The 144,179-nt window shown below is 41.7% G+C and overlaps 4 protein-coding genes, 1 long non-coding RNA gene and 1 pseudogene across 6 annotated transcripts in view; 3 read left to right on the forward strand and 3 right to left on the reverse strand.

Annotated features, from left to right (window-relative positions):
• Positions 1 to 832: 832 nt before the first annotated feature.
• On the reverse strand, positions 833 to 21,593 carry LOC107534877 (uncharacterized). Its single transcript, XR_001602981.2, has 3 exons — positions 21,518 to 21,593; positions 18,387 to 18,510; positions 833 to 924 (listed from the first exon to the last, which is right to left on the reverse strand). It is a non-coding gene; the product is annotated as an uncharacterized LOC107534877 (long non-coding RNA).
• A 2,394-nt stretch (positions 21,594 to 23,987) lies between these two features.
• RAB10 (RAB10, member RAS oncogene family) lies at positions 23,988 to 74,760 on the forward strand. Its single transcript, XM_016209190.2, has 6 exons — positions 23,988 to 24,612; positions 58,263 to 58,323; positions 66,333 to 66,471; positions 69,347 to 69,436; positions 70,411 to 70,512; positions 72,246 to 74,760. The coding sequence occupies exons 1-6, from the start codon at positions 24,486 to 24,488 to the stop codon at positions 72,327 to 72,329; spliced, it is 603 nt and encodes a 200-aa protein (XP_016064676.1). The 5' UTR covers positions 23,988 to 24,485; the 3' UTR covers positions 72,330 to 74,760.
• Positions 74,761 to 85,601: 10,841 nt separating this feature from the next.
• Positions 85,602 to 98,757, forward strand: GAREM2 (GRB2 associated regulator of MAPK1 subtype 2). 2 transcript variants are annotated; one of them, XM_087823818.1, is made up of 6 exons: positions 85,602 to 85,713; positions 88,577 to 88,717; positions 93,831 to 93,961; positions 94,694 to 95,716; positions 96,644 to 96,813; positions 97,357 to 98,757. In XM_087823818.1, the coding sequence occupies exons 1-6, from the start codon at positions 85,602 to 85,604 to the stop codon at positions 98,378 to 98,380; spliced, it is 2,601 nt and encodes an 866-aa protein (XP_087679944.1). In that variant the 3' UTR covers positions 98,381 to 98,757. The 2 variants fall into 2 exon arrangements, with proteins under 2 accessions (XP_087679944.1, XP_087679945.1); XM_087823819.1 differs by lacking the exons at positions 85,602 to 85,713; positions 88,577 to 88,717 and having other exon boundaries at positions 93,920 to 93,961; positions 97,357 to 97,441; positions 97,838 to 98,757.
• A 2,271-nt stretch (positions 98,758 to 101,028) lies between these two features.
• Positions 101,029 to 130,558, reverse strand: HADHA (hydroxyacyl-CoA dehydrogenase trifunctional multienzyme complex subunit alpha). The gene is made up of 20 exons (XM_016209217.2): positions 130,445 to 130,558; positions 125,661 to 125,702; positions 125,497 to 125,567; positions 124,070 to 124,203; positions 122,144 to 122,282; positions 121,087 to 121,206; positions 117,604 to 117,706; positions 115,024 to 115,146; positions 114,446 to 114,564; positions 113,995 to 114,051; positions 112,310 to 112,419; positions 110,603 to 110,737; positions 108,024 to 108,195; positions 105,768 to 105,854; positions 104,479 to 104,619; positions 103,973 to 104,041; positions 103,030 to 103,225; positions 102,246 to 102,360; positions 101,606 to 101,751; positions 101,029 to 101,518 (listed from the first exon to the last, which is right to left on the reverse strand). Exons 1-20 carry the CDS (start codon positions 130,512 to 130,514, stop codon positions 101,373 to 101,375), a joined length of 2,295 nt encoding a protein of 764 aa, XP_016064703.1. The 5' UTR covers positions 130,515 to 130,558; the 3' UTR covers positions 101,029 to 101,372.
• Positions 130,559 to 130,814: 256 nt separating this feature from the next.
• The window catches only part of HADHB (hydroxyacyl-CoA dehydrogenase trifunctional multienzyme complex subunit beta), a 28,832-nt gene continuing 15,467 nt past the window's right edge, over positions 130,815 to 144,179 (forward strand). Inside the window, exons 1-5 of the mRNA XM_016209229.2 lie at positions 130,815 to 130,918; positions 138,271 to 138,345; positions 138,454 to 138,498; positions 141,326 to 141,425; positions 144,080 to 144,124. Coding sequence (XP_016064715.1) covers positions 138,279 to 138,345; positions 138,454 to 138,498; positions 141,326 to 141,425; positions 144,080 to 144,124 — 257 coding nt within the window. The 5' untranslated portion in view covers positions 130,815 to 130,918; positions 138,271 to 138,278. The remainder of the gene's footprint in view (positions 130,919 to 138,270; positions 138,346 to 138,453; positions 138,499 to 141,325; positions 141,426 to 144,079; positions 144,125 to 144,179) is intronic.
• LOC107534217 (large ribosomal subunit protein P1 pseudogene) lies at positions 137,216 to 137,554 on the reverse strand (annotated as a pseudogene).

Raw genomic sequence — 144,179 nt, forward strand, 5'->3', positions numbered from 1 at the left:
TCTTTTATGTTGGTCAAAACCTCAGGAGTTCCCTATTCCTTGTCTAATTTCCCCCGCATGTCTTTAAGGTAGGCCCCATGCTTAATAATCCTCTCCCATGCTGCCTTCACTCTAGTCATTACACTTTGTCTAAGAGCACCAGATCAAAAAACATAAATATGCCCGGCCGGACGTGGCTCAGCAGTTGAGCGTTGACCTAGGATCCAGGAGATCGCGGTTCGATTCCCGGTCGGGGCACATGCCCAGGTTGCGGGCTCACAGCCGATCAATGATGACTCTCTTATTGATGTTTTAATTCTCTCTCTCCCTCTGAAATCAATAATGATATATTAAAAAACAAACAAAAAAACAAAACATCAACAACACATAAATATAATTCTGGTCCCCTCTCTGTCATTGATTAGCTGTCTGACCTTAAATATATTGTATAGCTTTCTGAATCGTCAGGACTCTTAGTAGCAAGTAACAGAAACTAAATTAAAACTGGCTTAAATCAAGAAGGAAATGTAATGGCTCACCTCTCTGAAAAATCCTCGGAAAAGTCTGGCTTCAGGCACAGCTAGATCTGAAGACCCAAACAAAGTCTCTTGGCTGTGCTTTCCTCTGCGTGGGCTTTATTCTCTTCCCCAATTATTCCAGCAAAGGTCTGGATGTCTCATTCAGTGGCTCAGATCACAGGCCCATCCCTGAACTTCTGTGGTCAGTGGTGAGCCGGCTAGGCCTGGTATGCTCACTTTGGACTCAAAGGTGGAGCCAGAACCCTGGTTGGTCTGAGAGTGAAGAGAGATGCCTTCCCAAGAAAATCCAGGGTTCTAGTTGCTGAAGACGGGAGAGAGGGCTGCTAAGCAAACAAAATCAACGGATATTCTCCAGTTCTCTCTTCTCTTGTGAGTGGGAATCTGTTCTGCCAAATGCTCAAGGATGCTGGAAAAATAAAAAATAAAAAAAGATCAGAGCTATAAAGGTTTTTTGAAACTCTAAAATTCAATAGAAATGGGAGTGATTTTGAAGATGACGATTTGTTTGCCTTTCCCTCACACTGCTCACCTGCTCAGAATGCCCTTTGATTGCTTTATCCAAAGCCTACTCGTTATTGCCCAGTCCAGTGAGAACTGGACCTTTTCCAGCACCTAGAGCCTCTAGGGTACCTGTGGGTCCCCTCAGCATTTAGTTGTCCCACATCACTTAGTAATTAATCAGATATGTTCTTTCATTGTCATATTTATTTGTTGCTTAGGAATATTACAGTGCACCTGACAGTTCTCTACTCCTTATGAGGCACAAGCTACAGTGAATACATTTTAAGAGTGCAGTATATTCCTTTTGGTTGATTTAAAAGTTGACCTGCTAGGTTGGAAAGGTTTCTACTCATATCATAGTTAACTTAGTCTCGGGGCCCACAAATCTCCAGTTGACATCTGGTCTCATGATACACACTTAGTTCCAAAGTTCTGGTGCAACTATGGGCACCTTTCCCAGGTTCCTTGTCCTGGCTTTTGTCTCTTCCTTGGGGGGGTGCCAACTTACCATTTATTTCTCCAGAGCTACTCCCTTTGTAACCAGAGCCAACAGAGATTCTTGCTCTGCCATTCCCTGGAACTCTTCCACCAGCCCCAATTTCTACTTTAAGGAATACTTTTTTTTTTTGTCCAAGTAACTGGAAGGCAGAACTTGAACATGAAGCTCATGTTCCAGAAGAGGCCCTCTTTCCTCTCTGACAGACAGTGGATAGTTCCTTCTAGCCCAACAGGAGGGCCCTGCCTCAACCATTTAATGCCCTTAACAAGCATACAAGACACACATGCATACAAAGTGCAATGAGGGCTTAGAGACAAAGAGCTTCAATCCAAAGAGTTTCTTTCTTTCAGACGAATACCCTTCACTCTGGCAGGCCATGGTGAAAATACATGGGGGCCCTGAGATTTTCCTTTCCTTTTCTTGTGTTTTCAGAAGCCATCCCTAGTGGCTTCGTTTAGATAGGTGGGGCACAGCTTTCCAACCAGGTTTATCCAGTTTTCCCAGGCACTGGAGTGTGCTGAGGCTGCAGGCAAGAGAGGAAGCCCTAACAGAGGAAGTCAGGGTGTTGCTTTCTCAACTTGTGGAGACCAAAGTTGTGTAGCAAGACAAGCTGGAGCAGGCTCAGCATTTCTCTTTCCTGACTTGGGTTTCACCTCGGCCCCAGTTCAGTGGCAGCCGCCTTGGCTCAGAGGGCTGAGGGATCCAAGAGGAGGAAGCTTGTATAATCCCTCATCTAGTAGGGGTGGGGGTGGGGTGGAGTTTTATAGTAAGCTTCTAACAAAGACTGAGTCAGTTATATTGCCCCAACTCTGGATCTGGCTTCTCTTGTTCCTCTACCCTACCCACTTTGCCCTCTATTCACACCAAATTTCTAATCACCCCTGACCATGACAGGCATGACTGCTGTGTACAGATTCATGGGTAGTGCACTATACAATGGAGGTGCCATTCCAATAGACAAAGGAGTGAACAGCAACTCCAAGAATCATGCATAATTGTACGAGATAGCCCTGAGCCAAGACCTTTTATGACTTTCTTCCTTTCCATATATTGCACCCTCTACCAAGAACGCCCTTGTTTGCCTTTCTTCTCATCATCTCTTTACCTGGTGAACCATCCAACATTTAGCTTTCAAATTCTGCTTAAATAATGTTGATGAACACACATGTGACAACTGAATGCTTTTAGAAATGCACAAAGCCATTGGGAAGAAACACCTTAATATAAGAGTCTCAAACTGGCACACTGTTAGCTCCTTCTGCCTGATAGTTTTATTATGCCTATGGGGTTTTATGAAAGGCAATGTAAGTAAAATCCTTTAAACAGCTAAAATGAAAAAGACATAATAGTAAGTGTTGGTGAGGATATGGAACAACTGGAACTCTAATAAATGCTAGTGGGAATGTAAATTGGTACAAGGACTTTGGAAAACTATTTAGTGATGTCTACTTAAGAAGTAGAGATGCCTCGCCTATGATTCAGCAGTTCTATTCCTAGAAATACAAACATATAACACCAAAAAATGAGCAAACATGATGATATCTACACTATTCACAACAGCCCCAAACTGGAAACAACTCAAATGCCATCAACAGTAGAATAGATGAATAATGTGGTATATTCATAAAATGGAATGTTACACAATGATAAAAATAAATGAATTATTGCTTCACAATAACATGGATAAATCTGACAAACATAATGCTGCGTGAAAGAAGTGAGACATAAAAGAGTACAAACTACATGATTTTATTTATATAAAGTTCCAAAACAGGCACCATAGTGTTAGAAATTAGAATAGCCCTGGCAGGTGTGGCTTGGTTGGTTGGAGCATTGTCCCATACACCAAAAGGTGGTGGGTTCAATTCCCGGTCAGGGCACATATCCAGGTTGTGGGTTTGATCCCCAGTGGGGGTGCCTACTGTAGGCAACCGATTGATGTTTCTCTTTCACATTGATGTTTCTCTCTCTTTCTTTCTCCTTTTTCCTCTCTCTAAACAACAACAACAACAAGTCAATAAAAACATCTCCGGTAAGAATTAAAAACACACACAAATGAACAGAACATCAATTAGCTGATATAACCTTAAGCCCTACATACACGTACCTAGAGTCCCAGAAAGAGGGTGGGGTGGAGGGGCAAGAAAAAAAAAGTGAGACCAGCCGGTGTGGCTCAGTGGTTGAGCGTAGTTCCATGCACCAAAAGGTTGTCAGGGCACATGCCCGGGTTATAGGCTTGATCCCCAGTAGGGGGCATGCAGGAGGCAGCCAATCCATGTTTCTCTCTCATGAATGTTTCTCTCTCTCTCTCCCTGTTCCTTCCTCTCTCTAAAATAAATAAAAACATATTTTTTTAAAAAGAAAAAATATTTGAAAAAATAACTGAAAAATTTCCAAATTTGATAAAAACTATAAACCCACAAATCAAAGAAACTCAACAAATCCCAAGCAGAAAAACATGAAAACCACATCAAGGCACCTCATAGTCAAATTGCTGAAAAACCAATGATAAGAAAATGCTAAAAGCAGCCAGAAGGAAAAAAAACCACCCGATTATGTGCAGAGGGACAAAGATAAGGATGGTAGCAAACATTTTGTTGGACACATTGCAAACCAGAAAATAGTGGAAAAACATCTTTAAAGCACTGAAAGAAAAACTGCCAATCAAGAACAAAATATCTTTCAAAAATGAAGGTGAAATACCACTGTATAAGTTGTGCAAAAAATATACTAACAATGTTTTTTACTTGAGAGAGGGGACACTTTTCCTAATTTGCAGAAGCTAGTGGTAGCCCTGGCTTTGTGCTACACTCTCCCATTCCTCTTCTTACATCTTAACAGAAATACAAAAGTGAAACTCTGCTTCTGGGTGTGATATAAGACTACTGCATGACTCTTGCCTGCAGAAAACAATGATAAAACCTGGGTTTAACGCAAAAGGAACTACCTAAAGATACTAACGAAAGAACAGAATCAGACAGTTTACCCCCTTCTCTGACTGTTCTCACTGAATGGATAAACAATTTGTGGTATGCCCATGCAATGGAGTACCACTCAGCAATGAAAGGAAACAGACTATTGATGCATGCACAATATGAATGAATCTTACAGCATTATGCTAAGAGACAGAAGCCAGACACAAAACTCTGTAATGTATGGTTTCATTTATATAAAATTCTGGAAAAAGAAAAGCAACAGTGATAGAAAGTAGATCAGTAGTTGCCAGGGCCCAGAAGTTGGAGGCAAAAGATTGACTGCTAAGTGCCATGAGGGAAATTTTTGTTGTAATAGAAATACTCTATCATGATTGTGGTGGTGGCTACATTTGTCAAAACTCATTGAATTGTATACTTAGAGTTGGTAATTTTTACAGTATGTAAATTACACCTCAATAAAGCTGACCAAAAAAGTAAACTAAGTAAAAGGCTCACTTTACACATATAGATTGACTGTTTGCCTCCTCTCTGTTTCCAGCATGCATGAGTTTACAACCCCTGACTAGTATCTTATGTTTTCAAAGCTTTCCACAGCCTTTATTTAACATGTATGCTAGTTGAGATTTGGAAACATGAGAATTTGCCTTTCAGAATTTGTCTTCTTGAACCCCAAGAGAAAGCAGAAGTTATTCAATCTATTAAGATGTAAAAAGAGGAGTGGGAGAGTGTTGTGTAAGGCCAGGGCTGCCACTAGCTTCTGCAAATTTGGAAAAGTGTCCCCTTCCTCAAGTAAAAAACATTGTATTGTGTGTGTTTTTTACATAACCTGTACAGTGGCATGTGCTGGCTCAGCTCCTTGGCTGGACTCAGGCAACCTTCTAGGGTCCTAGCATGGAACATCCATGGTTGGACACAGGCATGCTTACACCCTTGTCCTCTCACACACAGCCCACTGCCACGTCACCCCTCTCCTAGCCTCCTAAGTGAACTATGACAAGTTTAGAGTTGGGGGAGGGGGAGTGTTAGAAGTTGGGCCCCTGAGAGGAACAGGTGGTGAGAGAAGAGACCTCAAGTACACCACAGTGCATTTGAGACAGGCATGGCTATGCACTGGCTGTGAGTGTGTGTAAGCGCTCGCTCTCCCGTCTGTGCAAGGCTGTGCATGCAAGTGGGGGTTTACATAGGTGGGTGCTGCTCCAGCCAGGAAGCACAGAATGTCTACAACTGCTTACCTATTCTCATTCAAGTTGGTATATGTCTGATTGTGTATGTTGCCTCCTTCAATGTACCTGGTGGCCCTGCGTAAAGATCCCTAAAACCTCTCTTCTTCCTAAGGAGAAACTTCTACCAGTCACCTGAGAAGCAAGAGGTGGAGGTGTTAGATCTCCTTTCTTTCCACACCTTCCCAAATGCCAGTTATATCAGGAATGTCTCAAGGTCTTCGTGCCAATTTCTCTACACAGCACCAGAAGGACCTAGGTAGGTGGCAGGGAGAGGGCAGGCCACATCAAATGGCGCCTTCTCTGTCCCTCATACCTGACCACCTGGGAGTCTCTTTCTTCCCTCTGACATCTTCTCTCCCAGAACAGCACAGATGTCAGTCTTTGTAGTTCGCATAGTGGTACTAAATGACAGGAGACCTTGGTCTAGTGTGGGCCCTCCCAGGATGCTCTCTTCAATCTTGCAGATGCTGGGCCTCAAAGAAGGAATTGCATTATTTTTTTATTTTTTAAAATATATCTTAATTGATTTCAGAGAGAGGAAAGGAGAGGGAGAGAGAGAGAAACATCAATGATGAGAGAGTCATCATTGATCGGCTGCCTCCTGCACACCTGACTGGGGATCGAGCCCGCAACCTGGGCATGTGCCCTGACCGGGAATCGAACCACGATTTCTTGGATCCTAGGTCGATGCTCGACCACTGAGCCATGCCAGCTGGGCTGGAATTGCATTCTTATGCTCCAGTGTTCAAAGGCTCATCTGTTCATTACATCTTCCTTTTTTCTTTTTTAAACAAATACATGTTGAACAACTACTCTGCCACGTACTGGCTAAGTGCCAGTGATCAGTGATATTTAAGTGAACAACAAAATATATATATATAGTCGTGCCCTTACCTATTACATCTGGTTTTTAAAGGCAACCTAAGGACAATTGCTTTTACCAAATACTTTTTCCTCCCTGTCATGTAAAGGTAAATCTTTGCCCTTCAAACCTAAGCTCAAATAGCAAAGAGATGAGAAGCTACACATCACCAAATTGTTATCAGTGGTGCCTTTATGGGTGGCTTTAAATGCCCTTTGTTTCTGTATTTTCTAAAGTGTCAACGTTTGTTACTACTTAAAAAAACTCAACAGCCTCAGTTTAAATATTGCCTCCTCAGGACACTTTCCCTGACCACCCCTCTCTCCAGTATGACTTAGGGACCCTTCTTCTGTAACACAGCACCCTGCAGTTTCCTCTCTCCTAGCCCATAGGAGAAGCACAGGAATCATTAATGTTTGTACCTGCCCTTGGACTGTGAACTGGAGTGGAGGGCAGGGACCATGTCTTACTCATTTCTGAATCCCCAGCCCCTAACAAAATGGTGGTGCCCAGGAAGAGCTGTGCTGAATGAACAAGTGAGTGAGGTTATTAAGTCATGGCCTAAGAAAGAAAGTTGAGTTCCAGAGACTAGACCTATGGGGTGGTGAGGGAGGCAGTGGGTCTTAAGTCTAGTTACTGGAACACATCCTCTCAGGCTCTCGGTCAGACCTCTAGGGAAATTTGATGCTGATTTCTTTGATATTGGGCTAAAGCTTCTTAAGTCTTCCTGGTGAAGATGAGAGGGGGAGGTTCATAGAGCCTGGGGTACAGCTGAGCCTGTAGAAAGGAATTCAGTAACCCTAGGTGTGAAGTATCACAGTTTGAAATTACCTTTTGATTTGTTTTTTTATTACCGTCACCTCATTAGTGTACGCGCTCCATGAGGACAGGGATCTTATCTGACTTGTATTACAAGGGCTCAGACCAATGCCTGGCACATAGATGGCAATTGATAAATATTTGTTGAATGAATGTTGAATGAATAAACTCACTCTAAACCAAACCCATGAGAGAGAGACCAGAAGCAGCATTATTCATTCACCCAGGAGAATATAATTGACAATAGGCCCAAAGAAACCCCAGTCAGCACATTTTTTACTCTGTGGGAAGGCGTATTTCAGAAGATACAAGCAGATCTGAGAGTTGTTTGGTAAATACAGACTTGGACTAAGGGGGCTTGGAAGATCTTAAGAGACTGTGTCACTGAGCTGTGGCACCCTGATGAGTCATGCTTTCCCACACGGGAACAGATATCCCTTGCCAAAAAGATCCTGCCTTGCCCAATGCTGCCATCTCTTTCCTGTCACTGTGGGAGAGACACTAACAGTCTGTCCTCTCTCATTCTCCCGTCTCAGTGTTCCCTATTGGTGATAGTGTTTCAGTCCTTTAGGCTTGACATCACGTCACATCACGTCCAGGATTACACAGTATCCCTTATTGGTTACATTTTCCATTGTGGCTTCCCAATGAGATTTTGGCCACAATTTCACATACCCTGCTACAGATAAACAATCCTAGACCCTAGATCAAAACCTTCCACTGTCTGAGTTGCAGAGTCACTCAGCGTCACTGTACCTCAATTTCCTTATCTTTAGAAGATGAAATAGTATACCTTTTCCATGTATCCCACAGGGCTGTTAATCCAAAGAAACTGAAGACTATGAATATGAGTGGCTCATAAGTTGTGCTTTGACCCTTATAATTAAAGTTCTATTCCAGATTTGCCACTAATGAGTTACATGACATTAAGTAAGTCATTTTGTGAGATTCTTAGCTCAGTATTTTGTTCTTAATAAGCCTTCAGGAAATACTTATTATTGATATGGCTCTATGACTGTGAAATGAATTGAGACACCTCCCTACTCTCCCAAAGAGTATGCTTGAGGAAAAAGTGTCAGTTGCTTTTCAGGTAGCTATTGTGTTTTTGTTTTGTTGAGGGTAGTATATAAACTTGAGACCCTGGCTTGAATGGTTTGGAAAAAAGAGGGAATTTGAGAAGTTGTGTAGTAGGAGCGATGAAGAGACCTGGCAATATGTAGCAAGAGAGAAAACTGTTGGAGGAAGAACAGGTCTAGCTAGTCAAATAGAGGGATCTAACTAAGTATTGCTTTGTGATGTGTGATGTAACCCTCTTCCCCACCTTCCCATGAAGGCCTCAGTAAAATCTCATTAGTGATAAATACTGTTGCATTTGAATGTATTGGGGGGAAGCAAACAAAGTGCTCAGTCTGATCTTGATGGGTACAAGGAATAAGCCCATAAGCCAACCACTTTCTGGTTATATTATCAATTTAAAAATAAGGGGGTGAATTATGTGACCATATGGGCTCTCACAGCCCTAATGGGCTATGATTCTATATATGGAAGATATAGAATACTGCCAGAAAATTCTTTTATTTATTTATTTACTTATTTCGGGGGGGGGGGGGGAGAGAGAGAGAGTCAGCAACTTGTGCATTCATTGATTGACTTTTGTATGTGCCCTGATCAAGGATGGAACCCAGAACCTTGGTATATCAGGATGATGCTCTAAACAACTGAGCTACCTGGCCAGGGCTGCCAGGAAATTCTGATGCAGTAGGTTGGGGTGGGGCTTGTGAATTCCCATGAAAAAAATGTTCCCCAGATGATTATGATGCACACCAATATGTTGGCATCATTGTACACACCCTCATCACATTCTATAGTCAAACATTTAATCACTCACAGAAAAATCACCCTCCTTCTCAATCTCTAGCATGCAACACTGCTGACAAAAGCAACTGGGGTATGCTCAGAGAATATAAACTCACATAATATTGCTCTAAGTAAAACATGTTTACAAAAATACTGTTGTATCAGTAGGGGAAAGGATACAACAAATGGTGCCAGATGCAAAAGAATGAAGTTGAACCCCTACTACACACCATGTTAAAAAATTAACTTAAAATGAATTATAGACTTAAATGTTGGAGCTAAAACCATAAAACTCTTAAAAGACAACACAGGGGTAAATCTTCTTGACCTTGGATTAGGCAGTGTTTTTTAGATATGATACCAAAAGCGTAAGTGAGAGAGAGAGAAAAGAAAAGTAAATTGGGCTCTGTCAAAATGCAAAAATTTTGTGCTTCAATGGACACCATCAAGAAAGTGAAAAGAAACCCCATAGAATGGGAGAAAATGTCTGCAAATCATATATCTGATAAGGGACTTGTATCCAGAATATATAAATAACTCTTACAAATTAAAAAGACAACCCAATTCAAAACTGGGTAATGGGTTTGAATATACATTTCTCCAAAGAAGATGCACAAATGACAATAAGTACATTGAAAAGATGCTTAACATTGTTATCAATATTAGGAAAATGCAAGTTAATACCACTAGGACAGCTAAAAGAAAAAAGAAAGACAATAACATGTGTTGCTGAGAATGTGGAGAAACTAAAACTCTTAAACATTGCTAGTAGGAATTTAAAATGGTGTAGCTACTTTGGAAAATAGTTTGACAGATCCTCAAAAATTTAAACATGAAGTTACCATATGGCTCAGCAAATCCATTCCTAGGTATGTAACCAAGAGAATTGAAACATATGTCCACACAACAACTTGTACATAAGTGTTCACAGCAGTATAATTAACAAAAAAGTGGAAACAGTATACATGAACACCATTGATGAATATATAAACAACATGTGACATATCTATAGAATGAAATAAGTTTATCCACAAAATGAATGAAGTACTGATTCATGCTACAACATGGAAAACCTTAAAAGCATTATGCTAAGTGAAAGAAACCAGTCACAAAAGGCCACAGATTGTATGCTTCCATTTGTATGAAATGTCCAAAATAGGCAAATTCATAGACAGAAAGTGGATTAGTAGTTGCTAGGGGTTAAAGGAAGGCAGGGGAATAGGGAAGGATGGTAATGGATACAGCTTCTTCTGGGGACATGAAAATGTTCTAAAATAAGATGGTGGTAATAGCTGCACAATTCTGTGACTATACTAAAAACCACTCGATTGTATACTTTAATAAGTGAATTTTAGATATGTGAATTACAGCTCAATAAAGTTGTTATAATGTATACACAATATGATCATACAAAAATTATTATATAAATTGGGACATTTTAGATTTTGCATTGCTCAACCAATAACACACACACTGTACTAGTCAAGACTTCTTTTGCAAGAGACAGAAATTCAGCTTAAACTGGTTTAAGAAAAGAATAGAATGTATTGGTTCACACAGCCAAAAATTATAGGGGTTGATGGCTTTAGGCATAGCTAAGTCAGGAGGCTCAAATGATGTAATTCCAGAATCCCCTTCTTTCCATTCCTGAGCTCTGCTTTTCCCTGTGTTGCCTTTGTTCCCAGACAGACTCTCCCCAAGGGGTAACAAGATGAGCACCAGTGTCTAAAGGATTCCAACTTTCCAACTTAGCAGAGAAAGAAAATACCTTTCCCAACAAAAACCCAGGATTAGACTTTGACTGTCACAGCACAGCTCGTGGGTGTGGCCAGGGACAAACTATAGTGAGTTATTATTGATGCTATAAATTTCCAAATTGGATTATTTAAAGCAAGTGATCTTTGGGTGTTTTGGAAAAGAAAGAACCAACACCAATTCACTTAAAACAAATGGATCAAACTCTTAACTAAAAAAATAGATTGCAAAAGTGGCAGATAAGGATAATGCTTGAAAATTTGCATTTCTATTTCTGCAAGGCACTAGACAAGTCTTTCATGTTATCCTTATAAACAAAGACTGGATAACTGAGATAGGTGGGGTCATGGTTCATTGATCAGCCATTTCCAAAGAGGACTGACTGATGGGTAAACCTAGTGGATTGTGGTGGGCACAGAGACCTGCTTAGTTCTGACCTGGTCGACCTGTTTATTAACTACTTGGATATAGATACAGAAATCATACTTATTAGATGGAGTGAGGGTGCAGGGCTAAGAACAGTTAATATGCTGAAAACAGAGGCAAGACACAAAACAATTTTCATTTTAGATAATTTCTAACATTCACAAATGTGGACATTATAGTATAAGAAACCATGTGCTTGCCCTAGCCGGTTTGGCTCAGTGGTTAGAGCTCCGGCCTGAGGACTGAAGGGTCCCGCATTCAATTCCGGCCAAGGGCACGTACCTGGGTTGCAGGCTCAATCCCCAGCCCTCGTGAGGGTACATACGGGAGGCAACCAATCGATGTGTCTCTCTCACATTAATATTTCCCTCCCTCCCCCCCCTCTGGAAAAGCAATGGAAAAAATGTCCTCGGGTAAGGATAAAAAAAAAAGAAAAGAAAAGAAAAGAAACCCATATGCCAGTCACCCAGCTTCAGCAAGTTTCAACTCACAGCCAATCTGATTTCTTCTACACCCCCACTAACTTCCCTCCCTCATTTTATGTGGAAGCAAATCTCAGACATCCTACTTGCTAAAAACAAAACTCTAACACTATTACCACACTTAAAAAGAAACTTCAATAATTCCTTAACATCATCAAATATCCACTGTTCAAATTTCCAATTGTCTCATAAATATAAATTTTTTTAGGTTGTTTAAAGCAGGATCCAAACAAAACCCACACATTGCAATTGGCTGATATAGCATTAAGTTTCTTTCATTCTATAAGTTGCCCTTCTATCACTTTTTCCCTTACAATTTATCCGTTAAAGAGCCAAAATGGTAATCTCAATAACAAAGTGATATTTAGTAGAGATAAATAGATGTCATACTGAAGTTGAGATTATAAAATCAGCTGTCACAGTACAAATGACATCTGGGAGACACCTGCAGCTTGTGAATAAAGGTCTAGGATTTCTAGTTGGCTCAAACCTAAAAGACCAACATTTGATCATAGTTGCCAAAGTCCTAATGTGTATTTAGATTATCCAGGACATATGCACACCACAAGAAGTGGTGGTTCTTTCTACCACATCAGGTCAAGCCATGCCTGCAGTATTGTCCTGATTGCGGCTCCCAATCCGATTTTTCATGGGGACTGAAAAACTGGCATGCTTACACAGAGCCATGATCCCAGTAAGAGCTGCAACACCCTTCCCCTTGGCCAGGGAGCTATTTGGGGAGAAGGGAGGAGCTCGCTGTTTATTTGTGTGTGCAGGAGACTCAAGGCAGTGGATCCTTAGACAATGGATATGCACAGAAAATGGTGTTGGGAGAGGGGGCCCTGAAACACTCACATTCAGGAGTTCTGAAAGCTCAAGAAAGGGAAGAAGCAGCTAGTTAGTGAGAGAACACACAGAAATAATCAGGTGCAACTGTGTGGTGGGAGCCAAGGGGACAAATTCAGAGTGTAGAATCATGAAGTCAGGACTGTGGTGTAGTGTGGTCTGGGCTGGCAGATGACTGGAAAATAACTGGCCCATGTGTAAGTCAATGGGGAAAGACGTGTGAAGGCCCAGAATCAACCGGAACTGGGGCAGCATTTGTTATCAGATGTGAAAGCTCTGAGATCAGTCCCGTTTGAGCAGAAGCTAATAATCTCAAGGCAAGGTAAAGGGAGCTGATGGGTGTTGTGCGCCTACTAAGTGCTATCCATACACTACCTTGTCTGACCCTCACAACTAACTTGCCAGGTAGGTATTTTATTCTTACTTTACAAATGATAAAAACTGAGGCTCACAGAAGTTAGTTAGAGCCACAAGGTCACACACCCCTAAGTGGCAGGACCAGGATTCAGGGCAGGCTGGCATAGAGGCCTGAGGGATGAAGCTGGTACCAGGGAGAAGGCTAACCTTAGTTTCTTAGCAATGAGGTCAAGTCTGTATCCTCCAATCCTGGCATCAGGGTCAATGTGCACCAACACCTGGGGAATGTGTCGTGTCAGCACTTATTGTAGCTTCAGGTCTAGACCAACAAAAGGGTGTGATATGAGAGTTTCTCCACAGAAATACAGATCAAGAATCGGGTCTCCATATTGACCCAGCCCTGGTTGCTTCTGGGCTTGAGTCTAGGGGTAGAATCCTTCTCTATAGAAAGGCAGGTGGTATCTTTATATTTTCTTCTGCTTTTCTCCTAAAGCAAACCCCAGAGTCACCCAGAGAAGGAAGATTTTCCTTGGCAGATGGTAGGAGATACTGATGCCCAGCTCATCCTTTCTACCCAGGGACAGATTCCAGAGCCATGTCTACATCTCCAACAGCTTGGAGGTGGTCTTTCAGTTCCCTTCAGAACTAAAGTTTCAGACATGAGTCTGCTGCTTTGGATGACAAGGGTTGTGAAAGGGTGGGAACCCAGATGAGAGTAAGGGAGCAAGAAGCCACAGACTGAGGAAGATACTGGGACAGGGCGGGGTGGGGCTTGCTCAACAGGTTCAGCTCAGCCTTGAAAGGGCAAGTCAGATCTGGCTCAGCAGTGGGGGCTGGGTTGGGGAGCTGTGCTGACTCAGGGCCTGGCAAGTCAGGTGACAGCACAAGGACAGCTGTTGCCTGGGTGTTTTTAGAAAACTTTGGCTGCCAAAGACTCTCTTATGGGCTGCTTCTCCACCTACTCAGATGCAGGCAGAGAAAATGAGGGCATCTTTATAATAAACTCTAGAATAAGCATGGGGAATTAATATCTAGCCATATTCTATTGATCCTTGCCATGATGTGCCTGGAAAACAGGAGCAGAAATTAGTCAAGAGGACTCTGAATCCCCTTTGAGTCCTCTGAAAATCATTTATCTTTTCCTTTTAGGTTTTTTTAGGTACCTTGGGAAAGAACCCAGTGTAGAAGTTAAGAGAGCAGGCAATGAAGTCAGGAGGGCCTGGAATCCAACCAATCTTATCACTAATTACTTATATGACTTTGTTCAAGTTTCCCAACTTAAAAGAAAACACAACACGTTTTTGGAAAGTTCAAATACATGCAAATTAGACACAATAGTATAATAAATTTCCATACACTCATTATCCATCCTGTATAATTATCGATCCATGGCTGATCTTGTTTCAGCTACATTCCACTTATCTCCTCTCCTTCCAATTATTTTGAAAGAGATTCAAGGGATCATCTCACTCCACCCCTCTTAACTTCTATAAACTCGTTTCCTCATCTGAAAATGGGGATTATAGTAATCTCTATCTCAAACTATTAATGTGAGGTCATGCATGTAAAGGGCCAGCACAATGCAGGAACTCAGTAAATGACAACTAGTATTATTAGATAAAATATAAAAAAGGGAAAAGTCTCTGCTACCCTCCCATCTCTCTGCCTGTGCTCCTCTTTCCTCCTGGTGACCCTTCCATCTAGCATCTGAGGACTCTCTCCTGTCAGCACTAGGCCTACTGTTGACATCATGATAGGGCTAGGATGACCACCCATCTCTCTGGGCCTCAGGATGCGCTGGGAGCATAGAATGCCCAAGTCCTAGGGAGGGGTTAGAGGGAGGAAGTAGAGACCTGGGAAAGAGGGATCAAATGTACAGCAGTCTTGGGAGAGAGACTGGCAGACAGGGGCCAAAACTGAGCAGAGGTGTGGCAGGTCCAAGTGGCAAGGTCAGCAGAAGATGGGAAGAGAAAGTAGACATGGTGGGAATGTCAGGCAGAGTTGAAGTAACCCTAGGAGTTCTACCAGAAACAAGTATGTCAGTCAGAGATCCTGGCTGCAACACAAACCAACTTTGGCAAATAGAAGCAGAAAATAAATTTATTGAAAGGCTAGTGGGAAGCTCTCAGAATTTCTGGGAAGACTGGATAACCAGGCTAAAGAATTTGGGGGCAGAGACAGGCCACAGGGGCAGTCTGTTGAGGCCAGACAATGAGGCTATCACTGTCCCCACTGGAAACCAAAGAGATTCTGCAGCCTGAAGCACAGCTATGACCAGCACTGGACCTGGGATACCACCCAGCTCTGGGGATTATATTATTAAATATAATATAACCTATCATATTATACACAGGTGTCCTGGAAACCAGTGCTGCTGCTGTACACTACTGCCTTCTCGGTACATGCCCCACGGTGCCTTCTCCTTTGTGTCCTTAGCCCCTGTGTCAAAGTTTTGGGCTGGTGTATCAGACTGGTAGAGCCCAGCTCATGTCCCCACAGCCTAAATGTGTGTATGGGGGTAAAACAGGAGATGAGTGCTGAGGAAGGGAATACTGTGGGAGGAGGGCTCTGCATACTGAAAACTCATAGTGGAGAGTTTCCTAGTCAAAGGAAGGGTTTTCAAGGCTGGAAATCCAAAGATCTGGAAAATGTCCATTTACCCAAGGAAGTGAATAAATATGGGTGAGAGGTAGAAACTGGCACTGGTAGGAACTAGGCAAAGAAATGGGATCACCATTTGGCTGTCAGGGCCATCAATGCCCTGAGGCAGGACAAAAGGCAGTGGAACCCTGGATGCATAAGCTACATGGGTAAGGGCTGGCTTCCTCTTGGGGGTATTGGACAACAGAGATGGCTGCGCTCAGGTATTATTTTGGCAGTGACTGACTCAATTTGTATGTAGCATGAAGGCTTTTGACACCTGAGCTTCTACCCTCTCTCTGGTTCCGGGAAAGAGGTGGGGCATCCTGGAAATAACTGGGTGCTTAGTCCAAAGAGCTGGAACCAGACAGGGCTGGGCAAGAGCTGACAGGTAACAGCTGAGAGCTGAGTACCAAGCTTCATGAACAGGCAATTCCATGAGCTTCCATGATCAAATCAATGTGATCAAACAAATTTGTCACAGATTTTTAAATTTGCACAACTATATTATGAGGCAATTAGGCATAAAAGTAGACCGCTAGACTCTGTATTCTTTTTATCAAACCAAATCAAATATTTAGTTTTTTCTCAATTTGCTATTAATCTGACCTATATAAGAGTATCAATATCAATTTCTCCTATCTCCATGTACTATTTAATCCCTTCCTCACTTTTGTGTTGTTTAAAAATTTAGATTTGGGGCCCAGCCAGGCGTGACTTAGCGGTTGAGCATTGACCTAGGATCCAGGAGATCGGGGTTCAATTCCTGGTCAGGGCACATGCCTGGGTTGCGGGCTAGGCAGCCGATCAATAACTCTCCCCCCTCTTTTCCTCTCTCTGAAATCAATAAAGATACGTTTAAAAAAAAATTTAGATCTGGGAGGCAGAGAGAGCACTGAGTTAATCATCCTCGCCTCTTAGCACACTGACCACTGACATTTTAAATCTGTGTGAGGCCCTGCTCACTTTATTTCATCTCATATTTTTCCCTTCTTCCCTTTTCATTGCCCTCCCTCTCCATAGTTCCCACTCGAATGTATTTGATGTACGTCATTAAATATATATGAAACTTCATAAAGTATAGTTTTGTATGTTTTTAATTTACATGAGTGGCATTGTACTATAAATCATATTGTTTCCTTTGTTTCAGTTCTCCATGTTGCTGTATGTGCAGTTTGTTAGTAGCTTAATACTGTTATACAATATTTTATAGCATGTGGGATAGGCCATGGGCAGGAATGCTACAGGCTCAATTCTCTGTACATGGTAGATGGTAGACCATTGAATGTTGACCCAGACCCTCCCCAAGCTTAATCCTACAAAAACTTAGTCCCAACTCTGAACTCGTTAGACCAGTTTCTTCCCCCTAATGGCCTGTACTGATCACCAGGATTTGGCCTGTTTCTGTGAAGAACTAGGAAGACATTGTTCTTTGCTTTGCTTGTTTGCTAATTTATTAGAAAACTGAAGTGATAACAACCTTGACTCAGGTCTAAGTTGTCCAATTAGCCAATTTTCAAACCCAAGCCAACCCTTTGGGATCTGGACTAACTCAATATGCATCCACCACATTTTATTTCCTTATTCCCCTAGTAACAGATGCTTAGATTGATTTCAACATCTAGCTGCCACAGTCAAAGCCATGATGAACCTACATGAGAATTTCTCTTGGACACACCCAGGAATGGTATTGTTGGGTCACAGGCATGCACATCATTTATTAAATATTGGCTTATTGCTCTCCAGAATGGCTGGGCCAGAATGTACTCCCACCAGCTATGCATGAGAGGTCTTGTCTCTCTACAGTCTCACCAATACTTGGTATATCCATCTTTCTAATTTTTGATATTCTGATGGGCAGGAAATATTACCTTACTGTTTTAATTTAAATTTCTCTAATTACAAGTGATTTGAACATTTCTTCATATATTTTTCTTATACTTCTGTGAATTGCAGTTCCTTTCCTTTGCCTATTTTAAATTTGTATACATAAGATTTTATTTTATTGAAAAGTTTTAGTAACTTTTTTTTAAAAGGTATCTTTATTGATTTCAGGGAGAGGAAGCGAGGTGGAGAGAGACAGAAACATCAATGATGAGAGAGTCATTGATTGGCTGCCTCCTGCACAGCCCCAACTGGGGATTGAGTCCACAACCCAGGCATGTGCCCTGACCAGGGATAGAACCACAATCTCCTGGATCCTAGGTCGATGCTCAACTCCTGAGCCATGCTCGGCCAGGCAAGTTTTAGTAACTTAAACAATGGTTACAGTGTAAGCTTGATCTGGAAGGTGGTTTATTCTCAGTCAGATATTAAATCCCCCCAGTCTTACGGAGTATCCTAATTGGCCTTTATTTCTATAACCTGCTAGTGTTAGCCTGACCTGGCATTTCCACAGGGTTATGTCCTCAACTCTAGCACAGTGTTCAATTATGAATGCCACATTCCAAGAGGAACATATGCAAACCAGAATGGTGGTGCTGATAGGTATCTGTGAGTTGTCTTACATGAAGGGAGTTAACTTGGAACAGTTTAGAGGAAAATGCCAATGCTATCTTCAAATAGTTGAAGAGCTATCACATGAATGTGGAAAAAGGTTTAAGCTGTATTGCTTCAAAGGGCAGAATTAAAGCAAATGGGTGATGTTTCACGGAAGCACACTTACACTCAGTATGTGAACATCGTTCTGTCAGAAATACTGAGTCCTGCAGCCAGTCCTTCTGGTATCAGCAAGCTCTCTAGCAGTATTCACACAGAGGCTGGACAGGCCTTTGTTGGTTAGAGCATTTCTGGATGGAACAGAAATTTAGTTTAGATGGCTTCCAAGGTTCCTTCTAATGCACACGTAATTAATTCTAATTAATATTTTTTGAGCCACTATTACAAGCAAGACACAAAGCTAGATATTATAAGAGATACAACAGTAGTTCCTTAGATGGTTTATATCTTATAGGGGGAAGAGACTCAATGTTTAAGGAACTGCTCTGCTAGTCCCACTGCCAGGTTCTTTGCATTAAATATTTTAATCTTCACAATAGCTTGCTTTGGTAGCTACTGATAAGCTCACTTTCCAGATGAGGAAACTGAAGTTCAAATGATTAGTAATTGTCTAAGATAACCAGTCAAAATGAGATAGAACAGGGATTCAACTGTGACTCCATTATATCATGCCATGAGTCTATGAATTTATGTCATAAATGTAGCTTCATATTTCTTCATATTTTGCATAGAGTTAAAGCATTTTCCTCTTGTCATTGTCTTTTTAAGTCTGATGGGTCTTTCTTTAGGTCTTGACACTTGACACTTGAGGGTATGGTTTTCTAGAGAAATAGCTAAAGCTGAATTAATTTCTGTTCCATTTGGGTTCCAAGTCTCTCCTTGAGCAGCCCCTTTTCCTCACTTTGCCAGTACTCCCCTGATCCTCAGATGGAAAAAGTTTTCTCAGTTCTTGTGATGGTAATAACATTTCTGAACATTAACTAATGGCTAAAGACTGTGTCTTATTTAATCCTCGCTCAACCCTATGATAATTTCTATCTTGTTTTCACTTTACAGAATAGAAAACAGGTTTAGAGAGGTCAGGTAACTTACTCAAGGTCTCTGTTTAATAAGTAACAGATGTAGAACCCTAAGTTTAGCCAACTCAAGGCCCATGTTTTTAATCACTGGCTGCGCCAATTACTCTAACATAGGTGAGTTGGGCATTCACCTGATGGGAGTTGATGGTATGAAGCTTTTAGTGTGTGTGTGGGAGGTTCTGCTGCCTTTAACCATTGAATTTCTTTTTTTTTGGTCTCATTACTCCTTTTGATACCACTGAATCTTTGCAACTCAAGTCAGTTCCAATTCTTGCTTCTCCCAGTTTTATCTTTCACTTCTCTTTCTTCTGACCTATTCCTGTTCTTAGCTCAATTCCTGACACCATTTTTCTTCCAGGATGGCTTGTTGCTTTGATCATTTATAAGTATTCTCATTTGTAATTTCTCTGCTTTCTCTTTCCTTATGGTGCAATTCATCACTTTTACCTCTTAACAATAATAGTAATCACTATATTTGCACAATGTTTTATGCTACATTAAGCACATTAATTTGCATTATCTTGTTTAATTTTTGAATCAATTTCATGAAGTACTATATCCTTTTGACATATGAGGAAAATATGGTTAGTGAGGTTACAGAGCTAGTCAGTAACAGAGGAGGTTTGTGAGTCTACGTTATTTGTCTCCAACTTTAGTGTCCATTCCACTATATCCCAATTGCTCTGTTAGCCTTAACGGTATTTCCTGTTCACAGAAATAAACTCTATCATGGAGTTAGGTGAGTTCTTCATGTATTTTCTAAAATAAATAAATGAATAAATAAATATTGCTCCAAAAGTTTTATCTTCCCATCACTTTTGAATTTTCAATTTTCCCCCAACATTTTGAAAATTTCTCCAAATTAGTATTGTTTTCCACAAAATAAAAAGTGAATCTCTTTCTGAATTTCATTTTCTGTTCCTTCAACAAACATGCTTTGATTTTCTAGTATGTTCAAGGCACTGTGCAAAGTGATATATACAATTGTCACAGCCCTCAAAAAGATTCCCATTTGAGAAAATAAGTACATAAGTATCTTTTGTAAAATGTAGAAAATGTGTCATAAGATATGTCTAAATAAAGAGGTATAGGCAGAAGAATATCCACATGGCTATTCACCAAAGTGCTAATAGTGGTTATCTCTGGGGGTAGACGTATTTTCTTTTTTAATTTATTTTTTTATTTATGTATAGTTGGCATACAATCTCCTATTGATTAGTTTCAGGTGTACAAAATAGTGATGCAAAATTTTTATACCTTACAATGTGATCACCCCACTGATTCTAGTAACCGCCGTATAAACTTATCACAATATTATTGACTATATTCCCCTTCCCCTTTTCACCCACCCACCTCCCCCTCCCTTCTGGTAACTGTCTCTCTGGATGGGGGTAGCAGTTTTAATAATTAAAATTTTTTGTTTTGCTTATTGGCTGGTTCTAAGTGTCTAAAAATAAATATGTATTACTTGTGAAATAGAAGGGGGAACCATAATTGATTTTTAAAAGTGCTATGGGAGTTCAAAAGAGAAACAAGTTCCTTCTCACAAGAGTTGAGGAAGACAGGCTGTGGTGAGGACATTGAAGCTGAAGGCTGGAGAGATGTAGCTGGGGTGTGCATTTTGCATAGAGAGAACCACATTAAATTAAGCATGAAATCAAGAAGATATATAGTAAATGTGGGAAAGAGGACTAGTTCAGCTTGTCTGGAGACTAGTATGTGGAAGTTAGAATAGGAAATAAAGCTCATTGGCTAGGGCCTGCAGCCCCATAAGTGCCAACTGAGGAGGCCAGTACTGAGGCTTCCCTGGAGAAGACTAGAACACACATGTCCAGTGGGCTGGGGAAGGCTCAAGGGGCATTAATTCTCTGACGGGGGGTAGGACTTAATCAAGATATGCAGCCAGAGCAGAATATTGGCAGGCTATGGTGATAAGAAAAGTTGTAGCCTCCTGGCAACCAGGAGTTAGCATCTCATGGAAGTCCCTGGGAGAAGACTGGGACTATGGACACAACCAATAGGCAAAGTGCTGGAGACTGAAGGGGTAGGTTTTACAGCAAGGTGATGACATAGCAGTGGGGCTACCATTCAAGGGAAAACTCCATTCTTAATAAGAACAGTGAGAGCAAGGGGAGGAAAGATTAAAGAGGAACAAATCAGGTACAGAGACTGGAAAATATACACAGGAAGAGGAATAAAGATGATCCAGAGTCAATACCTTTTGAGGCAGAGATTTCTTATAAAGCAGGTCCTGAGAGTTGAAGCTGAAGACTGGAACTAGGAGCTGGCCAACTGTGTTTTCCAGAAAAATATAGAAAGAATACCTTAATCAGTACTATAAACATATAAATATACCAATTTTCTTTCTTGGCTTTGCAAATATTTGGAGTAGATTCTTTACAGAGCAATTTTGAAAAAGGCATAAACCCAAAGCTAGTCCTAAATCGGCATTTTCTTTCACTTAGTTTCACTTTTATAAATATTACTTCAGAACTCTAGGTTTACCTTTTAGGCCTACATAGACCCCTGTTTTATTTATTTCTTTTTTGTAGAGTCAGGAATCTCCCATGCCTGATCACTCCAGCTACCTTCAGTGATAGATACGGCTTGAGGCTTAGGCCTCACTCCAGCAAAACCTTCAATTAACTTTAGGGAAGCCAAACATTAAGTACTGGCAGAGTCTCCCAAGTCTCACTTTCAGGCAATGTGATGTCCTGTGGAGGTTTTCTTCTCCTTGCCCATATAGTGTTGACTCTGCCACTAACAGTGTGATCTCTGGCAAGTCCCTCACCTCTCTAAGCCTTAGACTCATCTGTATATTACATGCATGAGTTAAATTATGACTTAAAAGATATGGCGGCCCTAAGATTCCAAGATCCTGACCCAATAATAAATAAAATTTGTTAACAAGGATAATTAATTCTTAAAGTTTCAGAATATGTACTACATGGAGAAAGGGCTCTAATTCATAAGACTGCTGAAAACAACTGGCATAACGGATAATTTTTCCCCCCCCGTTTTTCATTTTTAGCTGCCCATTATCGCCAAAATTTATGCAGGGAAATTAATTAGGCTGCCTACCTTTAAAAACCGTAACAATTCTAAAACACTTTACTGAGGCTTGAGTTAATAGAACTTATTTTGAAAGAATCAAGCTAACACTGAAGATATTCCTGAGGCGCTCAAATGTTGACTCCGAGTGGATTACAAAAACTGACCACAGCTCATTTTGTGATTCCCATAGCTAGCCTATTTTAGAATGGCTGCTATTATCATAAGACATTCCCAACTGAAAGAAAGAATAATGTTTAAGTGACAAGACTAAACACTAAAGTGAGAGAACACAGAAACAAACTGAAGAGCAAGATGTACTAGAGAAGACAAGTATCTTTAGTAATGAAGCCGTAGGGGTCGTAGTGAAGGAAGACCGTAAACCATGTCTTTAAAGAATGGGCAGCTGAAATGGGATTACCCTAATTGCCTGAAAGACTAATTTTAATTACATTTTAAGCATGCGAACATTCTGGTGGTGGTGGGGTGTCAAAATGCAGTTTTTCACTTCTTTCTCAATCCCTGTTTCTTATTTTCAGATGCCTCAGGGTATCCCCTGCTACGTTGGACCAGCCCGGGTTCCACTGCTCTGCCATCTTGGGTGTGCTTTGGACTGGGAAGCACGCCCATAATGGTAAGGCAGGAGTGTGACTATTTAAACCACAGAAAGGGAGATGGGGAAAGGGGAGCTACAAATAACACTGACAGGAGAGAGGGAAGGGTGTGAGGCGTGTGGAAAGGGAGTGCAAGAGGAGGCAGCGTCGGGGTGGGGTTGGCTTCGCTCTCCTTCAGTTTGGGGCGCCGGTGGCTCGATTTCGGCGGGCGGGAGGGGACCTGCCTCCTCTGCACAGCGCTCCTGGGCTCTCCGGATTCTAAGTGGACCGCCCAGGCCCGGAGCGGGGTCCCCACGCGGCGCCGCGCCGAGGAGTCCACGTGGCGGGTCGGTCCTGCTGCGCCCAGGCGTTCCTCAGCCCTCCTCGCCATCGTGCCGACCAGATTTTCCATTTCAGATCTCCTGAAAGCAAACTCCTGCTCCTTAAGTAACACGGGATACAGCTTTCCCCCCGTCACGACTAGCCCACGATGGAGGGCACTGCGGGATGCGTCTCATTTTAGCAAAGAGGCTATTAAATGACCCAGGGCGCTATTTTTTTCTTGTGTTTACAGGGAGCCACCGAGCCGGTCGCTTCGTCAAGACCAGCTCGACACCGGGTCGCTCACAGGCCGGAGTCTCCTCAGCTCAGCGGGGAGGGCGACCCCCGGAGGGAAAAGTGGGGGTTAAAGGGCTACTCCGGCCTGCCGCGCCTGCGCAGTCAGTAGCCAGCGCCACCCCCGCGGGGCGTGACCCTAAGCCCGCGCACCCTATCAGGCGGCCACAGGGAGCGCGCCCGCGGCCTCGCCCTCTCTCCCCCTCTGTCGCCCCCTCTCGCCCCCTCTCGCCCCACCCCTCTGCGGTCTCCCGCAGGCCTCAGACTGAGGCTGGGAGACCCAGCGCTCCTCCCCCGCCCTCGCCTGCCCTCCCCACACCCTCTGGCGCGCGTGCGCAGAGGCGGACCGCAGGGCGTGGGCGCGAGGGAAGGGCGGGCGTACGTCCTTGCGTGAGCCTCAGGCAGCGCGCACGCCGGCGTGAGAGGGCACGGGGAAAAGGTGGCTCTGGCCCGGGCGGCTCGGCTTCCTGTGGCTATGTAGCTGAAGCTGGTCGGCTCTGGGTCCTCCTTCGCTGCAGTCGCCGCGTCCCAGCACGGAGTTTCTGCACGGGACAGAGACTGTCCTCACGCCCGCCGAGCACTCTCGACAGCAGATCTTGCTGGCTCGCCCGTGGGAGCGTCCCGGCCGAGCAGCCCTGAGGGGGGAGGGGAGGCCATTTTGTCCCGACCGACTCCCCGGAACCGGGCGGAGCAGCTGGGAGAGGCTGCGGAGCCGCGGTCGCCGCCCTCGGAGGCACCGAACGCTGCCACCGTCAGTGCTTTCCTCGACGAGGCCGTTCGTAGGTCGCCCGCGCCCTCTCGAGCCCTCCTTTTTCCCACGCTTCCCCGGTCCTCCGGCCTGAGAACGCCCGAGTCAGGAGTTGGCCATAGTGAGAGGGACCGATCCCTTGGGGCCGCCAGCGGCGAGCGCCTGAGCCGCTCCTCCCAATGGCGAAGAAGACGTACGACCTGCTTTTCAAGCTGCTCCTGATCGGGGACTCGGGAGTGGGGAAGACCTGCGTCCTTTTTCGTTTTTCGGATGATGCCTTCAATACCACCTTTATTTCCACCATAGGTAAGACCTGTGGAAGGATGTTGTTATAGGCTCTGTAGCTGCAAACCGTTTCTTTTACTCCAGACATCTTGCTTCCCGTAATATACGCCTTTGTTTCAGTGATTCCGATTCTAGGCGACAATCCCAAGTTACTGTTTGAATCGGCTTCGAGCTTACTGGGGCGGGATCTTCCCTTGCTTTCTATCCTGTCTTTTGCTTTCGAGTCTCCCACTCTGCTCAGTGCCTGTTGTTACAATAAATAAGCAGCATTACAATACTATCTCTTTAAGCGACTAGACTGGCTTTTTCCGTATTTGTGTGTCTTTACTAGATGTCAGTACTTGTAAAGGATTTCAGTTTTAGTGGTGGGAATTGAAGCAGTAGTAGTCATTTGGTAAAGGCCTGGTTTATACTTCAGGGTAAATAGAAGATTCCATATGGTCATAACTTAAAGTTGAAGATTTGTGTGAGGAATAATTAAAGCAAATTAGAGGGGAAAAGTGAGTTGGGCCTCGTTGACTAATTCATTGATGTGTCAAACATTCGGAGGCTCTTCGTGCTTGGGGTGGGACTCTGTGGCATGTTTGCCTCGACAGTGCTTTCTGAGACAACAGAAGCAGCAGTCTAAAGGGAGATGATCAGCTTTTTTCTTCTTCACCTCAAAACCTGTTTTACTTTACGCCAGAATTTACAGTAAAGTATTTTGCCAGTCATAGCCCTAGGACATCTAATGTACTTTCACCTCGTGTTTCAGAATTACTTAGTGTAATTGTGAAGATTGACCTTTTTAATCAGTTTCTCGTTTAGGAAAAGAAAAGGGAAGGCTCTAGGAAAGTCCCTTTTGACTCTGGTTGGAAAAGTGAGTGGCATTAACACAGATTGTGTTAAATGAATTGTATGTGAAACCCGCTCCCAATAATACTTACCTTAAAGGACACATGGTTGCCTCTGTCACTTGAAGGCCAGCACTCAGTTTTGGGACAGTGCAATGAAACTCATTTGTTTAAATGTAACTAGTTTTATATTTAGATGATTTTTAAAAGTAACTGCAGTCTTCTTTGAACTCTGGAAGTTGTCAAAATTAAGCTGATTTCAGTTTGTAGCGTTACTGAAATCATTGATTTGGATTTCTTATGACAAATATATATCAACTACTTAATCCATTCTCATAAAACAAATTGTACTGACATTGAATTGGGCAAGTGATCATTTAAAATAGATTTTTATTTTACTCCTTTCTTTTTGGAGGGGGGAGTCATATCCTAATCATTGTTTCCTAAGTATTATACTTGACCTGTCATAAATTTCGTGAAAGTTAGAACTTGTCTCTGCCTGTGGGTTAGCATTTCCTACCTCTAAGTTTACTTTGTTGTTGTTGTTGTTGTTGGCATAAAGATATCTAAGTTTACTTTTAATATTCCACTTTAGCTATAGCTGGGTGGGTTAGGTGGTTAGATAGATAGTTCAGCAAATATTTATTGAGCACCTAATGCTAGGCACTGGTGATAAGTAGTGATAATAGACCCCTTTAGAAGCAATCTAGTGAGGACAATCGCAATGGAGTGTGGAAAGAGCTACAAGAGAGGTAAGCATAGGAAGGAGGGGTGACTGACTATTCTCAATCGTGGGAAGTCTTTGTCGGCTTGCATGGAGATGATGTCTAGAATGAAGCCTCTTGGCTGGGTTTGCTCAGTTGGTTAGAGCGTTGTCCCAATATGCCATGGTTGCGGGTTCAATCCCGGTCGGGGCACCTAGAAGAGACAGTGAATGCATAAATGGGTGGAACAACAAAATCCATGTCTCTGTCTCTCTCTTTCTCTCCCTCTGTCTCCCTCTTCCTCTCTCCCTCCCTACCTCCATTCCTCTCTCCATGATAAAATAAAATGAAGCCTGAAGAACAGATAGGAATTGGACCAGAGGAATGGGATAGAGCCTTTCTGGGAAAGGGATCATAGAATAAACTTAAGATCAAGAATTTAATTCAGGTGGTCAGCTTTAACCTGCCACTGAGAAGGGTGGAATGGAGAGCAGGAAGCAAAGCATTAACTCCATCTACTCCACTCTTTTTGTAATGGGTATACACTCCACTGAAACATAATCTGGTAAGATAATGACATACTGTTTTTGTGTTGTCCTTTTACTTGGGAAAATGTGTGGTGGTTTTGGATAAAGCCTTCTGGGTTGGAATCCTGGTTCCACAGGTTAGTAGTTGTAGGACTCCGGCAAGTTACTTAACCTCTGTCTGCTTCAGTTTCTTTAGTGTTAATGATAGTACCACATAGGGTAGTTGTGAGGATTCTATGGGTCAATGAGAGTAAAGCGCCTAGCATGGTCCCAGGCACACTCACTGTAAACACACAGTATATATTAGCTATATATAGAATATGTGACCCTTCTGTTGCTCAAGGGTGGCAGAACAAATTACTTTATGGAATGAATGTCCTGCACACAGTGGACACCCAAATATTTGAAAGTGCTCTGCTAAACAGTTTCACTTTAGATTCTGAGACTTTCATATTTTGATGTAAAAATGTTTGATATGTTTGATTTTTTGTTACATGGTATGTTGAACAGTGTAAGCTGAGAAATGAATAAATACAGAAGTATAAAATCCTGAGTACAGTTCCAACAACGTATTAGTTCTGTGTGCAGGTTTAGAAGTCTACTGTTGTCTTAAATTAGTGCTGTCCAAAAGAAATATAATGTGAACTACAAAGATAATATTTTTAGTAGCCACATTAAAAAAGTAAAAGAAGATGCCCTGACTGGTATGGCTTAGTGGTCACTTGGGTTTGTGCAGAGGCAATCAATCAATCATTGTGTCTCTCTCACACCGCTGTTTCTCTCCCCACCCTCCTCCACTCTTTCTAAAAAATCAATGGAAAAAATATCCTTGGGTGAGGATTAACCAAAAAAAGTAAAAATTTAATAATATATTTTTGCTCACTTTATTCAAAATTTTTTTATGTAATCAAGAGTAAAAATTGTTGAGATGTTTTACATTCTTTTTCTCCAGTGTGTGTGTTATAGTGCATTTCAATTTAACCTCATTTTAAGTGCTCAGTAATCACATGTAGCTGTTGGCTGCCATATTGGACAGTGCATGTCTAGATAGTCTAAACTAGCCAATTGTCTAATGTGCAGATGACTAGAAGTACTTTGAATGTACACTACTTTTAGGACATTTAAAATTTTATCGGTTGACTAGGGGTTTTTTTGTTTTATTTTACTTTTTTTAAAAAAATCTAAAGCATTATCTAATTATAAATGATAATGAAATTTGAATTATCACCTGATTGTTAAAACCTCCTTAGGTCTTAGTAGAAGTTGCTATCTTGCAGGTGTTCAGAGAGGCCAAACTGTCTATTTAAGGAAAGCCATCATTATTTCAGGCACAGTAATTTTAGTTACTTATTGGTTATTGATTCTTGGAATAAATAATTTTTATAGGCTTATAGTGCTTACTTACAGTGCTCAGAATGACTACTGTATTTAAATTTTTCTGTATACTTTCAATTTCTACACATTTATATTAGACATTATGTGTGATATTTATGGTCAGATTCATTGCAGATAGTTGCAAAAACAAATTACATGTATGTTCCACACTCACCAATCTCAAAGTGAATGGAAGGGCAGTAGAATATAAGTTACACAAGGGCAGAGATCTTTGTCTTTTTTTTGTTTTATTTGCTGATAGATGCTAAGCACCTAGAAGAGTTCTTGCATTTCATGGATGCATGATAAATAATGATTGAAAGCAGCTGCTGCAGACAGGTAGTACAATCATAATTCTCTAATACAGAATTGTGGCTGGTTTTATTTTCATATTTTCTTGTCTACCTACTTTCCGAGCATTATATATGTGATGTAGATTGGGATCAGATTTTACTTAAGAATATCAGCTGTTTGGCTAATAGGGTAATTTTAGGGTAAAACCGGTCTTGGAAATTCAAAGATTGAGAAGTATTTGCTAAAGAGAGTTACTGGTTTTGGATGAGCAGATTTGGCCATGACCCTTTTGGCAGTAAAGCTCAGGAAGGCATTACCCTTTAGTAATAATGATAATTACATGGACTTGTCCCAAAGGAGAAATTTTTAGTGGGCTTTTTTACTGATTGTACTACCTTTTGGTATTGTTAATCCTCCTTCCACCCCTAGATTTATTACTTTTTCCATAGGGAATATCTTTCATTGGGAAATGGAGTCTCTGGGCTCTGTGTAAGAAATTCAATTGGTAAAGCCTCTTGCCTCTAGGAAAAGTATAATGAATGCATCCTTTTTGTTGTCTTTCTGAGTGTTTTTATTAAGCTTTGGAAGAGTAGGATGGTTCCACTTACCTGCATTTAAGAACTGATAGATTTAGCCCGGCCAGGCATGGCTCAGTGGTTGAGTGTTGACCTAGGATCCAGGCGATCAGGGTTCGATTCCCGGTCAGGGCACATGCCCGGGTTGCGGGCTCTATCAATGACTCTCTCGTCGTTGATGTTTCTATCTCCCTCTCGTTTCCTCTCTCTGAAATCAATAAAGATATATTTTTAAAAAACACACAACTGATAGATTTAATTGAACTGAGCCCATTTTATATGGAGAGGCTGCCTTTTAGAGAAATGAGTAAAACCTTTGCCATATTAAATGTGTCTGCTTTGTTGTGATACTCAGGCGACAAGTGGCTCATGCTGCAGGAATGCCAGAGTGCCTAAGGAATTTCTTCCATTCAAACACATATTTTTAGGATTGATTAAAACTATTCAGACATTTTCCCAAAGAAGATATACAGATGACCAATAAGCACATGAAAAGATGTTCAACATCACTAATCATTAGAGAAATGTAAGTCAGTATCACTATGAGATGTTACTTCATACCAATTAGGACGACTGACTTATAAAAAATGAATTTTCTCATACAATTACCTGTTCAAATCCCTGCTTTCAGTTCTTTCAGGATATATACCTAGAAGTAGAATTGCTGGATCATATGGTAATTCTCTTTTTGATTTTTTGAGAATCCACTGTATTGTTTTCCATAGTGGCTGCACTGTTGTACATTCCCATTAGTCCTGCACCCGGGTTTCAGTATCTCCATGTCATCGCCAACATTTGTTGTCTGTTGAGTAGCATTATTCACAGTAGCCAAAATGTAGAAACTACTCAGATGTCCAAGGGATTAATGGATACACAAAACATAGCATGTACATGCAGTGGAATAGTATTCAGCCTTAAAAAAAAATCTCATATATGCTACGACAGTGTTTGAAAACACTGTGCTAAGTGAAACAGGCCAGACACAAAAGGACAAATATTGTGTTAAATCGCTTATATGAGGTACATAAAATAGACAAATTTATAACGTAGAATAGTGGTTACCAGGGCCTGGGGACTGGATCTTGAGGAGTTATTGCTTAATGGGTACAGAGTTTCAGTTAATGGAGAATTACTGCTTATCGGGTACAGATTTCAGTTTGGGAAGATGAAAAGATTGTGGAGATGGATAGTGGTGATGGTTGCATAACAATATGAATATATTTAATGCCATTGAATTATACACTTAAAAGTTGTTAAAATGCAAAAAAAGACAAATGCCACTTATGAGATAACTAAAGTCAAATTCATAGAAACAGAAAGTAGACTGGTGGAAGGTAAAATGATAGTCCCTGAGAACAGGGAAGGGGGAAATACGGAATTAGTTAATGGGTATAGAGTTTCAGGGGTTTTGTGTGTTTTTTTAAAAATATATCTTTATTGATTTCAGACAGAGGAAAGGAGAGGGAGAGAGAGAGATAGAAACATCAATGATGACAGAGTCATTGTTCGAGCCCGCAACCCGGGCATGTGCCCTGACTGGGAATCGAACCCCGATCACCTGGATCCTAGGTCAACACTCAACCGTTGAGCCACGCCCGGCCGGGCTAGAGTTTCAGTTTTGAGAGAGAAAAAGTTCTGAAGATCTATCGCACAACAATGTGAATATACTTAACACCACTGCACTCTACACTTAAAATGGTTTAAGATGGTAAATTTAATGTTATGTGTGGTGTTTTTTTTTTTTACTACAGTTGAAAAAATGGTTTAAACGGTAAATTTTGTTATGTATATTTTACTACCAAAAAACCCCCAAACAAAAACTAACACTTACTCCAGCTTTCTGAAAGAGCATCTGATCACAGCTAGCCCCTCACTATTCCATGTGATAGGTAGGGTTAACCAGTGGTCATTGAGTAAAGAGGATCCGTTAGTACTTCCATGCTTTAGTATCACTGGTCTGCACCTTTAGATATTGAAGGGAGGTTTGTCTTTTTGTTATATGTATTTGTATAGAATCATGGAATATTAATGCAGGAAAGCTCCCTACAATGAAATTTAAGTATCAGGAAACAGGCAGGTGAAATAATTTCTAAAAGATTATATGGCTAATTAGTGAAAATTTCTCTAGAATCCATATCCACCCCTGTTTCTTATTCTAAGAATTTCATCATTTTATGTATTTGAAAAAAATTGCTAGGATGATTCTTTTACTCATCATCTTCAATTTGAAAAGTAGAGTTGCAGTATTTTTGTTTTTGTTTTGACAGGAGTGAGTAAGTAACAAGTCAGCACCAAATATTAAGGGATTTGTTCAGGTTACTTGTTCTTTGCAAATTTAGAGCATAACATAGAGCTGAGCTGATAATGTTAGGGATAATTATTTTCTTTTCAAGAATTATAGTGTATAATGGTGTATAAGATGTGGCAAAGGAAATACTGATATTTCTGTTTGGTTTGTAAAATGGAAAGAATGATAGGAGAAATAATGGCATTCTGTTTTAACTTTTAAAAGTACAAGGCCATCCAGTTTGTGCTGTGGTAGCATCTCTGGTGAATAGAGAAGTGGGGGCTTGTTGAGTGTTAATTTACAACAAGCACAAAATATAAATTGTGTGATTAGCTAGGGAGATCTGCATGGGAAAACTGCTTATGGAGATTGGTCATAAAGGAAGAGTTTAAAGGAGCAACAGAGGGTGTTAAAGTTAATAGAACATAGTCTGAAGCCATTAAACTGATAATAAGTCTTGTAAAGGTCATGGATTTGGGAGTTAATGGAATAAGTAATTTGGATTATAAGAAAAGGAATTTGAAAGGTTATTAGAATAAAATCGTGGTGAAGAAAACTCATCTGAAGGGAAATCTGACATGAGAAATTTTCTTTGATGACAGTGCCTTATAGGGTTACAAACAAAAGTGATTGCTTGATATTTATCCCTTTTTCCAGAGGTGAAAAATAATATGTTTTTGAGGAAAACAGCAACTGGTGATGGAACATTAAGTTTCCAGTATGACCCAGAAACAGAGCATCCAAGGTTGTAAAACATTAGAAAATGGAAAAAACATTATTCTGGGGAGGCAAAAAATACAACGTATCAAAATCAGAACAGAGAACACTGTTGATTTGTTTCTTTTATATCAATAGCAATGCTTATGCAGACTTTTTTTAATTCAAATTTTTATTAAGGCAATTGTAGATTCACATGCAGTTGTAAAAAAATAATACAGAGGGATCCCTTATACACTTTGCCTAGTTTCTCCCAAGGGTAACATTTTGTGAAACTAATATAATCACAACCAGGATATTGACATTTGTGGCAGTACACTATTTTCATTCAGATTTCTCCAGTTTACTTGTACGTCTGTGTTAAATTCTCTACAGTTTTATTGCTTGTGCACGTTCATATAGTTACCACCACAGTCAAGATACTGAACAGTTCCAAGGACGAGGATCCTGGGTATTCTTTTATAACTATATCCTTTCTCCCCTCCAAAAATCTGTCCTCTATTTATAAAATTTCGTCATTTCACAAATGTAATGTAAATGGAATCATACAGGATGTAACCTTTTGAAATTAGCTTTTACTCACCTAGAATAATTAGCTGGAGATTCGTCCAAGTTTTGTGCATAAGTAGTTCTTTTTTATTGTTGAATAGTATTTCATGGTGTGCATTCAACACAGTTTAACCATTCACCCATTGAGGAACACCTGGGCTGATTGCTATTTTTATAAATAAAGTTGCTGTGAATATTTTGTATAGTTTTTTCTGTGATCAGAAGTTTTCATTTTTCTGGGATAAATGCCCAGTACTGCAATTACTGGGTCATGCAATAATTGCATGTTTAGTTCTATAGGAAACTACCAGACTGTTCCAGAGTAGCTGTACTGTTTTACATTCTCGCCAGCAGTGTGTGTGATATAATTTCTCTGTATCCTCACCAACATTTGATGGTGTTACTATTTTATGTTTTAGCTATTCTGGTAAGTGTGTAGTGATAATCTCATTGTGGTTTAAATTTACATTTCCCTGATGACCAGAGGCGTTGAGAAATCTTCTCATGTCTTTATTTGCTCTCTGTATACATTCTGATGAAATGTCTGTTTGAGTCAGTTGCCCATTTTCTAATTGGATTTTTTTTACTGTTGAGTTTTGAGAGTTTTTTGTTTTTTTTCAATCCTCACCCAGGGATATTTTTCCATTGCTTTTCAGAGAGAGTAGAAGGGAGAGAGAAAGAGAAAGGGAAACATCGATGTGAAACACAATGATTGGTTGCCTCCCCCAATCGAGCCTGCAGCCAGGTGTGTGCCCTTGGCTTCAATCGAGCAGGGACCCGTGAGTCCTCCTGCTGGTGCTCTAACCACTGAGCAAGACCAGCCAGGGCTTGAGAGTTCTTTATACATTTTACATACTAATCCATTGTTGGATATGTGGTTTGCACATATTTCCTCCGAGTCTATATCTTGTCGTCTTCACATGGGCTTTCATAGAGCAAAATTTTTAAATTTTGATGAAGTCTAATTTATTTTTCTTTTTATGGATCATGCTTTTGTTGTCTAGGAACTCTCTCTGGTCCTAGATCCTGAAGATATTTTTCTATACTTTTTCTAAGAGTTTTATAGTTTTACATGAGAACCTATGGTCTTTTGCATATGGCAGGCTTTTTTTTTTTAATCTTATACACTTGATCAGATGATGCAGATGTTGTGAAGGCTTCAGAGATTCTGTATAACCCTGCAGGAGTGAAAGTTGACTTTAGCAATTGACTGTTTTATAATAATTTATACTGTGCTTTCTGAAAGGTTTTAAAAATTCATTTTTATTAGTGATATGTACACATTTGAAATAAAATATTGCTAAAAGATTTATGGTAACCAAAAAAGCAGTCTCTCATCCTATCCCTATTCTGTCCCCTGTCATGTTCTTTAGAGGCATCCTCTAGCTCTTTGTTCTGTTAGATAACTCTGTATTTTCAAATGATATACTTGTACTGCCATTTCTGGAGTCATTAAATTTTTTAAAAAAAAAAGCGCCATTAAAAAAAATTTTATTTTAGAGAGGAGAAGGGAGTGGGGGACAGACAGAGAGAAAGAAACAAACATTGAATGGCTCTCTCCAGCATGCCCTTTTCTGGGGATCGAGCCTGCAACCTGTGCATGTGCCCCGACTGGGTATTGAACGCAGTGACCTTTTGGTGCATGGGATTATGCTCAACCAACTTAGCCACACCTGCCAGGGCGCTTGAGTCATTAATTTAATATTAGATGAGAATTTTAACCTTGTATACTCTCATTCTACTCTTAATCCCAGTTTTTTGTTAAATTGATATCCAGTGGTTACTTTAATATGCCCATGTAAATATTCCCTGTCTACCCAAATAGTCTAGTATAACTATTTCCTTTTCTCTGAAGTTAAAATTTTCTTTTATTTGATTAATTTTCTCTTACCTTTTGTCAGATCTTCCTACATCCTCCAACAACCCCTCAAAATGATTTTCTACACAGTCAAGTTATCAGAGGCATCTCCCCCCTGCCCCCAACCTGGACACCTCTCCTAGATATTTTCTCCTTCCAGCTTCAATAATGGATTGGTTATTAACTAGGCCTATCACACAGCTATTGCCTTGGGAATTCCCTTAGCCTCTCTCTCTTGTGTGTGACTGTTTTTGGTTCACTGCCTTGGAGTATATCATCCTCTAGTAGCTTCTTACAAGAGGGGTGCTTGGCAGAGGGAAATTTTTGAGACGTCCCATATTTGATAATGCCTTAATTCTTCCCTTTCACACAATTGGAGTTTGACAGGGCATAGGATTCTAGGATGAAACAATTTTCCTTTAGATTTTGAAAGCATTACTTTATTGTCTTTAAGCTCCTGATGTTGCTGGCAAGTTTAATACCATTCTCATTCTCTCCATTTGTGGCCTCGTTTGTTTCTGGAAGTGTTTTTAAAAAATATGTTTTTATTGATTTTAAAGAGAGAGGAAGGGAGGAGAGAGAGAGAAACATTGGTCAGCTGCCTCCTGCACTCCCCCTACTGGGAAATCAAGTCCGAAACCTGGTCATGTGCCCTGACCAGGAAACGAACCTGCGACCACACTTAACCAACTGAGCCACACCGGGCCAGAACTGGAAGTTTTTAGCTTTTTAAATTTTTTGAATTCCTAGTAATAGATTTCACAATGGTGTGCTTTAAGTGGGTGGATCTTTTTTATTATAAATCCATTGTTCTGGGTACTTGGTGGGCTTTTTCAGGTCCTTTACTTTTTGAGGTTTACTTGCATTCCCAACACCCCCCCCCCCATATAATTTTCTTCTCTTTATTTTCTGTTTTTAATTGGGTGTTGGACTTCTGGATTGTTTGTATAATTTCCTATTTTTCAGCTTATAGAAATTCCTTCTACTTTCTGGGAAATTTCTTTGACTTTATATTTTCTATTGAAGGTTTTATTTCGGCTGTCATATTTTAAAATTTCTAGTAGTTTTTTTGTTTATTATTTAAAATTTGTTTTAAAGCATCCTGTTTTTGTTTCATGAATACAGTATCTTTTCTTAGAGGATAGCTTGACATTTTCTTGTATTTCTGACTTTTTCCTTCAAGTTTTCAGTGGTGCCCCCTCCACCCCCTTTTGTTTTTATTCTATATTTTATTTTAGAGGCCTTCCTCAAATAATTGGTGATTTCGGGGTGTGCATTCATAATTAAGAATGGGTCATTAAAAAGATATTTGCAAGCTCTGTGAGTATGGACAGGGCTTTTTAAACCTCCCTATTTTTAGTCTCATCACCAAACTCCATTGAGTCTCTTGTTCTTGAATTCAAAGTGTGTCTATTCCAGATTTTCCAGAGAATAAACCTTTAGACTCCTGCTAGGTCTTCGGGTGTTGTTATATAAACCTTTAGTCAGGCTCTCACTTCTGCCTGGTACCTGATACCTCCTCTTGTTAAACGTTTCTAGGACTCAGACATGAATTGACTTGCTCCTTGTTGGTATCTTCATGGGGCCCTGAGCTTCTTTTGTCTTCATCTGTTGTTAGAATTACAATATCTATTTGTTGAAATGAAGGTAGAATTTATTTATATTTCTTGTATTTCTTTGTGTATGTGACTTTGAAGAGAAGGTTTCACGGAAGTCTTTCTCCATTATCTTAACTAGAATTCGAAGTAATTTTTGACCCCAAATGATTTTTGACTCCACTTTTTAACTTGTAACTTCCAGTAGTTATGGATGAGTGATATTTTGCAACTGTTTTTGCACTTACCCAGTCCATCCTAAAAATATTGATATTTTTGTTATTTAGAACTAGTCAAGTGAATGTGGTAAGGAATTGGAGTAATTCCACTGTTCAGAACAGCTTTAATTTGGATGTGTAATCCTTGGTTAATTTACTTGGGGAAAAAGGAGTATTTTTGCTATTTTCATTTTTAGAGAAAGAGAGGAAGGGTAATAGTAGATAGACGACAGATAGGTAGAAAGAAAAACACGGATTTGTTGTTCCACTTAGTTATGCATTGATTGGTTGATTCTTGTTATGTGCCCTGACTGGGGTTCGAAGTCCCAACCTTGGCTTATCAGGACGATGCTCTAACTAACTGAGCTACCCAACTGGGCAAGTATTTTCACTTTTTGAACAAAGTGTAACTTTAGCCTTAAGTTTCAGTTCTGTGCTCTTGATGTATACTGTTTTATGGGATACTGAACAACAGATGATTCAGCAAATTCTTAATCTGTCAGAGAATTGCAGTGGGTTCAATATATTATAGCACTTGGCATTGAATGATAAGGTATCTCACGACTTGACTTTTTTACTGTTTTGAAACCTAGTAAGCATTTATACTTACAAAGTGAGTATTGTGTTTTTACCTTTTTATGTATTCTTAGTCTTACAGAAAATGTCTTTGCCTTCCTTAAAATTAGATGTTAACGGATCAGTGTGAATTTAAAAAATTCAGTAGTGTCTATTTGCATATTTTTGTGTGGGGGATATTTACTGAGCATAATAAACTGGCAAGAATGCTATGGAAGACGGAAGGTAAATATAATATCAAAATAATTATTCAAATGTAAGCTCTTTGCCTAAGTGAGTAATAGTTCTAAAAACTTTCTCTGAAAAAGCTTCAGATCTACAGAAAAGTCAAGGTATTTACAACAGTGAATCCCCTATAGCCTTCCCCTAGATTCACCAGTTGTCATTATGTTGCCCTATTTGCTTTTATGTCTCTTAAGAAAGTTTATTTTGTATTTCATGTAGTATCTAATTCAAAATAAATTAGAGCTGTATTTCAAGGGGAACATAGTTACTAAAAATAAACTAGAAAATTAAGCTATAAACCTTTGCATTGCTGTTCATTAAAAAAAATTAAGGTTTTACAATGTGTCAGGCACTGAGTACCTGGGATACAGTGGTGAGTAGTACAGACTTTGTTATTCCCTTTAGGACATCTTATTTTTCTGTTTTGTTTTATCTTACATAGCTATGATTGCTATATTTCAAGAAATGTCAAATTTTAAACAACCAGCTAGTAACACTACATTTATCTAGAGAGTAGTCTTCTATCAATCTCTAAATATAATTCAGACCCAAACAAATCATATATTCACAAACCCCCTAAAGTAAACCACTTACAGTGCTTGGTGTTTTCTTAGTGCCTAACTGACTTTGATTTTTAACTCCATTTTATTAAGTCCAAAGGAACTGAGAAGCCGCAGACTTTTGCTGTTATGCAGGTAATGTGTCCAGCCAGTGGATATGAGACCAGATAGACATTTAGGGAGGAGACCTAAGAACTAAAATGAAGATTAAAGATTGTATTACTATTCCGTATAGTTACAAATTTGTGAATTGATAGTTATATGATCATTTGAGAAGAAATTCTTTTATCTTCAGTAGCCTCTGTGAAGGTAAAAAGTGTGATATATTTTGAAGACATAATTTAAAAAGACTAAGTTTTAGTGCCATACATATAATCAGACTTTAACTTTAGTGGAATAGTTTTTCTACAAGATGCTGGATAAGTGATTTATTTTAAAATAACAAAAATTACTTTTTATATTCAAAAATATTTTAAAAATTGGATGCATTGATGGAAAAGCGAAGCTGGAGGGTGACTATACGAACAAATATAAGCCTGGATAAGGTAAACTTAAGGCTCATCACAGTTCTCAAGGACTAAGATTGTCAGAGGATTCCTTTGAAATGTGAGTGGGCCGCCCAGCTGGGCATGGCTCAGCGGTTGAGCATCAACCTAGGATCGAGGCGATTGGGGTTTGATTCTGGGTCGGGGCGCATTCCTGGGTTGCAGGCTCGGTCCCCAGTCGGGGGCGTGCAGGAGGCAGCCGATCAATGACTCTCATCATTGATGTTTCTATCTCTCTCTCTCTTCCTCTCCCTTCCTCTCTCTGAAATCAGTAAAGATATATTTAAAAAAAGAAAAAAAGAAATGTGAGTTGGCCAGTTTTGAGGATAAACATAAGGATTTTTCCATATTGAACAATATCATTAAAGAAATAACCTCTTTATTTTAAATGGATTCAAAAGGGTTTGTACAGATGTGGATACGTCAGAGCCATAAATAGCACCTTAGTGAAACTGGCTTATGCCTAACCTTTAAGATGGACTTCTAGAAGGTCAGCTGTGCTCTTAACTTAATATGCCTCCCTTGATAATAGTGGGCTTTTATTTATTTATTTTTAATTTTAATTAAAAAGTTTTTTTTAAATATATCTTTATTGATTTCAGAGAGAGGAAGGGAGAGGGGGAGAGAGAGAGATAGAAACATCAATGATGAGAGAGTCATTGATTGAGCCCATAACCCGGGCATGTGCCCTGACCGGGAATTGAACCCCAATCGCCTGGATCCTAGGTCCATGCTCAACCTCTGAGCCTCTCCCAGCCGGGCTAATTTTTATTTTTTTTAATCCTCACCCGAGGACATGCTTAGAAAGGAAGGGAGAGAATGAGAGACAGACAGAGACATCGGTGTGAGATGTGAGAGAGAAACTCCCTTATGTGCCCTGACCAGGAATTGAACTGGTGATCTTTTGGTGCACAGGATGACACTTAACCAACTGAGCCATTCCAGTGGGGCAGAAGAGTCGGCTTTTTAGACCATAAGTCAGACTAGGTGTGGCAGTTTGCATTTCTCTCTACAACAAAATATTCTAATAAAAATATTCAATAGTAGTATCTTATATAGCATTGGTAATTATAAATTAAGCGACATGTGGACTGTTTACTTTGTGGGGCTATTGTGACTCATGGTTTACTCTGTACTTAGGGAATAAAAATAATTTCAGTGTTAACCTGATTAACTCCAGTGTAACTGATTTTTATACTATACGTAATATGACTGTATCTCTTTAATTTTTCTTCAATTTCTATTCTGAAAAATTTTCCTTATTAAGATGTTTTTATGTGTAGGCCCCACGAATTGCAGGACTTCTTTTAACACAAGGCATTTTATTTCAAAGTTCCTTCTTTAGCTCCCAGCACATTTTCCTGAGCTGATTTTGACTTTTTCCTAGGCATTTTTAGGAGGTACTGTTTAGGACATTGGTGATGAGGCTATATATATAATGTGTGTGTGTGTGTGTGTGTGTGTGTGTGTGTGTGTATCAATACTCTTACTCTTTGCCCTAGGTTACAGTGATCCTACTTAATGCTGATTTCCAACTCCGCAGTGATTTGGGTAACATCTCCATGCTTGATGTTCTGTCTACCCTTGGGATACTTCACTTTAGCCCCATAAAAATGTTACTGCCAAATGGATTATTTCTTTAAACATTTTGCCTTTTCCCTGATATCCTATTGGATTTTTGTAAATAAATTTACTGAGTTTAAAATTGCTCAGTTGAATTAGAAATTTTTAGGGAACTGTATTCTCAAATACAGTTTGTTTTATATCATATGCTCTTAGATGAAGTTATTTGTTGATTGATGGGAGTAACTGGAAAGAAAGAATTGGAAGTGTTAAATATTAATTTTAAAAAATGTTTTTATTGATTTTTAGAGAGAGAGGAAGGGGGATCAGGGAGAGAGAGAAACATCCATGTGAGAGAAACATCAATCAGCTGCTTCCTATATACCCACCACTGGAATCGAGCCTGCAACCTGGGCATGTGCCCTGACTGAGAGTCGAACTGGTGACCTTTTGGTATATGGGACGATACCTGCCAGGGCTTTAAGTATTAATTTTAAGGAAAGCATTATAGCTAACTTAAGTTCAAGAGTAAATCATGTAGGATTTTAGTTAATTTGTTTTTGACTGTTTAAAACTCATCTTCCTGAAAACATTGGTGTCTGTCCTGTGCCTGCTTGGTATTGTGTAATCATATGTTGTTTTGTAGATTTTGAAATCTACACCTTTCTATATCTGTATGGTATGCATGTTAAATTTTTTGGCAGAAATAATGTTTTTTATGTACCTATTATGAGCATAATACTTATTACCTATTTATTACCTACTGCTTATTACCTGTTATTTTCCATTTGGAGCATTTGTTGGTATTTCAGTTTTTGAGTGAGTACTAACAATCTGAAGTAAATTAGTTCATTTTCATACCTCAGAAAGACTGGTTCTGTTTCTCTAGAAAGAAGGAATTAGCTTGTAAAGTTCCAAGGACATTGATCTAGGTACTATAATACTTAAATTCGGAGAATATGACTCTTGCTGGGCATGTGATAGTTTTGCCGTTGGCAAACAAACTGAGGAAAAGCTTTAAATTTTATCTCAAATTAATTGTATTTACTTAAAATATATTAGAACAGGGCTAAATTTTATTCACAAAATGTGTCAATTTCCAGAGTTAAAAAAAATGAAAATACAGCGGACCTTTAAGTTAAAAATACTACTTTAGAAAGTGGTGATTTGGAAAACACTTTCAGTGGCTTATTCTACTTCTTTTGATAGAGTATTACAGAGGAAAATTGTTGACAACAGAAATAAAAATAGTTGAGATACATCTTTCCTTGTAATTAAAAATTTTTTGGAGTTAGTGGTTGAAATCCAGGTTATGGTGAAAAGCTTTTTCAACCAGTGTCATGCTAAGGGATTTTGGTTATTTCAGTAATCACTTACTGGGAATATAATGTGTATAAGGGCCATGGTGGTTATATAGAGATGAAAAGAAAAATATGAAAGTTCCTCTTTGAAAGAGCTCACAATTTAGTGATCCTGTTGCTCACATAACTGTTCAATAAAATGTGTGAATGATAATAACGCTATGTAAAGATGTTATGTGTGAAACAGGAGGGCCTGGAAAGCTCTGATTGGGAGTATAGGCCTCAAGGAGATCATTTAAGCTGAACCTTAAAGCTTGATTAATAAGGTGTGGGGGTTTGGGGGACATTTTCAGGTAGAGGGAACAGCATAGGAATGTAGTTGTACATGGTGTGTTTGGAGACTGCAGGTAGTATAAAGAGACTAGAGTAGGAGGCGTGCAGTTTATAAATTGTGCCTAGTTAGTAGAAGGCCTTGAAAGTCTTGTTAAGGAATTTGCATTTTCTAAGATATCAAAAGTTCGAAATCGAGGAACAGTGATTTCAGATATAAGGTGTGACTTTTTCCTGTTTAAAAAGTGTACTATATATACTTTGATTTGTGTAAAAAGAATACAAAGAGATGATATACCAAACTATTAACATGTTTCTTGAGATTTGTCAGTGTTGTCACTTTAAACATAAACTTTCTCTGAGTGTCTAAAAGGTTTATTTTAAAATATATAGATTAGTTATGGATACACACTATAACATAAATGATAAAGTCATTGTAGCAAAAGCATTTATACTCTCTATATATATCCTGAAAGGACTACTCCTGCACATTTCATGTATACATATAATTTTCCATGTTTCCTATTTATTCCACTGACTGGTAACCTGATGACTTCTTACATCTTGTTGAGGCAACAGCTTTAAACATTCTCCTCCTTAAGACCAGGAGTTGGCTGCCTTTTATTACACTTGATATCAGCTTGTTGCGCTGGAGGAAATGTCAATTATTTTGCATTTGAAATAGGGACAGGTTATCACTGGTCATCCTTTTAGATTTAACCATGTGTTAACTGTTTACATTTTTTCATTTGTCTCACGTAACAGTGTAAGACCTTGACAGAAGTTTGTAGCACCAATTGAAGGTTTACCAAACCCTCTCCACTAACTTTAAAGCAACTGTGTTAAAAGTGTAAAATCTGAGACAGTAAATGTGGACAGGATGTTGGAAAACATGATAAATGAAGACTGTTCTGCTCAAGTGGATTTAGTGATCACCATACTTGCAGCAGTTTGATAGGGTGATAAATATTCATCTAATAAAAACACCAAACCAGAATAATTCTGTAGTTAGATAATTGCTATGAATAGAAAATACATTGTAAAATCAGACTAAACAGAGGTTCTTAATCTATTTCAGGTCATGGGGAGGTGGATCAGGAAATGCTCTCCTAAGAAACTGACATTTATGTTGATATCTGAGATGTTAGAAGTAAGGTAGGAGAAAAGAGTGAGGAAATGAAGAACATTCCAGACAAAGGAAATAGTCAAGAAAAGGTCCTTGGTGAGTAAAGAAGGTTATGGAGTTCAAAGAACTGAAAGGTCTGTTGCTGGTGTGAGTCAGGTAGGGAGAGCAGAAGCAGTCGATGTTGAAGAGCAGTTGTTCGCCAGATCATGCAGAGCCTAGTAGTCCTTGCTAATGATTTGAATTCCTTTGAAGGTTTGAGCAGGAATGTGACATTTAAATTTTGAAAAGATGACTGGCCCAGATAATGTGCAGAATGGAATGCAGTTGGAATTTTCTAGTTAAAGGCCTATCAAAGATGTATTTAAACTCTTATATGTACATTGAGTGCTTTAATCTTTTTAAAAAATATATTTTTACTGATTTCAGGGAGAGGAAGGGAGAGGAGGGAGAGAGAGAAACATCAATGGTGAGAGTCATTGATCAGCTGCCTCCTGCATGCCCCCTGCTGGGGATCGAGCCTGCAACCTGGGCATGTACCCTGACTTACTGGGGATCAAACCCGGATCTCCTGGATCATAGGTTGGTGCTCAGCCACTAAGCCATGCCAGCTGGGCGAGTGATTTAATTTTTAAGGAGCATGAGAGGTTGTGTAAATGGACCTGTCAGTGACCATAAGCCTTTTAAGTTCTCCTGGAAATAATCTTTTAGTGCCAAATATATTAAATAGAATATTGAGCCAAGAGACAGGGTTCTAATCAGAGTTAATTTGCTGGGTGAGCTTGAGCAAGTCATTTAACCTCTGAGCCTCTTTCTGTATTTATAAATTGGGCATGTTAGAGAAATACATGTTTAACTTAATAGTGTTAATCTCTTAACTCTAGTTAACATATGGGCTGAGTCTTGCTGAGTCATTTTTCTGAGACTGTGGGCAAGGTTTAATTAAAGCCAGCTAAGCAAACTTAATGACAGCTCATACCTCTTCTGTAGAAGTCAAAGGAAAGAAGGAGTTGTTTTATGTATGTTTTATATCTTGTATTTAATAAAGTTTTTTGCAGAGCAGTTAGTGTATCAATTCATGCATATTCCTTGAGAGAGAATACTGTACACTATAGTTAGGACCACTGATGCACCTTGCATTTTAGTGGCAGTTTGGAATTAAGAATTTCTGACTTGCCTTTGTCTCTCTATGATCTCATATTTAAAAACATTTTTCACCTGACAATATATTCTTATTAGCTGAATATAGCCTCTTTTCATTCTAAACAGCATTGATGTAGATTCTTTGGAATTTTTACGCCCAAAAAGTTGGTTTTAATAGAGGTGGTCTTAATTTCTGCAGCAGAACCATAGTTGAAGCTAGTGGGCCTGCCACCAGTAGAAGGCCCCTACCTAGTTGATCAGTAAAACTGGATCTTTTCTCTGAAGTTAAAAAAGACAAGCCTAACTATCCCAGGAATAATGCTGGATTGCAATGTTCCTTGGAACTTACAGATTTATGTTTTTCTATAACTTAAACTTTTTTGAGGCATATCTCGAAAATACTAATGCCTTATATAGTAAGGCATTTAAAAACTTTTAACTGTTAAGGTAGTTTTGATGATAGAAGTTTTGGTTTTAGAGCACTGTACTTCTATGTTGTCAGTTTTAGATTTATCTTTACTCTGTGTTGTCTGTTACCTTAAGTTATAATGGATGTATAGCTATAAGTTTTCTCCTGGAGTTTCTTGGTTTTAGGGATCAGACTCCTTGGACACATTGTATGGCATATAAATTATGAAAAAGTTACTGTATTCTTTACATCCATGAACTCAAGGGAAAAACACAAAGCTTAATTTCATTTAAGAATATCCTGCCCTGGCTGGGTGGCTTGGTTGGAGCCTCATCCTGTACACCAAAAGATTGCAGGTTCAATCCCTGATTGGGGTGTGTATGGGAGGCAACCAGTCGATGTTTCTCTCACATTGATGTTTCTCTCTCCTCTCCTTCCTCTCTCTCTCTCAAAATCAAAAACATATTCTCTGGTGAGGATTTTTTTAAAAAGAATGTCCTTAATTAAACAAAGAGTTTTAAATTTTATTAAAGCTTTACTCTTGAGCTCACATCTTTTTTTCTGTGTGACAGAATGGGAAGTAAATGTAAAATATTTCTGCCTCATTATGAGACAGTGATGGTTGTCTCAAGGAAAAGCACTTGTGAAACTGAGTTGACCACCTTTTTCATGGAACACCACTTATTTATTTATTTTTAAAATTGATTTTAGAGAGAGAAACATCGATTTGTTGTTCCACTTATTTATGCATTCATTGGTTGACTTTTGTATGTGCCCTGACCAGGGATGGAACCCTCAATCTTGGTATATAGGGGCGATGCTCTAACCAACTGAGCTATCTGGCCAGGGCAACACCATGTATTCTTGAAAGAACAGCTAGTACATTGTGGTTATTTAAACTTGAATATTTGGCAGATGACACTTCCTCAAATGAATGAAATGATGGTAGTTGTTGCCAATGAAATAATTCATACTTTTAAATGAAAATTAGAATTTTGGAAAATTTTTGTCTTCTTCCGTGAGCTTGACAGCTTTCCAGTACTTAAGAGAGTCCCCTGATGATGTCCATGATAATATTAATGAAAATGATTTTTTTCATATTGTGTAACGAGATGTGTCAACATTTGGAAGAACTGTGTAGTGAACCAGTATTTTCCAAATGACCAGTACTTGATCTTATAAAATCATGCATGGGTAAAAAGATCCACTCAAAGTGTAGAGTAACAGATGAATTCGATGTAATAGACTATGAAAAATTCATTGATATATGGTTTCAGATTCCACATTCCAACCAATCTCTAAGAAATATCACTTATTCACTTTCATAGTGTCAAAGAAGAGTATTTAGAATTATCTGAATAGAAGAGTATTTAGGATTATCTTAAAAATGTTCCTCCCTTTCCAACTACATACCTGTATGCAACTAGATTTTCTTATATTCTTCATGTTTCCACCAAAGCAGCATATTGCGACAGATTGAATGCAGAAGCTCATACGAAAATCCAAATTGCCTATTAGGCTGGACATTAAAGTTACAAAACTATAAAATCATGCTCTTCTTCTCACTAGTTTATTTTTTTGGGGGGAAAATATATTTTTTCATGAAAGGGTTATTTATGGGTCTATTTTAAAATACATTATAAATATTTTAAAAAGTTTTTAGTTTTAATTTCTAATTTGGTAAATATAAATTGATATAACCCACATAAACAAAAGTTTCTTGGAATCAGTAATTTTAGGAATATAAAGGGGCCCTCAGAACAAAAAGTTTGAGAATTGGTGGTATACCTTTTTCTGTGGTTCCTGCTAACTCAGTTTATAGTCTAGTAGGAGAGACTGGCACAAATGAAGAGTGAAATGATAGGATAGTATATGAAATAATGGTACTGAGAAAGTAACATTAAGGAAATTCATTCAAAACAATAAACATTTTCCTAGCAAACAATGGAAAACAAACAAATGTTGGAACTTGCAGAGAAATTAAAACTTATGAAAGCAAGTTTTATCTTGTATTTGACAATTTAGATTATAATTTTAATTCTTAGTTACATTTAGCACTGAAAGACTAGTGTGGAAGAGGATCGGCATACTTTTCCCGACAAAATTGTATAAATAAGATCCTTTCATCTTATTTTTGACGTTTATAGTGTGAACATAAGGAGTCATTAAAATACATTTAAAAGTCTTATTCATTTTTTAAGGGACTCTTAATCTTTTGCTCATATAATTTTAAGTCCATTTGTGCTGTCATTTTTAGCTATTCCTGTTTCTGTATTCATTCCTCATTTGTCAATGGCTTAGTAGTTCTCCCCTATCATTTTTCACTGCATCTTTTACTGGATTTGCAGCCTCTCTTTGCAGTTAAGTTTACACTGTGTTATTAGAACTATTTGGTAAGAGACATACCAACAATGTTCAAATTCCTCTACACTGTTGGAATGCAATGGTTTTGTGCTTTGGCTGATGGTGTCCTAAATGAATCAGTACAGATTTAACTTGCTTAAGCAGATGTTTTGTCGTCTGATAAATAAGCTAGGGAAGAGGTTGCTTGAAATGTTTATTTATTTATATATTTTTATTTTTGGTAAAACAAAATCTGAGGTGAAAGCTAGAGGTGAGGAGAAGGTGGTTTGTGGAAGTCAAGTAAATTAACAGGAATTTAAAGTAATTGTGCTTTTATTTAATACAGAATAAACAGATGTCATTGCAAAGTATTCTGTTGTAAAAGTATCACGACCAAATACATTGTCGTGGTATTATGTGCAAAGTGGAGAGTAAACATTATGTATTAATAAATTTGAAACAGTTAATCAAAAAGTCCTAGATTTTGAAGATTTGATGACCTTTAGAGATAGTATATGAACTCATTTTTTTTAAATTTAGAAAAACGTTTGTTTTGTGACAAGTTGTAATAACCATAAAAGGGAAGGGGGTGGAGGACAGCAAACCAAGGGTTTGGAGATAAGTGAGCAAATTCAGGGAAAATTCACAAGAGAGTTGCTGACCTGAGAATCATACTGTTGCCTGGGATACAGTTTGGACTGGATCAAGGAGCTGTAATCGGGAGAAGATAAGGGCAGGCCAAAAGGAGGGTGGGCAGTTTGTCTCACTTGTGGCAAAGCATTAGGCTGGAAGAAGACTGAAAATGAGTAGCTGGAGTAGTATTCAGAACCAATTTAATAGCTTAATTGAGGGCTTTTTATGTACATAGGCTTTCTGCACATTATCTCATTTAATCCTCACAGCATATTGGAAATGAAAATTGTAATTCCTATCGTAGTTAGGGAAACCAAAGGTACATCTGGAGAGGTTAAAGTTTTACCCAATGCAACACAGCTAGTATGTGGCAGAGCCAGAGACCATGTTTGCCTGAATCCTCTTAATTACTGTGCTCCATACTGCCTTTCTTAATTCCTAAAGTGAATTCACACTGGACTTGTATTTTCTTATTGATGTGTAGTGTAAAACCTAACAGATCATCAAAATATGATTGGAGTGGCTTTGTAGGGCTCAAGATTATTATTTGAGGCACGGTTACTTTTAAAATATATATATGTATATATATTATATATATGTGTGTGTGTGTGTGTGTGTATATATATATATATATATATATATATATATATATATTGATTTCAGAGAGAGGAGGGAAGAGAGATAGAAACATCAATGATGAGAGAGTCATGCACCCCCTGACTGGGGATCAAGCCTGCAACCTGGGCATGTGCCCCTACTGGGAATTGAACTGCAATCTCCTGGATCCTAGGTTGATGCTCAACTGCCAAGCCATTCTCGGCCTGGCAAGGCAGGGTTACTCTTGATACTGTGGTACCAAATGAGAAAATAAAAATATTCTGGAGAACGCCACCGTTAGAAGGTGCCCCCAAAGTTTTGGGTAGTGGAATGATGGCAAAAACTGCAGAGTGGTGTTTTATAACAGAATCTACTTGCTCAGTTCTTCGGCATGAAAAAGTTTTTCCTTCCCTTTTGAGAAAAGTGTCAAAGGACCATACAAAGAGTGCTCAGGAATAAAGGAAATGGAGGAAATTCATTAGGAACTCAAGGAATTAACTACATATATCAAATTTAAAACCACCTGTGGAAATAAATTATTCCAATGAAATAAATCTTATGACTTTGTGAAACAAAGCAAATCTCATTGATTTCTACTACATGAATTTTGAATTCAAAGTAATTTAGACATAGTAAGTGGAATTATGTTTTACTTTTTCATTAGAGCTTTTAATTTTTCAGATATCTCTTGAGATACAAATGTAAATTGGTTATATTATTTTCATTTTTACCAAATTAGGTAGGTAGTAAAAGGCAAGTGCCAAATAAATTTTTTTTAAATGCATTTTTATTGTTTTCATTGAGAGGAAGGGAGAGGGAGAGAGAGATAGAAACATCAATGATGAGAGTGTCATTGATCGGCTGCCTCCTGCATGCCCCCTGCTGGGGATTGAGCCCCAAACCGAGGCATGTGCCCTGACTGGGAATCGAACCTCTATCTCCTGGATCATAGGTCAGTGCTCAACAGCTGAGCCATGTGGGCTGGGCCAAATAAATACTTAAAACACTACATGATATTACAAATATAGGTAATTAAAGGAATATAGGTAATTCTGGTTGCATAAGGGCATCATATCTTTTGTGCATAGAGAGTACATGTTAATTCTCTGGTTTTATGGTGTTGCTTCTCTTGTTTTTATATTATTGTCTACTAACTGGTATTGTGGAATTTATCAGATTTCCCAGCTGTCTTCTTTAACTATATTACTTCTGAGAATCTTAATGACCTTATGAATTAGGGGAGTGTCTCTAAAATTAGTGCATAACAAATAAAACTTTCTTCATCTTGACTTATACCTAGAGATTCAGCAATTCTTGGACTTTATTATATATTATTTTGTAATGTCAACTTTTGTGTACTTGGATGAAATTATTTTTTGTTAGAATGACTTTTGTTGTCACTTGTAATTTAATTTTAATGTAATGTACAAGTGCTTCAGAATATAATAGCTGCTTTGCTTTTTTAAAGCTTATAAATGGACCTTGGCATGTGTGGTGCAGTTCGTTGAGTGTCATCCCATTCACCCAAAGGTTGCCAATTCAATTCCCAGTCAGAGCACATGCCCAGTTTTGGGCTCAATCCCTGGTAAGGGGCATGCAGGAGGCAGCCAATTGATGTTTTTCTCTCATTGATGTTTTTGTCTGTCTCTGTCCCTCTCCCTTCCTCTCTCTCTCTCTAAAATCAAGAAAAACATGTTAAAAAATAAAAAAGATGTTTAAAAAAATCCATACATTGACAATATATGCAAAATGTTAATATAATCCAAAATAGCTAAACATAACGGAAGAAATAGAAAAATGTAGCCCTTAAGCAGCAGAAAAATCATTTGATGGAAACAGTCCCAGAAATTACAAAGATGATAAATTTAGAAGACAGATGTTGCATTTAAAGGAAACCGTGAACATGAGAAAAATACAAGATGTAAAAAAGACCTATTAGAACTTCTAGAATTGAAAACTACAATATCTGAAATGAAAAATTCAACCGATGGGCTTAGCAGATTAGACACTGCAGAAGAAAAGATCAGGGCAATAGAAACTATCCAAAATGAAACATGGAGGGGTGAGGAGGAAGCTAGGGGGAAAAAGAGCCTCAGTGATGTGGGACATTATCAAGTAGTCTAATATATGTGTGCATTTGGAGTCCAGGACTGGGGTAGGAAGCTGTGGTTGCAGAAGAAAGCTATAATCCCATAGACCTAATGAACCTAGGTAGGATACACTGAGGCATATACTAATCCAACCAGTTATAAAGAAATCTTAAGCCAGTGAGAAAAAGACCACCATATATGTAGATATCTACATATCTATATATAATATAGATACATAAAACAGAGGACAAAGATAAGAAAAACTGTTGCCTTTTCATGAAAAACATGAAAAGTGAACAAATGGACATAACTGTTACAAATGAGTAAGAAACAGTGAAGAGGAAGAAAGGAATAATCAGTGTCACTTTAGAAAAGAGCATTTTGATTAGATACTGTAGGACTAAAGATAAAAAGAATTGTATACAAGTATTGTATTTAGCAATTCTAGTTTCTCATAAGGGCGTGGGTTAGCAGGTCTGAAATTACTTTATGTATGCAGCAGGCCCTCAAATAACTTGGTTTTGTTCGACACTGTTACGTTACAAAGTTGATGAGAAACAAAATCCCTGGCAGGGATCACTGTCTTGTGTGGAGTTTGCACATTCTCCCAGTGTCCGTCTCAGTTTGCTCCAGGTGCTCTGGTTTCTCCCACATCCTAAAGATGTGCATGTTAGGTGAACTGGTGTGTCTAACTTGTCCCAGTCTGAGTGGGTGTGGCTGTGTGTGCAAGTGGCCCTGTGATGGAATGGCATCTGTCAAAGTCACAGGTTCCAAGAACCTATTGACAATGTTAAGAGAAGTACTGTAAACTGGGATTGAATATATAAGTAAACATATTTTAGATAATGAGGGCCAGGTTTCCAATTGTTAAACAAGGTGGTTACGAGAAAGAAACTGAAAAAGTGTAGATGAACTCTATGATGTTGGATTGGAATCAGAGGTGTCAGTGTGAACTCATTTTATATATACACACATTTATATATACACATTCTTTCTCGTTACCGAATGGTAGATATGTGTATGTGCATGGATTAGTACACATAAGTGTATTTCCTCACTCTTTTCTCTGGGAAGGCCTCAAAGTCATGACACTCAGACTCAGTGCCTAGATTTCGGACTCTACAAATCTTCAATAAAATGAACCAGGGCTCTTCGGACTCTACAAATCTTCAATAAAATGAACCAGGGCTCTTCGAACAACTGGTTGATTCCCAGAACTGGAGTAGGAGAAATGCAAGATGTTCCTGGAACATCTTTGGTGCCAGAAAACAAAGAAGTGCTTAGAAAAGGTCCATTGTACCAGCATTACTTTCTTGTTTCTGATAAATGGTTGTGTAAGTGTTAACGTTAGGAGAAAGTAGATAAAAAGTATACACGAACTCTGTGCTATTTAACTTTTCTATAAAATAATTTTAAAATAAAAAGGTTCTTAAATTTACATTTCTTTCAAAGTGATAAGGGGAAAAAGAAAGAATGCAAGCCAGAAGACAATGGAGTAACATAACTAATGTTTTGAAAGGAAAAACTTAAGTTAGAATTAAATCCTAACAAAAATATCTTCCAAAGAGGAGAGCAAAAATAAAGACATTTTCCAGACAAACAGAAGCTGAGAGAATTCCTTGCCGGCGGTTTTGCATACTATTAAAAATGTTAAAGGAAGTTTTTCAGGCCGAAGAAAATCATTCCATATGGAACCTCAGATCTGCACAAAGGAATGAAGAGGGTAAGAAATGGTAAAAATGTGGAAAAATAAAAAAGATTTTTTTTTTCTCAAAATTTAATTTATTTTAAAGACAATTGAATGTTTAAAGCAAAAAAAAAAAAAAAGTGTTTTGTAGGATTTATAATAGTTAGAAGAGTAAAATGTAGAAGTTATAACAAGCAGAAGTACAGATTTTCTCAAGCCCAATAATAGGAGGGAGAAAATGGAAGTATACTGCTGTAAAGTTCTAATATTAATACAAAAAGCAGGATAAAATTGTTTGAAGGTAGATGGTGCTGTTAAAGGTGTATATTATAAACCATAGCACAGTCACTAAAAATAATTAGGTATATCTAATAAGCTACTAATCCAAATGCTCAAGTTGGCTGTATTAATATTAGACAAAGTAGATTTCAGAGCAAGGGATATATATTTTAAGGAATGAGTTTTTTTGACAATGATAAATGTGTCCATTTATTATATTTATATACCTAATAACGGAGTTTCAAGATACTTGAAGCAAAACTGACAGAATTGAATGGAGAAATAGACCGCAATTATATATTTGGATATTTCACCATTCCCCTTTCTTAGTTGATAGAGTAAGTGATGAAATTGAATCTTAATTTAAATTTTTCTGAAAAAACCCCCTCAAGTCCCAGATGGCTTTACTGGTGAGTTTTAAAGAAGAAAATAACAGTCTTCTATTTCAGTAAATGGAGGAGGAGGTCACATTTTCAAATCATTCATGGGACCAGTCTTACCTTGGATACTAAAACCAAGCAAACACAACCTATCCCTAATGAACATTGACATTTCCTTCATGAACATGTACATAAGAATTCTTATCTAAACAATTGGAAATAAGTTCCAGGAACTTGCAGAAACAATAATGTCATGACAAAGTAGGCTTTATTTCAGGAATCTAGTGTTGATTTCACATCAAAATCCATTTTAATTAGCTGCCTTAATGGAGTGAAGAAAAATCATGATCATCTTAATAGGTATAGAAAAGCATTTGACAAAATGGAACCTCATTTTGAATCTTGATACCTCATCAAACTAGAAATGGAAGGACCTTTCCTCAATCTACTAAATGATGTACAGTTAACATGATATTTTAATGGTTAAGTTTTTAGCCTAAGCTTTCTCTTAAGGACCAAGGACAAAACAACATTGTATTAGAAGTTGTAGCCAGTACAATAAAATGAAAAAGAAATGAGCCATAGAGGTTTGAAAGGAAGATACATGAAAGTGCTTTTTTACAGACTGCCTGATTATATACATAGAAAACCCTAAAGAACCCCCCAATAAAAGCAACTAGAATTAATAAGTGAGTATAAATATGGCAGGGTTGCAGGATATAAGGCCAATATACAATAATAGTATTCTATATAAAAATATCATTTACAATAGCATCCAAAAAATGAAAAGGAAATAGGGGTAAGTTTAACAAAATATGTGCAAGATCTAGGTTCTGAAAGCTACAAAGTACGGTGTTTCTTGAACATGCCAAACATTTCCACCTCAGACACTTTGCACTTAACTGTTTTCTCTACCTTGGAACACTCTCCCTAGATTTTCACATGGCTTGTTCTGTTCCCAGACCTCCTGAGGTTCTTTGCTCAAAGGCCTTTCAGTAAGGCATTCCTTGATTTCCTTGTATAAAATAGCTCTCCCTTCCATTCTTGTTATAGCATTTATCACTACTAATATTAAAATTTATTTTATTTTCTCTCCCCTCTCTGGAATGTAAATTCCCTCAGCAGAAGGACTTTGTTTACTCTGTTCAGTGCCAAGTATATAGTAAGTATGGTTTATTCTGCTGGGACACACATTACTAGAATGTGAAGTAGCTCATAGAAAAAAAAACAAAACATATATATGATGTCTCCCCAAAAATGTATACATACACTTTGAGTAATTACAGAGGCAGTGTTTATTAAAATACATTTCATCTTAAAAATTGAGCTATCAGCTGTTAAAGTGTGTATATATGTTTTTGGGACACCCTGTATGTATACACACACATATACTAGAAATGCTTTTATTATTTCTCTGTTACACCTTACAGTGTAATTGGAAAAAGTTGAACTTAGCTTTGGTTCTGTCAATTTTTCAATTCCCAGAACTTCCGTCTCATACATTTCAGAGATTAAAATCAATGGACTACGGCATGTAACAAAAGAAAAATAATTTAATTGGACTTTATAAAAATTAAAAACTTCTGCATCAAAGGATATTAAAATGACAAGACAGCTTACAGAATGGAGGATATATTTGCAAATCATATCTGATAAAGGTCTTGTAGCTACAATATATAAAGAACTTTTACCACTCAACAAAAAGACAACTTGATTTAAGACTAGACAAAGGACTTGAATAAACATTTCACCAAAGAAGAGATACAAATGGCCAACAAGTGCATCAATTAATGCTCAATATCATTAATCATCAGGGAAATGCAAACCAAAACCACATGAGGTACCACTTCATGCCCACTCACTAGGATGGCTTTTAAAAAAAACAACCCTGGCTGGTTTGGCTTGGTGGTTGGGTGGTTGGAGTGTTGGCCCAGGTTCCAGGTTCGATTCCTGCCAAGGGCATGTACCTTGGTTGCAGGCTTAATCCCCTTCCTGGTCGGGGCGCATGCAGGAGGCAACTAATTGAAGTGTCTCTCTCATGTAGCTGTTTTTCTTTCTCTCTGAAAAGCAATGGGAAAAGTACCCTTGAGGGAGAATTTTTTAGAAAAAGGCAAAACAGTAAACATTGGTGAGGATGTAGAAAAAATTAACCCCCATACATTGCTAGTGGGAATGTAAAATGGTGCAGCTTCTGTGGAAATAGTGGTTCCTCAAAGAGTTAATCATAGTTACCACTTGACCCAGCATTTATACCCAGAAGAATTGTAAACAGGTACTCAAATAAACCCATGTACATGCATATACATGTTCATAGCAACACTATTCACGAAAGTCAAAAAAAGGTGAAAACAGCTCAAATATCTGTTGACAGATGAGTGGATAAACAAATTATAGTATATGTGATAGAATATTATCAGCTATAAAAAGGAATGAAGTACTGATACATACTATACTGTGATGGACCTTAAAAACATTATGCTAAGTGAGCCCTGGCCAGGTAGCTCTGTCGATCAGAGTGTCACCTGGATACACAAGGTTGTGGGTTTGATTTCTAGTCAGGGCACATACAGAAGTAACCAATAAATGCACAAGTAAGTGGAACAAATCAATCTTCCTCCCTTCCTCTCTCTCTAAAAATAAAAACAATTTAAAAAAACATTATGTTAAGCGAAAGAAGCCAGGCATAAAATGTCAAGTGTTGTATGCTTCCATTTATATGAAATATCTGGAATAGGCAAATCTATAGAGACAGAATGCAGACTGGTGGTTTCCAGGGAGTCTTGGGAGGAGGTAATGAAAAGCAATTGCTTAATGGGCATGGGATTTCCTTTTGAGATGATGAAAACATTTGGAACAAGATAGAGGTTGTAGTTGTACAACATTATGAATGTACTGAATTGTTCATTTTAAAGTGGTAAATTTTATGTTATTAATTTTTACCGCAATAGAAAATAAGTAAATAAAAATGGAATTATAGAACTTAATGTAGGTTAAGACCATGCGTGGTCTGAAATTAAACAGACACAGAATTTGAGTCCTGGTTCTGCCACCTATTCTGTGATCTTAAGAAATTACCTTAAATTTTCTATAAGATAGGCATATTGGTACTTAGAGGATTTTTGTGAATTTTACATGAGATAGTATATGTGAAATGCTTGGGACACTTAGTAAATTACCCAGTAAATATTACTAGTTTTATTGTGTGTGTTTTTTGTTTGTTTTTTTTGCTACTGCTATTGGTTTTTATTTTATTCTTCATTTGTAGAATGGAAATAGTATGGACTTGGATTGTTCTGAGAATTTAATGAGTTAATTTATACAATGGGCTTAAAATAGTGCTAGGCACATTGTAAATTCTGTTTACTAAGCTATTACTATTATATGAAAGGATCTTTAGAGGGAACTTTTTTTGCATTCTGCATTAGTTTCATTATCTGCATCCAGATAAAGAAACTAATGTGAATATTAGTTTCAAAATTTGTGCTGTTAATGTCAGAGCTAGGACTACAACCTGGTCTCTTAAATTCCAGACTAAGCTACATTCAAAGGATTGTAGGTATATGATTCTTATTTCCTTTCCTGATGTGGTGAAAACTTGTTAAAAACCGCAAATACGATCATTTAACTATAGTTGTTAAACTTTGGTTGTATGGAGTTCATTATATAGGTTGTTTCTGCTTGCATTAATTACTATGTATTGATGTGTTATCAGAAGCCAAGCCTTGGAAAACTGACATTTATAGTGGCTAGAAGTTACAGTTACTCTTCTTGCCACTGAATGGTGCTTCTGCAACATCATTAAGGCAAATGTTTGGACTGATATTGTTTCTCACTTTCCTGAGCAGCTGAAAATTGATAAATTAGACGTGCAGTAAATGGAAATATTTGTTTGAGCTGGGTCCCAGGAATCTGTTTAAAAAAAGGGGGGGGGGGTTTCCTCTATTGTGTTTTCATATAAGCAAAACCTTAAAAAATCATTGTTTGGATTAAACACTACAATTGCTCTAGTCTGTGGTAATTGAACAAATGATAGTGTTGTAGGAGAATCTGATTATTCCTCCTGGTAGAATCTTAAAGGGGGGTAGGTTTTCCTAGCTTTTTTTTTGCAGCTGAGCTATTGATTTTGCTCTAATCTTTAAGTTTTATCAAAAGCTTTTTTACTCTACCTTAAATGTAAGTTTGGGGGGTATAGAAAGGACTTACTGGAGTGACAAAGGTATTTACTTGGATAAAGTACCCAGGAGTAGAAGCTGTTTGAATGTGACTATAGGAGGAAGAATGGAGGGAATGAGATTGCTGGGGTTGCTTGGGGCCGTGCTAGAAATATGACCCGTTGAAGTGTTTTAGTAGTGGAGAGAGATTTGTAAATGTATCTTGTCCATTAGCCTAATTTATTTATTTTTAAATCCTTACCCAAAGATATTTTTTGCATTGGTTTTCAGAGAAAGAAACATCTATGTGAGACACATCAATTGGGTTGCCTCCTGCACGCATCCTGGTTGGGGATGAGCCTGCAACTGAGATACATGCGCTTGACTGGAATGGAACCAGAACCCTTCAGTCTGAGGGCCGATGGTCTAACCACTGAGCAAGACTGGCCAGGGCATCTATTAGCCTAACTTTTATGTCTATTAATATAATAGGTACAGAATTTTAGAAGTCAGAAAGTGCTTTGAGGCTATGACAACAGCAGCAGCAACAACAAATCCTTGACCCATGCCTACCTGTGTTCCATTTTTTAAACATTTTTTGAGCCTTTCTTTAACCCCATATTCTCTAGTCATATGCTTTTAACTTTAAAAAAAAGCTCGGCTGCGTCTCCAGCATTTGAACTATGCTTCTGCCATCTTTGCAGCTCTAAATCAGAGATGGCCCTGGAGATGCTTCTGGAAGTAACATCACCATGGCCACCCAAGGAGAACCCCAAGTTCAGTTCAAACTGATGATAGTGGGACTGGGAAAACTATATTCCTGAAATGTCCTCCGACTGGTGAATTTGAGAAGTATGTAGCCACCCTGGGTGTGAGATCAAGAGGGAAACTCAAGGAATCTAGAATGAGGTTTCTATCTTAAAATTAGGTAGGTGGCTTTGAAACAGCCTAAATTCCTAGAAGTTTTCCAGTTGTACCTGGTTTCCATCCCAACGGGTTTTGAGTTTTCAGACCATATCCTAATTTCACCTTTCTTCAGAAAGTTTTCTGAAATAGTATTTGTCATCAGGTTTGTCATTAGGATCAATTAACAAATTGTATGCCTAACTGGAATAGTCTTATTCAGAGTTGGTCTTGACCATCAGGCCATTTTAGGATGATTTTCTCAATAATTCCTAGAGAGGTAAAAATATAGACTGTGAAAGTAAGAAACATCCAAACCTATAAAGAACTTGTATGAGTTTATTTGCTCCAAAACTGACGACAAAGCAAGATCTCATGCTTCAGAGAATAACAGTTTCGTGGTTTCTCTTACGCATTTGAGATTAAGGAGGAAATTTAAGGAAGATTATGAAGGTGGGAGAAAGCAAGGCTGGGATTGGATTACAGGATATTTGAGATTATGTGCTGATCTCTTGAGGGTGGTAGGGCTTTAGAGGGAGGGACCTGGAGAGAGGCATTTCAAAGGTGTGTTAACCTAGATGGACAGAAACAAGGACAGGGCTTGTTTATGCAAAAATAAGCCTTTTATTAATGAAGTTATATGCCTGGGGCGTGACTACCCACCATGACCTGCCCAGTTAGGAATTGATCAGGTCACCCTGTGAGGTTCCTTTCCATAGAACCCCTTTCTTACCCACAGACATAGACTGATGTTTATAAAGCCAGGCAAGTGGCCCTTTATTCCTTGGGTCTGGCAAACATAAGGGCCCAAGCTGAAGATTTTGATTGGTTAAAGAGAAGATTTTGGGGGCTCTGCAGTACATTTGCTTTGTGTATTTTGAAGCTGTATTATTAGGTGCATAAACGTTTAGTATTTTTATGCCTTCTTAATTAATTGATCCCTTTGTCATTATGAAATGACCCTTTTTATCCCTTGTGGTTTTCTTTTGTTCTGCAAGCTACGAAGGTTATGTATTTTCCTACTAAGAAGCATCTTTTATTCCTTTGCAATAGATACTTTAAATTGTACTTTTTATTTCATAATTGTAAGAACTCTTTCTCTATAGCTATTTCTTCTACCCTCTTGGATCTTTATTACTACTCAGGTTTAAAATTGGACACATGCTCTGAATTGCATACTTAGTGAATATCCAGAGCCAAACACACACAAGTAGATTTTAAAAGTGTGTTTTATTCCAGTTAATTTCAGGATAGCCCAGTTCAGAACCAGATACAATTTACCTTTTTTTTTCTATGTTGTAGGAATAGACTTTAAGATCAAAACAGTTGAATTACAAGGAAAGAAGATCAAACTACAGATATGGTAAGTGATGCTAATTTACTCACTTTATGTAGTAGAATGCCAAGTCTGGAGGTTGTGTCACCTGTTCAGATTGTGTGAGACTTCCCTTTCTAAAGCCAGTAACCTGGTGACCTCCTTTCAATGAGGTAAAAAAATTATTGCCACGGACTTTGGAGTCCATGAGATCTGACTGAGTGTTTTGCCTTTTCTACTTACTGTATGAACTTGGGCAAGTTACATGCCCACTATAGTCCTCTTATATCTTCATATGTAAAATGGACATATACCACCTATTTCAAAAGATTGTTGTACGGATTTCATGAAATAATCTATGTAAAGCCTCTAGCACAATACTTTGCTCACACTCAATATAAAAAGTTAATATAATCCTTCTGATGCTCTGACAGGCTTAAGCTAAAATACTTATTTTCTTCAATGTGTTTACAACTTTTTATAGGCATTAGTTTTTATAGGGTTTGCCTGCCCTGTAGAAGTACAGTAAAATTCTTTAAATTTGTATCAAGTATGAATCATAAACTTTAAAATTATAATAGTACTTTTCAATGAATATTAAGTGTTTTACAAATATATTATGTTTTAACCCATTACTCACAATGACTCTGTGAGTTGTTACTTTTTTTAAGCCTTATTGAGGTATAACTGACATATAATAAACTGTGCATATTTAAAGAGTACAAATTGGTAAGTTTTGATGTGAATGAACCTGTGAAGCCATACCACAAACAGGATAGTGAACATATTCATCACGTCAGAAATTTCCTCAAGCCTCTTTGTAATCTCTCCTCCTTCTCTATCCCTGTCCCCAGGTAACCAGTCCTCTGCTTTCTGTCACTGTAGACTAGTTTCCATTTCTAGTACTATTCATAAATTCAGTAATACAGTGTTCTCCTCCCCGCACTCCTTCTTTTTTGGGGGTGGGAGTCTTGTCTGATTTCTTATACTTGGTATTATTATTTTGAAAATTATCAGTGATTTTTATGTGTATCGGTAAGTTCATTACTTTTTATTTCTGAGTGGTATTCTATTTTTGGTATATCATAACTTGTTTATTCACCATAAAGCTACTGAAGATCTTTGTATAAGCATATGCTTTATTTTCTCTTGGATTGTTGCTATTTTACAGATAATAGAACAGAGGCATTTTGACATAATTTAACCAAGGTCTTACAGCCTGGAAATGTCAGAGTTAGAATCCATTACTTGCTCAGAATGTAGGATTGAGAGTGGCATTCTTAATTGCTATATTGCCTCCTATAAATAGTGCAGTTTGTTAATTGGTTTTGCTGCTCTTTCCAGTTACTGTCATCTTATTTCTTCATTGCCAGTCAATTGTGTTAAATTTGAATTCATGTCATCTTGGGTTCCATTGGAATAGGACCTATAATACAGTGGTTATGAGGATGAGTGATACATATAAAGCACTTAGAGCAGTGTCTGGTGCATAATTAATGTTTAATAAATCATAGCTTTTATTATTTGGGAATGACCCATTATGAGGATAGAATCCTAGTAACATTTTCTTTTAGGATATAAGCAGAGGAGGGAGTTAGCAAGGGAGATTGCAAAGCCATAGCTGGAGAGTTAGTTAGGAGGAGAATTAGGGGAGAACATTGTCTCATTATCCAAAGGCAGTTTCAAAGTTAGGAATTACCTTTTAAAGGATGCTAATAATTAGAAGTAGGTCTTGTTGAGTCAGAATGTCTTCATTACCTGACTGTATAATGAGAAGTATAATCTTTATGACAGCTTAGAATTTAGTACAGATTTAAACAAAATTTAGACATTCTAAAATATTTCCTAAATTTAATGATTTTCTTTGAAACATAACCCACTTTATAATCATTGATTTTTCCTTACTTTAACTGAGAAATAACTCTCATTGAACTTTGCCTCATATTCTGTTGCTTTATAATTAAAGCTGATCTCAGGGGAAGAAAGGATGTCAGTTTGTCTGAATTTCAACCACCTCTCCCCACCTTTAAAAAAAATTTTTTTTAAGCACCATGCCTTATTCCCATAATGGTTTGTGTTCCAAGCCCCTCCTAGGCTCTGCCACACTGATTGGCTCTATTCTCAATGGCATCCCCTCTGTACACATTTTAAGCCAATAATTTTTCAACTTTTTGACAGTGAGAGGTACATTTTACATTTTGGCTCTGTGACTCTGTACATGTATAAGTGAGTGTGTATATAGTAGAATCAAAAGTGCACAAAAATTTTTTTCAGGTGTATTTTTTATATAATATATAAAACCTTTGCCCTACTAAATTTGCCCTATTCTTTCTTATACACTCTGTCTTCTACAAACTTTCCCTTCTGTTTCTTGACTTTGTGCTTTAAACATTCTCCCTCCCCCCTTATTGTAGTCTCTCTAGCTTTTAGAAGTAAACAGTAACAACTAACATTTGTTTTTAAAAATAAAGACTTCCTCAGAAGGTGATCTTTTGGAACAGTAAGTTCTTTGCTGTGGCCTTCAAGATTAATCTAGAAAAGATTTTTGCTATACCTATACAACTCAAGTATAGCACAGAAATGGTAATATCCCATTTTTCTACAAGGATTAGGAATGAATGATTGGTTAACATTTGTGATTAAAATTTTTTAGAGGTTAGCATTATGCTTACTGGTTTTGTTTCTTTGCTTGAGTTGACATACTAACATTCCAGGGACAAAGAAGCCATGTAGCTCTAAGCTAAGAGATCTGGGATATGCCATAGTTAATTCAGGAAGGCTTTTAGCATGAACAACCCATTACTCATAACTTACGATGCATTGAAATTCAAAACTCAATCCTCAAATTCTTTGCTTCCAATTCACTACTAAAAAGCACAGTGATTATCTCTTTCTAGTTTAAGTGCATATATTCAGATTCTTGTTTCAGCATGAAAACTTCTGTGATTGAATTTTAGGCTTGGCAACTTTTCAGTCTGTGCTAAAGCTTTGTCTTTTTTTTAATCCTCACCTGAGGACATGTTTTCCGTTGCTTTTTAGAGAAAGTAGAAAGGGGGGGGGGTAGAAACATTGATGTGAAAGAGACGCATCAATTGGTTGCCTCCCACATGATCCCTGACTGGGCCAGTGATCGAACCTGCAACCCAGGTATGTGCCCTTGACCAGGAATCAAATCCATAGCCCTTCGGTGCGTGGGCCAGCACTCAAACCACTGAGCCACGTCCTCCAGGGCTGACTTATATATATATTTAACACAGCAATAGTTTATTCTGAAATGTTCACTTAGTTTCTATTGAGGCACAATTCCTGTCTCATGTCTTATTTTTTCTTTCTTCGAAATGATCTTCCCTTCTTGCTTTCTTCCCAGGAATCTTTTAGTCTTTTCTGCTGCATAAGAATAAAGATGGGTCTCACCCAGGCCAAGGCACGTCTGTAGGCCTAAAATTAGCTTGTCTGGCTGATAGAGAAATATCTGCAGCTTTTAAAATCCCAGATCTCTAGAAAGTTCCACCACAGTATCTTTTGCTATCTATATTTTCCATAGAGTAGCGGGTCCTGCCAGGAAAACAGTCATAGTGAGTTACTTCAAGTCAGCCTTTTCTTTCTTTTTTTTAAGAGGGGTGGGTCAGAAATGCTTGCCACAGTCACCAAAAATTGTTAGTGTTCCATTGTAGAAGAATTAACTGTTTGCCTTTGTAAGGTGCCAGAGACTTGGTAGTCATCTTTGATTCTTTCCATTTTAACCCGAAAATCCAATTTAGCAAACCTCCAAAAGAATCCATATACAGTTTGCCATCTCCACTGTTACCCACCCTAGTGGAAGCCACTGTGACTTCTATTTGAATCATCCTAACAGGTCCTTCTTCCCTTTTGCCTTCTTCCAGTAATTTTTCCATATAACAGCCAGAGTAACCTTTTCAAGTCTAAATCTGGTCATGGTTGTCATTCTTTCCCCTATTTAGAACCGTTTTAAATTTCCATTGCATTTCAAATGAAATTCCAAATCCAAATTTCTTACCACAGTTTACAGAGTGGGTCCCTGCCCACCTTTCTGACCTCATTTTGCACTCCTTTGTGTATATAATTTCTGCCCCCAGCTGATATCCTTTTAATTCCATGAAAATGGTAAGTTCTTTTCTAATTTAGGGCTTTTGTACATGCCTTGTAGACCTCCCTGAACACCTAACCTCCCACTTTCTCCTGACTGTAGCAACACAGCATTCTGAAGTACCACTCTATTCCAGAGGCCTCCCATTTCAACAGAAATACAGTTTGAAAACTCTGTGTTCTGGCTACTGTCCCTTCTGACCTCATCTTACCAGCTTTGTTCCAGTCACTATGGCCATTTTTTTTCTCCCTTGACCATGTCAAGCATGGTTCCATTTCAAGGCCTTTTGTACATCAACTGTTCTTCTGCTTTGAATGCTTTTCATCAGATCTCAAATCAGTGTTATTCTTTGAGACAGGCCTTGAATGATAACTAGCTTCAGTAGCCCAGTCCTCCTGGCACTATTACATTTATCCTAGTTTATCTTTGTCATAGTTTATTTTAGTATCTAAACTTGCCATATTTTTAAAATGTATTCCTATTGTCCCTCCACTAGAATGTAAGCTTTTTGAGAGTGAAGTCTCCTCTGCCTAATTTGTGGTTATATAACCACCACCTAGAACTGAGCCTGACAAATGTAGATGCTCAATAAACATTTGTTGACTGAATGACTTTGGTTAATTTCTGCTCGTATTTCTCACTCACCTTAAGCATCACCTTTATAGAGAGGACCACCCTGATCATTCTATCTAGGTTACTTCTTCCTTTACTCTATTCTTCATCATTTCACCCTGTTTACCATGTTGGCATTTGTCACAATTTGGGATTATATATTTATTTACTTGTTTATTCCTGTCCCCATAGGATTGTGAGCTCTGTAGGGCAGGTATCAGACTTTTGACTTTTTAAAAATGAAGATAATTTAAACTCATGGTGTTTGGATTAGAGAAATTGCATATCTCTGAGGAAATCCAGATCTTATTAAAGTAAAACTCAGTCTGAGAAATTTGACATCCTAATTTAAATTTGGAGTCTCTGACTTACAGAGCAGATTGATGTTGTCTCTGGCCTGTTCCATTGCTGTCAGTGCCCAGACTAAAAATAACTGTCATAATAGCAGCTAGAGTACACAGCTTCCCTGACCCTGTGTGTGGGACTAACAATTAAGGAAATAAGCTACTTCAGTTGCTAGGAATATATCACTCCTTTTATAATATGTCAGTGGGGGAAAATATTCTCTGACCTATGTATCATTTTATGTAAGGAGAATTCTATCATCATTGGTTTATAATTTCAGAGGCCTGATTATTATACATAGGCTTAGAAGAAAAAATTTTTAATAAGCGAGGAAAATCAAGTGAGTAGTTTTATAAACAGACTTAAAATCCTGTATTATGGGGACTTAAAAAGATATTGTAAACATATACAATGTTTAGTTGCTCTTCAGATATTTAACATCTGCTTTTATTGGAATCAGCCTGCTGTCCCTAGACCTGGGTGTATGTGTGTAGGCAAATCTAAAAATAATTTGACAGTGAATAAGCAGCTGCGGCTATTTTTAGCGCTGGGCAAAGGGTCACCAATTAGCCTAGAAGTAGTGGGGCAAGGGCTCTGTTCTGGTTCGAAGTGCACTGTTGATTGCCTGAACAATCGGTATGGGCTGCTGTAATGAGGATCCAGGAAAAGGATGATTCGAGATCAAGGAGTCTCCTTATGTATGGGGTGGATATAGTGATGTTGAAAAGTGTCAAAGTATGAAATGTATAAATAAAAAACTAAAAATCTTAACTGGGAGAGCATATAAAAAGAGGATGCAAAAACTGGTGACAGACTTGGAGAAAATATTTTCAAACCACATATCTGACATGTAAAAAGAACTCAACACTCAACAGCAAAAAATAAGCAAACAATACAGTTAGAAAATGGGCAGAAGATATTTCACCAAAGAGGATATATGGATGGCAAATACTTACATGAAAAATGTTTAACTGTAAAGGAATACAAATTAAAATGATGATGACATGGTAACACATGCCCTATTAGAACAACTAAAAATAAAAAATAGTGGCAATACCAATCCTGATGATATGCAGAGAAACTGGATTGCTCATACATTGCTAGTGAGAATGTAAAGTGGTAGTGGTACAGCCACTTTAGAAAAATATACACTCCTGGTTGTTCATTCCAGAAAAATGAAAAACTTAGTTCCACACAGAAACTTATACATGAATATTCATAGCAACTTTATTTTTAATAGCCAAAAACTAGAAACAACCCAAATGTCCTTCCATGGGTGAGTGGTTAAACATAGTGACATGTCCATACCATGAAGTACTACTCAGCAAGAAAACAGAACAGACTACTATTACGTGCAACAACTTGGATAGATCTGAAGGGCATTATATTGACAAAAGTGAAAAACAACCATTTCAAAGATTGCGTATCACACGATTCCATTTATATAACATTCCAGAAATGACAGAATTATAGAAATGGAACACATTATTGGCCAGGGTAAAGGGACTATAGGGGGTAGAGGGATTATGCAACAGTTTTTTGCCTTGGCGGTGATCACAAATCTACACATGTAAAATTGCAGAGAACAAAATGCGCATGCACATAAATAGGAAGGAGTGCATGTAAAAATAGTGAACTCTATGGTTCTGTAGATTGTACCAATGTCAGTTTATGGTTTTGCTTTTGTAAAATGATGGAAGATGTTACTATTGGGGAAAGCTGGGTGAAGGGTACACAGGACTTCTTTGTACTGTTTTTGTAACTTCCTGTGAGGCTATAATTATTTTAAGTAAAAGTTAAAATAAGTTTGCTAGGAAGGGGAACAGAAATGTAATGTAAGTTGGAGGGATGTGGGGTTGAGAGTTGGTGTTTTCTGATTGTTTTAATTTTGCTTTTTAAGAAAAGATGGGGAGGCCTGGCTGGAGTGGCTCAGTTGGTTGGGCATCATCCATGCACCAAAAGCTTGCTGGTTCGATTCCTGATCTGGGCTCATGCTCAGGTTGTGCGTTTGATCCCCAGTAGGGGGGCATGCAGGAGGCAGCCGATTGATGTTTCTCATCAATGTTTCTCTTTTTCACTCTCCATTCCTCTCTCTCCAGAAAGCAATATAAATATTTTTTTTAAAAGATAGGGATACTAAAACATGTAATGTGCTGATGAGAATGATCCATAACAGGAAGAAATTGGTGATCAAACAAGAGGGGAAAATTACAGGAGCACAATATATGTCTTAAGTCATTGATTTTGAAGGCATTGAAAAATACTACTCTTCACATATTTCTGTCTTGTTATTTATAAATAAGATTATCATTACAACTTTTTGTTAATGCTTCTAAAGGTAAATGTGGCTATACTGTAGTGTAGTCCTTTAATGTTCTAAAAATTCCACATGCTTTTGTATTCCATTATGAAGCTAGATCACTTTTAAAAAAATTAAGGAATTCCAAAAGTTTTTATCACACAGGTGTTCTTTTTTTTTTTTATCCTCACCCGAGGATCTATTTTTTAATTGATTTTAGAGAGAAAAGAAGGGAGAGGGAGAGAGAGAAACATGGAACAACTGCCTCCTGTATGTGCCTCAACCAGGGATTAAACCCGCAACCCAGGTATGTGCCCTGTCCAGGAATCTAACCCAAGACCCTTTGGTGCACAGGATGACGCTCCAGCTGAGCCACACGGGCCAGGGCTACTGGTGTTCATTTTTAAATAACTAAGAGTTTTATGTGTCACTTTTTACTGTTTTCCCTTGCTGTTTTTCATCCAGTATAGGTAGGTCATTAATTTTCTTTGACTAAAAAGTTTTATACATACATATATGTTTATGAATAACCATAATGGTTTACCATTTAAAAATTAAATGAGTGGTAGCTCTCTTTTGTGTTGTGGCATATAGTGGATTTTAATCTTTATCTTACCAAACTATTGTTTCACCTTTTATCTAGAATATAGTAATATCAAAATGCTGAATACAAATTACTGTTGTTTATTTCAGGGATACGGCAGGCCAGGAGCGATTTCACACCATCACAACCTCCTACTACAGAGGAGCAATGGGTATCATGCTAGTATATGACATCACCAATGGTAAAAGTTTTGAAAACATCAGCAAATGGCTTAGAAACATAGATGAGGTAAGACCTAGAAATTGCATAAACCCTGCATAAGCACATTTGTGTACGTGGTTGATAAAGATCAATATTCTAATTTATCTTTAGGATATAATGTGTTATCATTATTGAAGTCATTATTATTGAGCATTTCTTTTTTGTTTTTATTGGTTGATTGATTTTTAGGGGGAGGGAGGAAGGGAGGGAGGGAGGGAGGGAAACATCAATGTGAGAAACATCCATCAGTTGCCTCCCACACACGTCCCAGCTGGGAATTGGACTGCTGCCCTTTGGTGTACAGGAGTGCCCAACCAACTGAGCCACCCACACTGGCCAGGGCAAGCATTTCTCCTTTTTAAATTTTAATGTTGGGGGTTCTTTTGCCTTTTTCTTAAAATTTTGGGCAGGTCTATCTAGAACCCCACCCAAGGCAATTATTAAATTACTCCAAAACTCTGTACAGCCATCCCATAAGATGGCCCCAAATAGAAGCTAATGATAGTTTTACACCTCTCCAAAAGAATTTTTACCTGGTAAGTTTTTATTGAGTGAATGAATTACATTTCAGTAATAATTTTAAAACTGTAAAGTTATAGTATTGTCATACCACTTCTAGACATTTTTCAAGCTGCATAGTACAAATACAGTAAAAACCTAACCAAGAAAATAGTGCCATATCATTGCATGTGAAGGAGTCAATTTTTATAAGATAAAGTTGTCAAATCATGTCTGTTTCGGTGTTACAGCATAGGTAGCTTCTTGTTGGAATTATTTATTTTTCATGTCTTATTGCTGCCTTTTAGGCTTTGAATTTCCTAAGACTGACTCCTACAATTAAGAACACGATAAGGAGCCCTGGCCAGGTAGTTCAGTTGGTTAGAGTATCGTCCCAATACGCCAAGGTTGCAGGTTTAATCTCCTGTCAGGGCACATACAAGAAGCAACTGATGAATGCGTAAACAAATGGAACAACAAAATCAATGTTTCACTTGCTTTTTCTCCCTCACACTCCTTTCTCACTTTCTTCCTCCCTCCATCCCTTCCCCCTCCCCCCTTCTTTTCACTGTCTAAAATCAATAAATAGCCTGGCTGGTGTGGCTCAATGGTTGAGTATTGACTCATGAACCAGGAGGTCGTTGGTTCGATTCCCAGTCAAGGTGCATGCCTGGGTTTCAGGGCTCAGTCCCCAGTAGGGGGCATGCAGGAGGCAGCCGATTAATGTTTCTATCTCTATCCCTCTCCCTTTCTCTCTGTCTAAATTCAATAAAAACATTAAAAAAAAAGATCCCAGCTGCCCCCCCCCCATTTTTTGGTAGAAATTTACAAGCTCATCCTAAAATTCAAATGGAGCTGCAAGGGACCCTGAATAGCCAAACAATCTTGAAATGGGGAATTGAAACCAGACATATTTAACCTGAGACCTGAAGAGATGAGTAGAAGTCATCCAGATAAGGAAGGGGCTGGTGGAAAGAGTGTGATGGATTCAAATTTAAGACAAATCAAAACTCAAAAAGTATTTTGTATCCAGAGAATATAACTACCTTGGCTATAGGGATATTCAGGGAAGGGTGCGTTGGGCCAAAGATATATGATTTGCAAATATTTTTCTCATTCCATGGATTGCCTTTTCACTCTACTGATATTACCATTGATTCACAAAAGTTTTTAATTTTGACAAAGTGTAATTTATCTTTTTGTTGTTGTTGCCTGTGCTTTTGGTATTGTATCCAAGAAATCATTGCCAAATCCAATCTCATAAAACTTTTTTCATGTTTTCTTCTAAGAATTTTATAGTTATAGGTCTTATATTTAGGTCTGATTCATTTTGAGTTCATTTTTGTATATGTAAGTTAGGGTTCCAGCTCCATTCTTTCGCATGTTGCTGTCTAGTGTTCCCAGCACCATTTGTTGAAGACTTTCCTTTTCCCACTGAGTGGTTTGTCACTCTTGTCAAAATCATTTGTATGCAAGGGTTTATTTCTAGGCTATTTTATTCATCTTTGATGTCTGTCCTTATGCCAGTAGCACACTGTTTTGATTACTGTAGCTTTGTAGTAAATTTTGAAATCAAGAAATAAGTGTAGTCCTAGCTGGTTTGACTCAGCGGTGAGAGCATCGGCCCATGGAGTGAAGGGTCCTGGGTTTGATTCCGGCTAAGGGCATGTACCTCCATTGCAGGCTCGATCCCTAGCCCATCAGGGCATGTTCAGGAGGCAACCAATCAATGTGTCCCTCTTACATTGATCCCCCCCCCCCCCCAAAAAGCAGTGGAAAAAATATCCTCGGGTGAGGATTAAAAAAAAGAAAGAAAAGTATAAATCTTCCAATTTTGTTCTTCCTTGTCAAGATTGTTTTGCCTATTCAGGGTCCCTCGAGATTCCTTACGAATTTTAGGGATGGATTTTTCTATTTGTGCAAGAGATGTCATTAGGATTTTGGTGGAGCAAACATTTGTTTTTAACTGATTTTTCTGCATGGGTTCTCCTTGTGCCCTAGCAGTATAGCTTTTTGAGATTTTAAGGGCTCTGTAGAATTTTATATTAATGCTTTTTAGGGTAGTACACGTTGTCTAAAACCATGGTCCAGCTTGGGTTGAGGCATGCATAAGAGATTCCAGCTTCAGGTCTTTTGCCTGCATCCTCTCCTGCGAGAACGTATCTAGAATCCAGACAGCCTTATATAGTGGGAAAATAATACTTGACAGGGTATGTCTTTGTTGTGGGTTTTTTTTCCCAGGTAATTTAAGAATTTATGTAGGCTTTTAGCTTGGAGTGGTTTCAGGGTGATTGCTTTAAAACTTTCAGACTGTTGATACCATAAATGGAGAAAAAGTCATTTTAGGGGACTATTAAGCCATAATTCATGATAGTATGTAAATAAAATGTTTATTCCATTTCAGCATGCCAATGAAGATGTGGAAAGGATGTTACTAGGAAACAAGTGTGATATGGATGATAAGAGAGTTGTACCTAAAGGAAAAGGAGAACAGGTAAAAAGCTCGGGATGCAGCTGATGTGCTGCCCTTTCTTTGTGAAGATGGTAGCATTTGTTGTTTTTACAGTAGTGGCAGTGCAGTACCCTAGCTAGTCACATCAGTTTTTAAATGCTGTTGGAAACAGTAACTTGTCATTTGAGTGAATTTCTTTCAATACATATCCAACAGTTATAGAAGTAAATCTGTGGAAGTACTATTTTTAGCCTTATTTATACTACAAAGGGGGGGAATACAAATTAGTGATTCTCAATTTTTAAATTTAAGACATTAAAGAAATGTATCAGTTAATGATTTTGTAGTTTGACAATTGGTAGCCTGTAACAAGCAGAAACTAGATACTGCTTAAGTCGCTTTGAACGTCTCTTAAGTTTACCCCTAGAGGAAAATACAGTTGACCCTTGAACAACGTGGGATTTAGGGGTGCTGACCCCTCACCCCTGTGCAGTTGGAAATCCACATATAACTTTTGACTCCCCCAGTACTTGACTATAGTTGTCCCTCAGTATCCCGGGGGGAATTGTTTCCAGGACCCCCTGTGGAAACCAAAATCTGAGGATGTGCAAGTCCCTTATATAAAATGGCATAGGATAATGCATACACTTGGCCCTCCGCATCTACAGATACAAAACCCAGGGATACGAAAGACCAAATACATACCTACTGGGAAAAATCTGTGTATAAGTGGACCTGTACTGTGCAGACCTGACTTGTTAAAGGGTCCACTCTACTTTTTTAAGAATATCTGAAGTAAACTCTTATAGTGAAGAGCAGATTCTTTTATTACTTTTGTTAGTTTATTTTTAAAGAGCTTGACCATTTGAATCTTGACCCATTTAAATCTGTTTTATGTAACCTAGTTGAAACTGCTGCCTTTAGCAGTAATACTACTATTTCCTCTAAGATGCTAAAGTCATCAATTGGCAACCTGTACATGATCATTTTATGATGACATTTTGCTTCTATTTCAGATTGCAAGGGAGCATGGTATTAGATTTTTTGAGACTAGTGCAAAAGCAAATATAAACATCGAAAAGGCCTTTCTCACATTAGCTGAAGATATCCTTCGAAAGGTAAGTTCCTATTTTTACTTACTGTTAAGGTGCCCAGTGTCATAGTTGAATACTTAGTCTTTTCTAAAGTACTAGATTTACACACAAAAATTGGGCTTGGGTGGCACTGTTTTGAAATGTTTACCCATCACCAGTATCTAATCCTCCAAAGTGAAGTAAGGGAGTGGAAGAACAGGAAGCCATCTAGAAATCTGTGGGTCCTAGTCAGTAGTAACGGTTAATATTCTGAGCTCTCACTCTTGCTTTCTAGTCCCCAATTTCGTACTCCTTTTTCCCAGTTTTTTGTCTGGTCCATTGTGTTGTGGCTTTTCTGTTTACTTTTGGATTCGTTTCTCTTACACATCATTTCCATTTTCATAGATCATATTTAAACATTTAAGGTAAGAGGTGAATGTATTCTGTAGTTATTGCTACAGAATCACTCTTCTGTATATCGTTCTCAGATGTGCCATTAAAGGACGTGCATATATTACATACTGAATAAACAGAGTACCCCCCGCCCCCCCCCGATTTCATTCAGCCAGTCATTCCAGTCTGTGCTGTAAAAAAATAATAATAAGGCTGAAAATGTGACCTCAGGGAATTCATTTTGCCTTAGGGTTAGTTCTGTGTTCCATTTGTGAATCCCAAAACTTACCAGTATAAGTAACTTTTAGCAAAATTGGGAAAGCTGGTTTTCATATTTCCCCCTCAAATGACTAGATTTGGTTATGAGTCCTGAATTCTCTATTCAGCCTGTGATATATTTATATACAAATAAAATTAGAGAAAATCTTACACAAATCCTAAAGGAGAAACAGACATTATATAGGAAAAAATTCATTGCTTCTGGTAACCTTTCTGTTTTTATACTTGAAATATTAATATTTTTTCAAAAACCAATCCAAAGATTTATTTGTTTATTAAATATTTTAAAATTGATTTTATACAGAAAGGGAGAGGATAAAGAGTTAGAAACATTGAGCCCGAAACCCGGACATGTGCCCTGCCCAGGAATTGAACGGGGGACCTTTTGGTTCATAGGTCGATGCTCAACCACTGAGCCACACTGTCCAATCTGTGGGTTGGACCCAGCTGGTATTTAAAGCTCTCTGTCTAGCAGCTTCCCCATGTAGGCAGGCCCAAATATGAGGTAGCATTATTTTCATACACTTTTCAATCTGGTAATATGAGTTAAAGCATCTAATGTAAACTTGCTTAACAAATTAGATATGAAATACAATAGTGATTTTTGACTAGGAACTTTCTGTGCAGTATTTTCTCTCCTGAATTGGTAAAAGAAAAATCATACCATAATACAAACTCCCATCTAAAAAGACAAGTTAACTACACAGAAAAGGGCTGTTTTACTTTCCTGCAGTTAGACATGACCTAACATTGGTTTAATGCATATGCTTGATGATAATGCATTTTAAGTAGTAAGTACTCAGGGTTCTGGGCTAGGAGATAACAAACCTCTCTGCAAAAGTGTTAGGGCCAGAGAAGATTTCAGAAGCTTTATAAAGGAATGCTGGGAGGCCTCTAGACATTTCACGGCTTGGAAAAAGCAGGCAAACAAAAGACCGAAAACAAAGCTTGCAAATCTTTATTTTGTATGGGGGAGAAAACCTGTCTCATTACTCTAATTGCATTTTGTTACATAAATTAACCTTTATGAGAGTATTTCTGTTGAATCTTGATTTATACATGGCAATGTTTTTTCATGGGTTACTTTCCTTGTGTGTTTGTTCCAGACCCCTGTAAAAGAGCCCAACAGTGAAAATGTAGATATCAGCAGCGGAGGAGGCGTGACAGGCTGGAAGAGCAAATGTTGCTGAGAGTTCTCCTGTTCCATCAGTTGCCATCCACCACCCTGTTTCTCTTCTTGCTGCAAAGTAAACCACTCTGTCCATTTTTAACTCTAAACAGATATTTTTGTTCCTCATCTTAACTATCCAGCCCACCTATTTTATTTGTTCTTTCATCTGTGACTGCTTGCTGACTTTATAATTTTCTTCAAACAAAAAAAAAATGTATAGAAAAATCATGTCTGTGACTTCATTTTTAAATGTACTTGCTCAGCTCACCACTGCATTTCAGTTGTATTATAGTCCAATTCTTATCAACATTAAAACTTATAGCAATCATTTCAACTCTATTCTGCAAATTGTATAAGAATAAAAGTTAGAATTAACAATTTTATTTTGTACAACAGTGGAATTTTCTGTCATGGATAATGTGCTTGAGTCCCTATAATCTATAGACATGTAATAGCAAAAGAAACAAAAAGCCAGGAAAACACTCATTTTCGCCTTGAATATGTAAATGGGGTTAATTTTGTCCTGTGCCTTATGTGGAAAGGAACTTCTTTGGTTTTTCCTTTTTTGTTTTGATGGAAGCATGTGCAGGAGACATCATCCAAACATAAACATTAAAATGTTTGTGGTTTGCTTGGCTGTAATTTTTAAAGTAGTCAGTTGAGGACAGAGGGTAACGCAGAAGTGATAGCTTTGGTTTGCAGAGTCTCATTTTAAGTGGCCTTGATATTTAAAACTATTCCTGCCACTAGTTCTCATCCTGGGCCACGTTTCCTTGTGTTTGTCTTCCTGCATGCTGCTTTATTTACTTCTCCCTCCCTACCACCTCACGGTATGAGTTATTTAAAAATGAAACGGGCAAACTAGTAGGTTTGTCAAGTTTAACATAAAGCACTGATTCAGCTTGCTAGGTAAACTGAAAAATTCTAACTGCCTACTAGTCAGATGTCAGTTAATTGTGTCTTCCCCTCATTTTGTCTCTCTCCTAAAACTTCTGCCCCAGATTCCTTCATTTGCTGCTGGACTTCATGTTCCTCTTCTCCTTCCCTCTTTGTTCCCTTCCTGTCTTAACCATTGAGTTTTTGAAATGGAAGAGTTAATTGCATGCACTAGTGTTTGGAGGGTGTTGTGGTTTGTCTTTCTAATTAGGTGTATAGCCTATTCACTTTCCTAGGATAAATCTTTAACCAAAATTTGAGTAGTCTCCATTTTGGCAACTCCTCTGGCAGTTTGGTAGCCCAGTAAAGGTGGTTTTTAAAAGGTGGGAAGGAGGAGTGAAATTTATTAACATGTTTGCCAAATATATTGAGATTTGGCCTTCGAAGAACACTTTTTCAGTGTTAAGTTATCTTTACCTTAAGATTTAGAAATACTTTAGTGTATTATTAATTTTAAGTCCTCTCTTCACATCCTTTTGGAAAACTTGTATTACCTTGGATTTGGAAAAAGAACAGCAAAAGGCTTTTCACGTAAAGAAGGTCTCCAGCCATCTCTAACCCGGTCAGTTTTTCACTTCAGTTTTCTAGTTTTGCTTCATTGCTTGTCGTTAGGATAAGTTAAGTTTGCTATGCTGCTAGCATCCTAAGATGATACCTTTGTTGAAATAATTGTGAATAGCATGATTCATTTCTAGCAGAGGCTGAGTTTAGGACAGCAGCTTCCATTGAAAGACAGTCTTTCTGTGTCGTGGACAGCATTTTAATGCCCTCTTGGTTCACATAAACAACATAGGGATGTATCTGCTATGAACACCCATGAGTTTTTCAGATCGTGCCCTAAAAACAATTTTCTATGCCTCACTGGTGGTGGTTCTTAGTGTTTCCCCCTAACTTGACTTTATCATTGTTACTACTAGTAAAAGCAGCATTGCCAAATAATCCCCAATTTTCCACTAAAAATAATGAAATGATGTTAAGCTTCTTAAAAAGTTTTAGGTTAAACCTACTGTTGTTAGATTAATTTGATGTGTTTGTTGCTTTCCTTTATCTGGAATGTGACAGTAGCTTTTTTGTTTTTAACCTTTAATCCGTATCAGTTTAGTCAGTGACTTAAGGTTTGAGAGCTAAACACTGGGATTTTTGGGTAACAGACTGACAGTTTTGTTGTTTGCATAATTATAATCAGCATTGTACATAGAAAGGATATGGCTACCTTTTGTTAAATCTGCACTTTCTAAATATCAAAAAAAAAGGGAAATGGAGTATAAATCAATTTTTGTATAACCTGTTTGAAACATGAGTTTTATTTGCTTAATATTAGGGCTTTGCCCCTTTTTCTGTAAGTCTCTTGGGATCCTGTGTAGAAGCTGTTCTCATTAAATACCAAACAGTTAAGTCCATTCTCTGGTACTAGCTACAAATTCGGTTTCATATTCTACTTAACAATTTAAATAAACTGAAATATTTCTAGATGGTCTACTTCTGTTCATATAAAAACAAAACTTGATTTTCAACTGTGTGGCTTGGTTTTCATTCATTTATGGAGTTGAAGATGGAGGATTACTTTGGGAAATAATGCAGAACGAATATTAGAAAGCAGAAATAAAAGGGAAATAACCTCAACCTACGGAAAACTGGGAAGGCAATTTCAAGAACTATGTTTGGTAAGAAACTACATCTCTTAAAACACTAAGGCAAAATCATCTTGGTGTCAAAAGAGGTACCACAATTCTAGTCACTTCTCAGCGATACCAGGATGTGCCAAAGGCAGCTACAGCTGAAGTCAGCTGGTTACCCGTGGACATGAAGGTAGGTCACTGTACTGGAGGGTGAACCCTTTTAGCAGTGACTTCAAAATGCAAAGTCTGTCCTACTTCTTTTGTGAACTATATGTAAAGTGAAACACCCTCACCTGAGTATATTTTCCCTTTTCTTAGGAAAGGGAGAGAGAGACATTGGTTGGCTCCCATACACACCCAGATGGGGGTTTGAGCCCACAACCTAGGTATGTGCCCTGACCCAGAATCGAACCCACAACCTTTTGGGGTACGGGGCGACACTGCAACCAACTGAGCCACCTGGTCAAGGTGAAACTTTTTTATATACTTAGAGTGTTGTGGAAGGAAATGTTTAATCCTATATTAAGGCCTTGTTAGTCAATAAATGTTTGTTGACAAGATTATCTCTGCTGGAAGGGTGATATGCAGAGGTTTTCTCATACTACAGTGTTTATAAAAACCACCTGGAGTGTTTTTAATGCTTCCCCATCCACTCCCCTGCCAACATACCTCTTTTGCGTGTCTAGCCTGGGGCTTGTGAGTCTGCTTTGAGATTGGTGTAGGAAGATAAAATATGGTCTCTACCTTTAAATATGTGATCTAGTTTAGAAAGCAAGAGCAGTCATCAGCTGAGCATGTACAGGGGTCCAGTAGTTGTAATCCAGATTTTAAGTGGAAGAGCAAGTTCAGTTGGGCAAGAACAGTTGAAATAGTTGAAAGAATAGAGAGCAAGAATAGCAGAGGTGACTTTTTGAGGGAGGAGGGACATGAGTTGGTTCTTAGATACATAGATTGATTGGCTAAGAGCAAGGCGAGGGCAAGAAGGGCCTGTGGGCAAGTCAGAAGCAAGCTTATGTGAGAAACCTGAAGTCCAACTGGACAGCAGGATGGGCAGTTGGGAGACCTGGGAAGCCTTCGAGAGTGGCGAGAGCAGCAGAGAGCAGGGTCTTTGAGGAAAACAAGTCTAGAAAGGTTGGAAGAGAAACTGGAGGGTTCTAGAGATCATGTAAGTGTTGAGATTTAAATAGGACCCAGCTAAAATGATGAGAGAGCAATGCAGGGTTGAAGTTCAAGGGAATTATATATATATGAAGGGGAAAGACTCCTTCCCGCTAGACGCTTGCTGGGTGCTGTGGCCCTCAGGTTCTTTGTGTTACATCATCAGCGACCTGGTGAACTTAGCTCAGTTTACTGCTGTTTTTCCTTTAAGCCTTATTAACCCTCCACCTTGCTAATTCTGTTTCCTCCTACTTCAAACCACCTCTTGGCAGAAAGTAATAAAGGCAGTTGCTTTTCACAGTTGAAGTGCAGGAAGCAGAGTTGATGTTACTGTGGAAGTGATGGGACTCGGAGAGGCCTTTTCACCTGTGCCCCTTCTGAAGCGCCTGAAGGGCTCCATTAAAGCCTCTTAAGTTTCACATCATCAATCACAGAAACAAGTTAGGTCTGGGAGATCTTGAAGGCAGATGTTGGAGTGAAACTACGACAATATCTGGGTAAAGATGCTAACTGCCGGCTCACTGGGATGAGACGGATCTGAAGCCATCTGTAGGGTAAGGGCTGCTCTTCTGCGCCTTTAGGGTGTCCACCTTCCTGCAGCTGTGAGAACGCTGGACCGTGAGCTATTCACTCATTCCTCTTCATCATGATGCACAGGCTAAGCTCTGTTTTTCTTACCTAGGAAATGTTTGAAGAGAATTGTTTAAAGGTCCTAGGACAGGGGTGGCTTTTCCAGTTTAAATTCTAGGTCACTAATGTGGGAGATTACATTAAAATTTTTTGGCTTATTTTCTAATCACTCAGCTTTGAGGCCTCAACCACCAATGACTTCCCTCACCGTCACCTAGTACTGTTCAGTTTTCTTACATTATCTTCCGTCTTCCCCTTGCCATTCCCACTGCCTGGTTTTGGTACTAGTACCTCTCCTCTGGACCACAGCGTTAATTTTCTAACTGATCAGCTAGTGTTGGTCTCCCTCACACACCCCTAGTCTCCTTGGGCAGATCAGAATGTTAATCTTCCGAATGCCTCACTTTCCTGCTCAAGAATCTACAGCAAGGATCTCTCCTGGTTCATTAGAGTTGGTCACTGATCAAGCTTCCGGGGAAATAAAGCAGTGAGTTGACCAGACCCAACAGTTGAGGACTTCCAGCCCCCCTACCCATTGTTAACAGCCTTGACTTTCAACAAGTGTTACCCAAATCCACTCTGCTGTTCGTAGGCCTCAAAACAGGTCTGGCAGCAGATTTATTGCTTCTACCACCTCTTTGCTTAATTAGCACCCCTCTGTAACAGTTTTGGTTCTTAGCCGCAAACTGTAGAAACCAACTTTGGCTAATTTAAACAATGGAGGATATTTATTAAAAGGATACTTAAATTGGATATTTATAAGAAGGTGGTAGCAGTGGCATAAGTTTTCATTTTGCACAAGTCTATAAAAAAACAGCAACTGGGGTAGTAAAACTAGTTGACCGGGTAGTCCCACAAACCCCCCACACCAGCAGGGAGGGACAAACCTCTGACAAATGCATGATACCAGCGTCTGTGCAGAACATGGGAGCAAAGGGGCATCTGAAGTATGCAAGAACTCCCAAGGAACCAGCAGGGCCTTGAAGGCTACGCAAGCCCGTTTGAGAGCAGCAGCGGCTGAAACCTCAACAGCAAGTGGACACGGGATCTACCTTACGCTTCATGCAGACTACGACAGCCTGGGCCCTTTTCCCAGTAAAAAAAAAACCACACCAGGGCTTCTTGAAGAAATGGTGGATTATGGAATTTGTGGCAGGAAATGTATAAGATAAGCCAAAAATATCTTGTCAAATTACAGCAATTTTTAAGATCTAAGGATGTGTCAATTGGGGTCTGGAGGAGGCCCACCCTGGCCAAAGAGGACGTTTTGAACACACTAAATATGTTTAAATCCATGAGTGCATACTGATGACACACACACGCATACCTCTAATGGTCAGTACTGGAGGATGCCTGAGGAACGTCTCCCCCACCCCAATGGTAAATAAAAGAATCAAGAAGTTACCCTGACTTATGTTGACATAAGGACACCCAGACCTATAGAGAATTTTTATAAAAATTTGAGTCAAACAGGATAGGCCTGGAAGCAAGACCTCAACAGACTGAGGAAAATGCTTTCCAGAAGGACAGTTTGCAGCTTCTTTTATGCATTTGGAGGAAACATAAGGGAGGTTACATGAAGGTGGGAGAAAGCAAGGTGGGGACTGGATTACGGGCTAGTTTCGATTATGTACTCTCTCAGGGTGGTTTTCCTTGAGGGGTTGAAAAGAGGCCTTTCGAAGTTGTTCACCCTACAGGCACAGAAGCAAGGCACAGGGCTTGCTTAAGGCAGAGACAAGCCTTTTACTAAATATATGCCTGGGGGGTGAGTACCTGCCACGACCTGCCCAGTTAGGAATTGATGGTCAGGTCACCCTGTGAGGTCACTCTCCATTGAACCCCCTTTTCACCCGCACTTCCCTAAACAGACTATACCGCTGGTAACTAAACAGTGAAGCGGGTCAAAATGAGCTATTGTGCTACCTAAATTCTTGTGAGCTGAGGCATTCGAGTTCCCCCAAATCCCTCATCTGCCTAAAAACATAACCTCCCAAAAGAACTCATTTGTCATAAAACACCCTCTATCTAGGGAGCAACTCTGACCTCTTCTTGGAGAGGTTTGCACCACACCCAGAAACATTGCCTCAACGTTCTTACTTCTCATCTACTCCTAAGGGTCCATATGTCTTTCCCAGAAAGTCTTTTATCTTAAGTGCCCTTTGTCCCTCCTAGCCCTTACAAAAAGTCATCTGTTCTGTCAGAAGTGCCCTTCCCTATTCCCTGTTAAGCCCCAAATTCTAGGAGGCACATTCTTCTGTGAACCCCCAGATACATAGTTAATAAAAACATGCTTTTCTCTTGCTAATCTTTCTTTTGCCAGTTTAATTTGCAAACCTCCAAAACTGCACCTAAGAAGGCAGGGAAAGGTTTTCTCCCCAACAATAGAAAGTGAGGTGATGTTTCTCCATAGAGAAGTATTCCAATAAAAAAAGAAAGAAGAAATGATAGAATTTTATTATTTTGCAATCTTTAATGAATTAATGGATCTAGGGATGATCAATGGCTACTAACATTACAAAGAGAGAGGCCAACAAAATTGAGATGCAGACATTTAGGTACCTTAGGATCATGAGCACAATATTTCCTATAATGAGGCCATGCCAAAAAATATCAAAGATTGGATCAAACCTCTGTTCTAGATCCAACTACCAATTTATAGGAAACCTGAAGGTAGAAGAACATATTAAACTACATCAATTAAAAAAACCCAGACTGATCAATTTTGCAGGACAATTGATTCAGTGTTTTCAACTATTAAATTTCAATGGGGAGAGAGAATTTAAATTAGCAAAAGACTGAAAGGAAAAAAAAAGCAGGCAAAACTAAACCGTAATGTGTTTGGAGAAATACAGAGGTAATATACTATAAAGAAAATTAAGAAAATGATTAACCTCAAAGTCAGGATAGGGATATTTTTAGCAGGGAGGGAGGAGCTATAAATGGCAGGAGAGTTATAAATGGAGTTTCAGGAATACCTAATCCTATCTTCTGGCATGGATGTTGTTTACAAAGGTGTTTGCCTTATAATAATTTATTAATCTCCACATTTGTTTTACGTGGGTTTTAAATTTGGTATTATATTTAAGCTTTATAAAAGGCTCTGTGTGTGTTTAAAATGATATTGGGTTGCTCACAGTCTCCAGGACCATAGAAAGTTTCAGAATCTGTGCAGCCGAGACCAATGCTCCAAGTCAGGCTTAGCAAGGTCAGCTGAGGTCCTGCAGTCTCTGCTGCTGAACATCATGCCCAAGAATTGTCACTGCTGCCTCTGGAAACAATATAGCTGCCACCAGTGCAAAATCCTTGCTACTAAGGTTGATACTATGTGGCCTCTGCTTCTTTATTTCAGTAGCTTCTGCTGCAGAGTCTAGGGTGGTTTCATTGCTGAAGCCCAAAGTAGGTGCCCGTGCTCCATATGCCAGGGAAATGGGACAAAGAGAGGCTCTTGTCTTCAGATTCAGTAAAGGGGGGTGAGCTCTGATGCTAAGGTGGGGGATTCAGGTGCTGGATGGGCAAAAAGAATGACAAATGTCCTCTATGCCCTTGGTGCTCAAATTTAATTGCATATGAGTCACCTGGGAAGTGCTTTAAGAGATACCAGTGCCAGGGTTGTACCCCAGCCCAATTAACACAGAATCTATAGGATGAGACTGGAGCCTTAGCGGTTTTTTGCTTTTTGTTTGTTTTTAACTTTCTGTGATTCCCATGTGCAGCCAAGTTCATGAACTAGTGCCCTCGCCCTTGCCGCTCAAAGTGTGGTCTTGCGATCAGCCTCATTGGAATCAGCCGGGCTCGTTAGGAATGCAGCATCTCAGCACACACCCAGCCCTACTGAATGGGAATCTACACTTCAACTTGAGAAGTGCTGTTAGGTACTGTTCTTCCAAGGCCAGCCCAAGACCCACCAGCAAGGCTGCTCTCCACCCCTGAGCAGAGAAGTGACCTCTCCCTTCTCCATACTGAGAAGAGCACTTTCTCCTACGTTCGTGTTGGGCATTTATCGCAGCGTCCTTCCTCGTGGTGGTCTTCTCTTGACTCATCTACTTACCGGGTTGTACACTCCGGGGGCAGGGGCCCTTTGTGCCTGCTTTGTGTCTTCACACAAAGCTGCCCACGGAGCAGGAGCTCAGCACTTGCGGTAAGTGAGCCGGTGACTTTTTCTGCTTCCTTCTGTCCAGCACATTCAACAGAGGTGGACTGGCCACCTCGTTCCCACCCTCACCCCTCACTTATATGCACTCACATTTGTATTCCAAATTTAAAGCAACTTTGAATATAACTTTAAAAAGAACCTTAAAATTCAGGTCCAGGTCTATTCCTACCAACTCTCTCCAGATACAGGATAAATTGGTTGTCTCCTGAGGACCTCTGTTCCTAGGAGGTAGACTAGAAAGCCCCTGGAGACTCAGGCCAGTGTAAATACTTTGTGATTCTGTGGTTCCCCTCTGCGGGATTAACCAATACTCATGATATTCTCACTCTTGCCAGTTGGCAGGGGTGGGTACAGAGAAACTATGAAGTAAACGTGGAGTCATTGAGCCACCTTGTGAGCATTCCTGGGAACTGCATGTCTTCTGTGTGTCACTAGAGGACATGCTTATTGATTTTAGAGAAAGAGAAATGGGGAGAGAGAGAAACATTGATTGGTTGCCTCCTTTAAGCACCCTGACCAGGGATCAAACCATCAAATCAGCTACCTGGGTATGTGTCCTGACCGGGAATCGAACTGGCGACCCTTCGGTGCATGGGACAATGCTCACCCAACTGAGCCACTGCACAGTATTCCATTTAATGAATGTACTAAAACCATTTTTGCGTTGATCAACACTTGGTTTCCAAGTTTTAATTATGAAGGAACTTTGCCAGCAACTTCACATAATTAAATCTTTGAGCAAATTCATGATTATATACTCAGGATAATGTCTTGATTTTGGCCATGGGGTGTGGGTCAAAGGCAAAGTTCATTGTAGAAGTCATTAATGCTGTTCATCAACATTTTCAGTCTCTTTCCAGGCATGTGGTAGGGTAAACTTCCCTGCAGGCTAAGAATCCCAAGTCTATATTCCCATTGCCCCCTGGTTAATAATATTCTAGATCATGGCTCCTCTATCAGCTTGGATCCAGGACTGAAGATGTCTTAGGTCAGATCCCTGAGGGACTTGCAGTGAGCATGTAGTGTAAGTGAAAAATAAAACTTTGTTGATTTAAGCCATTGAGGTTTTTGTTTTGTTTTGTTTTGAAATATATCTCTATTGATTTCAGAGAGAGGAATGGAGAGGGAGAGAGAGAGAGAAACATCAATGATGGGAGTCGTCATTCATTGGCTGCCTCCTGCACGCTCCCAACTGGGGATGGAGTCCGCAACCCGGGCACGTGCCCTGACTGGGAATTGAACTGTGATCTCCTGGGTCCTAGGTCGATGCTCAACTGCTGAGCCACGCCCGGCCGGGTAAGCCATTGAGATTTTGACATTGTATGCAAGTCCACTATAACCTAGGCCCATTCTGAATGGTACACACATATTGTGGATGACAAAGGGGTGTCATAATAAATCAGTTTCCTAACAGGGCAGGTAGTGGTCAGTAGTCACTCCCAAGCCTGTAACTTCTTCAGCGAAAGGTTTTTAAGTAAGCCCTGTCCATTGCTCTTATCTGTCTAGGTTAACACACCCTTAAATACAGAAGTAGTATCTCTCAGAGGCCTAACCACCCTCCAGAGGGCACATACCAACTTACCCTCTAATCCAGTCCCCGCCTTGCTTTCTCCCACCTTCATGTAATCTTCCTTACATTCCCTCCTTAATTTCAAATCTATAAAAGAAACTGCGAAACTATAATTCTGTGGATTATTAGAGATCTTGTTTCCCAGAAATTGTCATCAGTTAAGTTCAGATAAAACTCTTATTATAGTTCTCTACAGGTTTGAACATTTCATACATCAACAATGTATAAGACCAGGAGTGTTCACACAGACCATGAGTATACACATAGACCATGTGGTAATCTCCCTGGGTGCCCTGAGGAGGCACGCTGACTGTGCCCCTCTGTGGAGGACCTGCTACCCCCACAAATTCTCATCTTGGCCCCCTCTCTTCCAGGGTGGGACTGGCCTTCACCCCAAAGAGTTTGTTCCAAGGCCTCGCTGCTCCCTCTAGTTGGCAGTGAAATGCCTGCTTGGAGAACTCATACAGTAGTTTAGGGCCTCAGCTACTAAGTCTCATTTCCTCATTTTAAAGTTTGAACTGGCTTCTAATTATCAAATAAATGAGTCTTCATTATATAAAACTTTGGAAAATATTTTAAAAGCTGAGAAATAGTATCATCTATGCCATGACCAAGACACAAACACTTTTAACATTAGAGCATGTTTCCTTTGTTCCTTTTCTTATAGTTCATTCATTCATGAAATGTTATACTGACTTTTTTACATAACACTATACCATGAGAATTTTCCCAAATCATTACAAATCTCTTGCAAGCATCATTTCTAATGGGGGTGTAATAGTCCACGGTATATTTGCCTTAGAAATGTCTAATGACAGACAGTACAGTGGCCCTCAGCTGCCCAGTCCAGAGATGAAGAGATACAAATAATATTTATGACTACTACTTATTGAAATGTGTCCCTGACACTGTGCAAAGTGCTTTACCATCCACGTTCCAGAGCCTCTTCAGGGTTTTAACATCCAACCTGTTACGTGGCTCTCCCTGATGTCTCACACCTGCGTGGCCCGTGACTCAGCTGAAATCCAGAGTGATGGGGTTTTTGGTACGAAATATGATGGGTAGCCTGGGAGAGAGATGATCGGAGGAGGAACTGAAATCGGGCTGGGACAGCAGGCTTGGAGAAGAAAAAAGGGTACATGACACATGGCGGAAGCAGAATTGCCAGGGATTGGTGACCAGTTGGATGTAAGGGTTAGGGAGATTTCCAGGTTGGGGGACCAGGTGAAAGGTGATGTCCTTGGTTGGGATAGAAAAGAAGAGAGGACCAGGTTCAACTGTGATGCCTTGGTGGGGGTGGGGGACACGGCAGAAAATTGAGGTCTGGAGCTGAGGCGACCCAGTGATCTGAGCATGTAGAGCCACTGCGGATGTGGCGTCTCCAGCCAGGGCTCAGATGCGTCCCTCAGAGATTGTGTGACCATATGGCCCAGTGCTGGTTTACACCCGCTACTCTAAAGTCTGGTTTATGCCTGTTGTCCCAGTTAGCACCTCCTTCACTCTCATAAGTCCCAGTTTTGTCACCCTACTCAAGAAAGAGCCTTCAGGGTAAGGAAAAGAAAAGTGGCTTTAAGTCAGGCCCCCTTTCATTCACTTGCTTCTCTGGCCACAGACCCTCTATTTCCTTGAGGTTCCTACATTTTCCCATTTCCCTATTTCCTCTCTTCTGCCCATGTCCCTAGGAAAAAACCCACACCCACCACCCACAGACCCAAGCGAGCTTTGGTCTACTGCCTGGCCAGGTTCCCGGCAAGTCACACCTCTGTGCCGCTGAAGGAGAAAGCCTGAGGGCAGCTGCTCAGCCCTCCCTCTGTGGGTGCGCTGGGCCAGTCCCAGGTTTGGAGTGAGCACTGCCCGGGAGGCCTGCCGTCTAGCCTCAGCTCTGCTTCTTTCTTGTGTGTGACCTTCCGGAGCAAAGCACTTCTGCTCTTGGAGTCTTCATTTCTTTCCTCTGCAAAAGATGAAGATTGAACAATGAATGATCTGAACTGTCTCCTCCTGCTGGGTTGTGTTCATCTTGTCTGGTGTCATTTTTCTTGGGGTTCAGGTCATATGAGGGGGATGTCAGTCGCCTGAGGAGAGAGGGTTTTGTGTGTATGTGCGTGTGTGTGTGGGGGGGTCTCCCTAGGGTTCTGGGGCTGAGGACTGGTCCATGGAGCCCTTTCAGTTTCTTAAGACCGCATGGCCATCGGTGCTGGCTTGTCCCGCGACAGGCCTGCACCACCCCCGACCGCCTGCAGGAGGCGCTGCAGGCACATCAAGGAGGCAGGGCGTCCGCGGGCCAGGGACGGGCTTCGCGAGAGGGGGTCCGGGGCCCACGACCGGAGGGGCTGGACGGAGGAGGTGAGAACAGAAAAGGAGGAGCCACTTAAGAGAAGGGCCGCCTGAGGGAGGCGCCACGGGGAGGCTTGCACCTGCTTCCTCGCGCACGGACCGGAGCGGGCGCGTCCCGGCTGCCGCGTTTGCCGGAGCTCGCGGGCCGCAGGACGGCGAACGCGGCGAGGGCGCGCTGGACTCGGCACGTGCTCCGCGGCGGGGCCTCAGGCGGCCGCGGCCGCCGGGAAAGCCGCAGGGTTTGCACTCGAATAGGGCTCAGGGCCCGGGTGCCTCTCGAGGCTGTGGAGCCTCAGTTTGCTCATCAGTAAATGGGGTTAATGAGGGGGCCTCGCCGGGCCGTGTGAAGCTGATCCATGTCCCAGAGGCAGCGACCGCCGCTGGGATCGCGGCGGCTGAACTCGGGGCGGGAGCCTGGGGGCGCCGAGCAGATTGGGGCGCGGCTGGGCGGCGGCTCCCGGGGGCCACGGCGCGGGGGGTGAAGAGAGGCGCCGCGCCCGGCGGGGAGAGCGGGGCAGACCCCTCGGCGGGGTGGCGGAGGCCGAGCCCCGTCCCCACCCCCTCCGCTGCCGCTTGCGTCCGGGTTTTCTCTCCCGGCTCCGGGCTCGGACTCGCGGTCGCCGGCTGTCACCTGGGCGCTCCCGGAGGGGGCGGGCCGCGGGGCCCCGGCGGGGAGGCGGGACTTGCGGCGGCCGCGGGCGCCGGCGGGGGGGTGGGGCGAGGGGCGGGGGGCGGCGCCCCGCGGGGAGTCCGGCCACGTGACGCTGGCAGCCCCGCCGCCGGGCGGGGAGCGCGGCTGCGGCCCCAGGAGGTGGCGGCGGGCGCTGGAGCCCGGGCCGCGCGGGACTGGCCGTCGGGGCCCCGGACGGCGGCCCCGGGGGCGCCCATGCCATGGAGAAGCTGGCGGCCGGGCTGGCCGGCCTGCGCTGGAGCATGGGCGCCTTCCCGCTCGACCTCATCGTCAGCCGCTGCCGCCTGCCAACGCTCGCCTGCCTCGGGCCAGGTACCGGGGTGCTGGGAAGGGCGACCCGGGTCCGAGGGGAAGCGGGGGCTCTCCAGGCCGGCGCTCGCGGGGCCGTAGGAGCGGCCCCCCTCCCCGCGCGGCCCCGCGAGCTCCCGGCGCACCTCCGCGGGACCCAGGGACCCCCTAGCCGAGGGTCCGCCTCGTCCTGGGCCCCGCAGACGGGCTCCGGGACAGGAGCCGGGACAGGGAGTGGGACCGGGACCGGGACCGGGACCGGGGCAGAGTTTCCCGGCCCAGCTGGAACCCAGAGCACGGCCGACCCCGCGCCCGCCCCGTCGGTGCACCCCCTTCCCCGGCGCCCTCCGACCCCGCCTGGGCCGCGCCCCCTCCGTCCCTTTGTCTCCCACCTCTCACCTCGGCCCTCCTGCATCCCCGGGCCGCGGACTCTGTCCTCCCACCGCCGCCGCCCCCCGGCCCCTCTCGGCCCTCCCGGTACCCCGCGCGTCCCCTCCTCTCTCGTCCCCGGGGCCCTCCATCCAGTCCCGGGCCGAGCCCGCCGCCTCGGGGAGAGGCCCGCACGAGCGAGGCCCCCTCCGCGCGAGCCCCGGAGCCCCCGGCCCCCCACCTCGTCTCGCCCCACTTCTCCTCGGGGCCCCGGGTCTGCTCTGCCGATGGCACCTCGCGTGGGGGCCCGAGAGGGGCCGCCCGGGGCCAGGGGACTGTCTGGGGAAGGAGGCTGCGGGGCGGGGGAGGGGCGGGCGCCGGGGCCGGCGGCCAGGCCGGGGGTTTTGTGTGCGAGAAGAATGGGGGTTTGGCCCGCTCGGCACGCTCGCTTCCCTGAATGCTAATGGGCCACTGGCTCCGCTCCCCTCCGCTCCTCCGCTCGGCTCCGCGGGCCGCGGCCCCTCCTCCGACGCGGCTCCGGGCAGCGACCGTCCCCGAGTCACCGGACAGGGTGCCCCGCAGCCCAGCCCCTGGTTCTCGGATCGTCAGCCCGTGATCCCGAGACAGTCCCGTCGGCAGCGAGGCCGCATGTGCCCGCGCGCGAGTGGGCCGCTCTGCACCCCTCTCCCGCGCCCACTCCCCTGAGGGGGTCCTTTCCGAGCCCCTCAGTATGGTAAGGCCTCCTTGGGCTCCCTGGGGACTCCCGCACCCCCGACTTGTCTCCTCTGCGCGCACCTGGTTAGTGTATTGTCTTGGCGCTGGGCTGCAGGCCCCTGGAGGGGGGCACCCTGCCCGACCAGGACTGTGGAGGGGCCCCGGCCGAGTGAATGAACGAACGAGCCACTGGCCCGTGGCCCAGCCGTCTGTGGCAGTGGTGGCTATGGCTGTGGCCACTATGAGTGTGCTTATGTGATCACGAGTGTTTCGTGAAGCCTCGAAGGTCCCTGTGTGCCCTATGCATTTGGAAGGGGCCCCTTGGCGGGACCATGGGATTGAGTCGTGTCACTGGGGTGACAAGCCCCTGTCACTGTGGGCCAGGTGGCTGTGCTGGCTCAACTGCTGGTGACCATAACCCATGGCTGTGGGTGTTCTGAAGGGTGGTGGGCTGGGGCGTAAGGGAGGTTTAAGAGGAGGGTGCAGAGTAGCAGAAGTTCCTGTTCCCCCGGAGGAAGGCTCAGGACTCTCCCCTCCTCCCACCGTGGGATGGGAGAGCCAGGTCTCCCCACATCCTGAACACATTCTACACCCCCCCAACCCAGCCCGCCCCCTTCAACAAATCCACACATTTCAAGGAGCACCCAGCCATCAGAGTAAACCATTTCCCATTTGGTTGGACGGCAGACTTTTAGTAAGTTGTGTCTGTGGGGGCTGGGAAGGAGGATCCCCACCCCCACCCGCACCCTGCCCACCAGCTGCAGCCAGGAGACAGCTCCACCAGCCTCCTGGAAGCTGGGCCAGCCCCTCCTGCTCCCCTGGAAACCGTTGCTGGGGTTGGAGCCTCCAGGCACCAGGCCCCTCTCAGCACCTCTGCCCCAGTGCAGCTTCCCCAGGACTACCCCCTCCCTGATTCTATATCCACCCCCTTCTCCAGCCGACATCACTGTGTTCTAAAGACTGGGAGCATGAAGGGCCGACAGAGGGAGAGGCAAGAAACAGCTTCTCTGAGATGGGGTTAGTGAATACCTGAGACTTCCTCCCCGCTTTTTTGAGGTCGCCTGAGTGCAGGAGACTGTCTGTAGCAGTGGGTGAAAAGGGGCTGCCCATAAGAGACCCAGGAATCAGCTCCTCTAAGCCCAGCCATTCTCCTGGCCTGAGGGACTCATGGCTCCGGGGGACCTACAACAAACAGCCCCATCTGAGCTCTCCCCAGTTCCTCCAACCAGACCCTCCTTGCCTGGCCTAGCCATTGACTTGGGTGCTGAGAATTCTGCTCCTGTGAATTCCAGTGGTTCTGAGGCCCGGCTTAAGCGTCTGCTGCTCAGTAGTCTCCCTTCCTCACCCCGCCCTCAGCTAGTTTGCTGCTCCCCTCTGAGAGCCCAGACAGCCTCCACTCAGTGCCTGGCATTCTCTGTTAACATTTCTTTCCACTTCCCCATGGGCCTAAGGGGTCCTGGAGGGCAGGGATGGGCTCATCTGCTAGGAGCCCCTGGCCCCAGCACAGGGCCTGGGACAGCAGGCAGTCCAATCCAATGATGAATGAAGGGCAACGTCTGGGCTGGTTGCTGGGGCCCCATCAGGAGGAGCCTGAGCCCTGAGACAGGGGCTTGACTCAGCCCTGAGGCCACAGCTGGCAGTCCGTCTGTCCCTAGAGCATTGCTGACCTGGACAGGGATAATGGGAGCTGTCCCTGGGAAGGGTCTTGGTGAGAAGGTGAGGAGGTCATCCTGTCTATTGTTTCTGCCCCTCCTAATGTTCTCCTTTCCTTTCCTTCCCCTTTTATCTTTCTGTCCCTTCCCAGGGGAGTACGCTGAGGGCGTCAGTGAACGAGACATCCTGCTCATTCACTCCTGCCGCCAGTGGACAACAGTGACAGCCCACACCCTGGAGGAAGGCCACTATGTCATCGGGCCCAAGATTGACATCCCCCTGCAGTACCCAGGTGTGCCAGCCAGGGACAGATGGGGTAAAGCTGGTGGGGGCAGTAGGCTGGAGGGTAGGGGTAGGGCTTGGGGGAAGCTGTTGGTGACTAGCTTTTCCTTGGAGCCACGGGATGAGTGAGGACAGGGCTGGCAGGGTGGCGATTAGGGTTAGGTTAGAGTTAGGGCCCAGTGGTTTTCATATTCTTGTGGGGAGCCCTGGATTTCTGGTTGCAAACCTTTGATTCACATTTTATTTTAAAATAGATTTTAAACTGATGTAAAAAATACCCACACTCTTAAACTGCTACAAACCCAAACTTAACCCTAACTAGAGACCTTTGGTGTGTACCTTGAGCTGCCTCATTAACCTTTTTTTGTACAGACCCTCAAAGAGAACATTTCCTGCCAGCATCTTCTCAGTACTGTGCAACCAGAAACCTTCAGAAACAGCTCTGGCTGGTGTGGCTTAGTTGGTTGAGCATGGTCCCGTGCACAGTTCGATTCCCGGTCAGGGCACATGACCAGGTTGTGGGTTCAGTCCCCAGGAGGCAGCCGATTGATGTTTCTCTCTCTCTCTTTCTCCCTTCCTCTCTCTTTAAAATAAATAAAAACATATTTCAAAAAAAAAAAAAATCTTCAGAAACAAAGAGATGTTCAGGCTGGTAATCTGGCTGCACCTGTCAGCTTTAATCTTGATTTTCCCAGTTTTAATGTTAAACTCATTATTTTTATTGAGTGACTTTATAAGTGAATGTTAAAATCTTAGACTTTTAAATAAGATTATGCTAATGAACTTCCATTTTGATTTGTGTTATGTATGTTGTTGACGTCTTACATAACATTTTGTTTAAAGAAAGGTTGATGCTGCCAAAAAAAGAAAGTGCAGCCCTTTCATTTTACACAGAGGCCTACACCTAAGAAGGGAAGTGACTTGCCCAGGGTGACACAGTTTGCTGCACCACACCGGGAATGCAGGGTGGTTGTCCTGAGTGTGGGAGGGATGGGGGTCTGGTGGTTTCATCCCAGAGAGGCCCCATGGGAATCCAGGATCCCACAGCTTTCCAGACACTGGGCTGGGCATTTTCATCATTTCATTCTCACAGCAATTTGTGAGAAAGTCTTAGCAACTCCGTTTAACTCACAAGGAAACAGGCCTCAGGAGCTTCAGGAGCTGCCCAGTTGTATGCTTTAACTGCTACCTCCTCCTCTCCACCCCCAACAAAGGTTGGGAACCCTTTGAGCTGGGAAGGCTCACAGTCCCTTCCCCACCAGTACCACTGTTCCCCCTCTGGCCCTGCCTGGGTCTCCCCTAAGCCAGTGGGACAGAACTCAGCCCCTTTACATGCTTCTGCTCTTTACAACAACGCTGTGAAATTGGTGCCCCCATAGCCCCACACCCCATTTAAGAGATTAGGAATCTCCAGCGTCTTTCTGACCTGGTCCTGGGCCCGGAGCCCTTGAGGGGGTCCGCTGCAGCTAGAAGCTTCCTGCCTGGGAGAGGTCCCAGGTCTTCTTCTTGGGATAAAAAAAAAGCAGATTAGAAATAGCCCTTCTCGGACTGAAATGTGACTTAAGGGACTGCACCCTTTCAGTTAGTGTCATCAAAAATCTGGGAAACCAAGACACAGAGCCTTCTAGGCAACCATGGGCCCGGGGGCTCCTAGCCCTTGCTCCCGCGTCTTTTGTTGCTCCCCAAGTGCGTGTGTACGATGGTGGTCATGGGGCGACAGCTGCCTGCAGGGATGTCGCTGCCCCAACTCCATCTTTCGGGTGGGCGGCTCCGGCCTGCCCGGAAGGGGGAGGGGAGGTCGAGGCCCCCGAGGAGGGGGAGGGGCGGGGCCGGCTGGTGGGTTTACGGGGAAGCTGAGTGCACCGCTCCGCGCCGGCTCCTCTAATGAATTAATAATAGTGCGGGCGGGCGCGGCCGGCTTCGGACCCCCGAGAGCCGCGACGAGGGCGGGGGAGGGGACAAGGGCTGCGGGGCTGGGGCGCTGCCCCGGGACCAGGGTCTTCAGGCCGCGGCCCACTGCCCAGGGATCGGGGATACCTGGCTCCCCTGAGACAGCCCCCACCGGCCCTGCCGGGGCCAGGCTGCTCCCCCAGCGCTGGCCGAGGGCCCTGCGGAGCACCCGCAGGCGAGCCCTGGGAGCTGAGCAGCGCGCTTTCATTTTACAGGTGGGAAAACTGAAGCCCAGAGAGATGAAATAATTTGCCCAAGGTCACACAGCTGGTTGGTGGCAGAGCTGGGATTCAACCTGGTCTGTCCCGACTCCATACTCTGTGCATTTACCTGCCATTCTTTCCGAGCGTCTGCCCTGGGTCAGGCGCTGGATGGGAGGAGGGGTGAGAGGCTTGACGGCTGGAAGGACCCTGGGAAAGAGGGCAGGGGGAGGGGCAGGCTGGGGTTGGGCAGGTCCCTGGAGGCGCGGGGACCTCGGGCCTCACGTAGGGGGAGGCAGGAGAGGAAGCTGTCCGCGGAGGGGCTGCAGGGGGAAGAAAAGGCTTCCAGTGGCCGGAGCATCACTCCCGGGAGGTCTCCCTTCCTTCCTCCCGGCAGTAATGACCGGTGCCCGGCTCCCGGCTGCAGCCGAGGGGCGGCGCTGGCTACTATGGTTACATCGATCTTCCCGGCCACATCCCCCCGGGCTCCAGCTCTGACTTGGCTGCAGCTCCCCCCACAGGGGGGCAGCGGGCATTTCTCCGTGCCTGGCTGCTTGTAGTGGGGGGGTTTGTGCGTGGATATGGGGAGGAGATGGGCCATACACTGTTGGATGGTAGCAGACCCTGACTCCTGCTTCCTGACCCCAGGTCACTGCTCCTTGCTCGGCCCCCTCCCCAGTTTATCCCTCTGCCCTCCAGGGCTGTGGCACATTTCAGGCCTCTTCCCCAGGGTCTGCGAGTGCTTAGCGCAGGACCCAGGGACTCTCCTCCCAACTTTCTCCTGGGCATTTTCCCTTCCCTTTCTCTTCCTGCTCCTAGATGTTGATGCTGCAGGCTCTGCCCCTGGTCCTCCGCTCTTCATCCCCTGCAGAGAGAGAGAGAGAGAGAGAGAGAGAGAGAGAGAGAGAGAGAGAGAGAGAGAGAGAGAGAGAGAGTGTGTGTGTGTGTGTGTGTGTGTGTGTGTGTGTGTGTGTGAATCTGGGCTTCTGGTTGGGTTTGGGGGCTCCAGGAACCCCTGGCATACCAAATGGCATGTGTTCACAAAGGAGTACACTACAGGCATTTTTCTGGGAAGAGGGTCTCCAAAGTGTTAAGACCCTCTCTTATCTTCTCTGAGCCTTCTTACCTGCCCCACAGCTGAAGCTGCCTCCTGTGGGCTGGTGACCTTTGAGTCTGTACTGACCAGGCTCCCCCAGCTCCTGCCCCACAACCTGTTTCTCCTGGGTTTCCAGGCTTTTTCCTTTTTATTGAATTTATTGGGGTGACACACTGGTTAACAAAATTATACAGGTTTCAGATGCACAGTTCTGCAACACATCATCTGTACGCTGATTGTGTATTCATTACCCCGAATCAAGTCTCCACCCATCACCATTTATCCCCTCATACCCTTCTCCACCTCACCCCCTCACCCCGGTTTCCAGTTTTGCTTAATAGCTCTGTTGGCTCCATTTTGGACCAGGCTAGCGGCCTGAGTCCCTTCCTTCCCACCTGCCCTGCATAAGTCACCCCGGTCTGATGAGTGTCCTTCCACGGGGCGGTTGGCATTCAGAGCCTTTGGGAACCCAGATGCTGTCTACTTCTCCCCCGGTTACCACTCTCCTCAAGTCCTGCCCTCCACGCATCACCATGTGGAGCAGACAGTCTGCTTTTGTGACTCCATTTCGCTCATTCTCTTTCTTCCACGTGGACTGTCCATTCTATAAAACTTTCATTCTTAAGATCCCTTCAAACTGCCAGGCAGCTTTCCCCCAACTCCGAGGCCTCTAGCTAGCTCTTTTGTCACAAGTCTGTTGTAGCGCTTGTCACATCCTGCCATCATTGGGTGCTCACTGTCACACCCACCATATCTGGAAATCTTGGAAAGCAGACTATTTTTCCAAGATTTGCAGCCTCTGTAGGGCCTAGCCCAGTGTCTGGCTCACAGTGGGTGCTCCATAAATGTTTATGGAATGAATAAGTGAATGGACTATGACTGAATCAACCAGGAAGCAACAGGAAGACTGCGGAAGCTAAAGAGTCACCTTGTCTTCTCTTAGCCTGTTGTCCCCTCACTTATGTAAGACTCTCTTCCTTCTGTGTCAGTCCTGAGAAGAGGCCATTTAGCTAGATGTCAGGGTGGTTCACAGCCTATCCCTGTGCTCATATAGTGGGCATATAAAATGTGTGGGGCCAGTTAGGTGAGAATGTTATACAGGGGTGTCAGCTGTACGGATTATCACCATTCTTTAAAGTCTGAGTCTGCTGGGGGCATCTGCTGCAGCCAAAGTGCATAGCCCTAGACTGCAAGGTGGGGAGGCCTCATCTGTGGGAGGCGGCTCTGCGGGGCTCAGATCACAGGCCTCTGGGACAGTTGAGCTGAATGTTGGATGAGGGCAAGGTCTGGGAACAGAGCTGGGGTCAGAGTGTCTCTCCCTGGGCCTCCAAAGCCTGAGGCTGGGCCTCTGGTCTGCTTAGTGCATCAGTGTGGATCAGCAACCTAAGGTAGTTGCACAGCATGCCAAGTCCGGGTTGGGCCCAATATCATCTGCCCTGACTTCCTCAGATGGGGACTTGGAGGCCCAGAGAGGGGAAGGGACTTGTCTAGGGACATAGCAAGCCAGAGTGGGATTGGGGCCAAGCTAGGAGCCAGGATCCCCAATGCCACAGTGATATTTGGTCAGAGGCCAGCTCCGTGTGCAAGTATTTGGGCTCTAGTTTGTACTTGGGTTCCTCTGGGAAGGCAATGCTAACCTCATCACACACCCACAGCTCTCCACCGGGTGAGGGCTGGGTTCTAATTGCTGGGCCTCCTGTGAGGCTTGAGCCAGCTCTTTCTACCCATGCTGGTGCAAACTTGCCCTTCTGCCCACCTGAGTTCCACAGGAGCTAGCTGAAATGAGGGGAGCAAGTAGGGACCATGAGGTCTTGGGATGCAGGCCAGGCTCCCAGCAAGAGGGCCCACTCTAGCAGCCTGCATTTCCTCCTGTGCAGGGAAGTTCAAGCTCCTGGAGCAGGCCCGGGATGTGCGGGAGCCAGTGAGGTACTTCAGCAGCGTGGAGGAGGTGGCCAGCGTCTTTCCTGACCGCATCTTTGTGATGGAAGCCATCACCTTCAGTGTCAAGGTCAGTCCTGGCACCAGGCATGGTGCTCCCATGCTGCCCCTTCCCTTCAGAGCAACTCTGACCCTGGTTGGAGGGCTGCCTTAGGGTCCAGGAGGAGAAGGTGTCACAGTGTGACTTCTGACTGCCCCTTGAGGGCCTTTTGCACCAACAGGCTATGACAAATGAGCTGGATGTGTGGCCCTCTGGGCTGAAGAACTTCCTGCAAAAGGCGGTGAAGCAGGAGGGGGTGTGTGAAGGGTCATGCCCTGACTTGGGGACCTCTCAGGGGTGATGGCTGTGGGGGGCAGAGTGCAAACTGTCCTTCATTTGTGTATAGATAGCTCTTTACAAACCCTTATCCAGCAATTCACTTCTCAATAGCCTTGTTGAATGGGTGGAGCATTATTATCACCCACATTATAAAGATAATGATAAAAATTATCATTTATTGAATATTTTCAAAGTATGTCGCTATACGTATAGTCTAATCCTTAGAGCAACTTTTCCAAGTAAGTTTTTAGGTGAGGTAACTAAGGCCTCCAGGGGTAACTCATTTAAGGTTGCACAGCCACCACGTGGCCTCTCTAGGATGGAACATGGGTCCCTGACCCCCCTTTCCACTCAGTCAAGGGCTCTTGATCTAGTCTCAGCCCTGGGAGGACCCTGAGGCTGCCCCCTGGGTCCTGGAGGGGCTCACAGGGCTGGCTTTGCTTGGGGCCCTGGCTAAGGCCCGGCCATTTCTGGGATCCCCAGGTGGTGTCGGGGGAGTTCAGCGAGGACAGCGAAGTGTACAACTTCACGCTGCACGCAGGCGACGAGCTCACTCTCATGGGCCAGGCGGAGATCCTGTGCGCCAAGACCACCAAGGAGCGCTCGCGCTTTACCACCCTGCTGCGCAAGCTGGGCCGGGCCGGGGCACTGGCCGGGGTGGGAGGCCCAGGGGGCGCCGGGGGCGCGAGCGGGGGCGCCAGGCCCATCAAAGGCAAGATGCCCTGCCTCATCTGCATGAACCACCGCACCAACGAGAGCCTGAGCCTGCCCTTCCAGTGCCAGGGCCGCTTCAGCACGCGCAGCCCGCTGGAGCTGCAGATGCAGGAGGGCGAGCACACGGTGCGCGCCATCATCGAGCGCGTGCGGCTCCCGGTGAACGTGCTGGTGCCCAGCCGGCCGCCGCGCAACCCCTACGACTTGCACCCAGTGCGGGAGGGCCACTGCTACAAGCTGGTGAGCATCATCTCCAAGACCGTGGTGCTGGGGCTGGCGCTGCGCCGCGAGGGCCCCGCGCCGCTGCACTTCCTGCTGCTCACCGACACGCCGCGCTTCGCGCTGCCGCAGGGCTTGCTGGCCGGGGACCCGCGCGTCGAGCGCCTGGTGCGCGACAGCGCCTCCTACTGCCGCGAGCGCTTCGATCCCGACGAGTACTCCACCGCCGTGCGCGAGGCGCCCGCCGAGCTGGCCGACGACTGCGCCAGCCCGCGCCGCGCGCGCCTCTGCCTGCCCGCGCCCCCGCGGGCCCCCGCGCCCGCGCGCGCCCCCAGCCCGCCCGGCGACGGCGACCAGGAGTACGTGAGCCCCGACTGGGCCGGCGCGCCCGAGCCCGCAGCCTCGCCCGCCGAGATCCCCTACGAGGAGCTGTGGGCGCACCAGGCGGCCGAGGGCCTAGCGGAGGGCCGCCCCCGGGCGCCCCCGGGGCCCGACCTCATCAACTTCGGGGCCGCGGGGCCGCCACGCCTGGAGCCCGACGCGCCGCCGCCGGTCCCTCCCAAATCCGAAGCTGTGAGTGGAAGGCAGGGCGCTGAGCTCTGTCTCTCTATCTTCCTGGGAGGGGCCAGCCGGGGGCTCCGTTTGGGCCAGAAAAGCAAATAGTCCTGGGTGTCCAACCCTTGGAGTGTGTGACCGAGGGGGGCCCACGTGCGGGGGAAGGGGAGGGGAAAAGGGAGAAACGTCCTGAGAGCGTTTGCGGCGCGGGGACCGCGGCGCTAGGAGTTGTGGGGCAAAGATGCCAGCAGGTCTCTAGCCACAGAAAACTCGTGATGAGCCGAGAACAGTGTTACCCAGAAGGTTCCGCAGAACAGTCTTCTAAGTTGTCCAGTGGAAAGAAGTCCCATGGTGAAATAAGTTTAGAAGTGTGTGTAGGACTTGCAGCCTTCCGCTCCTCCCCGGAGTTACAGAGCACGGGTATATTAAAGGCTCTGGGAAGACTTGCACTAAGGAAACCTGTTTCTATCTGTATTGATAGATTTTTCCAGCAGAATTTTCCAGCTGTGCTTGTCCACAGGATACGGACAGCTCCTATTAACATCCCACGGAGTCCACTTTGAGTATTTGGCGTATAAGGAAGGGATCCAGATGGCAGATACTTTAATTTTGTACCCACCTGGCCCATGCCTTTTCTCTCTTTTTTGAGGAGGGAATGTCTACTTTCATGATTGTTTTAAAATTGACTTTTCTGTATTCTTTTTATTACATTCACGATAGATTTCCAAGGCAGTAGGAGACTGTATGTGTTGTGGGCTTTTGAGGAGTGAAACAGGTTGGAGAGACCAGAAGGGGTGGGGTAGGGAGGTGGCTGGTTGAGGAGGTGGGTGGGGTGTAGGCAAGGCAGCCTCTTGGCAACAGGGCAAAGTGTCAGTCTCTGAGTTCTTTGGAGAGGAGTGTCTGCTGCCTGGAGACAGAGGTGGAGTCATGGCCCTCTGTTTGCAGGTGAAGGAGGAGTGCCGCCTTCTCAACGCCCCACCCGTGCCTCCCCGGGGTGGCAGTGGCAGTGGCCGGCTCTCTGGCAGCCCCCCAGTGCCTCCACGCTTCCCCAAGCTGCAGCCGGTCCCCTCGCCCAGCTCCAGCCTCTCCTACTACTCCTCTGGCCTCCAGGACGGGTGAGCCCCTTCCCTCTCTTGGTCCTGGGTTCTATGATGGATGGAGGCAGGGGAGAGCAGGAAGGGAGTCACTGCTGAGGAAGAGGAAGACTTCAGGTTGGGGGTTCAAAGGGTGCAAGTCCCTGAGCAGTACTGAGGGAGAGGGCACTGGGACTGGGGCCTGGGGCCCAGGCACTTGCTCTTCACTGTCCTGCCTCAGTTTACCCCTTTCTTAAATGTGAGGACTGGATGGGAACACTGTTCTGGCTCCTTCCAGACTGGGACTCTGCCACAGGATGAAGTATTCCTTGCTATTTAAAGTTTTTTATGTACTTCAGTTTCATTTACTTTTTCCTGGGGCTGGAGATGCCTGAAGAAAGAATGGAGCAATTGCAGAGGTCGCAGGCCTTGAGGGCTGGGGTACGGGCCAGTGTGGCTGAGATTCGAGTGGCAGCCTCTGTGACCCCGCAGAGCGGTGGATTGCAGTGTCATGTGTGTGACCCTGTCACATTTCCCTCTTGCTCTGTCTTACCTTTCCATATGTGTCTGTCTCTCTGTCCACAGGACGGGTTCCCGCAGCGGCAGTGGCTCCCCGTCACCGGATGCCTACTCCCTCTATTGCTACCCATGCACCTGGGGAGACTGCAAAGTGGGCGAGTCCTCTGGCCGCCCACCGCCGGGACCCCTGCCCTCCACCACGCAGCCCAGCCAGGCCTCGCGGGCCCTCGCAGAGCCCCTGAGCAGTCGAACTGCCTCCCTCTTGGGGGCTGACACCCCTGTCAAGACCTACCACAGCTGCCCGCCACTTCTCAAGCCCTCTCACCCCCAGAAACGCTTTGCTCCGTTTGGAGCTCTCAACCCTTTTTCCGGGCCTGCGTACCCTGCCGGCCCTTCAGTGGCCTCTTCTTCTGGGCCGACAACCACCTCGGGTGCCCTGGCTACCTCCAGCCCTGCGTTTCCCCCAGGCCCAGGCTCGTCAGGCCAGGCCTTTTCAGCTGCTCCCACCTCCTGCCCCACCGCCTCCTCCTCTCCCTCTGAGTGGCAGGAATCAGCCCTGGAGCCCTTTGATCCCTTTGAGCTGGGGCAGGGTGATTCTCCAGAGCCAGAGCTGCTGTGCTGTAAGGAGTCCAGAGCTGTGGGAGTACCTGGGCCTGGACCCTGCCTTTCACCACTTGGACCCCCCAAGGCCTTTGAGTCTGAAGGTTTAGTGCTGCGGCAGGTCCCCACCCCACTGTCACCAGCGGCCCTGAAGGGGCCCAAGGCAGGTGGAGCACGCCTCCTTCTCACCCAAGGGCGCCTAGAAGGGCCTCCTGCTAGTCCCCGGGATGGCACCACAGGCTGGGGAGGCCGGGACATCTCCTGGCAGCCCCCCGCTGACCTGTCCGCACTCTCCCTGGAGGAGGTCTCTCGCAGTCTGCGTTTCATAGGGCTCTCAGAGGACGTGGTGAGCTTCTTTGCCCGAGAACGTATCGATGGCAGCATCTTTGTGCAGCTCAGTGAGGACATCCTGGCAGACGACTTCCACCTCACCAAGCTTCAAGTCAAGAAGATCATGCAGTTCATCAAAGGCTGGCGGCCCAAGATCTGACCTTGCCGGCTTGTAGCTGCACCAGGGGAACGCTGGCCCAGAGGCCCTGAGGCCAGCCATGGTCTGCAGGGGGACAGCACTCCCAGAGGCAGGCCCTGCCTGTGAGGATGCTAGGTAGCCACTCTGTGAACCAGGGGAGACATACTTGGAAATGGGGTCCTCTGGGACCAGACGCCTGCAATGGGACTGCTTGCCTTTGAGTGGGCAGAGTACGTGAGGAGAGGAGCAGAGGCCCCAGTGTGCACCTGGATCTGGTGAGACATTTGCTGTGATTCCATGGTGGGGTCAAAAGCTAGTCTTCATGGTGACCAACACTCACACCCTGCTAGAGCTTCACAGAAAACTCATACTTCTCCAGTTTTAGGTTCAGATTAGAGACCAGGGAAGAAGATGGTCCATAATTTAAGCAAAAATTCCCCAAGTGCCCTCTCTCCTCTGTGCTCTGGGGGCTTTTAGCCTAAGCTGCCCCATGGTTGGGGTGCCAGTTTCAGGACCTCCGTGATGCCCTTCCCTTCCCCCTGTTACATCACGAGCAGGTCCCTGGCCCTGAGCACAAGTGTATCAAGTATAAGCTGTGCTGCTGCACCTCAGAGGCTCCACCTGTGGGTCCTGGTTCGTGGGCGATGACTTTAGAAGGGCACAGCCCTGCTGTTCATGTATCTAGTTAGGGAGGCAGATGCTTCCCTGATGCCCTGGGTTCTCCCCTGCGCTCGATGCAACTGGCCCTCCATCCTGCTGGTTGGGCCCTGTCTGTGAAGACTCTGACTCCATGGAAGAGCCCAAGATGTGACGTTGCCAGGTTGAGTGGGTCGGCTGCTCCAAGATTCTAGAGGCAAGTGGCTGTAGTCACTCCCACTTGCACCGACTCCTGCCCCCATCACTTGACTCTGGCAGACACCTGGTGTCCTTCCCTGGTTTCTTGTCCCTGGTGCACGGGAGGGAGAAAGCACACTGGCTTGGGAAAACCTGCCCTTTCCCTCCTGGAGCTCAGTCTTCCTGCACTTGCTCACATGCTTCAGGCCAGGTGTTTGTGTCCTTGATCTCAAGCATGGTGGTCAATGGCACCCAGAGAAGTTGTCCGTTGTGTACAACTACCCATCCTCCCTCCCCCCCCAGGACCACCTAATTCTCATGCTCACTAGTGCCAGGCCCAGAGGTACCAGCCTTCTCTTCTGCCTTACCTAGCCAACCTAGATATTTATTTCCTCTATCTGTCTTAAGATTAGCAAAGCCATGCTGGCGCTTGTACCCTAAGCAGTGCCTCAGCTCTGAGGGAAGAGGGGGTCAGGAAACAGCACAGAAACTGATGCGGAGACATTCAGTTTCCTTGCCCATTGCTTAGTGAATCCCCAAGGACTAGTGAAATAAACGCTAGACCACTGAGGAACAGTGCAAGCGGAACTCTGGCTGTCAGCTGCCTTCTTGTGGAGGAACAGTGCGCACGCCTTCAGCAGGAGAGGACTCTGGAATGTTATGTGTGTGCAGCCCATTCACATTCTCCAGAAACAGCTGGTAGTGCCGCCCAGATTCCCTGCTGAAAGCCCCTCGCCAGCCCCTGCCCTGTGAGAACCTTTCACTTCCCCCTACTGAACTGTTTCAATGGATTCATACCTGCCTAGTGCTGTTCAGTGGAAAGACCAGACTTCAAAGCTCCGTGCCACCCGCCAGGGCCCAAGTTCAGCTTCCTGCACTGGCTGACCTCGTCTTGAGGTGCTCAGAACACCACTTTTAGAAGCTGTTAATGGCCGTGATGTGAGGATCAGTTCAGTTCTCTTCCTTCTATTCATTATCTGAAAATCCCAAACTCAGAGACCGCCTGGTTTTAGAGCCTGGCTTCCTAGTAACTCAGTAGTAGAGCCAGAGTTCCTTGTGGGCCAGTCCCAACAGCAGAACTGGATCAGGCAATATTTGAAGTACTTGTGCACTCAGCCTGGCAGGAGGAATTGGTAACTTCTCAAAGTTGAGAAGGCACAGTGATGGGATTTGATTACGGTTCCGCACACACTCAGTGTGGATCCTCCTGCCAGACTGAGTTAAGAGCCCCAATGCTGTTTACCCAGACTAGGCCCTGCTTCTGCCAGAACACGAGTGTAGGAACTTTCCACACCGCAGGGCAGGGCTAGGGGAGGAGAGGCGGTCTAGCAGGGGGAGGGGGCGGCGGGCTCACTCGGCATCCCTTGTGCTGCTCACACCTGGTGCCTCTGATCATCGTCAGGCATTTCCCATGCTCTGGGGCAGATGAGCTGTGTGGGGCATACTGACCAGGAAAACGTGATCTCTGATTAATTCCAACCTGCCCACAAACATCCAGTGTGTCACACCAAGGGAAAAGCTGGGTAAAACTGCAACAAGGAGACGCAGTTTAGGGAAAGAAGTGTGTTTCCATCTTGGTCCTTCATGCCAGGCCACTCCCCCACTGTCCGCAGAAGCCCACCCAAAGCATTTAAATACAGTCACGTTTAAAAGGCTTTAGTCTCATGAAGTCCCACCTTCTAGCATCATAGTCTCTCCCTTCAGGTGCTGCTTAGAACTCTCAACACATTCTTATCCCCAAAGCACAGGCTTTCTTCCAGCTCACTCCTTGAAGGAGGGGTGTAAACCACACGGCAAAGACAGAAGAAAAAGGAAAAAGCAGGCAGAGAGGCTGATAAATACGTTTGGTTTTTATTGTTATCCTGTTTGGCTGACTGCATAATTGCGCTCACCACCACTGGCCACCACTGGCCTCCTGGGAGGAACGCTGCCACTTTGGGTCTTGGGGCTTATAGATTCACGAGCACAGTGGGTCCTGCTTTCCAACAGGAAGTGCAAACACAGCCAGACTTCACCCGGAGGAGAGACAGTCTCAGCTGAAGGCACTTTAATCAAGGCACACACCCAATGCCAGAGTTTGTTTTCCTTCTGGTTACTGATAAATCTAGGCGCCTCTGTTGGAGAGCCAGCACTGCCGGCAGCTGGGGGTTAGTGTGCGAGCGAGCAGAGTGAGGCCTGCTCACTGGTAGAACTTCTTGCTAGAGCTGTTAGCGTGGTCAAGCAGCAGCTGGCATGGGGTGAACTGTTTTCCATAGGCAGCCTCGTACTTCCTGAGCCGGTCCACTATCTTCTGAGCACCATACAGATCCACGAAGCGGAAGGGTCCTGAGGGGGAAATAGGACTTTGTTGAAGGAGACAGCAACACGAGCTCTAGGATAAAGTGAGCTACCTTCCCAACCTCCATGACCAACCTCCAAGACAGGGAGGGAAGCCGAGTCCAAAGACGGCTCCGATGTCTCCCTCTGCAGGTGTGGCCAAGATCCCTTCCTGTAGGCACATGGCAGCCTCATTCACGAACCTTGTCACCAGGCGGTACTGGATGTCTTCGTCAGAGGAGCTGCCAACAGGGAGGGATATTTAGGTAGAGGAAGAATAGGAGGGGAGGTTTCAGGAGCCATACTGAATAAGGGCCTGCCTCCAACTCTAGAGAAGGTGCTGCCAGGAGGCCAGCCTTTCCCTTGGAAAAAGACTGTGCAGAGCTACTTCCCTAATTAACCAGAAACCGCGCCTAGAATAGGGTCTGCGGCAGCAGTCAATTACAAATGCTAATAAAGGGTGTGGAGTGGGAAGGGGCCTGGGATAACCATCTTTCTAGTTGCTTTCTGGGACCTTCAGAGGGAAGGTTGGAGCAGGGGTCTTCCTGAGGCTCAGCTGCAGTTCTCCTGATGCTGGCAGAGTGAGATGGCGCGCAGAAGGGCAAAAGTATAAAGCACTGTGCCAGCATCGGGTGTTGGTCAGGTACAGTGATCAGGGCAAAGATGGCAGAGGGGCTGAGAAGCTTTGGACTGATGAGAAATGTTTCCACACCACAAGCCACTCAAATTGACTTACACATCAGCCTTAGGAGCCACCTGCAGACCGGCCAAAATACTATCCATGTCAGAATTCAAATTCTTACTCTTCACGCCCTCCTGGTAGATGTAAAAGCCCTTCCCAGACTTGCGACCTAAAAGAAGCAGGACAAGGTTGAGTTAATTCTCAGAGCCCGGGCCTGAGAAGTCTCTTCCCTGCTAGTCTGCAGTAAAGCTCCTGCCTCTCTTCTGTGTTCCTGAGTTTGTACGTCTGGCTAATCCTAGAAATCTAGTGTTAGAAGAGCTCACAGAGGACAAAAAATCTCATGTTTTCTTAGAAATCTCTGTATCTGGATGGGAAAGGCCAGCTGAGTGAGTTACTGTCCAGATGTGCAACACCAGGCCCTGGGATGCCCAGGTCCTAGTACTGATTTTGCTGCTACTTAGCCAAGAGAAAGCCACCTCTCTGGGGAGCCTTGACTATATACTCTGTATGTAGAAGTTTTCCTCTTTCCACACAGGTGGCCAGACAACATGGCAAAACTAGACGCAAGCTTGCTAATGCAGGATCACCGATGTACTAGAGGCCTTGGGCAGGATGAAAATGCCTGTCGATCTAGCATAACTTGGGCCAGGTAGTGGCAGAGCTTCAGAAGGCCAGAGTTTTACCTTTTGTCCATAATATTACAGGCCCAGACTAAGGAGAGGTTGTCATGAAATAATTTTTGAAATTCCCTGTGAAATCAGGAACACACATGGTCCTTCTGTAACTGCTCAGAACTTTGTGAGTGTGGTGCTAGTTATGTTTCTCTGAGGCTACTCACCCAGGAAGCCCTTGGACACCATCTGCTTCAGCAGTTCTAGGCTTCCACCTGCAAACCTCTCCCCAAAGGCTTTGCCTAGGTCTTCTGCTACGTGTTTTGCTACATCCACACCAACTTCATCCACCAGTGTCGCAGCACCCACAGGGAAGCCAAAGCCTGTGGTCAGGGAATCCAGCTTCTTGGGGTCAACTCCTTCCTGAATGGGAAGTAAAGCAGGGGCCTCAGGGGAAGGCCATTCCTGATTCACCCACTCCCCCAAATGCTCCCTGTGTTGCCTTCAGAAACAGCCTTGAGCAACACCCACTTCTCTCCTGGGTGCCACCTGGCCAGGCCCAGGACTGGGACTGTTTCACTGAGGGAAACACAGAGGTTTGGGAGTCACAAGGGCAAGGTGACAAGAGCCTTCCCTAACATAGAGCACTTTAAGGAAGTCTAGAGATGAACAGAGTATTCATTTCCTTCTTGTCTGCAATTCTGAACCTCAGTAACAACAAGATTCCATGTAGATAGGGCTGGTTTCCAGGACTGAGAGCACTGCCAAGGAGCAGTGCTGTAGGGTCCCATGATCCCATGTCTAAGTGCCCTGCGAATGACCTGAAAGGCTCCTGGGGGGGTCTGCTTGCGCAGCAGATGTAGCACTAATCAGACCATGTGGGCCCTGTTCTAAATGGTCTCTGCCCCAAAGGGGATGCAGAAACAGCACAGAAGAGCATGCTGGGAGGCCTTTGGCCTAATGGAGCAGGGAGAAAGCTAAGGGAGCAGAGCTGAAATTCTGCTCCCATGACTTCCCACCACTGTGCAGAAAGTGAAGCCACAAAAAGGCCTTCTTGGGGGAGTCAGGAGTTAGTGTATTAGAAGGAGGCTTGTTGCTCATCTTGACATTAGCAGTTAGGGGGCTGGTTTAGGAGTGGAAGATGCCTCAGACATCCCGAGCAATACCGACCTGGAGAATTCTGATGACCTCAGACATCATGGGTGCAAGACACCTCGTGGTATAGAAGCCAGGTCCGTCCTGCCAAGGGAGAGAACATGAGCTTGGGGCCCCTCTGCTGCGGGTACTGCCTAAGTCTGAAAGCAGCCTCCTTTCCCCAGCTATCATTTCAAAGTTCAAAGTGATTATAACCTTAATCAGGATCCTTAAAATGAAACTGCAAGGGAAACCATAGCCAGGGGCAGCACGGCTGGACTCCAGGAGCACAGCATGTGGTTGCATGGTCACCTGAAAGGTCTCGAAAGGCTAGGGAACCTGCCACGTCCCAGACTCTCCTCACTTCAACCCTGACTCAGTGGTACAGTCAACACCACTATCCATAATGTAGACAACCAAGGGGAAATCCGATCAAAAGTTGGTACATTTGCCCCAGACGAGTTATAAACAAGCCCGGAGGTATAAGGAGTCTTAATAAAACTTTCCCAAATCTGCCCCCGCTCTGTTGCACAGCTCCTTACCTTCACCACAATGATGACCTTCCCCTGCTTGAGACCAACTGCTACAGCGGAAGCAGTCGTGTCCTTAGATGTTTTTTCAGTCGTGATAATCTCCAGTAGCTGCATCTTGTCCACAGGAGAGAAGTAGTGCATGCCAATCACCTGACAAGGGGAACAAAAAGCCAGCAGATTTCACGCTGAGGAGGAAACTTAACAGCCTTCTCCTTGTGCTGGGAAAGCACTGGAGGGAGGCGGTTGTGATAAAGGAACACTGCTTGGTAGAGTTGAGTGGTTTGTTCCATGGTTCTTTGATCAAAAGTTCAGTATGTGCAGAGAGAGCTTACTGGACTCCTCTTCCATCTATTTCTAGGGCTTTTCACTAAGGGCAACTGGTCCTACCAACAGCTGGCACCAAAATCACCATTAAAGGCTGAATTAGATTTATCAGGGAAGAACGAAGGGTCTACTTATATTAACGGTGCTGATGGTTTAAGTTAGAGGGCCCACTTTTTGTAGGGGAAGAAGTGGCAGGCAGAAAGCCGCCAGTCCTGGGCAAACTGAGATGGCTGGCCACCCCAATTGTGCCCCTTTGGCTTTACTTGTATACAAATGACATAAGCCAAGCAGGTGACAACAGTTACCCAAGATACCTGCAGGCTAGACTGCAAAGCGTGATGCTTGTTCCACTCCACTGGGGAGAAAGAGAGGCTGGCATCGGAGGAACAGATCTTCTTTGCTGACTTTAAATGTTGTGGGGTGCTTTGAGTGATGTGACATGGCCAGACTGTCTACCTGCCATTATACTGTTTCTGTGTCATACCATCAGCTGCCACCTCCCTGTGACCTTTTCCTGCCATCACTGAACCTGCCTCCATCAGGCCCTAATTTGCTGTGTGCTAGGAAACAGGACTGCCCTGCATTAGCAAGCTATTAGAATAGGAATAAAGAGGCTTTTGTGTTTCTAGTACACAGACAATCATGTGTTAACCTTTTCAAATCCTTCAAGTTTTTTCTACTTCCTGCCTACGTTTCAATATCTAACTGTAACAAAGGTGGGTTTCATAGTCTGAACCTGAATAATAATGCCCATTAGGGATGCAAATCACCTACAGAAGTGTTTTTAGTTGTACTTCACTTGTTCCTGCCTCACACACTGGTCATAGTACTAGCTTTTTTGAGCCTAGTTTTGGGGGATACTTTGTCACCCCCCATCCCTTTGTAATCCACACCAGTCCCTTCTCATGTTCTAAGCCTTCATCAGTGAGTCTGAAGCTGTAAAACATGTCAGGGTTCTTCTCTTCAGAATTTACCTTCTCAGGTCTTTTGCTGACAGAAGCAATTTCATTGATTGGGAGAGCTGATGTGTTACTGGCAAAGATGCAATGAGCTGGAATCACCTGCAGGGGAAAAGCATTTAAGAACATGTCATGTAGGGATGGGAGGTGACTAGAGTCCAAAGTACAGCTAATGAGTCACATGTGTACCCAGCCCATCCTCTCACCCAGAACTGCCCAGACAGCAGACACATTCACCCAACATTTATTATTACCCAGGACGTCTGTGTCAGGGAATGTGTTGGCTTTATTTTCTTTCCCATTCAGCCTTCTAGTTATGGCCCATCATAAGGTCCCCTAATCCTAGCCTGGGGACTATATCCCAACAGGTAAATAAGACACTTCGATAAACACTGAAAAGGTGGCCTTGAATCAAACCTCATTCATTTCAAGACTCAGCATGGCTGTCAACCCTCTTTGTGTCTGGACCTGCCCTCAAGCCTGAAAGCTTATGACATCCCCACCCTTCACCTTTGTAAGAATAAGCCATAAAGTGCATGCCTACCTCATTTTATACAGTGTGTTACTAAAAAAAGATACGCCACTATAATTATATCTATAGTACACGAATACTATTCACTATCAGCTTTATCAACCTGGAGGAGAATCTCTAATGGAGACCCTCTCACAAGTCTGTCCATGATCCCAGCTTATGCATGTTTGTATTCAGATGCCTGGATGACAACATGGAAAGCACAACTGTTGCATGTGTGCAAATCTGGGACAGGCAGAATCCTAACATCAAAGATGGGAATCAAAGTTCAGATACATTCAACACACTGAAAGCTGGGTGTAAAATAAGGTCAATTATAATGGGGATAAAGGTAAAGTATTGCATTAAGGTTTAAAAGGTAAAGGGAAAAAAAGAAGTGACTAGGCACCCGATGAACAAGACCTGACCTGGCAGTGATCCTGTGATAATGATCCCATGATTTTAGTTAATCAAAAGTATAAATGTGAGTTGAGAGCAGAGCATGACTGTAAGAAAGGTATGTAGTCTCCAGTTACAATATGGAGGTAGTGTCCGCTGCTGGTGGTAAAACTCTCTATGAAGAGCAAGCCAATGTCTCTGAAGATGGCTACCAACAGCTCTTCCCCTCCTTGTACATGCCCGCCTGTCCTCCATCCAGAGGTAGAGTCTATTTCCCCTCCATGAATCTGGGCTAGCCTGGGACTTGTTTTACCAATGGAATGCAGCAGGCCTAGCCTTAAGAAGCCCAGTAGCTTCTACTTTTGCTCTCTTGGAAGCAAGCGGCCATGCTGTAGAGAACTTCTGGCTAGACTACAAGTGAGGAGAGGCCACCAGCAGAGGGAGGCCATGTGGGGAGGAGCACTGAGGCACCCCAACCAAGCTTTCAGCTGAAGGCAGTCACATGAGTGACCCTGAGAGAAATCACATAGTTAAGGACTAGCCGCCTCTACAAAGCCCACCCCAAACTGCAGAACTGTGAGTCGTTTTAATGTGGTTTGTCACACAGCGACAGAGACATGATGACACTAAAGGGACAATAAAGATGGTGAGGGGTCTGGAGACAAGGATTATGAAGAAAGTCAAAGGACTAAGTTTAGATGGATATCTTAAGACTCCTGCCCACCACTCAAAACACCTAGAGTGTTATCAAGTCAGCACCATTTCGTTTACATCATTTGTTAACCCACATTCTGCTCATCTGACTGTAGGCTCGTCTAGGCGCTGGCTCTATCTCATGCCTGCATTACTGCCACTTCTTTTCTGGGCTCGCTCGCTATATCACAAGCACTTGTTTTGTTCCTGTCATCCCACCTCAAGAACTGGCTCTGCAGAGCATTTGGGGTAAAGATCAAAGCAGTATTTCCACAAACAAGCATCTGAGTCCTGCCTGGTAAAGTGGTTTCTCCCTATTTCCTTTGCTGCCTAGACCTGAAGTTTAGTTATTTATGGCTTATGGCCAACCCAAAATGGTGAGGCAGCTGGCTGTACTCCACGAGGTTGTGTGTTTGGGTGACAGAACTCCCACCCGAGGCTAACAAATTCTGTGCTTAGGGTAATAAGCTACTTGATTTTCTCCCCGTGGGACTTAGATTTGACGTTTATAGCACATGCAGTGTGCATGAGAGCACATAAACACTGAGGTTTGGGAATGAACAGCCCTATAAAAAGAACCATGAGTTTCCTATAGTTCCTTTAAAACCCCATTGCTGTGTCCTCCACACAGTAAACTCGGGTTCAAGTACCACAGGCCCCTTACTTACCGCTTCTACTTCCTTTAGCACTTTGTGCTTAAGACTAAGGTCCTCAAACACAGCTTCAATCACCATGTCAGCCTTTTCAAAACCCTGGTAATCGAGCTGCCCAGTTAAGTTGTTGAAAATGAAGTCTCTTTCAAAGGATGATAGAGCTTTCTTCTTCACTTTATCATTCAATCTAGAAAAATACACATTTCTAGTCAAAAGGGAAGAATAGGAAATCTAGGTGCTAGGGTACCTAGGGCACGAGGATCCAAAGACAACCCCCAAATCCACATTCTTTCTACTACAAAATGCCTCTCAGTGCCCAACTTACATAAACTGTATCATTCATTAAATTTGCCATGGGGAGTAAACACGACACTAGAATGGCAAACGGAGAGCAGCTCTGGTAATTCCCTACTTACAACAGGGGCAACAGCCAACCGTGTCCTAGACCATATGCATTTTAAAAAAAACATATCTTTATTGATTTCAGAGAGAGGAAGGGAGAGGGGGAGAGAGAGAGAGAGAAAGAGAAACATCAATGATGAGAGAGTCATTGATCAGCTGCCTCCTGCAAGCCCCTGACTGGGGACCGAGCCCGCAAGCCGGGCATGTGCTCTGACCAGGAATTGAACGGTGATCTCCTAGCTCCGAGGTCAAGGCTCAACCCGAGCCATGCCTGGCCCGGCTAGACCATATGGATTTATACTTGCTTATATATCATTTTGTTATTCTGTATTTATAATCTCCTAGAGGACAGAGACCAAGCATTATTTCTTAAATTTTTAATCCACTTCCCAGCCAACACCTAGTAGCATATTGTACTGATCACATAAAATATTAACTCAAGGTTTCTTCTTTCCCCATTGAGAGCTAAAAAGGATTCTTGCTACTCAGGCATTTACCTGATCGCTTGTTATTGCCAAGAACAACAGGCTCTCTTAGGTTTTCATCTGATCATACTTTCAGAATGAATGGCCTAGGCTTTTCCTCTGAATGAAGAATGAAGCTAAACTCCATTCGCTAACTTCTTTAACCAAAAGAAAAATTATAAGTTCAAAGAAGTATACAAGTCTTAAAAGTATGGGTTCAAAGCTCCCGGTTTCTGACAACCATGTCAGCAGTCAGCAAACAAGATGCTTGTCAGAATTCAAAATATTATTAGTTGCTCTAATTCTAATGCTTAACGACACTATTTCCGTGGGAGGACAGGATCCACGTAGGTCCCAAGTCAGCAGTATGGTGAGGGGCATTCACCAAAGTCTGGTGTTTCCAAGGCAAAAGGGAAATGGGGACACCTGGGTCCAAAAGAGATGAAGGGGAGGAAGCTGTTCTAGAGCAGCAGTTTCTCACTAGGCAACTGTATGAAATGCTGTTGGGGACGCTTGCAGGCTAGTCTCAGGGCAACACTGGTAACACGGGTATCCAGCACATGCCCTTTCTTTTAACCTAACTCCTTGCTGTCTTTTTCATTTTTATATATTTTTCCTCAGTACCATTATTTATTTGTTTTTAATATATCTTTATTGATTTCAGACAGAGGAAGGGAGAGGGAGAGAGAGATAGAAACATCAACGATGACAAAGTCATTGATCAGCTGCCTCCTGCACGCCTCCGACTGGGGATCAAGCCTGCAACCCGGGCATGTGCCCTGACTGGGAATTGAACTGTGATCTCCTGGATCCTAGGTCGATGCTCAACTGCTGAGCCACACCCGGCTGGGCTCCTTGCTGTCTTAATTAAAATAATCTGCCAAAATGATTAAACCTGCCAGGTCCTGAAAAGCATTATGGTAGCGATTTATGAGCTTCTCTGCAGAAGAGGGTTTTACATGCTTTAAGCTACATAATCCACTTAAGAAACAAAAATGCTCACTCAGCTAAAAGTCACATGCAGGACAATCGGACAGTCTAAGGGCAGCCAGCCTGTCCATTACAGTGGAGCAGAGAACTGAGCTGCAATCAGGTCCCAGTTTGGCAGAGCCGCTGCTCCGCTTTTCCCCTCTGCAAAACAGCAGCGTGTGTGGGGGCAGAGGGGTTAGGCAAGCAGGAGGAAGAATGATATTTACCCATTATTAAGTCAGAGGTCAGATGGAGACAATCTTGTAAAACCTCTGTGGAACCAAATCAATTAATTGCTTCTCTAAGTAATGCCAGTCAACAAGGTTCAGAAGTTCTGATCCCAGTCCTACCTTCAATGTGCAGCTACTGCGCATTTCCTCATATATCCTAACCTCAGTTCTCTCCACAAGGACAGTCCTGTTGTTTCAATGTTCCATAACAATACAGCTACTACATGGAAACTATCAAAATTCACAAACACCAGATTTTTCAGTCTGATACCAAAACACAAAATAAATGACATTTAAAAATATTTAATAAAGTTTCTTCTTCTGCACTCCAAGATGACAGAGTCCATAATGCTAATGGTTTATAATATCTGTCACAACATAAAGTGAAGGAACTAGCATTTTCAAAAATCAAAGGAAATGTGGCTTAACTATGGAGCATCTAGTACTCATCATGTTTAAGGAAAAAGGAATCTGTGATGGCAAAACCCCCACCATTGTAACTCCTGGCAAAGTCAGAAAGCAGGCTTACCCCTTGAACACCTGTTGCTGTCCTCGGCCCAGGCCAGCTAGCGTAGCATCTTTAAGAATAGTCTTCAGGCCCTTATCCACAGACACCTGGGCAATGCCGGCTCCCATCAGCCCTGCACCAAGAACGGCAAGGTGCCTGAAAGGCAAGGAAAAAACGACATTTAGTAAACAACTTTTAATCATTTCAGTAAAAGTGGGAGACTGCCCAAGTTATCATCCAATAAACCAACTAAAGCAGGCACAACAATAAGGTATTTCAAATAATTCTGATCTATAAAAATATACCTTTAATAAATGACTGATTTTCAAAGTTAAATGCAAATATCCATTAGGTGTACAAGAACTGTTCTACCTAAGAAGATGGAATTATATTGATCTTCAATCATGCTAGAGATCACTGACTAGAAAACCTGGTTTATACTTAAGTCAACATGAGTACTTTTGTTTTCCAAACAAAAGCCAACTGTTTGCAATGACTTGTCCAAAGACTAACCTTTCTTCTTCCAATAGTTTCTTTGTTTGTGATTTTACCATTTCCCAGTCATCTTTCATTTTTCCTGAAATCTGTGTCTTTATCACTCCTTACTTGGATCTCTTGGATGGCTTCTTTGCTTCCAGACCTACCCCTCCTTCAAACACCTCCACACATGCCCACTCCTGAATTCCTCTTGAACTTGTCAGGACCACTGGGCTTACTCCACAGTATTCTGGAATGGCTTCGTGACCATTATTTTTGTCTCTTCAATTAAATTCTAAGCTTTCTGAGGCCAGGGATCATATCTGATTACTTTTTAGTTTTCCATAGTTCTGGAACAATATGAATATTCCCATAGCAACTAACTAAAACATCTTCTTCCACAACAACTTCCTTCATAACAGAAGGCCAAGTTTACAGCATGGCAGACCTAAAATAGAATTGTAATGCAGGATAAAATTTCATTCCTAACAATTCTTATTGTAATTAAAAAATCATATTCATGACCCAAAAAGGAAACCTAATTTCAAGTCCTGGGAGCATCTTTCAAATATAGTTTTGTAATAATAAAAATATTTACATAGTGAGTGTCAAATAATTGGAGAACTATGAGATAATAGGGTAGAGAAATATAAAGACTAGGGCTGAGAAAAGACTGATACATTCACTGCATCAATTTCTGCCTTGGCCAGTGTGGTTCAATTGGTTGGAGCATCGTCCTGTGCACCGAAGGGTCCTGGGTTCGATCCCCAGGGTTAGGGCATATATGGTAGGTAACCGATCGATGTTTCTCACATCGATGTTTCTTTCTCTCTCCCTAAAATTAATCAATCAATCAAATCAGGTTGTGTTTAAAAAAAATTAAAAATTTTTATTTGATAAATGGCCCCATAGTATCAAGACAACCGTAGGATGGGAAGAAATCTGTAACATGTATAGCAGAGAAAGAATTATTACTGGGGAAATACGAAGAACATGCATATATCAATTTAAAAAGATAACCCTGCTCTGGCCATTGTGGCTTAGCTGGTTGGGTATCGTCCCATGCACCGAAAGGTTGCCAGTTCAATTCTCAGTCAGGGCACAGGTCCAGGTTGTGGGCTTGACCCCGGTAGGGGGCCTGCAGGAGGCAGACAATTGATGTTTCTCTCTCTCCCTCTCCTTCTTCTCTCTCTAAAAATCAATAGCATGTAGGGAAATCTACAAGGGCTTCCTAGGTAGAGTTTAACTTACTTAACCTCCTTCTGTGGAACTCCAAATTTATTCTTCTTGCACAGGACCTGACCATGGTACAGCCCTATCAAGGCTTTTGATTCTCTGGTCATTGCGAGCTCTCCAAATTTCTGAAATGTAAAAAAACAACAAGAAAAATTAGAACTTTAGTCTCGGTGATGTGGATTCCTTCAGTTCAGTTTCTCTCGGGAGCAGAGGTAACACATGCAAAGCACAGGTCCTCAGGGTCTCAGTGGTGCCTGTGCTGCAGTCTGCTGCCTACTGATGTGTCTTCTTACTATTCTCATCTGCAGCATTTTCCAACTACTGCTTTGAAAAAGCTGATGCATATAACTGAGGTCTCAGTCTCTACACCAGAGTTGTGGTAACTTTTTCATGGCATTAGTGTCAGCCAAAATGAACGTTCATGATCGTCTCAAACAACCCTTAGTTTAAAGATCGGGAAGAGGAGATCCAATAAAATTAAGTGACCCGCTCAAAGTCACACTGTCTCAGAGTAGCAGAAATGGAACCTGAACCCAAGCAGTATGACTTCTAACTCCAGTTATCTTTCCACTGTAGCAGGTGGCCCACACGGTACCCTATTGCCTTAAAAAGTACCTTACCACTTATGGAGAACAAATCTCAACTTAGTGAGGAGCATGGGATTTAGTCTGGGTTTGACAGAACTGGATTCGAATCCTGGCTCTGCCATTTCCCAGTTGTGAAGCTTTCTTCATCCTTAAAAATGGGAAAATGATTCCTATTTTACAGTATTGTGGGGATTAAATGATAACACTAGTAAAATGCCTAGGGTCTCAATGTTAGCTATTGTCATCACCAATATTATTAGAATTTATTGGTATAATTACATGGTTTTAAATAGTATTTTAAGGAAGGACTCCCTTTAATAAAGTTGCTATCATGTCCTAATGAAACAATGTTCTATAGAATCAATGCTTTACTAACTTGACTTAGTAAGCTCTATTCAATAAACCAGTGATTTTCAAAGTGTGGGTAGAAATCCATCAGTGGTCATGAATTTAGTGGGTTGTGCTAAGTAGAATAGACAGGAAATACTGAGTACAACACACACAATGAGGACAATTATTGATTCATAAAATATGCTTCAATTTTACTGTACGTATCGATATGTATACCTAGTTATGATGGAAAAGAATAAATCAGAAGTACACTGCAGTAAGCAATAAAGTACAAGACATGTTTACTCTGGAACTTGTCCTAAGTTCTTCACATATCTTTTGTCCTATTATCATAGAGCAACCATTCTTCAATGATTGCTTAAAACTTAAAAACAACCCAAACTTTGAGGCTGGGCTTCAAAGTTTTATCTCTAGGCCTTAACAAGTAAGGACTGTACTTTTCTATTAATGTATTCATTTTATCACAACAAAACCAGCCCGACTACAGAACAAAATGTTCAAGCTATTCATTCTGAAAGGATTATAACTCTGCCCCTGATCTTCCTAGTTATAGGAAGTTAATGAAAACAAATTCAAATACCTGGGGACCACCAGGTTTTCTTACATCTACTTGCTCACTGAGATTATTCAGAAGAAATGATAACCACTGGAGAAAAAGTTTTACTAGGCTTTGGATACTTTTTCTTATTTCAGTTTTATACAGTTTCAGATCTTTGGTTTTCTTGTATCTAATAATAAAAAAATCAAAAGAAAAAACTTTACCTGAGATTCAGACAGATAGCCAGCTTCTTTCCCTTGCTCAAGTCCAGTCTTTACCACCTAAAAAAGATATAAAATACTTGTTCATTGTTGGAGTGGACTGGTAAGATGTACGAGAATGCTGAATAACATTGCTAGTGTTGTTAGTTTTTATTTTATCTTTCTTTTTAAAAAAGAACAATTTATTGGTTTATAAGGGAGAGGAAGAGAAAGAGAGAAACATCAATGTGAGAGTGAAACATTAATCGGCTGCCTCCTGCAGGCCCCCTACTGGGATCAAGCCCACAACCTGGATATATACCTTGAGTGGATTCTTCCCTTATTTTTGGTAAGTACTCTAATAACAGAATTAAGAACTTTTGGACTGGCATACATGGTCCAGAATGACAATAGAGTATTGTGTTATACAAAGGAAGAAAATGTAAGAAATCTAAGAGTGTGGGGAAAGACTCACGTCAATTATTTTCAGAGGTGCAGGATAAAGGCCTTTGGTCTGTTTTCGTACTTGTTCTTCCACTTTTTTGTAAACCTGTTGCCTGACAAATGGAATATTCATGGCGTACGATGTCAATTCTGTAAAGTAAAATGCTTTTAGATACTTACTGGCAATGTGTTCCTTGTTAGTTTGTTCTGTAAACTCCATAAAAATGTAGTAGTTCTAGCTATCTGAAAGAACTGCTCTTTACTCTGATATACAAAATCTAAATTTCAATCTAAGCACTTTTTAAAACATACTGCATTAATTGATAAATGCTAAAGTTGGGTGTTGTAACAGTATAATAGTACATTGTTATAGTATTCTTCTTTTGTATTCATGTTTACAATGCTCCAAAATAGAAAGTTTGAAAAAAAGGGTTTTAACTAACCAGGGTAAGGTTCAGGACTTGACCCTAGAGCAGAGTTGTTACTCCCCTTAAGGTTGAATTTTGCTTCCAGTAAATAATGCATTTACCACTTCCTCACTTAAAATTTATAGCAAATAAAACTCTTTGGAGAGAGGCTTTGCCTTTGTTCTTCAATAACAACACTCACTTTCCATCAATCCCTTGTTTCTCTTTAAAGAGATCTTCTTATCAGCTATTCCTTTGGCAAAAGTAACTGCAACTTCTTCTAGGTATTCAATTGTCCGTTCCTCTGGAGGTTTTACTCCTGGTCCTGTAAAAAAGAACACAACAGACTGGGATGCAAATCAGGCTTAGATCAGTCCCAGGCGAGCAAAAACCTAGTCATTCCAAAGCCAAGGGCTCTCACACCCACTTTCAGCACAGCTTTCCATGCCAGACCAAAGACTGGCAGGTAGAGGAGTCATGAACTATGCACTCACAGATGGGGAACCTGTAAATAAGGACTAACTGTACTCTGACCACAACCAAATTAAACTTGAAATCAATAACAGGAAGATACCTGTTTATTTATTTATTTAATTTTGTTATTAGTTGTGTTTTTTAAAATCCTCACCTGAGGACATGCTTAGGGAGAGGAAAGGGGAGAGAGAGAGAAACATTGATGTGAGAGGAACAAGACAGGGGTGTCCACTTTCACCACTCTTATTCAACATAGTACTGGAAGTCCTAGCCACAGTGATCAGACAAGAAGAGAACATAAAAGGCATCCATACTGGAAAGGAGAGAACAAAACTGTCATTATTTGCAGATGACATGATATTGTACATAGAAAATCCTAAAGACTCCACCAAAAAACTACTAGATTTAATAAATGAATTCAGCAAGGTAGCAGGACACAAAATTAACACCCAGAAACTGATGGCATTTTTATACACCAATAATGAACTCTTAGAAAGAGAAACTAAAAAAAAAATCCCATTTACCACTGCAACTAAAAAAATAAGGTACCTAGGAATAAACTTAACTAAAGATGTAAAAGACCTATACTTGGAAAACTACAGGACACTGAAAAAAGAAATAGAGGAAGATATAAACAAATGGAAAAATATACCATGTTCATGGACTGGAAGAATTAACATGATTAAAATGTCCATACTACCCAAAGCAATCTATAAATTCAATACAATCCCTATTAAAATACCAACAGCATATTTCACAGAGCTACAACAAACATTTCGAAAATTTATATGGAACCAAAAAACACCCTGAATAGCCATGGCAATCTATGAGAAAGAAGAACAAAGTTGGAGGGATCACAATACCAGATATCAAGTTATACTACAAAGTCACTGTAATCAAAACAGCCTGGTACTAGCACAAGAACAGACATACAGATCAGTGGAACAGAACAGAGAACCCAGAAATTGACCCACGCCATTATGGTCAATTAATATTTGACAAAGGAGGCAAGAACATACAATGGAGTAAAGACAGTCTCTTCAATAAATGGTGCTGGGAAAACTGGACAGGTACATGCAAAAAAATGAAACTAGACCACCAACTTACACCATACAAACAAGTAAATTCAAAATGGATAAAAGACTTAAATGTAAGACATGAAACCATACAAATCCTAGAGGAAAACATAGGCAGCAAAATCTCAGACATCTCTCGTAGCAATATGTTTGCTAACACATCTCCTAGGGCAAGAGAAACAAAGGAGAAAATAAAAAAAATGGGACTGCATCAAAATAAAAAACTTCTGCACAGCAAAAGAAACCATCAACAAGACAAAAAGGGAGCCCACTGTATGGGAGAACATATTTGCCAATGACACATCTGATAAATGGTTAATATCCAAAATATATAAGGAACTCATACAACTTAACAAAAGGAAGACAAACAATCCAATTAAAAAATGGGCAAAGGACCTAAATAGACACTTTTCCAAGGAGGACATTCAGATGGCTGAGACATATTAAAAAATGCTCAATGTTGCTAATCATCAGAGAGATGTAAATTAAAACCACAATGAGGTATCACGTCACACCTGTCAGTATGGATACCATCAACCAATCAACAAACAAGTGCTAGCGAGGGTGTGGAGAAAAGGGAACCCTAGTGCATTGCTGGTGGGAATGCACACTGGTGCAGCCACTCTGGAAAGTAGTATGGAGTTTCCTCAAAAGATTAAAAATTGACCTGTCATTTGACCCAGTGATCCCACTTCTAGGAATATATCCTAAGAAACCCAAAACACCAATCACAAAGAATTTATGCACCCCTATGTTCACAGCAGTGCAATTTACAATAGCTAAGATCTAGAAACAGCCCCAAGTGCCCATCAGTAGGTGAGTGGATAAAAAAGCTATGGCACATTTATACCACGGAATACTATGCAGCTGTAAAAAAGAAGGATCTTTTATCCTTTGGCACAGCATGGAGGGAACTAGAAAGTATTATGCTAAGTGAAATAAGCCAGTCAGAGAAGGACAAGTACCACATAATCTCACTTATATGTGGAATCCAATAAACAAAATAAACAGATGAACAAAATGGATCCAGAGACATAGAAACATGGAACAGACTGAGGGATCTCAGAGGGAAGGTGGGGAGGGGAGAGCAGGCAGGGACAGATTAATCAAAGAACTTGTATGTTTATAAGCATAATCCATGGACACAGACACCGGTCTGGGGAAGGTCTGGGGGTGGAAAATAAAAGAAAATAACTTTACAAGGCCCAACTCCGAGGCCTGCTAACACTTACCCAGTGGTTCCACCAATTGGTCAACCAGTCCCATTTTCTTCGCCCTGTCTGCACGAATGTTTCTACCAGTCAGCATCATGTCAAAAGCCGCAGGTACACCCACCTACCACGCAAGCAAGGATCAGAATATAGGGGAAAATGTCAGTGACAATTATAGTTTATAGATCTTTCAATGGAGCAAAATAAATACTAAAGTGAGAAGAGGCAAACCATTGCTATTTATCAATCAGTTATATTTTACATACTGATACACATTTAGGTAACGTCTGGGGTTAGAAGTCTTTAGCTGAAGCAAAAATATCTTTATATCTCTTCTTTTAATGCAATATGCAAGATTTCTGCCTAATAGAATTAATAAGGTGGGGAAATAATTTCATGTATTCTAAAATTGTGTATTTATGTTATTCTGAGTTTCTTCTTTATCATGTATATAATATTTAAAATTCCTATATTGGAAATAGTGGAGACTCTGAGAAGCCTAATAGTTTTGACAATGTCTTTAGAAAGAATCTCAGGCTTAACAAAAACTGAACTCAGCTAAGACCTTCTTATGTAGGTACTAGAAAAATGGCTCTAGCAACATTTAAATACTAACTACGACAACAAAAAAGGAACTCAGCAATATTTTCTACACACATACTGGCTTAATCATTCTTCCAATAAATCCTACTGACAGTTCCTATGAAGGAATGCACACTGTTTACTATCAGAAATTATTACCATAAAACCTTCCTATTTTTCTGTGCCCACCTTGTATCAACTTCCCTGCAAAGAGTATTTCTGCTGAGCCGTTTTCACTGAGGAATCAGAGGGCCAGGAGCTGTGTGGTTCGGCAAGCCCTGAAGTTTGATATCAAGACTGCTCTGCAGCCTCCAGGTCTGACTGGCCTTCCCTCTCCTTAAGAATTCAGGACTCTAATGGGCCTCTTTTGGTTCTGCAGAATACAACGAGGTCATCCAAATCAGGGGAAAAGCCTGCCTCCTGTATTTCTCATGAAATACGACTGTGGGCTTGCGAACCTGGTAAGATGGCACCATGCAGAGGGCGGAATACACTCTAAGCCCCAGAGGCAGCGCAGGCATCTCGTCTTTACCCTCCTTCTGGACTAGTAGAGGCCCTGGGTTAACCACTTTAATCCAGAGGAGACTGAAGATGGTGGGGACTGAGTGGAAGCCACCCTGCCACTCTCCCAGACCAAACCGAAGTGACAACTATACTATAGAAAAATCACCCTGAATGACGAACTGCAACTGAAGACGGGCTGGGGAGCACCCCCATCACCAAGGAGGAAAAGGGGAGGCCACACCAAGACTGGTAGGAAGTGCAGACACGAGAGGACTGGCTGGTCCCACAGGCAGCCAGAGTTCCAGAGGGAGATCTCAGCTGTGGGGAGTCCCTTTGGGGCCTAACCCCCAGGCTGGGCTCCCCAGCCCAGAGCACCAGACCTGAGAAAGGTGCCCACATAACATCTGGCTGTGAAAAGCAGCTGGGTTTCTATCTGTCAGGGAGAGGTGGCTGGAAATGCAGGCCCCCTCTTAAAGGGCTAATGCACAAAGTTTCATGTGCAGCCACTCACCTTGGGCTCCAGCAGAGGGAGGGCAGAGTGGACTGGAGTTGTGTGGGGAGAGTCTGGGGCTGTGGGCTCAGGAGAGTGAGATCAGAGGGTGCCCGTCTGGATTCCTGTGCCTAGTCATTCTCCCAGACTGTGGAGGACATCTTTCTCAGGTAGCCAGTTTTCGGCTTTTGCCTGAGAGGGAAAGCAATTGCCCCACCCTGGGGAAAACCTCTCGCCTTATCCAGAGGAGTTTCTACAGCCTGAGACTCATTAAGAGAATCAGATTAATCAGTCTGCAGATAGAGGCAGACCTCAGAATGCTTTGAGTCTCTGCCTGATCTGCTTCTGGACCTGGGCCTTGGAAAAGCAGACTTTGGTGTGCATCTTGGTCTTGTCCAAATGTACCCAGCCCCAGTACGGGAGACCTCAAACCAAGGGTTGTTGATAGCTCCAAATAGGGTACTCAGGGCCAGTCACAGTGTCTGACATTGGCGTGCACCAGAGACCCTCCAAAAAGACTGAGAGTCCTAGCAGGCCTACCCAATATATAGAAACAAACCCAAATAGGCAGCCAAAATGGGGAGACTGAAAAACAAGCGCCAAATGAAAGAACAAGAGAAGTCTCCAGAAAAACAGCTACATGAAATGGAGATAAGCAATCTATCAGACATAGAGTTCAGAATACTGATTGTAAGGATGCTCAACAGCATGAAAAAAAGATATGGACACTATGAAAAATGACCAGTCAGAAATGAAGAAGGACATAGCAGAAATAAAGAATACATTGGAAGGAATAAAGAGCAGATTAGAGGAAGCTGAGGATCAGATCAGTGAATCAGAAGACAGGGTAGAAAAAAAAAAATCACTCAATCAGAGACCCAAAAAGAAAAAACAATTAAAAAACAGGAGGACAGTCTAAGGGAGCTATGGGACAGCATGAAACATAACAATATTCATATTATAGGAGTGCCAGAGGAGGTCAAAAGTAAGCAAGGGTTAGAGAACCTGTTTGAAGAAATAATGGCAGAAAACTTCCCTAACTTGGTCAGGGAAAAAGTCACATAAGTTCAGGAAGCACAGAGTCCCAAGCAAGAAGAATCCAGAGGCCCACGGCCAGACACATCATAATTAAAATGCCAAGAATTCAAGACAAAGAGAGAATCTTAAAGGAAGCTAGAGAAAAGCAATCTGTTACCTACAAAGGAGTCCCCATAAGGCTGTCATCTGACTTCTCATCAGAAACTCTACAGGCCAGAAAGGAATGGCATTAAGTATTCAAGATAATGCAAAACAAGGATCTCAAACCAAGACTACTCTATCCAGCAAGATTATCTATCAAGATAGGTGGTGAAATAAAGAGCTTCCCAGACAAAAAAAGGCTAAAGGAGTTTATCACCACCAAACCAGCATTGCAGGAAATGTTAAAAGAACTGCTGTAATTAGAAGTAGAAATAGAGAGAGAAACATAGGTATAAAGAGTTAAAATGGCAATAGGTAAGTATCTATTAATAACCTTAGCTGTAAATGGATTAAATGCTCCAATAAAAAGATATAGGGTGGCTGAATGGATAAGAAAACATTGCCCAAACATATGCTGTCTACAAGAGACCCACCTCAGAATAAAAGACTCACACAGGATGACAGTGAAGGGATGGAAAAATTTTTTCATGCAAATGGAAATGAAAAAAAGCTGGGGTACCAATACTCATATCTGACAAAATAATTTTAACCAAGAAATTGAAAAAAATAAATTAAAAGTAGAATTGAAAAATAAATGCCAGGAATAAAAATCTGTTATTGAGCTAATATTTTATTTGGTTTCTAAATTCTACAATGAATACCCATATTATGCCTGTATTAGCAAAAACAGATGTAAAGGGGCATATAAATATCAAGGTCCTAAAGTTCACAGGGGGTCTTGAACTCACCATTTTGGGCAGCCTTTGTGTGCCTCCTGCTCCTGGTAAGATCCCCAGCAAGACTTCAGGGACACCTAATACTGTTTTTTTATCTTTTGTTGCTATTCTGTATTGGCATGAAATGGCAAGCTTTAAACAAATGAAAGAAAATGAGAATGTTAGAAAACATAACTTCATAACATCTTAGGATCTGTGAGGGTCTAAAGATTACTTCTTGAGAGCAGGAATGTGCCTGCAGAATAAACTATAATTCCTTAGGCTGGCATTTGATGCTTTCTACAGTTTATCTTTCCAGCCTTATTTCATACTTTCCCCTAATTTATTAACCTCTTTTTGGGTTGAAGATTTCGTTAAAAATCTGCTGAAAGCTATGGAAGCTCTCAATAGAAAAATGCACCCCAGGTTAAGACACCCTATACCCTACAGAGACTCTTTTTCAATCAAGCAGGCCTACTTGTGATGTCCTAATAGGCTTCACTTATCCTTGTCTTTGCTCACACCTCACCATATGTGAAATGCTTGTTTCCCACTACTCTCGTTAATCAAATTCTGCCTATCATTTAGGACCAGGCACAGTTTTCTTAATTATTATGAAAGTGTCTAGCATATGAAAAATGCTCGATAAATGTTATTTTCTTTTCCCTTTCTTCTTTCCTACATGCTCTAGTCTAATAAGCATCTCTTCTCTCAAATCTTTTACCACCTTTACTACTCACAAAGCACTTAAGCATGTATTATGCTTTGTCTCAACTAGGCTTCAGTAAGTAGCTCAAGAGCATGAATCACACTTCTGAACCTTAGTCCTGCAAACTTGAACCAGGTTTTTAGACCTGAAAGGGACCTAAGAGATCTAGCTGAAATCTTCCCAATTTATAAATGAAAACATCGCACTTGGTCCACATGCTCTGTGCCATCAGAATAAGAATTAAAACCGATCCAGAATTTTGATAACTAAAAAGAAAGCTGATTCTCCGACAGCTTTTCTCAGGCAAAACAGTAGCCCAAAGGTTTACAGCTGGTGAATCCTAACAATGAGCTAAACAGTGACTTTGTAATAAATCCATACCTCAAGTCCTCCTCCTAAGCAGGATCCACTGATGGCAGCCACAATGGGCTTTGTAGACTTCTCAAGTTTCTCAAACATTTTCTGTCCTTCCTGTGATATCTGTATTACCTCTTGAGGGGTCTTGCAAGAGGCTAACATGCTGCAGTAAACATGGAAGCAGAGAACAGGAAAAAAAATCAAAGATGAAACTGTAGCCTACTTCGTTAAATACATCTACTATATCGTCAATCCTATCATACATCAATACGTGGTGGGGAATCTTCAAATGCTCACAAGTTGAAGAATGGTTCTGCCTCAGACAACACGAATATCAGTGACATAATCTCTCTATAGAGTGTTAAGTTTCTGGATCCAGAGAACATGAAACAAAACGTGTTGCACAATTTATTTTCGCTTCTATAACAAATCATTAGATTACAAAGCTCTGAACATGAGAAAATCATCTTCTAGTAAATATTTCCACTATCAGATTAAAGATTTTTTTCTATCAGGTAGCTTTCAGATTAAACAGCAATCAAACTGCAGGGAAAAAAAGCTTTCAAGTTGTTTAGAGGAATCTAAAATCTTAAATAGATCCCCTAATGATTAAAAAAGATCTGCTACAATAATGTAATTAATTCCTTTAATTTCAGTTTGTTTCCCTTCCTACTTAATTTCTAAACACATTTAAGCTATGAATTTTGTACTTTTGACCAAAGACAATTAGTTTTCTGTCATTGTGTATGCTGGTAATTGCTCAACTAGTCTCATGGAAGCTAAAAGTATTTTCTAGCTACTGCCAGGTATATTAGTGTCTCACTAGGCTTAAATAACTTAGCTAGAAAACAAAGCACTTGATACAGATAATTTTGTTTTCTCTAAAAATTAAACATTAAACAGAATATTTATAAATTTCTAATTACATAAACAAAAAGGATACACAGTGTACAGCAAGGTTTAAAAACATATAAACACCTTAAGTAAAAATTATTAAGCCTATAATATTGGCTATCATTGCCCAAAGTATAAAGAATAAATACCCATTTTTGACAAAATTAGCTGTTAAAATTTTAACCTTTAAAATAACACTAAGATATCATTTCTCCTCCTTATATATGCTTTAAAGAATTGTAAACAAGTTTTGGAGGCATAGAGTCTATCATTTAAAAAAAGAGAAAATATCAGCTGCATCAATAAAGTTCCCTTTGACAACTCCTCAAGCCCTACCAGCCACTTCATTTACCCTGAAACAACCATTTTCATGTTTGTAGTGTATCCTTTCAGAGCAACTACTTATTTGTTCCCGCAAATAATATAAAAAAGTATTTCATGTATGGTTTAAAAACCTTTATATAAACTATTTACTGTATGAAACATTCTATAACTTGCTTTCTTTTTTTTAAACTAACATGTTTTTGAGCTCTAATATTATGTTGTGGATCTAGTTAATTGCTTTGAACTATTTTGTAGTATTTTATCATGTGAATGTTCCACATTTTATTCATCCATTTCCCAAATGATTGATATTTAGCTTGTTTCAAATTCTATTTTAAACTGTACAGGACTGAACATCCTTCTACACAGGCCCTTAAACACAAGGGTGGATTTCTCTAGCATATATACTCAGAAGAGGCATCACTGGATTTTATAATACATGCATTTTCAGTTTTACCAAATGCTGCCAAATTGTTCTCCAAAGTGGCTGTACCAATTGGCATTCCTACTAGTAATGTATTAACTTTCTCATTTCCCCAAGTGCTTGCTAACATGATAATTTTCAAACTTTTAAATGGCATCTCATTGTTAGTTTAATTTTATAGTATTTTTTTATTCCACTGAAATAGGAATTTGAACTGCTTTCAACTTCTTTAAGGAAAGGCTATCTTTAGTCTTACATGGCTTAAGCAACAAGTCCCTTTTAAAAAAATCAACTTTGTTAAAACTTACTTGATATCGGCACCTGCAATAAAGCAGCCTGGCTTTGATGAGATAAGGACAGCACTTCTGACTTGATCACTAGCCCAGATTTCATTCATTACTTCTATAAACTCTGACTGTAGTTCTTTATTCAGTGTATTTACCTGTCAAAGAGAAATACATATAAACCTAAGGGTTTAAATTTGAAGAATCAGATATGTGAGTCACCATCAGATGCTATTTTGATGGTAGGAAATGTTTACCCATCAGAAATATAACGTTAGAAGCAAGAAAGAGAGGCAGGGGGGAAAAATCAAATACCCAGTAGCTTTCTATTTAGTAGACTATAAGCATTCCTCCCTTTAAAAATAGGTCTACTCAAAGGAGGAATTCAGGGTCATATTCCTAAGAGTTTGAATCATCTGCAGGCTATAAGTAAGTCTACAAACATTTACTGGCATGGAAAATCCTTATATAACATTAAGGAAAAGAAGGAATCAAAATTAGATATATAGTATTATCTTAATTTCATAAACACTATTTGTTGACACTGGATTAAATGTTAAAAGTAGTTATTTTGGGGTTTGGAATATAATCAATTTTCTTTATAGTTTTAAATTTTCCTACCATAGCCATGTGTTATATTTTGTGTTCAGGGAAAATGTCCAACTTAGAAAGTTCTGAAAAATATCTTGTTTGAATGATTGGTCAGTAGGTGCCAAGTGTATGTACTCTGAAGGTGGGGACTGTCTTGTTTTCTTTAATTTGTGACGGTTGTTAATTGCTTCCATCTAGGTCTTCCTATGTCATCTAGGCCTCTGGTAAACAGATTTCTGAAATATAAAACCTTTACACCAATTTTAGATGGGGGAGCATGAGAGCCTGCAATAAGGTTCTTCTTGGCAAAAAACTGGATTAATGCTATCTGCTTTGTTGAAGTTGCCCAAAATAAATAAAGCTCCACTTTGAACAGAACTTGACCTGTCACCAATATGTGAACAGCTCCAAATCATTCATGTCCTTCAGGAAACTTACCAACCACATTTAACTCAGCTAACGTATGGATAATAACTAATGTCAGGTAGGTAATGAAGAAACCAGATTCAATAACCTCATAGTTAAGATGGGTAGTCTGATTCTTATAAACAAAGCTTGTACTTTGGTTCTTATGTAATAAGTCAACTTTTAGCTAATTTCTAATTCTGCACTGTGACAGGCTAGTTTTATTTATTTTTGATGTTAATCTGAATCCTAAGGTGAACTAGAAGGAATTCTTAAACAAGGATCTCTGCTTCAGAAAACTCCATTCCTTGTCAAAGTAAGTAATTTAACTATCAAAACTGTAAATTCATATGATAAGATTACTGCCAGATTGGTGAGTTTCTTTCTTTCCCATTCAGGACTGGATTCATGAATGTAGTTAGTGGAAATAAACTGCAGCAAGTTAAAGTAGGTACCTTTGAATTGGGTGAGTTAATTCGAATAACTGCCACATCCCCTTTGATTCCATAGTTAATATGAGTTCGGGCTAAAAAGAGAAGGAAAATTTACTTGTAAATATTTTTATTGGTAAATAAATCTAAAAAGCAATGTAAACATGTTAACAAGAAATGAAACTTACTCAGCAAAGCAGAGGACCCCGTAAAGTTGCGGCAAATATAACCTATAAGAAAAAGGGATTTCAAAATTAATTATTTTATAAAACAATATTTCTGTAGTACCTGTTCTATATAAAAAAGCTGTAATTTATAACAACAAAAACCAAAATTAGAACAATGTATTCTAAGCCATTATTGTGACCACTACCATATCTTTTTTCTTTTTGGTTTCAATTACCTGGTAATACGATTATCTGGATACTAAATGTGGTAGGTGGAAGAACGGCTCCTCAAAGATGTCCACATCCCTAGAAACTGTGACCATGTTACGTTACATGGCAAAGGGGAATTAAGGTTGCAAATTAGCTGACCTTAATATAGGAAGATTATCCTGGGTTGTCCAGTTGGGCCCAAAGTAATCACAAAAGGGAAGAGAGAGGCAAAGAGAACCAGAGGATGGCAGCATGAAAAGAATTTGGTCCCATTTTGCTGGCTTTGAAGAAGTTGAGAAATGCAGGCAGCCTCTAGAAAAGGCAAAGAAATAGATTCTCCCTTACAGCATTCAGAATGAACACAGCCTTGTCAATACCTTTGATTTTAGCCCAGTGAGACTCATTTCTAACATCCATAACTAAGAGAATAAACTAGTGTCTGTATTGTTTTAGACACTGTCTGTGGAAATTTGTTATGGCAACAACAGAAAATGTCTACACTAAAAAATAAGCGATCTACGAAGCAATCAGTAATGTCAGTTCCAAATGTATTCCAAATATATCTCAACCATCTTCCTCAGCCACATCCTCCTACATTATTATGGGGAGATGGTGTTTCCAATATTATCAAAAGTAATTTCAAGGGGCACTAGTGACTATTATAAATAACAGTCCATAACACACGTTGTTATTTCAAGCCTTTCCAATGAAAAAAAGTCTATAGTGTACTCCACAAAGAATACTCCTACTCTAGGGATAACAAAGACCAGCTACTCTCCTTCCTCCTTCCCAACCACTTCACTACTTGAGGCTTTCCAGCAAGATGGCACTAGAGCCACAAAGGGGCGATCTCTGGTTTCATTTGCATTTCTTTTAAGCAATACAAGTCAGCTCTCTGGTGCAAAGGCAAAGAATCTGAGAGTCAAAAGACTTGGGCTCAACCATCAGGTTTATAATTTACTAGTTGAATGACCATGAACAACTCTTTTAGTGTATTTCAGTGTTCTTATAAAGGCAGAAATAAAAGTCATATAATGATTGTAAAAGTACCTGTAAGTCAAAGTGCTACACCAAAGTACATTAAGAGAGAAGGAGCCAGCTATCGCCTCAACCCCTGTGCCTCTGCTTCAGTAATGATATACTTCCCTTCTTTGCTTTTCTGTTATTTGAAATTTGTATCATCTGTATTTATCACTCTTCCTTCTTTATATCTGTATCATGGCTCCAACGTTTTCCACAAAGCCTTATTTTGAGATTCCATCTACAATGATCTTTCCCCTCTTTGCTAAAATGTTTTTAATCTTTATCATCTACTGTTTTGTTCTCTAATCACTGCACCTGTAGCAGGTGTTTTCCGAATGAAACTGTAATGTCTTCCAGCATCACTCACAGTCATTCTTCATTCAACAACAAAAATTTTATTGTAGCCTACCAAGTGCCACACATTCTAGGCACTTGGAGTAAACAAAGATAAAAATCCGCCTTTGTGGAGCTTACATTCTATGGCAGCAGGTGAAATGATATCTGGGTAGGATTAGTTCCTACTCAGTAGAGACAAACAAGAGGTGAAAATAAGCCTGGCATAAAAATGAGTTTGCCTATACAGGTAAAGTAGAAATTCCAGTGAGAGGAGAACCGAGGAATAGGCAATTCTAGCTAAAATAGGGTAAAGTGGAGTAGAGTAGGTAATGGACTGATTGGGAATGCAGAGCCAGAGGGATGGGGTGGAAAGACAGACAAAAAGGAAAGGAATATGTAAATAAGTATGTTAATAAATAAGTGCCTAAATAGCAAATAAAATAGAGCAGGTGAGGGGGCTTGGGCATGGGTTGCAATTTTAAAGACTAAATATTTGAGAAAACAGGTTGGTGCTCATTAGCTTACAGATTAAACCATTTTAAACTCTTACCCACTAACCTATCTTTGCTGCATACACACCTGTATTGCACATACACAAAACCTCCTCTAAATCAATTGAGACAAAAAACAAAGAGAAAAATCAGTAGTACATGTAAAAACTCGAAAAGAATTCAACCACAGTCAGCTAAATAAAGTTGGAGAACAAGGCAGCTTTGCTTTCGTAATCTATAGAGCCTTACCTACTACCTAATCAGCAGAGCTTATGTGAGGGCAGCTGGGTGAACTTTAGCCTACATCTACTATGCCAGCAAAGGAGAGAGAAACCTTTGTCCCACTTTTTAAGTATTTTAATAATGTAACTCAGGAAGATTCCTACAGACCTAAGACTACAGCAGTGGAGAAAGCTGGATTATGTTGACACAAATTTCAAAAACGAAAATGTTACATTGGTTGTTAACAAGTTTCTCTCAATATTCAAAGGGATAAGATCAAGAAAGGGATAGAATTACAGAAGTGAGAGTCAAATTTTAATATACACCATCTTCTAAAGTATTTGCCTCTAATCCATTTCCTGTGAAATTATTTTACCACTTATATAATTACGAATTTAGATTTAGGATAGGTGTGGAAATTAAACAAGATACTTTGGTCACAATGTGATTTTCATATGACAATCATATTCAGAATTATATAACTCATACAGAAGGAATGGTTTAAAATTTCACGAATTACAAATCAGTTTCAAGAAAATTTAATCATCTACCAGTAAATGTCATAATCTCATTAAATGTTTGGGAGTGCCTTGGCACAGACTTGCAGGGGGAAGAACACTACTGAGTCTAAATGGCAATCCAGGTATGTAGGTAATCTTAAATTCACTTTCTAGACATTTTTTCAAAATTTATAAATTACTATTAAAAGGAGCAATATCTATAATGAGTCATAGTTTCTTACTGGTGAAAACATAATGAAAAAATTTGTATGTGTATATATTTCTATATTAAAATATAAAAAAACTAAGCCTGTAACTTTTAATTACACATGCAAAATTTACTTTAAAAAATTCTCAGATATATAGAATCATAGTTTCTCAGGGCAGAAGTTGGTAATAGCGAACATTTACTGAGCATTTACTCCATAAAAAAACTGCTTTACATCTAGAATAACTCCTTTAAAGCTCACAAGGTGAGATTATTCTCCATTTCACAGAAATTAATTGCCCAAGGTCATCAGAGGGTAAAAAACAGAGCCCACTTGCTATCCAGACTCCTCTGTCATGCTATTTCTCATTGTGAAGTAACTCCATAGTCTCAATCATTCATTTTACAGTTGAAGAAAATACCCAGTTAGATTACGGTATTTGTCCAGTCACACAGTCGGCGACTAGAAACCACATGACCTGATTATCAACTCAGTGTTACATCTGCTGCTAAGCCATAAGAAATACCTTAAAACAAATGCAAGTTCAAAAATACACATTTGATTTTTCTAAAGTGTTAATAAATGTGGAAAACAGGAAACAAAACTGTAAGGTAGCATGACCAAATGCTAAAAAGTAACTATGTGAATAGTAAGAGAGTGGGTGATTCTTTTTTCTTAATCTATTTTCCCAGTCTTTACATTTCAATTTTGTTGTAGTAGTATGATTGGCGCGCGCGCACGCGCGCGCGCGCGCACACACACACACACACACACAGAGCAGTCCTGTGTGGACTAAAAACAGTGGTTGAAATAAGAAAATAGAAAAAGAGTCAATCATTCAAAATTAATCCCTTAAAGTAAAGGGAGACTCCAGCTACCTGTCTAAAATCAGCACACTGCCCCAGTGATTCGGGAGGAAGGCATATGACAAATTAAATTTCTAATTAAGTAATTGGCATTAAGTTCCACATACAATTAAAAAAGTTAGTCACACTTCACCTTACAGATTTAACGTGAAAGGAAAATGCTTGAATTTCCACAACCACCCACTTTCATCCCATCGCTTCCAGTTTGAAAAGAAAAAGATAATATACTCAATGAAATCTAACCGGGTATCATGAGAAACAAGACGAGAAATGGTTCTTAAAATTATCTAACAATTTGTTCCATAATATACACGTGTTGGCGTATTTTTAAAAATGTTTCTTCTAGCCAGTTGCAGAAACTCCCCTTGAAATTCAACATACTAGGATTATAGAACTGCAACAAGTGAGCTCCATATGAAAATGTGGTAAAAAATGCTTCTGAGGGAAAGGAGCAGCCGGCGGCAGTCATTTGCAAGGCCTGTTAATTCCATCCAAAAAGCCTGTAAGGCAGCTCTTGGTATGGGCAAGTTGCCCTGCAGGCATAGAGATATGACAGACGGGGGTGTCCCGGTCCTGGAACCCCCGATCTAGTAGGGACAGGTTCAAAGCCATCATTAAAGAAAATAAGAGGGGCGTGAGCCCAGAAGTGCGACGGGGAGACCTGTGGAAAGGCCAGACCGGTGGACAGGACACAGGAACGGTGGGGGTAACGAAGCCTGAAATCGATGCAGGACTCAGAGTGGTGAGAGAGGAAGTGACAGGCCTTTCCCAAGGACACAGGAGGCCGGGTCGCAGGGCAGCATCTCCTCCACTCCACCCCCCTAATCCAGGGCTGGGGCCCCGGGCGGGGACAGGGAAGGGGCAGGGAGTGGGAGACCCGGGTCCGAGGCCGCCCCAGTCTCCACAGGTTATGCCCGGGGCTCCAGGGCATCTTCAGCCAGGCCTCACCTGGGCAGCGGAGTGTCCTGGAGGCATTCGTGAAGCGCCTGAGGCTGCCAATTGCCCGGGAGGCCACCATCTTGAGCAGAAGAGGACGAAAGTCGAAAGAGCTTCAAGTACAGGGGGCCAGGCAAAGACTTTTCTTCCCGCGGCTTGGCCCCGGGTAGGCGCCCGAAATATTGCCTTACTAAAACCCTGATGCTAAATTGCAGCTGGCCCCTTAACCTTTCCCTTCGCTTTCGGCTAACGGGCTAAAAGAACTCTTTCTCCGCTGGAAGGAAGGGGGCCCATAGGGCAGAGGGCACTATGCTGGGTTTTCCAGTCAGGCGCTCAGCGGGCAGCCGCGAGGCTAGCGAAGCCCGCCGAACCGCCCACGGACGTGAGGGGTCCTTTCCAGGCAGGACCCGCCCCTTGGTACGCTAGAGTTCTGTCACTTGGTTCGGAACCTGCTGGCAGCCGGACCTTTAGCGGACGCGACCAGAGGTGAGACGGAGGGTGCGCTCGGCTTTTCGTCTGGCCTTTTCCCCTCAGCGAAATCCCGCTTCTTTCCCACCTGCTGCGCGGGGGCCTGCGGGGGCCTCCCCTCCGGCGGCGGGGGAGTGGAGCTCAGCCAGCGGAAGGAAGCTCGCGGACTGGGTCTCGGGTGCAGAAGCAATGAGAGCAGTAACTGGACTGGCGGCCTGTCTGTAGCTCCCTGCAGCGGTGTCACTGGTGACTTTTAATTTATCACCGCGTGTGAACGAACTGTTCTCTGTGTGTGTGCGGGGGGGCTAAAAGCCCTGGGCTTCGTTGCAGTGTTTGTTATTGTTTCACCTGCTTTGCCTGTAGCCAGAAGGGGTCCACGGGTTTACCCCGATTCCTGCCACCAAGGGTGAGACTCGGTCCTTTGACCTTTCGGGACTTGAGTTTGGAAGGAGACATTCCTCAATCCTGTTCGGAGATTCAGTGCTTCAGAGGATTTTCTAACGCAGAAGGGAGGGACCTGGCCATTTATCTGGTTCTTCATACCCTTCACTTTATCGGTGAGGAAATCGAAGCCCATGAATCACAGCGAGTGATTTCGCCCGTGGTCGCAGGTGGTAGAAGCAGGACTAAAGCCTGTATCTACTAACGTCTAGTTAAGAGCTCTGCATTGCATAGTAGCTGTTTTTGTTCTGGAAAGATGGGCTTGAGTCCTCAAAATAGCTGATGAATTCCCAAAGCAAGTAACTTTGAGCGCCCTCTAGGCACTTTCATGGGATTTCATTTAATCCTCACAATCCCCAAATTATTATTTGCATTTTCTAGATGAAGATTGAAGTTTTCTGGTAGGTGGTAGAGCCAGGATTAAGACATAAATCTGAGTCTCACTGCTCATCACATTGAGAGGAAGCAGGAAGGACCAGGGGGAAATGGCAGGGAAGTTGAGACTGAAATGAGTGTGGAAAGAAAAGAGAGGTTTCTGTTTGAAGCTCAGGTCAAATAGTGGGTCCTCCATCACTGAGCACTTTAAGCAGAAACTGGGTGAACCAATGATCATTTAATTTTCAGAAAGGATTCTTGATGACCCCCATCCAAAGACCCTCCAACTCATAAGATTTTTGTAGCACTTATTATTTAGATCAAGGGTGGCAAACTTTCTGCAAAGAGCCAGACAGTAAATTGTTTAGGCTTTGCAAACCCACATAGATCTCGTCATATTTTTTGTTTTGCCCTGCAATTCTTTAAAAATGTAACAACTATTATTAGCTAGAGACCTGTGGGTTACTATTTGCAACAAAATAGTAAGGCAGAAATGTTATATTTCTCGCTATGGTGTACCTAGGGAAACTACACCACCCACTAGTACTAATAGCAAACACATGTATGCCCCTTACTATGTATCAGGTACTGTTCTAAATGCTTTATATATATTACTTTACTTATTCCTTACAACAACCCTATGAGGTAAGTGCTGGAATTGTCTACATCTTACAGATTCATTTTACAGGGGAATTATCTGTATCTTAATTCTAAAACAGAGGAAAGGTTAAGTAGCTTGCTTAAGGTCATACAACTAGGGTGGAGCCAGGATTTGGATTTAGACAGTCTGGCTTTAGAGTCTGTGCTCTTAAGCATTACATTGTGTCTTTTTTTTTTTTTTTTGTAACATATCTTTATTGATTTCAGAGAGAGGAAAGGAGGGGGAGAGAGAGATAGAAACATCAATGATGAAAGAGTCATTGATCAGCTGCCTAGCCGGCAACCCAGGCATGTGCCCTGACCAGGAATCAAACTCTGATCTCCTGGATCCTAGGTCGATGCTCAACCACTTAGCCACGCCCAGCAGGGCTGTGTCTTTTTTTAAAATATGTTTTTATTGATTTTAGAGAGGAAGGGAGAGGGAGAAACATTGATGTGAGAGAGAAACATCCATCTGCTGCCTCCTGCATACCCCTGCTGGGGACCAGCGGCAACTAGGGCATGTACCCTGACCCAGAATTGAACTGGTGACCTTTTGGTGCATGGAAGGGTGCTCAGCCAACTGAGGCACACCAGCCAGGGACATTGTGTCTTAATGATATTGTAATCATGAGCTGTTGGAGCCAATTCATCTTGTTTTCATTACTTGCCTAGCCCCTTCTTTCTTTCCCTTGTTACCAGATCCCTGCAACTTCATGCATCTTTCCATAGTTCCACATTCAGTAGAGCCTACTTTACTGTAGAGTTTCCATGCTTCCCAAATCCTTGGGTCAAAATTTCTATTTCCTAAAGCTTAGAGCAAATGACAGTAAGATTCAACCCTCCCATAGGATAGTTTGTTTTGTCCATCTTTTAAAATCTCACCTTATTTTTTATTAATTATTGATGGAATATATATTTTATGTAATTTTTTTCAGAAACTACAGAAAAGTCTAAAGAAAAATACACTTATAATTCCACCACTCAGAGATAACAATTATTAACATTTCGATATGTATTTTTTGAACATTTTATGCATTTGTGTATATAAATATTAGTATATACAGATTTTAAATAAAACTGAAATTATACTGTGTATAAAAAATAAAATACTCATTATAAAAAAATGTAGGAAGACAGAAGAATATAAAATGAAAGCTCCTCTTTATCCCTTCCATGTATAGACCCTTAGCATTTATAGACTTTCTTTTATCTCTGTCATATTGAGTCTTAGTGTACAAACTATTTTGCAGCTTGCTTTTTCATTTAATATATATTGACAGTATGTACATGTATATCATTATGTTTCATTTTTCTTTCCAAACTGCTGCGCAGTATTTCATATTATGTTTATACTATAATTTTTAAAATTTTATTTTTCAGTTACAGTTTACATTCAATATTATTTTGTATTAATTTCTGTAGGCTAGAGATCCATGTATGCTACACATACATCTTGACTATTTCTATAGGTTAAAGACCATAAGAGGAATTATTGGGCTCAGAAATTCACAATTCAAATTTTGATAAATAACTAAAAATTGCCTTCCAAAAAGGCCTTAGCAGTTTACACTTCTATCAACTATATATAGAAGTGCCTACATACATCCATTCTTACTAGAATTGTATATTAACCATATTTTAAATTTTTGCCAATCTGATAAGCCCAAAATAATGACTTGTTTTAATTAATTTTTTTATTGTTAGGTTGAACATTTACAATTTTGTTTATTTTGCATTTTAATTTCTTCTGTGAGTTGCTCATTTTTCCTTTTGGTCATATATCAGGAAAAGGAGTTTTTCACATGCAAATAAGAGCACATTCTACTCAAACTGACTTATTAAAGGTGATTTATTGACACAATGGGAGGATGGGTTTTCAGATATGACTCAATCGGGGCTTTAGTTTCTTTTTCTGAAATTCTTGGCTCTGTCCTCTTTTGGGATCAGCTCTATTCACAGGATAGCTTTTTTCATGTTTACTAACTGCTGTAGCTGGAAGCCTCAGAAGAAAAGATTTGTGTTCCAGAATTCTAGGCAGAAGACTTGAATGTCAGACTGACTACGAATCATTACCAGTGGGCAAGGAAATACATTCAGGGTTGTTTTAGATCTTGATCACCTGGACCAATGATCTTGGCAAAGAGAATGAAATTGTCCTGATTGGTTTAAACCCTGGAGTCATGCTGGATTCAGTCCCATGTAAACCACATGTGGCAACTATATAATGGGGTGAAATGGATATTGGGATGAAAATCACAGATTCCATTATAGAGTGTTTCTCCTATAATTTGTAAAAGTTCTTTATGGAATATGGGTATTAACCCTTTGTGTGTTTTACATGTTACAAATATTTTCTCTGAATCTGTGGCTCTTTTAACTTTTAGTGTCTTTTGCTTTGTAGATACTGTAAATGTGTATCTAATCAGATCCATTAGTTATTCTTTTCTATGATGACCTCTTGGTTCTATTCCATGTTGTTGGAAGCCTTTCCCCCATCTCAGATTATAAAGAATATTCTCTGATATCGTCTTCTAGTACTTTTATAGTTTAAAATAGATAGATAAATATTTACATTAATCCATCTGAAATTTATTTGTGCTTATGGTGTGAGTTATGGACCAAATGGTTAGCCATTCCCCCAACAAATCTATTGAATAATTCCTCTTTCTCTCATTTATTCGAAATGTTATCTTATTATACACTAAATTGTCATACACATGAGTATGCTTCTGAACTTGCTACATCCTGTTCTGTTGACTAGTTTCATTTATTCCTGTGCCAGAATTGAACTGCTGAATTACTGGTATTTTATAAAGTTTTAATATCTATTAGAGCAAAGTCCCCCTTCTTTATCATTATCAATATTTTCTTGACTATTTTCATGAATTTTACTTCATGATGAACTTTACTTAAGGATATTTGTATATCAGACTCTTGTGGCATCATATGTAGCTCCTGGAAACAGTGGTGCCTATCTCATGGGCCAATTTGTGTCTTGCTGGCCAGAGTCCCTTGAATATCCTTAGGCTGGTGAGCCTAAAGCTTGGATTCCTTCATCTCTTTCCAATTCACATATTTGGAAAAATGTGATTTTTTTTTCTTTTTTTAAATCCTTACCTGAGGATATTTTTTTCCATTGCTTTTTAGAGAGAGTGGAAGGGAGAGAGAGGGAGAGAAACACTGATGTGAGAGAGACACATTGATTGGCTGCCTTCCGACCAGGGCCAGGGATAGAGCCTGTAACAGAGGTACTACGTGCCCTTGGCCGAAATTGAATCCGAGAGCCTTCAGTCCGCAGGCTGATGTTCTAGCCACTGAGCCAAAGTGACTAGGGCTCTTTTTTGCAGCCACAGGGCATCCTCTTTTTAGTCAATAAAGACCTAAGAGAAGTTAAACAAGGCTTCTATGTTATCTATTGTATTTGTGTATAAATTCCTCCCAAATTTAGCAGCTTAAAACAATAAAAATTTATTTCATACAATTTTTGGGGGCAACTTAACTGCGTTGTTCTGACTTAGAGTTTCTCATGATGTTGTAGTCAGAAAGTTGGCCAGGGCTGTCATCATCTGAAAGCTTGCCTGTGCTAGAGGATCCACTTCCAAGCTCACCCACATGGCTGTTGGCAGGAGGCAGCAGCTCCTTACCACGTGAGCCTCTTCATAGGGCTGGCTCACGAGGAGACATGCCAGCTGGCTTTCCTCAGAGTGAATGATCTAAGAGAGAGACCAAGACCGAAACTGCAGCATTTCTTATAGCCTAATAATCTCAGAAGTGGCATATCATCACTTCTGACATAATTCTTTTGTTTACACAGATCAACTGGTATAGTGTGGGAGGTGGCTGTACAAGGGTTGAATTCTAAAATGTGGAGATTATTTTACTAAGGGCTATCTTAGAGGCTGGCTCCTACAACCTTCTTAGGCAAATCTTGCCATTTTATTCTTATCTTTTTTTTTTTTTTAGGTTAAAACATGTTTCAAAATTGAGAAATGTATGATGGCAAGTCTTTCTTACACCTGGTCCCCGAGTTACTCAGTTTCCTTCCTTCCAACCATCCTTTATTTTAACATCTTCTACTTCCGGGGATGTTTTATACAGATACAAAGAAATGTATATATTATTTTTCGTATTTTTGACATGAATGATAGCGGCTCTACACACTATTTTCCACCTTTTTTCACTTAATTCAGGTCAGAAATCACTCCCATATTGGCGCATAATCATTTCCTTTTCTTTTACAGCTGGATATTTCCTTGGGTGATTGCAGCATGGTTTGCTTAACTAATTCCCTATTAGGTGGTTGTTTTAATCTTTTGCTATTACAAACACTGGCAACATAGGTCATATCACATGCGTGTAAGTTACATCCATGAAGTAAATTCATGGAAGTGGAATTGCTGGATCAAAAGTTAGGTGCAGTTGTAGTTTTGACAGTTAATATCCAAATTGCCTTCCATTGACTTTGCACCAAATTGCACAGTATATGAGAAAGCCTGTTTGTGTATACTTGTACCACACAATATATATTAAACCTTTGAGTCTTTATCCATTTGATGATGATTATCAAATATTGTATCTGTCTGTGGTTTTAATTTGCATTTCTGTTATGAGGTTGGACATCTTTTCAAATATCTAAGAGCCATTTGTATTTCCATTTTTGTGAACAGTCTGTTCAGTATCCTTTGTCCATTTTTTTCTTAATGATTGTAGGAACTCATTTTTAGGAATTTAGGGAAGTGGTTAATTATTTTAAATATATAAATATATAAATATATAAATATATAAATATATATATATACTTTTTTTTTTTTTTTTTAACAGAGATCACTCTTTTAGTGAATATGTTACACAGAAGCTTTAGTCAAAAAGACCAAAGCCCATGTCATCATCAGACTCCTCAGATTGTTCTTTCTTTGCTTCCACTTTCTTCTCCTTAGCTGGGGCAGCAGTGGTGGAGGGGGCAGGACCTTCTGCTGGTGTAGCACTAGCTGCTGGGGCAAATCCACCAGCCCCTATATTGCAGATGAGGCTCCCAGTGTTGACATTGGCCAGAGCCTTTGCAAACAAGCCTGGCCAGAAAGGTTCAACATTTACACCAGCTGCTTTAATGAAGGCGTTGACCTTATCTTCCATCACTGTCACCTCATCATTGTACAGGATAAGGGCCGAGTAGATACAGGCGAGCTCCGAGGCCATGGTGTGGGCGAGTGGTGGGCAAGTGCTTCCAGGAGCGGTGCTAGTCGCCGGATGAAGCGAGGGCCTCACCCCAATGAGGCCTTAGCTTCCTCGGAAGAACCGAACACCTTACCGGCAGCTGGGGAAAGGGGCTTAAATATTTTTTAATGTGTAGGGTTTTTATATTTTATACATTTTATTATTATTTTGAGACCATGTCAAGCTTATATATATAAAAGTAGCAAGTACAGGACATGAACTTTTTTCCTAGTAGTTGAGAGTAAGTTGCTGACGTTATAGCACATTGTGTATGAATACTTTAGTGTGTATTATCTTAAAATACAAATATTCCACAAGGCATTCTATATATTCACAATACAAACTTCAAAATCAGGAAGTTAACATTGGTGGCTTCTGCCTCTTACCAGCTGTGGACCTTTGCACAAGTCACTCAGTCCCTGTAAGCCTTGGTTTTCTCATCTCACTTCTTACAGAGGGGTACTAATACTGTCCACGTCACAGGTCGTTATGAGGACTAGATGAGTTAGCACTTAGGATCGTGATTTGCACACTATGGAAGCGGTATCAATGTGGTTATAATAGAGGAAGGATAGCTGGTAACAGGTTAAGTTTTACAGCATTTTATGGCAGTCACCGGTGAGGCTGTCAGAGGCCATGGACTGCAGCATGAGCTACGCGTCCTTCAGATAACCCAGGATGTGTTCTGTCCTTTTCAGGTTTCAAAATGACTTCCATCTTGACGTCCACTTTTAAAAACCTCCCCAGTGCATCGATATGGGCCCTCAGAGTTTGTAAGTTTAATTTGTCTTTCTTTTTTAACATTAGATTTGGATTTATAAGCATCTTACATAGGCATTGAATTGTATTGCCTTTTGTAAACACTTTATTTTGTCTTCCAGCTGTAAGACCTCTGAGCTGTTCTTCCCAGCTACAAGCTGCCCCAGGTACAGTCATTTGTAAAATAAACATTTCTGATATAAATGTTAAATTCCAGATTTGTGAATTCTGAATAAAAACCAAAACGAATTTGCTAGATTTTCTCCTTTTATGAGCAACATGAATATCACTACTGCCTTTAAATTAAAATAATATAAGATCAATCAATAATGATATTACATGGTGTAGGGTTGGGCTCGAGGATGTTGAGAGGAGGCTGCTTTCTGGGATTTGGAGCCTGGAGGAGTTATGGAGGTTCCATGAACCTTGCTGGTTAGTTTCTTCACCCACTGGCTGTCAGTCCTGGAGATGATTAGCTAACACTCTTGAGACTGTTGTAGAGCCAAAAGTTAACATTTTAAATCTGCAGTTAGTGATAGGCTTCTCTATTAATGGATATCTTCTTGTCCCAAATACAAGAGGACCCATTCCTGAAATAAGGGTAACTGGGAAACCAGTTAATAAAAGAAGATTGGTCAATATGAAATGAAAAAGAAAATTTGTTGATTATACATGGTCATTTAGACCCTTGGTCAACCCAGTGAGTTAGACTTCTTCACCATTGAATACATACTTTTGCAGAACCTGCTGTAGGTGTGCATCTTCAGTGGCCAATGCTAAAAAATATCCTGACAAATTCATACCATTATTCTTCTTGCCAGGTCCTGTATTAACCTTTGACTTCTGATTTTGGTTTTATTATGGTATTTCTACCTGGATGATAACTTAATAGAAAAAGCACCTTACCAGAATTCAGAAGACCTCTAACTCTGTTTCAGTTCTATGACTTTCTGGGTAGTGTGGCCTTGAACAGATCACTTTACTTCCTTGTGCTTTAGTTTCTTTGTCTAAAAAAACAATAATTCTAGTTTTGTTAACCTGACCAAGTCTCACTCATTATTTTAGCAGATGTCTGATGTTCCTCAGCATGTTTTTAAGGTAGTGATTGCTTGTTCAAAATGTAAACAGCAAAAAAATCAAAATAGAATAGAACTAATGTTTCATTTAGTTTGAATCCAGTTACTAAAGTCCATTATCAGCTTTTGGACAGACTGGTAAACTGTAAGTCAAGTTATGGGGCAGCAAAAATCCTCCTTCTTCCTCATGGCATCCTTTCGACTAATTGGCATTTCTCTCTACGTTTCTTTGTTTAGATTCCTAACAGAAAGATTCTGACTGGCACTGCTTATCACTTATAGGTAGATGGCATGGGTTACTGGTTGACTACTCTGTGGATTGACTTTTAGTGGTCCATTATCCATTCTGAATCTAATCAACTTTGGCTATGGACTTAGGGACGTGGTGTTTATGGCTGTCCCTGGCAGGGACTATAAGCACAGCAGTGCCCTTTAGAGGGGACTGGATGGATGAGCAGGTACTTCAAAATATGTTTCTGATTTTCTTCTGTATTCTAACTGCAAATGTCTCATGGCTATCCCATCGACACCTCACTTTTCTTCAGAGCTTTAGTTTTGCATCCTTAGCTACCTGTCAAGTGGACACATCCACCTGAATGTCTCTCCATCACCTTAAAGGTAGCATGTTTAAGCATAAAGTCATTTTTCTTCCAAAACCAGTTCTTACTGTGTGTAGAGTAGCCAGGTTTTCTCAGTCTCTAAGATTTCTTTACAACCCTGTTTTCCTTTCTTTCTATATCTGGTTGTTCATCAAGATACCTTCCTTTATAAAATCTCTTGTATTGACCCCTACTTTCCATTCACATTGATACTGCTTTTATCCTGGCCTTTAGCACCCTGTGCTTGAGTTCACAGTCTCCTCACTCATTTTCCTGTTGCCTTTATCTCCCTTACGAACACATCTCCATTAAAAGAATCTTTATACCCCATTTTATCAGAACCCTTAGCTTTAACTACTGTTTCCTTCAAGTTGGTTGTAGATATTTATCATAAATAGTTCTCTGTGACATTAGTGGATATGGTAAAATGATTGTTAAAATTTTATTCCCAGTAATTTAGGATTTTTGTTTATCTCTGATAATGAAGGAGTGATGAAAGCAGATGAATTTCAACACAACAAAAAGAAAACAGTGAGATAGATTTAGAATAACACAGAAAGCTCTTCTATAATGTTAAGTCATAAAGTATGTATAATACACAATATGTACATATACATGCATTAAAAGACAAAAGTTTGAAAGTATATATATACACCACGTTAACAGTATTTACCTCAGGGAAGGAAATAATTTGTCAGAGGAGGGTATAAACAATTTTTACTCCCCATATTTCAGTATCGTTTACTTTTTTTACCACGAACAAATATTCATGTTTTATTTTTTTAATTAAAAAATTAGAGGAAGGTTACTATTTTGATGTTAGAAAATAATTAGACAAATCGAGCCAAACAGAATCAGGAAGCATTTAGGTTTTTGGAGAGTGACGATAGTCATCAACCAAATGGCCTTTATTTCTACATAGAAAAGCAAGAATATTAAGCTATGTAAAGTGAAACAACATCAGTTATTTTGACTTTTAATATTAAGAACAGGATTATGTGTCAAATTGGTTGCTGTCAGTGTTATAGATTGTGAAACATTTGATAAAAAGAAACAAGTTTATTAATGATATAAATACCCTCATCATTAGGTATAATCACTATATTTACCTTAAATATTATTTGGAAACTTACAACTTAGTTTTTTAGCCTACACACACGCACGCACACCCCCCTCCCCCCCCCCCCATACACGTATATAGGAGTGGTTTGGTGAATGGCGTTGAATGATGTAATTCTTCTTAGAATGTCTGTCTTTAAAAATGTAAAAAATCATCTTCATACATGTTAACGAATAGTTCTTTGAACTTTGTTTTAAAGCCGCCCAGACTACATCAAAGAAAACCTTGGCAAAACCCAATGTGAGAAATATCGTAGTGGTGGATGGTGTTCGCATCCCATTTTTGCTGTCAGGCACTTCGTGAGTATGAAATAATTGTGTGGTTCCCCACCCCCCAAGCTTTATTGAGGTATTGACGCATAAAAACTGTATCAATTTAGGTTGTGATTTTTTAAAAAGGTATATAGTGTGATGATTTAACATACATTGTGAGATGATTACCACAATCAAGTTAATTAACACATCCATCACCCCACTTTGTAAATGTAACCAGTAGGCAATAGTGTTGTTAGTGGGCTACTTAACACATGGATAACATTTTCAGAAATTAATACAAAATAATAAGTCAAGCCAGTGGTGAAATAATATGGCAAATTTGTTTTTCATCCTTTCTCATGAACAAGCCTAGTGTACTGTTAGATTGAACTAGCCTTATTTTGAAAACCTAGTGTGGGTTCAGATAGCTTGCTTCTAGCAGAGATATCCTTTCCTGTCTAAGATAAGTACATTGCTTCTGTGCCTCTTCAGAAATTTGAATACTGAGGATTTGAGCCCATGGACATTCTGAAGGGCCTTTAATTCACTGCTTTGGTCTCTTGGAAATGATCAGAATTGGAGTTGATGGGTTGGTCCAAACCCCGGCATAGCACAACCCCAAGAATATAGAACCAGAATGGTGCAAGACCAGCCCGAAAATTCCCCAGAACCAAACTGCTGTTCTCCTTAGACTTTTCTGTGCCCATGTGAAGCCCAGTCTGTCCAAAAGCTGATAATGGATTTTGGTAACTAGGTTTAAACTAAATGAAACCTGAGTTCTATTCTGTTTTGATTGTTTTGATGTTCATATTTTAAATAAACAGTCACTAACTTAAAACCATTCTGGGGAATGTTAGGCATCTGCTAAGAATAATGAGACCTATCTTTATGTAATAATATGGAAATATCTTGAAGATATATTAAGTGTAAAAGGCAAGATGCTGAGCAGTGTGTATAATACCATCATTTGATACCATCATTTGAGGAAGATGCACACGTTGTGTTTTGGGTATACATACATACACAAACAATAAACGTTCATTTTTAAACCAGTGATTTAGTACCTAGAGACTACTACTTTCTTTTTTTTAATCCTCACCCAAGGATATGTTTATTGATTTTAGAGAGAGAGGAAGGGAAAGAGCGAGAGAGAAACATTGATGTGAGAGAGAAACATCAATCAGTTGCCTCTTGTACACACCCTAACCGGTGATCGAACCCACAACCTAGGTATGTGCCCTGACCAGGAACTGAACCTGCAACCTTTTGGTGTACAGAGTGATGCTCCATCCAACCAATCCACCTGGCAAGTGCCCTAGAGAGTTTTTTATGGAAGTAATGCTACAAGAAAATGGTGGTGAAGTTTCATTCACCCTCTTTTCTCAGTATAGTAACCCATTGAACAGTGTTTTTATAATCTGCATCATAGCCTGAAGAAAAAAATAAATATCCGTGAGTTCAATCTGATATAAATAAATGATTGAATAAGTAAATAAGAGGAAAGGTCAAGTCTTCCTTATAGAAGGATTTCAATTAATAAATATAGAAGGAATGAAGAAAGGAAATAAATCTCCATTATAACACCATAGTAATAGTTGCTGCGATTAGGATCTATGAATGAATGCTAAAATTAGTGGATGAGAAATGTTAAGAAGAAACAAGGTAGGAGCATAGTCTCTACCTCTCTCCCCCCAAATATTTATTAATTACTGTTGATTTTAACATATGTTCACAAATTCTTTGTTACTTCTTTCACTAGTAAGTGAAGCTTAATTCTCCTCCCCTTGAGAGAGGGCCAGACTAGTGACTCACTTCGAATGGATTGGGTAAAGATAGGGAAAAATGTAGAGAAAACTGGTGAAGACCACTTTAGCCAAGTTAATATCACCATTTATAAGTCTGATTGATAGTATGTACACATCTGAAGCAATGAGAAGAGCACATTACCTCTGTGATATTCTTTCTCTAAATCCATAACCTCCAAGTGTCAACATCATGAAAGACACGGAAAGATTGAGAAACTTTCATAGATTGGAGGAGACTGAGGCATGACAACAAAATGCATGGATTAGATTCCGGAACAGAACAGTAAAAATGTGTTACTGGAAAAACTGGTGAGATCCAGATAAAGTTAGTAGATTAGTGAATGTATTGTGCCAGTGTTACTTTCTTAGTTTTGACAAGGGCTTTGTGGTTGTATAGGGTGGTAGCGTTAGAGGAAGAGTAGAGGGTATACAGGAACTCTGCTCTGTCTTCCCATTTCTTTTGCAAATCTCATATTACTTCAAAACAAGAAGTTTCTTAAAATGTCCTAATAGATCCTTCATGTCACTTTAGGCATCACAAAATAAATAAATAAATAATAAATAAATAATATCTTTTAAAAGAGGAGAACTCAAAAGATGGGATTTAAAGAATATTTAACACATGTCATGCTGAACAATAAGATATTGGGTAAACTTTTGTTAGCTTCTTAGCCGGCCAGTCTGAGCTAAGGCTTGCCAGATATTTAAGGATGAGAAATAGCAAAAGCCGCACTTTCTTCATTTGAAATAATGGGCTGCCTTAGATAATAAAGCTAAATGCATTTGCAGCAGCATATGTTAGAGGATCTCTTTAGGTATTTCAAATAAAATAAAGAAAAAAAATTAGTGAAACTCTCAGGCTTTGGGTTTAAATTATTTATTTTCTTTCCCCAGATATAAAGACCTAATGCCACATGACTTGGCTAGAGCAGCACTTTCGTAAGTAAATGCAGTTTCATTAAAGCACTTTTCTCCAGTTTTCACACTTGAAATA

The sequence above is a fragment of the Miniopterus natalensis genome, chromosome 13 (assembly GCF_054644295.1).
Source record: "Miniopterus natalensis isolate mMinNat1 chromosome 13, mMinNat1.hap1, whole genome shotgun sequence".
Classification (NCBI taxonomy): Eukaryota; Metazoa; Chordata; class Mammalia; order Chiroptera; family Miniopteridae; genus Miniopterus; species Miniopterus natalensis.

Bases quoted from the DNA above. Each gene is read 5' to 3' on its own strand.
- RAB10 (XM_016209190.2), top strand. From the start codon at position 24,486: ATGGCGAAGAAGACGTACGACCTGCTTTTCAAGCTGCTCCTGATCGGG. The intron at 24,613-58,262 runs GTAAGACCTGTG...TCTATGTTGTAG, and splicing joins CACCTTTATTTCCACCATAG to GAATAGACTTTAAGATCAAA. The intron at 66,472-69,346 runs GTAAGACCTAGA...ATTCCATTTCAG, and splicing joins GGCTTAGAAACATAGATGAG to CATGCCAATGAAGATGTGGA.
- HADHA (XM_016209217.2), bottom strand. From the start codon at position 130,514: ATGGTGGCCTCCCGGGCAATTGGCAGCCTCAGGCGCTTCACGAATGCC. The intron at 115,147-117,603 runs GTAAGTGTTAGC...TCTTTTTTACAG, and splicing joins CCAATTGGTGGAACCACTGG to GACCAGGAGTAAAACCTCCA. The intron at 114,052-114,445 runs GTGAGTCTTTCC...TATCTTTTTTAG, and splicing joins CACCTCTGAAAATAATTGAC to GTGGTAAAGACTGGACTTGA.
- GAREM2 (XM_087823818.1), top strand. From the start codon at position 85,602: ATGGAGAAGCTGGCGGCCGGGCTGGCCGGCCTGCGCTGGAGCATGGGC. The intron at 85,714-88,576 runs GTACCGGGGTGC...GTCCCTTCCCAG, and splicing joins GCTCGCCTGCCTCGGGCCAG to GGGAGTACGCTGAGGGCGTC. The intron at 96,814-97,356 runs GTGAGCCCCTTC...CTCTGTCCACAG, and splicing joins TCCTCTGGCCTCCAGGACGG to GACGGGTTCCCGCAGCGGCA.